Below are 144,179 nucleotides of genomic sequence, written 5' to 3'. Positions count from 1 at the left end.
TCTTAAACCCCCCGTGGCACGATAGCTGTCCCCTTGGCTCATGCAGGTTTACGGTTGTGCATATATAAAGGAGGTACTGACATTTATATCAAGAAGAGACAGATTAGTGGGGGCAGACAGCTGTTACATAAGATAGATACGTATACGTATAGGCTACAAATTAAGACTACAAAAAGAACATGAATCAGTGTTTACCCAGAAATATAGACATTCACCTGTGTCATGCTCTTCATTATGACACCTTTTCCTTAAATTTAAATTACCATATTGATGTCAATACAAGTAAATGTTTATTCACAGCTAAGGCCCTACAGTATCGTATATATAGGCCTATGGACAATTTTCCTATTATTGGGTTTATTTATAGATTTGTTTACATATTATCCATAGAAGGTACAAAAAGTCTTTATTTGGCTGTTTTGATCCTGTTGTGGATCTTCATTGGGTTGACCTGATGACGATTATGGTGTGCAGGCTGTTGGTGTGTTAGTAGTTATCTACAGCCAAGCCAAGATTCTGAACATTTATTTCTCGTATTTGTTTCCCTGGCACAAAAGGGGAAATAAAAACTAAAACGAAATAAAAATATATCTGTATAGTATTGGCTAAAAATCGGTATCGGCTTACCACACTTACACAACTGATTCCATATTGCCTATAATGAAGTCATGGACTTCAATTCACACTTAAAAATGCATTATAACATGATGATAATTGTATCTTTGACAAATGATATATATAACGTTGTGTTTGATTATCTGTCTCAAGCAAGTGTACTGACATTAATGTAATCCAAAGGCTTTGGGCAAAAATATCACGTATGCACCATGAGCTGTATAGTCAATGGGATACTTACTGTAAGTATGCCAGTATCGTCCTTTAATGTGATGTATATGCATAGGAGGGGAATGGAAAGATGCACAGTAATGGAAGTGATGGTGTGAATGTCACATTCACGCCGTAAATGAGATACTACCAGAGCTATAAATGCCAGGCAGTGAGTGGAGTGTTATTTGCAAGTGATCACTGACATGCAGCAGATTCCTACGAAATTCCTATTGATGCATCCAGCCTTATATTATATCTGTTGGGGGCTGGGATTATATTTTCATTCCTGTCTGTCTGTCTGTCTGTCTGTCTGTCTGTCTGTCTGTCTGTCCGACCATCTATGTCTGTGTGTCTGTGAGCATCTAATCCCAGACGCGGCCTACTGGGAGTTTCACACTGCACGGTAGAGCGAAGGAAGATCCTAAAGGCCCAAATTTACCAAATCAGCCCGTTTTCTCCTCTGGATTCCTGGGGATCATGACGTAACTTCCCATACAAATCCCTGCTACAAATCATGAATGCAGCCTCTGATCTGCCCCAAATCTAAACAAAATGCCTGTGGCCTCAGAGGCTACTCCAAATCTGCCCCTAATCAGGTGCTCATTTTCAGCAACGCCCTGCACATAGACACACACACACACACACACACACACACACACACACACACACACACACACACACACACACACACACACACACACACACACACACACACACACACACACACACACACACACACACACACACACACACATTAAAACCTGGGAGCTGACCAGTACAGTCATTGTCATGTCATAGTCTAGTCAGTCATAGTTCATAGTCATAGTCTAGTCATTGTCTAGTCTGTTTGTAAATACATCAAAGATGCGATAATAATAAACTTTTAATGGATAAAGCCTTGGCCCGGATGAGAGGTCGTCAGGTGGTCCCCAACCTTCTTAGAGTGTTTCGACACTTAACCACAACACTCTCCAGTTGGCGTGTCGGCAGTGGCCAAATCAGTCAGGGTTAGGGTCCGTCCGTCCGTCCGTGTGTGTGTGTGTGGTGAGTTGTTTTTGAAAAAACAACAACATATCAAATAAACTCAGGTGTGACAAAGATGCTGAATCTAACACCAGGGGAGAGAGAGGAAAAAAAACCCAGCACATCTGCTGTGGGTCACAGTGCTGTCAAGCAGGCTAGCCCTATGGGCTGCTTCCATTCAGCACCGGCCATATCTCAGCACCACTAATATGACAGGAAATACACCTCCAGAGAGGCTGTGAGCTACGTTTTAATGAACACTGTACGTCATTAAACTCATTATGTCTGGTCTCTCCTAGCTTGCCACTGTCTGCTTTCCCGTCGTTTCTATCTTTCCCTCCGTGCACGTGCATGCAAACTGAGTGTGTGTGTGTGTGTGTGTGTGTGTGTGTGTGTGTGTTTGATTTTTACCGTACGATATTAACCTGTACATCATATTCTGTTTCAACAGCCAGTGTTACACTGGCAGACTGCAGAGTATATGTTAGAGCACAACCTAATTAGTTTTTCCTGCAACCTGGAAGTATGTGTGCAAATATTGGTATTTCCTGAACAAGGAATCTGTAATGAAACTACTATAGTTATTACTATTGGTAAACTATATACATGTTAATGCATATTTTATATTGTATGCAATGTATTTGCCTTAATTGTTACAAAAATAGTACCATTACTCATTTGATCATTGTCATTAGTCTCTTGAATCACATTACATTATAGTGTCTGAGTAAAGTAATTGCCTGCGTTGTCACTCTGGATTGGTTAATTTGGGCTCGGAGATAATTTGTTGCCATGTATAGATTTTCAAGTGGAACCTTGTTGTAATTATCTTTGCAAATTAAAGAACATTAGCAGGCATCTCTGTAGCTGGGCAGGGGCATACAACTTCATTAGCCAAAAAGAGGGAATCAGCACTAGTAAAGATGTAATTTGTCGTGATGCAACATGTTATTCCAATTGTAACCGTGGACGCGTGCTGCCTTACTAATCAAGTAGAGCATGCACCAGTCTGGTTATGAGCATGGCTTTGAACAGATCAGTGCATCCCACAGTCTAACTAACCCCTGAAAATGTACATCTTGCAAGAATAAATAAGAAATGTGTTGTACATTGCACATTGCTTCAGTCATTTAATATTGCTTTGATTAATTTGGTTCTATAAACTCAAGGCCTTCCGATCGTAAAATGCAGCTCTTACACTGATTGTTTACATAAATCTGAATAACAGCACTGTTGTTGAGGGGACACAACTTGCAAACGAGTTGAAGCCGTTTCCCTTGCTTTGGTAAGAAATGTTTCAACACTCTGGAACTGTAAAATGATAATGTTAGGCCCCACGAGAGTTTTAGCGTCAACTCTAGGTAAATACAGACTGATTCATAGTAGGTGGCATTCAAAATTGCTCATTATGAAACTAGTAAAATGCAATATGGTTGCACAAGCTTACAAAAATGAGAAACTATCATTAAGTATATTTGATTCCACTAGATGCTGACTGCAAAATCTATTTACCGTAATTATATTTATTATATACTATAGGCTATCTATGTTCCACCCAATTATTGCCTAATGGAAACCTTGGATTTAGTCTCATCAGTGAAAAAGCAGCAGATGGGCCCCTTCAGTGATTAGAGTGCATCTAGAAGGTCAGGGCATCTAGAGATGTTTCCACTGGCAGCGCAAATATATTTGGCCTAATCAGATCGCAATCAGATCGTTTTTTTTTTTTTTAATCAAGTTTGAACATTTAGGCCCAGGCCGTAGCGTAACGGTCTGGGCACCGGACTGGTGATCCAGTCGCAGTGTGCCGCGGGTTCGAACTTCGACTCCCGGACCCGACACGGCCTTTACTGCATGTCATCCCCCCATCTCTCTCCCGTTTCCTGTCAGCCTACTGTCTGTCCCTTCAAAAATCAATAAAAGGCGTAAGCCGCAAAAAAAATATCTTAAAAAAAAAAAAAAAAAAAAAAATTGAACATTTAAAAACCACATGGAAATGCAAATCAGATTTGAACCATTGCTTTATTCTAGGCAATTTGAAATGTGATTTGAATCCGATCTCTAAAGATGTGGCTCAGTCTGGACACATCTTCAATACTTCAATGTCAATGGTGTTGCTTGCCGAAAATAGCAGATCTATAAGTTCATAATGTAAGCTTTAGATCGGCATTGCACAACAGAGCATAGCCTTACTGCATGAGATTCCCACCAACTTCTATTTTTGCTTTTGGGCCATACAGACAGTATAGTCATAGTCACATAGTGCATCACTTTGAATGGTAAAGCTTGTCATCGCCGTTGCTATGATTCTGTCTGAAACTGGGCTTTATTGGTGCACACTGAAAATAAGGCTCTATGAGAGTTTGTAGTTTGACAGTGGTTCTACCTTTTTGGAAAACTTTTTGAGTCTGTGAAATCCTTTTGGAGTGCGGGGTTCTGCTGTGTCTTTTAGCACAGCTTGTTAAGTAGAAAACAGTAGAATTCAGAGGATTGTCTATTACTCTATTTCCTTTAGACCTCTAGCCCCCAGACCCCCTCGGATGGATTGGTATACTGCATTGCATGAGCAACAGGAGGTTTATTTAAGTATGGCATTCAAGTCCATCCTAGAAAAAGTTAATATAAATCGTGAGCTTCGAGAGAAAAATAAGCAAAGTGCATACTTAGTTTAGTTTAGTAGTCATTGGTTAGACATAAGGTTGGTGAGGGGTGCGTAAAACGACCGGATTAAGGTTGGTGAGGGGTGCGTTAAAACGACCGGATTAAGGTTGGTGAGGGGTGCGTTAAAATGACCAGATTAAGGTTGGTGAGGGGTGCGTTAAAATGACCAGATTAAGGTTGGTGAGGGGTGCGTTAAAACGACCAGATTAAGGTTGGTGAGGGGTGCGTTAAAATGACCGGATTAAGGTTGGTGAGGGGTGCGTTAAAACGACCAGATTAAGGTTGGTGAGGGGTGCGTTAAAACGACCGGATTAAGGTTGGTGAGGGGTGCGTTAAAACGACCGGATTAAGGTTGGTGAGGGGTGCGTTAAGGGTTGGGAGAGGGTTAAGGTTAGGTTTAGGTGTGCTGCCCCGTGGGAAGTTAGGGTTAAGGTGAGGGTTTGAGATAGGTTGTAGGACTAATGACTGGTCTAACCAATGACCCTCTGGCAACTTCTCCACTAACCATCACAGTGAAAACTGTAAAGGAAAATCATAAAAGGTTGTTAAGTAAATTTGACTGACAAGAATAACTTGGAGTCACATTCAGTATTTTCTGATTCATACTTTTTTTTCTTTACCACAAAAAAAAAACCTATAGTTCATTGACCAAAGTACCCCAGGCGTCTATGCCACGTCCTTTTCCCATGGACACGGAAAATAGCCGGTCTACAGTACAAGCTCACGGTGGGGGAGCTTGTATAGCTGCTATTTTCGCGAAAGGTTCGCTCCAGAATAGGGACGACATGTGGTTAAATCACTATACAATGAATTATAATTCAAGACTATAGAGAGATAAAGAGACAACATGAGTGAAGGCGTGGGGGGGGCGAAAGAGCTGTCTCTTCAGATAGACATAAAGCCGTAGGTGGGATACAAGCTGCAGAGAGAGAAACAGAGCGCAATGCTCCAGAGCCCTGTGGTGCTGTTGTGAGAGACAGTTTAATGGAAGGCTCCTGTGAAGAGTGCAGAGAGTCTATTTGCATCAACCCGGTCAGCTCGTCTCTTCTTCTTAGCACAACTGCATGCAGGTGCTCTGTAAAATCTGAACAAGAGGGATTTTGTACTTGCAAGCTGATAGCTCCTAATTAAAGAAAATACATATTTAATGAGCTTGAAGTGGTCTGCTCCAGCACCTCCTGTTAGGTTGTGTCTGTTTAATGTCCAAGCTGCAATAATTATTGACATAGATATATGGGGGGGCACGAGAGACAGAGTGTGTGTGTGTGTGTGTGTGTGTGTGTGTGTGTGTGTGTGTGTGTGTGTGTGTGCTTGCGTGCGTGCGTGCGCGCGTGCGTGCGTGTGTGCGTGCGCGTGCATGCGAGAGAGCTCAAATATTTGAAATGTGCCATTTGTTCCCTTGCTTTACCAATACTTCTTTCTGGTTAAATTACTGGTAGCTAAGTTGCAATGAACAGCAATAGTTACTTCCCCTTCTGCACTAGGAATCCATTCAAGCTTTGACATAAGCCATTATTGTGTGATGTGTTTAAAATGTCGGTCACATACTGGAGCAGTAACCTTGGAATCTGGGTAGAAAATAAAGGCTTCTTTGATGCTGAATACACAGCAAACATAACCACTGCATAAATAGAGCATTCATCTAAAAAGACATATATGCATAAATATGTAAACGGTCTGTTTTTCAGCTATTTAGCAAAAAAATATTACCCTCCCCATGTAAAAAAAAAAAGGAGAGATATTCTTGCTAAAACATTTATACTGCAGCTAAATAAAAGTTTACAGGCCACATGCTACCTGACAGGTACAGAGTCTAACGAATGCAACAGTGGTGAATTTTGTCGTTTCCATAAAGCCCTACAGCATTTTGTCCTTCCAAAGCAGACCTGCTGCGAGAGTAAATGTGCAAAGCAAGATAGTGTCTGTGGTTCCGTTAGTGCCCCTATAACAAAATGTTTATGGAGGCATACTACCGGTATTTTAAGTAATATACTGTACCAAGTGTACTTGTCATTATGAATAGTGACAAAATTCAGGTAGTCCATTCGTCCATCAAAAGCTTTGGCCACACACAAATCATCTTTAAAACACAATCTTCCTCTGGAATTTGCTGTGCACCTCCATGCTGCTCGGAGGATGACCCCTACTGGTTTTGGTAAAACAATGGCCTCTAGAACCAACATAAGGCCAAAATACCCCCTTAAACATTTATCATCTCAAAATTGGTTGGCCGGCCTGGGTTCGAAACTTGCTGAGTGCATTTATATACGGAGAATTAAATACAAACTCTGAAAATCTCCAACCCTATAGCTCCTATTTTCAATATCCCACTATACACGACTACAGCTTCAGAACATACAGTACTAGGTTGGTAGGTTCATTTCATGATTGTCACATACTATTTTATACTGTAATCAATATCTCAATCCATTGGATCAGTTAATACTTGCATCCCAGTCTGGATTTTGACGTATTCCTTTTCAGATAATTTATTCCACCTCCCATATTGATAGTCCTGTTCAAATTCTACAGTTGGGTGCTTCCTGCTCTCTGCTATTTGCAGAGAACAAGAACACATCTGGTGCCGTCTACACTACAGCAGTGTAGGATTATTCCTAAAGCAGCTCAAGATTACATGGATTTGAGAAATGTTGCATATAATGTATAAGAGAAGAAAACAAGCTACGAAGAGTAAAGACCTCGTTTATCCAGTGTATCCATTCTGCATTGCAGATTAATAAGCGAGTGAAGGGGGCATACGGTAATTCTCCATTTACACCCGAGTAGGGAGTACCTGGGTGAACATGATGTTGTGCATATTATTCATAGTTTGAGTGTTTTCCAAATAGTCATTGCCAATCCATTAGGTTTTGTTTTTACATTAAAGTGGTGCTTGGGGAGACGAAACCCAATCAATCCCAGAATGTGAGTAAAAGGGAAGCCAATTGCCTACAATAAGTGCATGGCTATTCTGATTCGGAATCCCAGGTGACTAATGCTGTCAGTAATGAGCTATAATATCAGTGCTCTAAGAGAGTTCTATTCAGTTCACATAATGCCCTGGGAGACAGTGTCACAGTGGCATTTGAAATCTAATAGGAAACACTTTTATTTATTTCAGGATGCATAAGGGGAGGACATTTAGTGCTCTTGCCTCTTGCTATGCAGAGCACAGATAAATAATGATAAATAGCACATTACAAATAGTCAACAATACACGGATAGTTCATCAATGAACCAGCTTGCCTGCTAGAGGGTTGAACCTCCTCATTTTGTGCAGCACCTCATTTCATGTATCATAGTTAATTCTGCCCATCATTAACACTGGAGGTTAAATAGGGCGACAAGGAGCAAAAAGTTTGTGTCAGAGAGAAAATGCAATGGGAATGCTAAGCAATCAGTTGCAGGCAGTGGAGAGCACATTAATTATGAATTTAACGGTGGATTTGCTCAGACTTCCACCTACATCCTCATATCTAAATTAAAATAGCACAATGGAGGACACGCCTTCCCAGAATGAAACTCTTTAGTGGTGCTAAACTCCAAAACATACTTGCCTACTTGCACCTTGCACACACCATGTATGGCCTACTTGTGTGCACTCACCACTGGCATCACCGCTTCCAAAAACAGTTCTAGAGTTCTAGAGCTCTCTGCTGCTCTGAGTCCCTATATACAGTAAGCTACTTTGAAGTACAGTGTCCGGTAGTGTCTACTACCTGGTACAATTACTGGTCTAAATCCTATGTAAATCCTCTCTACTCCGGAACTATTCTGCCGGGACTGGGAGGTACGCTTCTGGCACGTGGAAAGACTAGGCTCTGTGGGTTTACTCCTGTCCGGGCCACTCCTACGTCTCACCAGGTCCACTCCTGCTCTCACCAGGTCCAGGACCTGTACATTGCACCAGTCCCAGCACCAGAAACTTCATTCAGGAGTGGTGGATTCTTGAGCTGCAATGGTTCCGCAGGCTCCACCTGAGCAATGGTGGTGCTGCAGGCTCCGCTTGCGGCTTGAATGGCCCTCCGAAAGGCCTCACCAAGGGTTTGTTGGGCTTCCTCCTCACGGAGGACACAGGATGGGGTGCTAAGTCATACTGCTTCCGGGTGCCGTCTATATTCCGGCTGTCACCTGTCTCTCCGGTGGTCACCAGACTTTGTCACGTAGTCTATTCCTATGAGTCACTATAAATAGAATAACTAGAACAAAAAAATATCACATGGAGGCACCTGGGATGCATCCTCAGTGATGTATCCCAAGATCATCAGGGTTTCGGGTCCCTCGAACATCATACCCCTCACTCGGCCTGTTATAGTGCCACCATGAGGCTGATTTGAAATTTGTAAGTGCCATTTCTTCCTCTGCCTAGTGGGGAATGTGCATGCATAATTTCACGGAAATCATAGGCTGTGTTTAAGATTTGAGGCATTTTGTTCAAAATGGACCAATCCTGCAAACTTTGGAAGGCAATCTTAGCCAATCAGGATGGATTATGGGAAAGCGGACAGATCTGTGTGGATCACATGACTAAGGAGATAGTGTATACCGGTTTGCGTGATGTATGGATTAGGATGGATATACGAGTAATAATCGGCCTCATGGTAGCACTGTATCCCGGCAGATGTGGAAAATGCAGGGCATAGGTTTTTCCTTTGCCTCTAGGGAGTGCGCCTACAATGAACTGGCCTGTTATAGTACCACCATGAGTCTGATTTGAATTTATTCCTCTGTCTAGCCCTAGTGGGAATGTGCGTGCGTAATTTCACAGGAATTGCACGCTGTGTTCATGATTTGAGGCATTTCGTTCAAAACGGACCAATCCTGCAAACTTTGGAAGACAATCTTAGTCAAGAGGGATGGAATATAGGGAAGTGGACAAAAATACTTTCTTTTCTTCAACAAATGTATGCAATTGCTCAGCAATCAACACAATAATTCCTGCCAAGCTTGACACAAACTCAGAGACCTATAGGCCCGTCACCTGACCATGTGCAACTGGATAGTGGATACTGTACTTCCTGACGAGTCGCCACTAAATAGTGAGAATGGGCAACATACATATGACCATCAACACAGGAGCCCCTCAGGTCCATTTCATCTCTATATTCCCTGAACACACATGAACGTGTATGAATAGCTCCAATGCCCCAACACAACAGTGATGGGCTGGATTGGATTGTCGATGGTCAGATCCTATCTACATCGATGGTGTTGCAATGGATAGAGGGTCAGTGATCTCAAGTTCCTCTGTGTCGGCATACAATTCACTCAGCACCTGAAGACCTCAAGTCGTCGTACATCAGCACCATTGAGGGCATCCTGACAAGCTGCATCACCGCCTGGTATCACACCTGCATCTTCCTCGGCCGGAAATTGCACTATACAGAGGGTGCTGCAGATGGCCCAGCGGCATCACCGGAGGTGAGCTTCCCTCCCTACAGGGAATGAAGGAGAAGCGGTGTATAGACAAGGCTAAGCGGACCATCAAGGACACTTACCACCCCAGTCACAATCTGTTCATGCTGCTGCGGCCACTTGACGCCTCCAGTGTGGCTACCACCATTACAGACAATGGGTGCGTTTGATGCGAACGCTTTCAGTGTGTCAGTCCCCTGAGAGTGGGACAGCGTAGTTGCCAAGCATTCTAGACTTGACTGTGTTATTCGAATCGTACCAAGAGGTGTTCCATGTGCTCTTCAGACTGTGCAAAATAGCTAGCCCTTCCACTTAGCAGTGCTGCCTGTGAGCAGAGATTTTCACCTCTAAAGCTCATTAAAAATAATTTGTGGACAGCCATGGTACAGTAGATTGCTGGCTAAGCCATTTTGTTGTGCTAAGCACTGAGTCAAGATGAGCATTGAACATAGATGGCTTTATATACTGTAATAAGTGTTTGCAAGCCAAGACAAGAAGCAGCAATGAACAGTTTTTACTGTATCCTGGGTTGTGTTGCAAAAGACAACTAGTATATTTGTAAAATTTCACTTTAGCAATTTATTTTATTGTAGATTTTAGGTTTAGCACTATTTTCTCAAGTAAATATTTTGTTGACATGTTATACTGCAATTGCAGTGTTTTTCTTTGTATATAGCCTACATTTGGAGGAACAATGTCTTTAAAAAATAAAGAAGCATATTATATTATATTTAAGGTGCCACTATGTTGTGTTTGGTACTATCATAGGCTATGTCAATTTATTCAAGTAATCCATACAAGTGTGTGTGTGTGTGTGTGTGTGTGTGTGTGTGTGTGTGTGTGTGTGTGTGTGTGTGTGTGTGTGTGTGTGTGTGTGTGTGTGTGTGTGCGCGTGCGTGTGTGTGTACAGTAAAAAAAATGTCTGGACATGCCACTGCCGGAAACTACATAGCGTACACATTTCTCAGACATTTCAGATACAGCAGCACTTCCAAAGTCAGCCCTCTACATAACATAATGATCTATCTATAGAACAACATCTTCACTCTCACAGGGCTATATTTATATGAAATATATTTGTTTTATGCACTGAATAAAATGCATCTCGGTGGAGATAAAAAGCTGCTCCTTTAGATTCCACCCTGACTATTGCATTCTGGAGAGTGATGTCTGGATGGAACAAGCACTGTGGGATGTTTGTGGCTGATGAATGGGCTCATGGCACCAGGGGAGGGTGAGATGCTTACCACTGTGAGTGTGGAAGGTGGATGGTGCTGTTCCCAGGCCGTGTCATCATTGGGGCTTCACATTAATAGAACATAAGTCATGGCCCGGGCAGAATGCCCGCGCGAAGGCTCATGCACTGGCTGTCCAGAGGCCTGGCGGAACACAATTGGGCTAATTAACTGACAGGCACAGAGGTTATGGAGACTTTAACAAGGAGTACTGGTTTTAAGGTCATCCTTGTAAACAACTAATTTAGTCCCATTCAGATCATTATATATAGGCGAACACAAAGTCCATGTACAACAGTGTTACTGCAAGCCCATGCAGACAGGCAGTACGTATAGTAGTCATACTGCAGGCACAAATGTGCCCATCAGTAATTATGTTGACATTTCATGTGGCATACATTTCAGAAAGAAAATGTGGCCAAAAAAAGAAGGAAACAAAAAGAAAACTAGACTAAAAACTAAACCTTTATATTAAAAGCAACTAATGAAAAAAGTGAAGCATGGGGCACATATTAATCTCCTTTCTCCAAAAACTTTCCACTGACAAAAACTTGGCATCCCCATGGGGCAGGTGCGGCAAGCGGCTGAATTTAACATTGGGGATGTGCAGCCCAAAATAGGACATAAACAACCTCACAGCACACGCCTGAATATGAATAACTTTCCCTCAGCCTCAGTCTTAACTGAAGAGCTTTAATGCATGGGTTTTACTATGAGTCACAGTCATAAGCCTCACCTATCCAAATATAAGGTCCTCCTGCAAGTGTATAGATCTAATATTTTGCTGACATACAGTACATTAATATATATCCAATGGTAAATAATTTGATAAAGTACAATTTCATTAGCAGTTATTACATTCTTCAATGAAATGTGACAGTTTAATCCTGTGAAGAACGAAGGATTTTTATACGACGAATACTTATTGCTCTCTTTTAGAGTAATATTTGCAGAAACGTTTGCACCGGCACTCTGAACTAATTGTTCAAATCCAGGGTGTAAGAAGCAGAGAAGACTGCTTAGCCTGTTTGATAAATGAATGTTCTGGTTGAACTTTATTTTAAGTGGACTGGTGGTCAGAGCATTATTTCCCAACCTTCACAGGAAAATCAACCTTGAAGAATTTATGGGAGGAGTGCATAAAGGAGTGCATAAAGCTGAATTTGGCACATAAGGCACATGGATCTTGTCAGTGTTTCATATCTCAAAGGCAACGTTGATTTGGTAACACAGCATGGAAGCTTATAGAGCACAATGTGCTGTATAACATCTGCAAAATGAGATGTTTTGCACAGCATTCTGGGCAAGCCATTATTGCCAGAAAAATGTACATTTTAAGCATATTTTTTTACTTCCCGCTGCCTCTGAACAACTAAAGCAGCATCCTTTCCTTACATCACAATCACATCATTTTGCCAGCCTACTGAAGCACGTATGAGTCTATTCATACCAGCTGCTTTACTGGCTTTACATTCATACTTGGTTAACCCTGTTTTTACCAAAGAATTCTTAATGATCTCCAATACATGCACAGCCAAATTCATATTGTTCATGTAACTATTTTTGTCACTTTCAACATGAAATCAACGCTCTGACTTGCTGTGTGGCTATGTTCCCAGTACTCCGTTCACACGTATCTCTCTATTGCTTGACAGACAGTTGCCATGTTGAGTGCATGTTCCCAATAAATATACATTTAAATTGCAAGTGAAGATGCGGGAGTTCTTTTTTAGTTGGCTCATCTCTCGATCTTGGTGTGCAAAAGTGCTGCTCTTTTTTTTTAAATATTTTAGTGATTTTAGTGAGCCTGCATGACATGAGAGGAAAGGCCATGCATGGGGTCCTGAAAATCAGTAGGGTTCCATATGATCGTACAAATAAGTATCAAGTCAATCCAGCAAGTATAGTAGTTTCCATGATAATTTGTTGGGGACTAAAGTGGTGGATGGACGGGCGGACAGAGAGAAACAACCCACCGACTGACACAGATAGAGCTCCACTGCCTGCGGGGCTGAAAAGAAGAAAATGTCAAATCAAGTGAATCCCATGAAAATGTCAACCAAACGTGTCAGAAGGAATAGGAGCATGTGTTGTGGTAGTTGAATATATATGTTTAACATAGAGCGAAAGTTCAAATTGCTGTAAAGGTCACTGCAGCGAGACTTTAGGGCAACTAAAATGACAACACTGACAGTATGCTAATTGTACTTCTACAACAGCTGTGGCTACAACATACAGCCACACCATAATGAGGCTCTGTTGCCACTGCTTTCAATGGGGTTTTGAACCATATTTTTTTGTCTTATCAATATTGCACTGAAATCTGTCTATTTTAACTGACGCTGGAATTCCTCCTTAACCGGTGAGTAAACCATTGCTCTGATAATGCAGGAGTTCATTTCATTTGTGATCAAGACAAATGATCAGTCAGTGTGGCACTCAGCCGTCTCACACCACAGGAACAGAATGACAAACACACATGTGGGTTGCCTAATGTTCTCACTGGTGGATGCTTTTAGGGGTAGAGTAGCGTGACCTTGCACCCCACTCCAACTGACCCCACGCCCAACTGAGTGCTTGAGGGGGGAAAATAAACAGCTGCATGCCAGGAGAGATGATTCCTTGTTTTAGGCCAATGGGGATCGCCACATAATGGCTGGCTGGGGCAAAGTGGATGTTAATCCCTTTCTTCCAATTGCCCCTCCGTTTACTTTCTCCTGGACATCTGCCGTTTCTCAGGCTGTAAATGAGACTGTGCAATACAGGAGTGGGGCACTGTATGTGTGGGAGTGTAACTGTGTAACACACATGCCAAGATGAATCGCCAGTGATAAAGGTTTCTCTGTCTGTCCTTTCAACACGACATGCTACCACCTCTGCCAAAGCAGGCACCTATAAATAGCTGGGCAGATGTGTGAAGCCAGAACTAAAGCTTTCACTCTTCTTCCTAATAATTTACATATTTCTCAGTCAGTTGGAGTACACATCAGGCACATGATGATTGTGGTGATGTACTGTGCGTGGCATGGGTACAGAGGCAAGCGTGAAAGGAAGGTGAAGGGGTTGAAGATGTTTCCTGCCAATGAAAACCTGTCTCAACACTTCTTTACAAGAAGAAAAGATCAACATTTTATTGAATTGTTCATAAAGGAAGCAATACAGGGATTCCCCAATGAAGGCTTTATCAGCTGAAATCCTTGGCTACTCTAAAATTTAAAACGATATATCTGCCATATCTTAACCCAGTTGATGCCAAATTTTGCACACACACTCCCTGGATGCCAACGATGAACCTCTGAACGGCTTGTTATAGCATATTTTTTTATATTACTCCTCCAGATTCTGTTCAAAAATCCCGCAAATCGTTAAACACTATCTCTATAGTCATGTGTTCAAAACGGATCGTCTGATATTTCATATTCCATCCTGATTGGCTAACAAGTTTGCAGGATTGGCCCGTTTTGAACAAAAAGCCTCAAATCATGAATGCAGCATGCAATTTACGTGAAATCTTTCATAGACTTCCCTACTAGGCTGAGGAATATATCCCACCCTTTTCACATTGGCCTGTTATAGCGCCACCAACAGGTGGATTTTTGCAAAACACATTTTTGGTAGGCCACAACCAGGAGGCCTGACCTGCCCTGGTGGAGACCTGTGCATCGAGGGGCACTTTATCTAGTTATGCCACTTAATTATCCCACACACATTTCTGCGTTGTCATGCCGTCGTATCCTACCGATTACTGCCTGTCAGTAGCCCCCACCAGGAGGACCTAGGAGGTCCTTCGTCCTACTCCTTCCGCCCAACACTCCCTATACTGACAACTGTACAGTGACAAATATAACCTTCCACGCCTAGTTTCCCTCATCCGAACACAGGCCATTAGTGTTCACATGGACGCCTGACAAAGCCGGATGCACCGCGGTGGATTAAAACCTACAACCTCCGTGGTGGTGCGCAGGAGACTTTACCACTGCACCACCCAAGCGCTATTTTGAACGCTATTATGACCTTACCCTCAATATCATCCTTTTATCACTCCCTTCACCTGGGGCAACTAAAGGCTTTGTATGATGAATATATCATAATGAAGAATGCACTCCACTATAGAAAGTTCAAGCTGTTTCGGGTGGTCTCTGTCTGTGGCAGTCATGCCGATATATCCGTACTGGACATTTCCTGTTTTTTTTTCTTCTTTTTTTTCTGCTGTGTGGGATCCCTACAACTGCTGCTGATCAAAGCTCAACATAAATAAAATGCTATCCCCTGTTCCCAGCTACATCTTTCTGAACTAAAAATGGAGCTCCATCAGTCTTTGTATTTGATTAAGGGATCATTTAGTGTGGCCTCCATTACAACTTCTCTTAGAATTGATTTAACAGCCCCTAAGCATGCCTCCTTCTCTCGTGTGCAAAACCCATCTGTTTGTCTCCTTTTAATATGAATGGAGTCACTCAGGCTGAAAATGTGTAGCAAGACTAATATTTACAAAACACCAGTTATCCTAATGCACGCAAGAGCTAGCAGCATAATGCCTCAACAGTGGGCTTATGATGCTTTCTGCATGACAAATATGTGCTGGCGTACGTGGTAGTGTACATATGATTATACAAACTGCAGTCCCTTGAGCATTAGATAGACCTAATAAAGACATACCGTTTAGGGCTGGGGCACTCAACCCGCCTGTTTGACAGGAACCACATAAAGGAGCAATAATGATGTAACAAAATCTAGTTTTTTACACATACAATCAATTCATTTGACTGTTAAGCATTGTTAATGGGTCATGACCATCTAATTGTTATATGCTCAGCGTCTTTCCTTCTAGACCCTTCATCATTGAAGGTGCTGTAGTTATGGGCCATCACATAATTCATGGAAATAGTTTATTTCTTCACAATCTGCTGCTGTTTGTTGTAAGGATAAGATAGGACTGACTGAATGTGCATTTGGTTTACACTACACAGTAAAATCCTTTGGACTCTTTAGTTGTATAAGTGTATGCACATTTTGTCCATGCTGATAATCAGTTTATGGAGTAGTGTGAGGATGATGGCCTCTTTTCCTCAAATGGAGAATCGGGATTCCCGTATTCTCAAGGGGGCACACTGAAAATGGTAAACACATTACTCAGTTCAATGCAACTGAAACTGCTTACTGGTTAATCATTTGATGATTTTTTTTTGGTCCTGTATTACTGTTGGCTGTAAAACCTCGGCAGAGCTTCCCACAAACAAATCACTCTGCAGTATTTGTTGTGCTGGGAGAAACAGGGCTTTCTATAGTTGTGAGGATATCAAGAACTGTCATTATTTACACCCAAAAGTAGTCGAATCAGCTTTTTGAGATGGCAAATCTACAGTATTCCTCTGCCTTGTACCATTAGTGTGTTAAAGTAACACTCACCAGTGCCCTGCACTATCTTCTTAAAAATATTAAAGATGGGAGTGCCATGATTTTGTTCCACCCTAAAACATGAACATCAGGTATTATTATAATATAAGGAGGAATAACTTTTTCCAAAAAGTGTACAGTATTTGTTAAAATCATGCTTTTATGTGGACACGCCCAACAGCATGAAGTATGCCTGGTTTGCCTAGTGGGTGGTGATGGGTGGTGATCCACCTGAACTGAAGCCACACCCACAGCTGTAGCTGTATGATAAAGGGGGAGGGGTTAGGGGAGGGGCTGATAGTGTGGCGTCACTATATTACTGTTTATTTCATTGGCCCGTTTGAGTGTCAAGGGTTCAGCCTCCAGGAAGAAATCCTAAATACAAAGTTAATACACCATTGCACATAAAAACGACTCCGGGGTGTCTAATGAAGTAGTCACCTCATAGACACATGAAAAACTGGAAAAATACAAAAATTGTGGCACTCCATCTTTAAGAAAAAAGCGGTCAGGGCGACTGTTCAGGGGAGGGAGGAGGTGGGGGGGATAGCGTGTAGTACGTGTACCTCCACATGCGTTACCTGTGAGACCTGTCACTGTCAGGTGGAAAGAAGATGTTGGCTTGACGGCCCGGGTATCGGAGGAAACCCGAGGCTTTCTTCACCCTCCCAATGACTGATTGTGGGGGTTAGCAGAGATTGAGTACTTGTAGAGAAGCTGGGGAATTGGCTTTACTAAATTGGGACTTGAAGGGGAGAAAATGTTTTTATTTTGTCTTGAAGGGGCACGTTTTGCACAACAAGATAGTCATTTATTTAATTATGTCTGCCCATGATCTCTGTGATTTATACGTTTGTTACCTCTGAGTCACTGACACTAAAATCTGATGTTTTAATTAAAAAGAAATCTATGAACCTGTGCCTTGACATATATACTGTTATAAAACCAAAATAAAAAGATTTTGAAAAAAAGAAAAAAATTAAGAAAAAGAAAAAAGGAGAAATGTTAAAGTTAACAGTTCAGCCAGACAACTCACGAACAGATTTAACCAATATTTATTATAGAATGAGAATACAAGTGTGCATATAATATTTTATCTCGGCGTTCGGCTCTGCAAATTCTGTGACTAGACCATAGAGGCCCACTGCTTAACAGACTAGAAATGTGGATTGGACTTTATAGCATGGTCCTAAATTGGTTCATATCTTATCTCCAATATGGACAATTTTGTCTCCATTGGCAACTCTGCATCTGCCGTGACATTTGGAGGTAAATAATGTGGACTTCTTCAATCCAACCTTTACATGCGATGGCCACAGTAGTCTTTTTGTCATGATGACAGGGTAATCATGTCAGCATGACAGGCAGGTGAATGGCTGAAGAAAGTTCAGTCAGAATCGACTGCTTCATCGTCAGACGTGCTTCATTTGGCAGACCAAATATGTCAACAGCCAGGGATCTAGATCATTATTGACACCACTCAATTTCTATTGAAGTGCATTCGACTATTTTTTTAATTACCCATTTTTCTGGTGAAAGTTATAGGAATGCATAATGGTATGATGTGAAATGCAATGTGAATGTTTTTAGTTGCTGGGGATGCTGTCCATGATGAAACACGTTTTGTGTGTATTCTTATTTTTTCTAGGTTTGAGCACATGTGATATCTACAGATAAGGTTCAATGAAATGCTACACGAACAATCCTGCCTTGCCTTTAATTTACAGAACATAATTCTATAAACGGTAGTTCCAAAAAATATGAAAATCTAGTAGCTGCAGTGGACCAGATCATCTATAAATCAGCTTGGGACTAAAGCATTTTGATGCCAACATCATAGACACCGAGTTGTAGATGCTTTCTGGGAAATGAGGGCATGATCTTTTTTCAGATATGTTTAATGAGATAGATGGCATAGAAAGACAGAGTGGGTTCATGTCTGCAGTGCCACATGAGCTACATTCTACAAGTCTGATTAATGAGCAAGCTGCCTTTCAGTTTGACTGAAATCCAATCATAAACAATTTCAGCTTAAGGGTTTAAGCCTGAAACATAACATAGTATACTGTACGCTATCATTTCAGCATATTTTGGAATTGGAAATGTCAAATTTCATCTCTGAAATATGCAAATTATGAATGATAAGAATTGTGCCATTGACTGTATCTACATGTGGGGTAGTCACAGTCAGTGTTAATTAAGCAAGCCCGTCTCTTAAATCAGTGTTTTAATTACCAGTGAATTACACACTGCCCAACATGAGATATGTCTAATCAACAGAATAGATTTCACCAATTAAAGCGCCCTCCAATCTGGAGGTGAGAGTAAAAATATGCCACAGTCTTGCTCATAAATCCAACTATTGATTTGGAAAGGGATGGTGATTCAATATAAAATCCTGAGTCCTAATTTAACTCGGAGCATAAAACATTTTATCCATACGAGTAAATTTTTACATGCTCAGAGTTAAATTAACACTCAGGATTTCGTAGTGTACCTTGACTAACTGATCCTTACAATATGGTCACACAGAAAGGTTTGTAAACATTAAGATGAAGGGTGGCGAGTATGCTGCACTACAGTATGTAACTTTCCTCTTCTGCGCAAGTGCTGACATTTTGTTTTACCATTGATCTAATAGAGCCTGCCTGCTTGCTAAGGGGATAAATTGAATCTTGACCTTCAAGTCAAAATTTGTGTCAGATCCTGTGTCTAGGTGAGACATGACCTTTGACACGATCTAAATGTCTCAATAGAAGAGCAGGGAGACAAAACACAACCACCACCATTGTGTACGTTATTGCGACAGTAGGTCGCATTTACTATGAAAACCTGCCTTGATCCGTGTGTCACGTTATGCCTCCATATATGGTCACGCCCCGTGACATCACACCTCCATATGGTCACGCCTTGTGAGTTCCCACATCAAACCCTGTACACTCAAAACAGGCTCCATATATGGCCAGTACAGAATTCATTCCATATGTTGATCTGACCCCCCATGCAAAAGCGCCAGCACTCGCCCATCAGTGTGCCGTCACCCAGGTGGATGCGAGAGCCCTCAGGGCGTCTTATAGCTCAGATTCATACCCTTCCTGATACGATTCTGCGAATTTCTGCCCTCCAGTAAGGCTATGGGGCAAACGGGGTTAAATCTCAAATCAAAATCAGACCAGCCTCTCCTCTTTAGTGGAAATCTCACGAACGTTTGACCTACTCACCAATACAAACACGGGTTGTGTCAATAGAAAGCCTACTTTCCTTAGTGGACGCACTCTGAGCCCCCCCCCCCCCCCCCCACCACACGTATAAACGGTACGTTTTGGCCAGAAAGGGATTTTTTTCCACCGGAGGAAAAGTATTCTCTATGAGGCAGTTCTCTGGGCAATATCAGTAGAGGGCGCAGCGGAGTAACTAAAAATGTTTTTTTTTCCGGTGGAAACAAAATCCCCTTTTGGACAAAAAGTACAGTTTATACGTGTGGTGGGGGGCTCAGATTGCGTCCACTAAGGAAAGTAGGCTTTCTATTGACACAACCCGTGTTTGTATTGGTGAGTAGGTCAAACGTTTGTGAGATTTCCACTAAAGAGGAGAGGCTGGTCTGATTTCGATTTGAGATTTAACCCCATTTGCCCCATAGCCTTACTGGAGGGCAGAAATTCGCAGAATCGTATCAGGAAGGGTATGAATCAGAGCTAGGCGTCTTACTGGTATTGTACAGTATTAACAGACTCTACCATACGGATTGGAACATTTTATTCATTAAAAAAAGATATACTGTAGTGCTGCATTAAGCTTAATGTCAGAGAGACTTGCTGGGACGTGAGTGAAGAGTGAAAAGGGCATCATACCATTACACTTTCAGCATGTGATGTGGTTGACTTAACCAATGAAGCCCTATTTTATACTTTGTCATACGATTCTGTCACACTGGGAAAATTGCCGATCTACAAGCTCATGAGTTCTGAGCTTGTAGATCGGCTATTTTCTCTATTTTAGGAGATTTGAGAATGTTTTTGCTTAATAGCATGACTTTAATTAGGAATAATTGCGTATCAAATTTAATCTATTGGCCCAGGCCGTAGCGTAACGGTCTGGGCACCGGACTGGTGATCCAGTCGCGGTGTGCCGCGGGTTCGACTCCCGGACCCGACACGGCCTTTACCGCATGTCATCCCCCCATCTCTCTCCCGTTTCCTGTAAGCCTACTTTCTATCCCTTAAAAAATCAATAAAGGCGTAAGCCACAAAAAAATATCTTAAAAATAAAAGATAAAAAAATCTATTAATTGGAATGTCAAATATCCAATGATAGTCAAAGGTGGAAAAAGGGAGTGAGAATACATGTAGAGAATAAATCAGCACTTTCAAAACGTACCTGCTTTTGAAAATACTGACATCAATATTTCACTTCTCTTTCTCTACTATAAAATTAGCTAAGTGCATATGGGAGCATTTTAGCATATTGCATCTTGCATTGACAGAACTAATATTTCAAAAGTCAGGAATGCTGCACATTGTAAAATGTCACATTTGTTACTAGCTACAATCATGATTTGTGCACTAAAAAGCATGTGATAAATTCAGCATGGAAATTATTACATTATTATTATTTTTGATTTATTCATTGCTGCTGCTGTGCTCAGTCCCTACGATGAAGAGAGCATTTGTGTGTGAAGAGATGAAGGCAAGGCAAGGCAAGGCCACAACACAATAAGATTGTGTTGTGGGTGCGTGTGTATATGTTTTTAATTATGTAGTTGTTTTATGCTGTAAAATGGTGTTCTTCCTACTGGAAAATATTTACCCTCAGGGTTAATAAAGTCAAACGTTGATAAAGGACTTAGATAACATCTATATGACTTGACAACATCAGAAAATGTCCTTGCCCCAGATTCTTGGTCATGGAAAAACTTACAGCAATGAATTTATCATCCTCTTGTTCTAGGCTTAGTCTTAATTCAGTTCAAGGTGCTTCACATAATAACTATGTGATGAATCATGTCACAATTCATCTTAGTAAGGCAAGACTGTCCAAAGTGTATCCAGAAATAAGGGAGCCGTGATAAATTATTTAAATCTCAGTGATGCGACACTTGTTCTGGTCAACCCATGCAATATTGGGAAAAGATGTTATCTGGAGCTTTTTGACAGCACTATTACCGTGATAATTACATTCCCCTTAAATCCTATAACTTTAAACCCTCTTAAATCCTCCAGTTACATAAATGAGCAGATTTAACACAATTAATGGTACGAAAGACTTGTTCGAGTTTTGCTATGTCGCCAGGCTCCATCCCGGCCAGTTGGCTGCCAGTTGTAGTGGGAGAAACCACCTCCCACCTGTAATGTTTGGGCAGCTCAACAGCTATGCCTTTGCCATCTAATGCATTATGTGACCTTATTTGACAGCCTTCATTTCGACCTACTTTACTTTTAGGGCCTCAGTTGGTGGAACATCTCTGCTTGTATTGCACACCATTTTCAGCTCTTGTTGTTGATGGATAACTGTTTAGCTTCTTGTGCTCCATCTCTCTCACTCTCATTCATTGTTCACAAAACGTAAATTGGAGTCTGACATTTTACAATGTTCACAGCTCTTTTTAGGTCATTATTTCTTCTTCTTCCTTCTTGTAATGACCTAACATTTTAGGTTTCATTTCATTTCATTTTAAAGGTATATTCAGTGATTTCACTCAAAAAACCTTAGGTTTCGTTTTTGGCTGTGGGACCCAGCCTTTCGTCCAATCAGGATAGAGAGTCAAAAACGAAACCTAAGGTTTTTTGACCCCCAGGGGTTAACTGGGGACAGGGAGGAACTCCTTATATGGCCAGCACACTCTATAGTAGGGAGGATTATCACAACAAAACAAAAAAATAAGTGATATTTGAATTAAGTGAAATCACTGAATATACCTTTAATGTATTAATTTGTTTTCTGTTTGTAACCATGTTTTTAATTATGCTGCTCCCTCAAAGCCTCCCTTGAAAAAGAGACTTGTTTTATGCCAGTGGTGGCCATCTATCCTAATGAGGATAGCCACCATAGGATAGCCAAAGGTTAAATAAAATAAAATAAAATATTCACACTACAGTATATTTTTATGACATTGAATAACATCAGTGGAAAATGGAAATGCACACAAATCAAGACATTAACCATGTCTTAATATTTCTGTATGCCTTTTGGGAAAGAAGCCCAATTACTCCTATCAGAGGATATCTATCAAAACAAATCATGGGATTAGCCATTTATGGTCACGGCCAAAATGACTCCCCAGTCTTATTTGCTCCTAAACCCAGACTGTTGATTTGACAAATCGGCACAATTAAACCTGGGAATTGGCATCCAATCAAGGTGACATTCTCAATGTTATTATATCTGCCCGAAATGAAATGGAATCGACTTCCTTGTGTTGTCTCATCTGCAGTCATTGCTCACTCTCGGGAGATGGACTCCCAGTATGCATTCAGCACAGTGTTGAGTGTTCTATCAGGAAAACAATGATTCAATGCGTTGTGGTCTACCACAAGCTGCCCTCCTCTCACATCAAGTGGAGAGCTATTAGATGGGGCGGGTGTCTGCGCAGTAAAATGCTCAATGTTACCCACAATAACCTTGGAGTCTCTATTTTGGGCAAGTTATTACAGGCAAAACATTAATAATTTATACTCCACTTTAATGTTATCGCACGGAGACACAACGTATGACAAAGTAAATATCAGGCTAAAGGGCCATCCACACCGAGAACTATATCCTTCACCGCTGTCATCGTTAGGCTAGTTTGTGGTGTGGACTTCACCATCCATTTGAGTTAGAAGGATTTTTAAACCATTATGGTGTACACTGGAGGGCCCTTTGTGGTTCGTTTAACCCAAAGATTGCACAAATGGGTCCATTTGGTTCCATCATGTACATTTTACCGTGTGTGCGCACTGCAGGAATTGTGCTGACCCAGCTCTTTTGATAGACACGCTCACATCTGTATTGAGCACTCAGGGAGGTTGGAAGAAACCCCAAGAGGCCCAGTAGAAAGAGGCAACAACACTAACATGCTGCCTTGGTCCAGTTTTAAGCCTGATGAAACACCATAACAAATAATGAGCTGACGAAAATGCAAGGTCAGTTTACTCCAGAGAAAATGGACCATATACTGTAGGCCTACAGTAGCATGACCTAGTTCATGTTGTTGGTAATTTATTTATATGTCTGCTTCCCTAAAATGTTACTTCTGACATCCACATTTGGAATAAATTTGCATGCCGTAAAATCTTTTGAAGTCCCTGGGGTCTATTAAGCAGGTCAAATCATATTACATATAATATTACAGTTTTAAGAGGTGGAGGCGTGGGCAATGTCATAATACAATTATGGGCATGGTAAGAAGCGCTTTCGACACCCTGTGGAGTGCGCAAAACGGCCTTGAATTAGTCATGGGAGTGTTTAAGGAGTGTTTAAGACGTACCTAATCAACATGTCCGTACTATTCTCTATACCAGTCAGCTGATGTCACATATGGAATGCTCTCTTTCCTGCAGTGGTATTACATTTCTGCAGGCTGGCACCATAGACATGACATGACTTTGTCACATTTGGGCCAATTATTCCTATTGCACTGCATGCTGTCACCTTTATGCCTCAAAAGAACAGATCCACAAGCTGTCACAGTCATGATGTGCATAGCTTGTAGGCCTATGTCTCTATTTTGTTAAAGGTATATTCAGTGATTTCACTCAAAAAACCTTAGGTTTCGTTTTTGGCTGGGACCTAAGCATTTCATCCAATCAGGATACAGAGTTTTTGACCCCCAGGGGTTAACTGGGGACAGGGAGGAACTCCTTATATGGTCAGCACACTCTATAGTAGAGAGGATTATCACAACAAAACAAAAAAATAAGTGATATTTGAATTAAGTGAAATCACTGAATATACCTTTAAGTAACTTGCCGTGTTAATTGGAAGGTCATTACAGCGGCGCAGCCATATGCTATACAAGGGAGGGAGATATACATCATCACTTCATTTGTTTCTGTTCTAAGCATGAAAAACAGCTGTAAAAATCTTTATTCTAGTTCATTTGATTCATAAATGAATAACTAAGCCTTTGAAATTGGCACCTACCTATACCTTTCAGATCGGAATGGAACTGTGAGTAGATTCGCAGCATATGGCTGGCAAATTGGCAATCCATGCGTAATGTTCCCAGAATCGTCTAACCCCCGAACATACAAGTTCGTTTGATATTGTTTAATTCGATAACAATAGAACCATATACCATACAGCGAATGAAAGCAAGATTCCTAAGGAATATGGAGATTTTTACATTTAAAAAAACGGTTGAGAAATGAGAGAACCATGAGTGTTTATAATATCAACGTTTTTTTTTATGAAAGACCGCTCAAGTGTAAAATCAAACAGTGCTTTTTGCATTTAAGACGTTGTCAGACCCAGGTGGAAACGTTATGCGCTGAGTGTTTTTAGGTCAAGGGGCTTAATAGCAAATTGCGCAAAGCGAAAATAATTAACATATGGACACTCCCACAATGCTAAAATATTCAGGAACGTCGTATGCCATGCGTTCAACACGGCTTCCATAATACGAAAGTCGCAGAGCGAGGCCAATTTCTGTATTACCGCATGGGTTTAGTAATATGATTTGACTTGCTTAATAGACCTGCCTGTCTCCCTGTCCCTGACACACACTAGTGTGCTACTATATATATTGTCTGCAGCTTGACTTTTATTTGAACTCGGAAATGGCCACCTCTATTGAAAGACGCATGCATGAAGAGGACATATTGTAAAGTCCCTATAGGCCTATGTACCTTGCTGAGGTGTAAATCCCCATATTGACCTCCATATGAACTGTGGACTATTCCACCGAAGCCCATGAAATTAGTGTTCAATATAATGTAAAATAAGGAAATTCTCTGCTCGGTTTATCCACCGACAGTTCAAATAGAAAGGCATATTGTTGATTTGCATGGGATATTATATGCACAGGGATGCTATATTGAGAATCTTCCTGACTCAAGGTATACAGACTTCCCGTGGAGTTACGAATGGGGCAACAGTGTGAGTGCTGTTGACTTTGTCAACACTTCTCAGTTTATGTGTATGCATTAAAGATCTCTCAAGAGATCTCTATGCGTCAGCTCCAAGCACGGTGACAAGGGAGCCAGCTGAATGAATCAGAAATGCCATTTTTCTAGACCCTAGCTGTAGGAACTTGGTTACTTCTGTTTGGAAAGTCAGTAACATGGTACATTTTATCATTCCAAATTTTGTATAGGAACGAGTTGTTATATTCCCAGTACAAGAAACATACAAGTTTATTAAATAAATAAAAACATGATGGGGGCCCAGGCCGTAGCGTAACGGTCTGGGCACCGGACTGGTGATCCAGTCGCGGTGTTCCGCGGGTTCGACTCCCGAACCCGACACGGCCTTTACCGCATGTCATCCCCCCATCTCTCTCCCGTTTCCTGTCAGCCTACTATCTGTCCCTTAAAAAAAATCAATAAAAGGCGTAAGCCGCAAAAAAAAAAAAAAAAAAAAAAAAAAAAAACATGATGGGACACACCAACAGCGCGACATGCGGAAAGAACGGTCGGACATGCAGTCGAACATGTGCTGCTCCTGTGCGGTTAGGGTAGGGTTTGAGGTAGGTTGTCGTTCTAATGACAGTCAGACCAATAGTAGGTCTACCCTAAAGCCCTTCTGAGCACACCTTTCTAGTTCATATTTTCTTTTATCATCATCACAGAGCAGTGCAGCTCTGATTTGACTATCCACTATACAGCATCTCTCTCCACCTCTGTCTACAGCTTTAAAAATTCATTGCAGCTCCATGTTCCATACCCAGCGGTATCCACCAGGCCAACAAGCAGGTCAGGCACAGCCACAGGCAAGTGAATTTGGTGTCAGTGAATCACGAGTTGTGGCTCGGGAGTCCTTCGTGTACAGTACAGTACAGTACAATACATATCCAATAAAACGAACCCGTCTCCAAGATTCAGGCAGCATCTCCACACACACACACACACACACACACACACACACACACACACACACACACACACACACACACACACACACACACACACACACACACACACACACACACACACACACACACACACACACACACACACACACACACACACACACACGTGAATTGACAGCAATTGAATAATCCACAATGGCAGCATCATGGATATGAATTCCAAAATAACAGTAATGAAAGTTGATGCTCATGTGTGAAAACACTGAGTGGCAGAAATGTGATTGGAATCAAAGTAATCTAGTTTCATGTAATCAGATGAATATAGTACTTCATGAACGGAAAGTCTTGGCGCAATCTGCTATCAAGCTGTCAATTCAATAATGTGTCCTTCCCGGTACGGTACAGAATCCACTTTAGCAGAGGTTAAGACCTGATGATATGACTAGAGACAATCAGGAAGCCTTGTCTCCCAGGGTGGATCTTATATTGTTCCTGGCAGTTTGGAAAGAGAACACAAAGGACAACCATGTCCTGAATAATGTCCCTTCCTACTATGCAAAAATTATACATAATTATACGGTATAACATATACTACACTCGTATGCACTCCTGTGGGCTTGAAGTTAAATTAACATCCAGGATTTTACAGTGAGTACAGTAGGCAGAGTAGCCCTGCCTGAGGCCCAGCAGCTTAATATCTCCCTTGGACATGGGGGGATTCCTCTTTGGAAGAGTGGTATATATATGTTGAGCAGGGGGTTAAATGTATGGTTTGAATTGAATGCACATTTGGACTGTATTATTTTAACTTCAACATAGATTTCTACATAACTTACTATAGAAGTATATGCATGCATCTTGCTGCATCATGTCAACTTTCTGCGTATTTATTGTACTACTACTTGGCAAACAAAGAGTTTCAGATTCTAATTTGTGACTGTGGTGAAATTCACATGACACAGCCTGATCTCAGTTTGAATAGTAGCATGCCTTTCATGTTACAAAGAAAGGCACACGTAATGCCTGTCTGCAGTTTATTTTAAACTGAAAGAATATGCATTGGACTTACAATACTGTGCACATTAGTTTAACCTATTCATACAAACAATGCTTGTTACACATGTTGATAGTGGAACAGTCTGATTCAGCCCCTCGGAACAGAATATTCCCGGAATGAAAAATCAATTGTAGCCTTCATTAGTGTTGAGCAAAGATCTCTATGCCACTCACCCGACATTTACAAATGTAGCGAATGTGAGATGGATAAGAATAGTCTGTGTGGGAGGGTTAACCTCAGACAACATGTCGATACTGGAGACCCGCTCATTCTAACTAATGAGATTAGCCGGCTGCATTGTATATGCAACAGGATATTGTCTATTCTGCTGCAGTCTCTACAACACAATTAGGCACTATATAGACACTCATACATCTGTAGAAGTGAGAAACCATTACCTACCCAGCATTGTATTTACAATATCCTTATATACTTATAATATAAGTGTTTGACATCATTCATGTTAGCAAACGCAGCAAACAGAACATTTTCAAGGCTAATCAGATTACTGTCAAAGCAAAAAGATTGTTTTAGATGTACAACACAACCTAGAAATACACTCTAAAAACAAATTGTGCTATAGAACAATCCTAATTCCAAAGGCTGTTGGGCACAACAGCGGATGGAGCTGAGGAAAATATACCAGCATTCCTCCAGAATGAAATATGGTCTCTTTCTAGTATCATCCCGGTGCCTAAAGCTGGAGACCTTTTGAAGAATCAGCCTGACAAGAACCAAAATGGCTTTGGAGAGGGGAGAACTACCGTAGCCCAGATAAGGTCAGATAGCAACAGCGGGGTTGGGGTAATGCTAGCCTGAGCTAACGTGTTAGGTTTCTGGTCTAGAGGGGCGGGTCGCGGCTCAGATTTGCGCACGCCCTGATTGGATCTCATCGATCTGTCCATCACCCCCGGCCCCTCCTCTCCCCCCTAGTGCAGCGCTACGTCACATCATTTGGAGCAACGCCCACCCGGAAGGGTTGACTCCCACTTTTAGACCAGAGCGACAAATGCGTTCCTCCAGGCTTTAAATTTTTGCACCAACAAACATGAAAGCCTGGTACCGAGGCTAGGGTAATGCAATCACACGGAACTATGTTTTTTGTGTCCATATCACTACTCCCAAAAAATAGTTCCATGTGATAGAGGGGTCAAAGTTTAACGAAAGTTGCGCTAATATTTTAGAAATAGGTCAACAATACAAATTACATTTGTTTTGTGAATTCATTTCCTTTTACTGCGTGGCCCCAGTGCCCCCCACAAAATGACCGGAACTACTTAATATTGACCAAAACCAGTATTTCATACAGCTTAAGTTACAAATAAATCTGAACTATCCCTTTAAAACTAATTCAGTATAATTGGATAATGAGAACTTATATAACCCTGGAGGAAGTAAATAAATTTGATCCTAACATTCCTGATTTATGTTATAAATGTAGTGAACATAAAGGTACACTATTTCATTGCTTATGGGAATGTGAGGAGATTAAAACATTCTGGAGGTCTGTGGTCCATTATGTCTCTCAGATTACATCAGGTCCAGTTCCTCTTTGTCCTAAATTATGTATACTGTATTTATCCATTCAATTGTACACTAAATAGTAAATAAAAAATAATGATGACCTTTGCCTGTTACAGGCCAGACGCTCAATTGCGAAGAATTGTCAATGCCCCTACGATCGGCTTTTGGCTGAGGAATTTAACGACCAGTTTGGCACATGAGAAACTAACGTATGTAATTAGGAAGAAACATGCTGTATTCTATAAAATATGAGAGAGGTTCTTGGACTTCATCAAGCGAGGCTTTGGATGTATAGTGGTTAATTGGAGTAGTCAGCTGTAGGGTGGGGGTAAGGAACTGTGATGGGGATATTGTGCATTTGTTTGTTTAACTGTATGTAAAAAAGAATTACATACAGTACAAGGTTTCTTCAACAATGCATGCACCTCTTGGTACCACAGTCACAGCACCTCAAAGGCCCTTCAAACTAGGCTCCAGACTTCCCAAAAAAAAAAAAAAATGGTCAGGCTACTACTAGGCCTCACTCCCCGAACCCACCTCAACTCTGCCCACTTTGACAGGCTGGAATGGCTTAGGGTTGGACGAAGAGTACAGCATCTTGCAATGGTCTGGTCCACAAGATTCACTACACCACCAAGATACCCATGTACCTGTCTAAATACTTCCTCAATGTCAACAAAGTTCACACCCACAATACCAGAGGGAGTTCAACAAACCATGTGCAACCCAGATTCGACACAAACAACAACAAGGGACAAGGGACCCTACCAACAGCCATTAAGACATGCGAATACGGCCGGCTGTAATTTGACACTGGCCCCCGTAAAATCTGAATCCCCCCCCCCCCCCCCCCCCCCACCCCCTTACTGTTTGTTTCTTTTCCCTTTTTACCTCCTTACATGATTTCCTGTTTTTGAGGGCTCCTATATTCAGGTTTAATGTTTGTTTTTAGTTCAATGTTTGTTTTAAATCACATTAGATAATTGACTTCCTCAGGACCAGAGTGAACAAGTGCCTCCTCTCTTAGTATACACTATACAGTCGCACCATAACCATCCCAAAGAGCCGATGAAGAACTGCTGAGGTGCTAAATAGAACCACAACCATCCCAAAGAACCACTGAAGAACTTCTGAGGTGCTATATAGCACCACAACCATCCCAAAGAACCACTCTTGGACTGCTATAGTCCTTCAGAAAGTTGGTGCATTCAGCTGTGTGTAGCATAGGGAGCTCCCTTTCGCTACTGTCGGATACAAACAACAGCAGATGCCCGACAAGGTAAAAAAGAATCATGGAAGACAAGCAACAACGCTAAAATAGTTTTTTGAGATGATGCGGTCCGGCAAGCACTTGAGGTGTCTCAAAGTCCGAATGTTTAGGTTTGAAATAAGCTTCTACCCGACAGTTGACTTACCTGGGACGAAGAGGTCTTGTCTGGGTTCAGCTTGACGTGCATGGTGAAAAGACATCAACTGTTAGATGTCAGTCAAACATGCAGCGGTGCGCTCTTCCAGTGGCAGAGGGGGGGAAGCAGAGAGACAGTTTAGTCAGTGTATCGGCATAAGTGATCCCAGTGATGAGATAGATCGTGAGCAGACATGACATGACCAAGATATTAGTGTACAGTGAGAAAAGGAGGGGTCCCTTTTCAGGTGCGTTGCGATTGGTGTGGGGTAATTAATCACACCACCTGCCAATTGTGTGCCCCATACGTTTGTGCTTCCCAAAGGAAGTTTTGGTAAATTCTGTCCATGCATCAGTCATGTTCATGTGCAGCTCGTGGAAAAGTGGATATATTTGACTAAACACACATTTTCTGCCAGAACTTTCACATGGATATGAAACTAGAGGACAATATCTGACTCCGAGTCTTTGGAATTATTTATTGGGCGAGTACATACGTACTTAGTGTCAACCTCTGCGTGATAGGCTATAATAATGAGTGGTGACTAGAACCACCTGAGATAATACCATTCAATTTGTAACCATTTCTCCAAAAACACAAGGCACACAACAGTAGCATAATAAGTTTGTATTTATGCACACTGTATGAATCCCAAATGAGTATATAAAATATACAAAATGAATAAACACAATCTAAGAGCTCAGTATCAGGACACAAATAGATAGCAGTTAATTCCATTTCAATTCAAAATGACGTATTAAAATATTTTTTTTATATATTTTGTTTTGTTTTTAAAAGTCCCAAACCTCCTGGCAAGGAAGCTGGGACCAACTGATTGTGTCCTATACTGTGAACAAATGACTGGATACAAGTTTTAGGACTCAACAGTAGCAGCAATTGTAAGAGATTAGTGAAAATGTAATTTAAATCTCTGATGTCTAAATGTACCTAGTCTGTCCTCCCCTCCCCTCCCTTCCCTTCCCAGGGTGTTCGGGCTAAAGAGTTCCCTCCGGGGACACACACTCCATTTATTAGTTCTGGGAGGGTGACATCAAATGGGAAGTGGATAGAGGGGAGGTTGGGTTGACATGACACTTGACTGTAATGAATTTAATCATGTATGGTGGTTGCTTATATTTAGTAGGTAAGTGATACTGTAACTGCAAATATGTCTATTAAGGGCGCATACAGTATACATGTTTAGGTAAATTTGTATTGTGTGTTTATGTGTGGGAATAGTGGGGAGGTACCTGGTATGGGCCTGGTATGGGCCAGCCAGGTAATACAGTAGGTACTGTAGGTACCCACCTATATAAGTGAGCCAGTGTATGTGAGATGAGAGGAACGGTTGTGTCAAAGTGATTAAAAAAAGGAATACAAATAAAACTTCATGATTGAAAGGTCACCACTGATTTGCTGCCCAGGCCACCATCCTAATAGGTAATTAAACATGTTGCACAAAATCATAAATTCATGCTTTCATCCACTGTCTGCCTGTATGTTCTCAATGCGATATCAGTGCACGTGTCATGCAGAATCTATTATACTGTAACTTTAAAACAGAAAATGTCCATATCGTTGCTGTCTGGAGGAAACCTCATAACTCAATTTGAGGTTTTTGATTTTATTCCATAAATCAGTGCTATTGAACACCCTTTACGTCTGTGTGTTGTTTCGAAAATATTGAACCAATGGAAAGTAGTAAAAAACACATTTACAAAACCTCTTAACTCCATTGGACCCTGAAACTGTCTGCTAAAACAGCTAACTCCACCACCTCTCTCCTTCTCATAAAAAAATCAACAAAGTATTCAACAGTTTGCAAAAAGTACAGGGTTACAGTTATACAATAATGCTTAGAGGATAACACAAAAATCCCTGGTGCCATTTATCTATTGCATAGTCCCTGCCAGCTTTAGTACTATTCGTCAGATGGTCTGTATAATGAGATTGTCTAATCAATTATTGTGCTACAATACAATTGATGTTTGATAGGGAAAAAAGTAGTCTTCAAATCAATTTAAGCATTTTCAGTAATCAAATTATATTGGAGTCTATCTTTATTACAATTGAGAAGAGCACACTTTGTGCGTGCACAACTTTGTGCCCAGTTCAGGTGGCCACTGGCCAAGTCATAGACAGAGTGTGCGGACTGGATTATGCGGAAGTGCCGTTCACGCCTGTGCTTTGTGGCTGTGATACGTCACTGACTTTACCTCTACGTATTCAACACAGCTTTGTGGCTGTTCGCACTTTCCCTTTCCATGATGCGATGCCAAAGATAAATCGCTGTCTGCCTTCGTTCAAAATGTACGGTTTATGTGTCTCACTCAGATCGCAAAGCCACTAGACGTGTGGCGTTAGACGTGAGCGTGTTTTATACAAAAGAGTGGAACATACAGGACCATTGCCTCAGTCATTCACTGAGGTACAATTTACAATTTAGGCATTTAGCAGACGCTCTTAATCCAGAGCGACTTACATTAAGCAAGAACAAAAAGCATGGGAATACATTTATCATGAAACATGCGTAAGCTAAGAAAGTAACAGTGGAATATCTATATTATGAGACTATACATATAAACTATATATCTATACTACTATGCTATACATATGTACTATGGCGTGCTATGACTATATACAATGCAATTATAGTGCTGTCTACATAACATGCTATAAGTCTATCAAATGCTATCTAAGTCTACCGAAATGCTATCTAAGGGGGTAGGATAAGTGCTATGGGCCATGATGGAGTCTGAAAAGGTGGAAGGTACATTCAGGGTTTGATGGAACCTTGGGGAGAGAAGGATTAATAGGGGTGGGGGTCTGCTGATGCACACTCTTACTCCTTCAGGTCTTCATAATTCACATTGTCAGCCGTAGACGTAGAGCCGGTGCAGAGTGCAAAGCCAGTGCTGTCTCTCATCATCACACACAGTCAAGAGCCTGTCAGAACAGATGAAGCCACCGGCTCAGCACTGTCGAGGAACATCGAGTCGTAATTCACATCCTTCTGCCACGACAAGCCCTCACTAAACTCAGGTTCCTGCCACCGTGCACTGACGTCTGATCAAGGAAGGCCTGCAACTGGATCCCACGACACCCACGTGTGCGAACAATATTAGCAACGATCAACTTGCCAGTTGCCAAGCCTCACCATGCCAAAGCACTGGCACTGATAATTGATTTGTTCCCTCCACAGCCACTACTGTGACTTTCATTATGTACTCAGGAATTTTTGTGTCCACTCCAACGGTAACAGCGTTCCAGAAATTAAGATATCTTTTCAGCTCATGGCTTACTAGGATGAACATTGACAGATGCCTGTTAAGGACAACTGTTGCGAGAGTACTGTACATAAGTACTAATATTCATCCAGATACTCACTCACTGCATCTGTTAAAGGACTGTTGTCAGACTCTATAATCATTCTCATATTCACTGCAGTAGTGCATATGAGAAGTAGTCATTCTCATATCTACGCATTGTGGATACTGTTAATCATACAGTAAATTAATAAAATGATATGAGCATAGCATAACAGTGCAGCGTGCTGCTTTACCATGGCATAAGGAAGTTCATGTGACCCATTGTAGCTTCATCAATTATCTTCAGGAGCAGCAGCAGCCGGATATGTGCTGATATACACATCTTGGTAGACGCAAATAAAGGCAATGAAGCCCCTCAGAGGAAAAAAACTCCTGCGAGTATTAACTCTGAATATCAACACGATCAGCAGCATACAGCATTCACATCTGCAGTGAGTGGCTTAATTAAGCCATAATGAAGGAGCCGAGATGCTACATCCTGCTCGGGGAATTTATGATGCCCAGAGTCAGACCTCATTTACACCTCTAGTCTGCATGATTGGCACACCTCACCCCTCAAGAAACCTCACCCACAAAGTGAGCAAGGAAATTACGTTTTAGTCATGGCATCTCGGCATTAATTTCTACTTGCAAAAAATAGATTTCAACCTTACTACTACTTTGTACTACTAGGACTAAGACTAAAAAATGTTAAAAAAAATAAAAAAATAAAGTTTGATGAAACATTTATAATAATTATATAATAATTATATAATATAATAAATTAATAATTTACATTTTGGGGATATCTTTCACAATAATGAATAAAACATGTTCTAGACATTCTAATGATCACAAAAAAACATTACAATTATTTTACCTACTTTTATTAGGGTAAAGGTCAAAAGTCTTAGGTTAAGAAATGTTCAAAATTGCACAGAGTCCAGACATTTTTTATTTGTGTCAATTTCAGCCTCTGTGGGGGGTATTTATTATGCAAATATCATGACCAATGGCATTGAAATGGCATTGCATGAAAGATTCCTCTCGTCAACAGACTCCCCTGTGAGCTTTCTAATTGCATCCCTGACTTTGCTGAGTCAGCCCTTAATGTCCTCACTGGCAAAGAGGCATATACAGGGTAGGTGAAATGATCAACTTGCCTAAGTACTGTATACTGTCCATGGTATTTGATAAAACAATGATCTAAACATAATATGACATGGGATACCTGGGCCTAGATTTTGAAGGTGCGTTTTACCATGTGGTAATACATAAATTGGCCTCGCTCTGCGCACATTCGTATTATGAAAGGCATATCGGCCCGTGTTGAACGCACTCGGCCCGTGTTGAACGCACACACATTATGGCATACGGCGTTCCTGAATATTTTAGCATTGTGGGAGTGTCCATATGTTAATTATTTTCGCTTTGCGCAATTTGCTATTAAGCCCCTTGACCTAAAGACACTCAGCGCATAACGATTAGACGTGGGTCTGACCACCTCATAAACGCAACAAGCACTGTTTGATTTTACACTTGAGCGGCTCTGGGAGGCTGGTAGAGTGTTGCCATGTCTGTTTATTATAAGCGGCTTCTTTTTCTGTAAAGTTGCTTGTAAATATTGGTAGTTGTACTATTTTGTGGTTGCTTTTCTTGTTTCTAAAGTGGTTATTTGGGCTTTTCTCCTAATGTTGTTTAAACCAGTGATCCTCACACAGCACATTCCCATGTCAAGGATCCCCAGATGAATGCATTTGCCCAACTAAGGACGGCTAATCCAAAAATTAAATAAAAAAATTCCAAGATTACTTTTGAAAATAGCAGATCTATACCAGCTCACAATGCATCACATTCATTCATTAAAACTATGAACTCTGACTGCAGGGGGATATATATAATGATCATTATAACAATGTGCAAGAACATATTTAAAAATAAGGAAGAACTTTATATTTGTGGACAATCAAAAATTTATTTTATTTTAATGTGGTGTCATTAAAATTAATCTGGATATGGCAGACTCACTATCTAGAAAATAAAAACATGGCACTTCATTTAAAATAGGTTGCAGACCCCTGTTATATGCGCTTATTTTTATAGACCTATTTACTTGTTTCTATGAGACATGGCAACAGCCTTTTTTTGCGTCTTTCTTTTGTAAAATGTTGAGATTAGAAACGGCCATAATTCTTTCATTTCTCAACCTTAAAAATAAATAAAAACAGATAATACACGTTATTTTACTGGTGTTTTTCAATAGAAACAAATTACTTTGAGGCATAAAGGTGACAGCATGCAGTGCAATAGGAATAATTAACCCAAATGTGACAAAGTCATGTCATGTCTTCTATGGTGCCAGCCTGAAGAAATGTAATACCACGATCCCCAAAGTGCGCATTCCGTATGTGACATCAGCTGACTGGTAAAGAGAATAGTACGGACATGTTGATTGGGTACGTCTCAAACACGCCTTAAACACACCCATGACTAATTCAAGGCCGTTTTTGCGCAATCCACGGGGTGTCGAAAGCGCTTCTTAACATGCCCAAAATTGCAATATGACATACCACACGCCCCCAGCTCTAAAAACTGTAATATGATATGTAATATTATTGGAACCGGTTAATCGACCTGCTGGAGTCTATCAATGCCCAGTTGTGCAACATCAAAAGTTAATTGATTTCTTTCCATATGTATCTATTACAGTCAGTGACTGTCACTAAGTCATTTTTAAATAATGACATGTAGTCTGTTGCTACAAATGTAATTTCAACATTATAATAAATAATAAAGCAGTCATAGATATGACGAGAAATGATGCAGACTATTTTCAACAGATTGTGCACACACTCCAGGACTCTTCACATAATGAAATTTGACAAATCACATGCGTAGATAGACATACACTAAAATACATACTATATATGGCTTGGCTGCAGGATTCAAGCTCAACTAATAACAGTTAATTGCTGTCTAAGATTTAATTTTAGTCACATTAGTCTCTTGATCTCTAAGTCTCTATAGATCCGGGGGAAGATGAAAGGCTTAATATTTAAGCTTTGACATAATCCTGTTAAAAAAGATTTAACAGAAAGCTGTGTGAGGTATAAGGGAATTTTAGACTATAGGTCCGTTTCCCCAAAATATGAACCCCGAAGGCAAATCGTGTTCATTTATTACATACATGCCTTCAAAATGGACCATTTAAAGATGGCGGCCACCACTGTGCTGAAACATAATAAAAGACATATGCTTGGCTAAACAAGGTAGAAGATTATTTTATGTTATTTTTGAGCATTAGAAAAATTGGAATGTGTCGTTTACTGGACCCTCATTATTGAGGGTGCCTTGGTAGCTCAGTCAGTAGAGCACTCACCTTTCAACCACAAGATCATGGCTTCGATCCAGCTCTGATAATAAGCCAATATGACCTACTTGGTAGTACAGTACTACTTACTGTTGTGGAGTCCCATATGCACTGAAATCAGGAATATGACAACCATGCAGACACAATAGCAGGAGGATGAGATGAGACTAGCCAGTCACTGCAACCACATGGATGTGCAAAAGAAAGATGCTGATGTGGGAAGCACAAACTAGCTGGCTAGATGTATGGGGAATCGAGATGACCGAAGACGCAGATAAAGGACTTGTCTGAGAGTTGCTGCATAATATGGACAACATCAGAGTTGATCTGCTCAGGCTTCAAGGTGAGGGCAACTAGGGTGCCTGTGAGATCCAGCGTTTCCTCCAAAGCTGCCTATGCACATTTCCCCTTGGCCAAGGAAGGCTGATGTAGTCACAATCACATCCTGTTAGCACATGGAAGAGAGGCAAAGCCAGTGACTTCATGGGGACCAGGAGCATTGTAGATCTCATGAGCAGGAATGTTCCTGTAGTTGTCTCCACCAGGCCGAAGGCATGGGGGGAGAGTATGTTTTGCACTCCGTCCGTCCGTCCGTGTGTGTGTCCGTCCGTGTGTGTGTCCTTGAGCAGCTAATCTCCGGCACCGTTAACCCGGTCGATGCCACATTTTGCACACACACTCCCTGGATGCCAACGATGAACCTCTGCCCCAAAATTTCCAGAACGGCCTGTTATAGCGCCACCAGGAGGCCGCTTTGTGCAAAACAAGTTTTTGCACAGTACACCTACAGATTTTGTCCAAACATCGCGCAAATTGGTACACAGTCTCTCTAGAGCCATTCAACGAAACGGGTCTTTCAGATTTCTCAGACTCCATCCTGATTGGTTAAGATTGGCTTCCAAAGTTCACAGGAGTGCTCAGTTTCAAACAAAATGCTGCAAATCATGAACACATCGCGTGATTTCCGTGAAATTGTGCACGCACATTCCCACTAGGCCGAGGAAGAAATGCCACATGAACAATTTCAACTCAGCCTCAAGGTGGCGCTATAACTGGCCGAAAGGTGTTTTTACCTCTAACTGCACGGATCTGTGGATAACTTTGTATGCCAACTCCCTAGTTTACTTTTGTTGCCCTTTTATCCAACCACCAGATGAAGGCAAGCTGCAATGTCCTACATTCCTATCCTGGTGGAGATCTGTGCCCAGAAGGGCACTTTTTCTAGTTCTTTCTGCAGCCAAAGCCAATCCAGAGCTCTGTGATGCTTAAGGTCTCAAATAAGTGGATTGCAAGAACCACAACATTGATGTCGACCGTACAGACAAATGCCTTTATGGCATGTCTATAATTGTCCAGATCAAGTCAGATCAATTGTACATATCTCAAGTTTGCATTTGTAGATAATTTGGTTCAAACTTTAGAGACAAAACCGTTTACAGGTGGTGGTGGCTGTGGTGGCCATATTGGATTTGGTCGCTGTGGCAACCCTGAAGGTCGCTGACTTGGGTGCCCTAGCGAAATCATTAGAGCATGCCCTGGGCTACACCTGGGAACAATTTTGCGCGTTTAAAATGATTAACGCTGAAAATATTCACCAATAAATGTAATTTTTCACAATATATATGAGTTTTAAGCAGTTTCCTCACACTTTATTTCAAATCAGAATATTTAATTGGATTCCCCATATATGAAAACCTAAAAGAAAAAACAAATCTACCTTGTTTGGTCAAAAATATGCTATGTAATATATTCCAGTCATCTTTAAATGGTCCATTTTGAGGGCTTAGCGGCCATTTTGTAGCTTTACATACAGCAGATTTGGATTCAGCAGCCCTTAATACCGGTAAAAAACATGTATGTAATAAATTAACACGATTTGCCTTCAGCACTTTAAATAAGCACATTTTCTGAAATACAGCTTACTCTATTTATGAAGCTTGAAAAGAATCATCTTTCAATGTCTTCAACATCAGTATACCTGTATAAACTCCCTGACATCTGTGCTATGCACTACCTTAAACTCCCTAACATCTGTGCTATGCACTACTTTCAAATTAATTAAGTATTAATCAAACAGATTTGCTAAATGCCTTACTTCTACATGTTTGCACAAAACTGGAAGTGATGTGTTAGTTTTTATTTTTTTACCTTTGATCACAGCAAACAGGAACAGCTGGTGGTACTTTAGCATGCTGAGAATGTCTCCTTTGGGACAAACACAAAACACTGGCATTAAAACAGGGCAAAGGTACAGTAAGATATCCAATATACAAAGATACACCCGTTTGGTACATACTGTATTGAAATTCAAGATATTCGATATTTTTGTTTATCTATTCTACAGTGTGGGATGAAGACAGAGCACAACAACAACATACTGATTTTCGTTTGCTTTCATTTATCCAGATTTTCACAGCTAGTTCAGGATGGAATTCACGAGGCTTTTTCAGTGGGCATTAGTGTACCAATCTCTTTCTACACATTTCTAATTATCGATTTGGAACTCTTAAGATAAAGAGTCACCCCGCGTCCGAAATGGTTGAGAAATGACAGAGTTACCGTGCAGCAGTCCCTCTACTGTACTGTACTGTCACTGTACTGTACTGGCACACCCAAAAGCATCAACAGTTAAGGCCTATTCATAGTCTGGATTTTCGGTGGTGAGATGACCACCGCTCCGGTGGTGAGCTGACCACCGGAGCTGAAATAACGTTGAGCGGTGGTGAGTAAAAACAGAGCGAAGGGCTGGAGCGGTGGCGGTGGTTTGCTCTTCACCGCGGCTCGTGACGTCATGTTGTAGTTCGGTGGTCACCCCACCACCGTAAAACCAGACTATGTATGAGCCTTTAATATGTGCGTGTGTGTGTGTGTGACTGTGTGTGGTGAAAAACAACCATGTTGTTTTCGTGCTCATACCCAGCCAGCCACCCACACATAGCTCCGTAAGAGAGTGGTTGCACCCCTACATTTTTTTACCACATTCTCACCTGTATCACTCAGTTGACTGTTCAATATTGTCAAATGGTACTGCTTTGATAAATGTGTGTTTTACACCTTAGGCTACTGAATTCAAAACAGCTTGCAACAGCTATCCATCTCACACACCAATGATGAGAAGCTGCTGAGGAAAAGTTGTAAAAATGAATTACCACTTAGTGGTGGTTTATGGTGTGCCGTACCACTGATATAGGATGTGGTGAGAAAACCCATTATTGGGTGTTTTAGTGCAGGAGTGTAACACAAGACAAATGACTCAACAAGAACTGACTGCAGAACAAGCTGATATACAAGAGTGGTGATTACAAATGAGATACACCTGGGGCAGACAGAAAGAGAACCAAGCTGGACCAAGTAGACCAGCTGGGAACAGAAAATGTAAATGACCCAAGGCACTGTATTTTGTCTTATTTGCGTGCAACATACTTTTATTTTGAAGGGGTTTTTTGGTTTTGAGTTCAGTGTGTGGCTGAGAGCCTGGTAACTTTCCACTGGGGGTTTCCTTGATTAGTTATTGCACTCACCTGGCTGAAGGAAATGTTTGGGGCAAGCAGCAGCAACAGTTTTATCTTAGCACCCAGCTAGAACGGAAAAAGGTAATGTGTTTGTGTTTTATGATTCTGTGCATTTACTTTGGATATGTTTATTTTAACACAGAGAAGGTGTTGCTGTCATGTAAACGTTGTGATTATTCATAATTATGTTTTGTGTGTGTTTTAAAGGCCCATTCTGTATGTTATTGTTTTATGACCTGGTTTGAAATGTTTGTATTTTGTAAGAGCTCATTTTATCTTGTTTATCTGTCCTATAGTTCTTACGGTGTCTGTCCAGAAAAGGTGTTTCACACAAAGGAAAGGACTTTATGTTCAAAACAAGGTCTAAGGTAGCCCTCCAAGCAGAACCCAAATGCTACTGAAGTTTCTGACATTTGTTCGACCCAGTGCATTGGGTCCTGTTCCACGTCGTCCATGCCACCTGATTAAAACATTTACTGGCTCATGTTTACATGTTTACCGCATCCCCGCGCTCTTTGACGATATTCTTCAGTATGAGGCTTTCTGAATATGTAAAGTATAAGTACCCATACATGCCGCTGCGAATATCTCCTGTGGCGCGGAAGCCGTTAAGTATTTTTAATATATGTTTGCCCGATTTGGAAGCTTGGATTCTTCTTTTCCTTCCTTGTTTATTGACACCTCATTGTACCGCCTATCTGGCTAGCTAGTGGCGCTATAGCTATGACACAGCAGATCAGAGGCAGGGACGTAGCCTCACAAGCTAACAGCACACCGGGAGGCGGTACAATAAACGGTAAACAAACAAGAAGAAATAAAGCGACCAAATCGGTCAAACAAAGATTAAAAATACTTAACGGCTTCCGCGCCACAGGAGATATTCGCAGCTGGATGTATAGCTACTTAAAGTTACCGAATTCAGAATAACTCAAGGAAAATAATGGCGTCACATGCCGCGGGTCCTATTTTAGAGAGAATCTCCACATCCGCATATGGGAATTTCCATACGAAAATACAGTAGTGAGCAGGGACCCAACGTAATACTCAACAAAATATCAGAAAAGTTTTACGTAGGGTCCCGAAAGGGGCTAGGTCTAAGGCTGAGCATAAATAAAACCTTCTGGAAACATCAGTACGCTTCACCGCTTGGCCCTAAACATGGGTTGTTTCTAAGTGATGACTCATGACTCCCTGAAATAATACAGACAGTTCTACGAAACGCTGCATGAAAATTAAATATGCATTTCACCTGGAGTGGTTGTCTTTGAATAATGCTATTTTCTTCAGTCATCTGAATGTTTGTTTCTGAAATCTTGCTCCATCGATGCATTGTTTCCAGGGTGATGGATGCAGCCAGCCACTGTTAGCTCCATATAGTCCACGTACCCTGTAATTAAAAAACCTCTGATTTATTTACAACACCTCCCTCCAGTCTCCCTTCGTTTGTCAAGTGTGGAAAAGGTGCCCTCATAATTAGTGAACACTGATGGAATTGTACCCATGCATAATAACCAAGGACAAAAGGAAGGAGCACTGCTACTTCTCTGAACAGAAAACCATCTATCCTCACTTGCACACAATCTTCATTCAGTCAGGTATTCATGTTTTTCCTAGGGCACTATGCCAGAGGCTCTTGGCCCTGCTTTCCATTTGAATGATAAGGGAAAAAGTCAGCACATTACAAAATAGCCCCCAACATTTTGTTGACTTTATTATTTCAGTGTGCATCATGCCTTCTTCATAAAGCATGGATTAATTCTTACATTTTTGGATGTTCGTGAAATTTCCTAATTTGATTGCTGCAAAACTTAAAAACATAACAGGATTTGTTACTGTAGAGACAAAGTGTCCAACTTTAATTTCCAAATAGTATCCATCCACTATCCATGGCTCATGCATGATAAGGTTGCCATTTATTTGTAATTAACAAAATACTCATTATTGCACATATACGCAATATTTACAGCAAATATCGTCTTAAAATGCTTCTTAAAATCCTTTCTTGTTCAAAAGGATTTTTCGAAGCTTGTAAAATGTCAAAGTTACAGAACCTGATTTTAATTAATATTGACATTCTCATCTGACCTCTCTTAATTTGTCAATAGTGGTGCATGCAAGAGTGGACATACAGTAGCCTACAGTGCAAGTACTGTAGGCTACACATGCAAATTGGTTAAAAGGGCCTGATTCCCTAAACTGGTCATAAATAACCTGTAAATAAAGGGGTGTGTAGATTCTCTAAACACAATCTGCCGTGTGATTCACAAAAGCTATATGTTATGTACAACCTTGATTTGTGTGTGGCACGGTGTTCCTCCTTATTGTCTGAAAGTCAGAGGCGCGTTCACGTGGATAATCTTTGCATTGCTCTACGTCTAAGCCCCATTTGAGACCATAAAAGGCAACCGGAAACGTCAACACTCCTCAAAATGGACAGGTCTACAAGCTTACAACTCGAGGTGTAATGAGAATAATACTTTGTTTACAATGTTTAACCTCGCAACCAAAGGCGTATGGATATTATGTAAGCCCTTTACTGAGAAATTGCTCACTCAAGTCAATCGTTGCTTATTACAGCCGCGGGTTGCTTATTGTATCCCTGTGTTACTTATTCCATCCTCAGCTTTGCCGAGTTAAAAAGATGATGCTGGAATATGCCAATAGCCAATATCAGAAGTCAGAGGGGTAAATGGTGCATTTATATAGCGCCTTTATCCAAGGCGCTTTACATAGATTGTGCATTACATTCACCCATTCATTCACCGATTGTGGCAGAAGCCATGCAAGGTACCAACCAGCACATCAGGAGCAATTTGGGGTTCAGTCAGTGTCTTGCCCAAGGACAATTCGACATGTAGACAGGAGGAGCCGGGATTCGAACCACCGACCCATGGATCATTGGACGACCTGCTCTACCTCCTGAGCCACAGTCCTATAATGCCTCTGTAGTTCACAAACACGAGATCATCACTTGTGTTCTAACTTCTGTATTGGCCAGAGTCCAGACTGATGTTTGTTTGAATCAAATTGCCATGCACACTACCTTTGCTTGATTGGACAGAACTGATCTGAACAGATCAGAGGTTTACACACGCACGCAGGCCCGCGGGAAGTACTTTCCACTAACAGGGACTGAGCACCTAGAAGGGGTTGCGAGCGCATTAGCGAGCGTCGCAAAAATGCACGTGCACGCGCCTCGTGCATGCACGTTTTCGCGCATTTTCACACAGAAAAGTGGCTTTTACTTTCCCCCTCCATGCACACGCAAGCAAGTTATATGAACAAACTGACAAAACGCATTATAAAAAGGCATAGTAAAATAACAATATGCAGAGTAAGATAAGATGCTGAGTAAAATAAATGCAGAGTTAGATTAATAAAGATTCAAGGAGTAAAGAAAAGGAAATAAATATGATGATAAATGTAAACATAATATGCCAGGTTATGCATTCTGCAGTTGTCAACAGCCTATTAGAATTTCTTCAACATAATCACCTTTAGAAATAATAGGTAATTTCTGGTGGGCATTTTGGATTTTTCCTTTCCTTTAAAAAAGCCTTTAATGTGTCAAAAGGTTTGGGCACCCCTTCTAAGATGGTGAGATACACCCTTAAAGAGTGCGTGTACAAGATGTGTTGCTTGTATGCAGAGAGTAAAATAACAATATGCAGAGTAAGATAAAGATGCTGAGTAAAATAAATAAAGATAGGCTATGAAGTTAGATGAATAAAGAAGATTCAAAGAGTAAAGTAAAGAAAAATAATAATATGATGATGTAGTGTAAATGTAAACAGAATATGCCAGGTTATGCAGACTGCAGTTGTCAACAGCCATTTAGAATTTCTTCAACATGGTCCCTTAATTCCTAAAAAGTTGAATAAACAAACTCAAACAAACAAATAATCCATTTTAGGAAGGAGCACTATACAATTTTCTGAGCTCTTCTTTTGCATCAACTGCTTTAGGCAGTTATTTTGAATTTAGCAAAAAACTCACTTCTGGTTTAAAAAATGTGGACACCCCTTGTAGGATGACGCAATGGACATTTGTACCAGATTCCATTCTTGTATGAGATTCTTTGTCTTTTTCATAATCTGTCAACACTGTAGGGTAGGCGGTCATTTTAAATATAGTCAATAACTCAGATTATTTTGGGCATCCCTTCTAGGATGTCTTAGGATGACCCAAGGGACATATATGTGCCGAATTGTATGCTTCTATGAGATTCTATAGGGTTTTTGAGTCAATCATCAATAATTCACTTCCTGTTCAGTATATTATCTAATGGTAATCATTCATAGGGTCTTTTAAAAGTTTTGAAAAACAATTATGTATTTTTGGCATTGACAATATATCACTCAGAAAGGGTTTAATGTGGAAGGTCATCTCATTCCGAGTGGGTTTTAAGTCCATTTTTGGCATTTAAAATTGTTTAACAAATTCTAAAAAAGTCTAAATACTATATGTAAAGGGTATACTTGGCACAATGAGTCAAAATTTCTGAATTATATCACCTTTAGGAATAATAGGCCATTTCTGGCGGCCATTTTGGATTTTTCCCTAAAAAAAGCCTTTAATGTGTCTGAAATTAAATTATAGGCCTATTAACAGGGGCTCGGCGACCCGGGTGTTGAAGGCCTGCTATGGTCATCATTCATCATAGATCCCTCACTCAGAATATCTAACATTAAATTGCAGCAGCATTCAGCACAGCTCAGTTGGCACGACGGCCATAGTAGGCCTAATTAGTAAATAAATACTATATTATTTCTCACTGTAAGTGACTATTAGAGAAATAATAGTTAAATAGTAAATGCTTTACCTTAAAACGTGTGTTACGTGTCCATAATGTCATTATGTATGTGAGGGTAGTCGCATGGCTCTGGCTGCAGTTCAGCAGGGGACGAGTGCTAAAGTTGAAGAGGACATAGTCGTGGAGTTGTCGTCGTCGGAGCCTGGACAATAATAATAACAACAACAGCAGCAGCAGTGTTCAGCAGGGGACAACTCGGACGAGTGCCACTGCTACCATTGAAGTGGACGTTGTGGAGTTGTGGAGGAGGAGGTGGACAAAAATAAAAACAACAGCAGCGCCAGCAGCAGTGTTCAGCTCGAGTCTACCTGCAGGCTGACCGGAGAAATTCAAATTTGTGCGCCCCGTCACCGTGCGTAAAGGTAACCGGAAATAGCGTCAGCAGCAGAGCAGAGACGATGATAAAAATAAAGATAAAGAGTCACACCTAAGTGTAGTTTAAGAATACAATTTATGTTATCCTCCAACCAGTCCACTTTTTGTTTATATAAATAACGTGACATTGTTATTATTCATATATATATATATTTTTTTAATTTCCTTTTTTGAAATATTTCCCCCCCTCCTGTTCGAGGGGGGGGGGGGGGGGGGGGGGCTGTGCCTGGGGGGAGGGCCGGGGTGCTTCAGCCCCTGCAGCACCCCTACTTCCTTCAGCCATGCACGCACGCACGCACACAGTCACACACACGCGTGCGCACATGCACACACAAACATCATCATCCTCATGCCCACGGGCCATTCCCAGTTGCCCATGCATTAAGCCCTCTTACAGTATGAAGTACATGTAAGGCATGTTACATTCATTCAACAGAGGTCAGGGGTGATAGCCCATGTTACATTCATTCAACAGAGGTCAGGGGTGATAGCCCATGGCATACATAAAATATTAATTATTTCGATGTAAAACATTCCGAGATGAATAGGCACAGAAGAAAATCTGCCTCAAATATTAAATTGAAGAGCATGGAAGACCATTCATATATCATAAATATATGTAAATAAAATTAAATGTACATGCACGCTCGCACGCACGCACACACACACAAACACACACACACGTTGTGGCTAGTAATCAGTGTTGCTGTGGGGTGAATGCTGAAACATGTAGTGGCAAGAGTAAACATCAACAGGGGATAGACTGCAGTTGGGTAAAATGCAAACTGTCTTGCTGGAGTAAACATTTTTATTAAGTTACAGTTATAGAAAAAAATCAACACAAATTCACAAAACAATGATTAACATGCACAGTTTTAGTATACAAGACAAAACGATTACTTTTCAATATGAAAATGGCATTCTACAGGTCAGTATCTCACAGAGATAATTGATTAATACACCAGTATTAAAAGCAATAGGTTGTCTTTGCTGGCCAAAAATATATGCAAGCTATTTACATTGGACCAAGTACACTCTTTCTCTTACAACAACTTCAGCCACAATATAAACCAATTGAAACAAGTTGACTGTGTGTATGTTAAGTACACGTGTGTTGTTGACAGATAAAAGCAGCCTACCATCGTTCTTCTTTTCCTTTAGATTGTACTTAGTGTTATTTATCAATGCACCAGGCCAGAATGTTAAAGGATTCTTTATATGAGTATTAGCAGGTATAACAAGGAGCATTTACTTAAACTAGAACTAAGTTATGTAAAAAACAGAAGAGCTAAGAAGAGTCTGACACACAATTAAGCACTGTTGTTAACTAGTTATGAACTGGCAATTCATTGAAGAAGTTACCTTATTTGAATGACTTAAAAACAAATCATAATAATAATAATGTTACACCATCGGCATCAACTGATGTTCCAGTACACTAAAATATCTTATACAGAAAGTTAGTGTGAAGATTTCCTACACATTCGGAATGAAAATAACTCTCGTAAGTATTCTGCTGTGTAGAGAATGAGAGGTAATAAGCCTAGAATTATGGCCATGTTTTATGTTGTGGAGTACAACATAAAGTATGAAACATGATATCCTGAAACTGCCTGTAGTAATGATTTGACTTTTGTCAGTTCCTGGAGGAATGAGAAAGGATTAAATTGTTTTAAAGTAAAAAGCTAATTCAGCAAACTCTTCTGAGGTCGTAAACAAATGGCACATGAAATAATTCGATTGGGACTGAGCTCCTATGAGGAACTAGCAAAAGTGGGAGTTATAGGACTGTACCCCAACAAAACATGCTCAACAAGAACGCAGCCATCAGTCAATCAGGGCAGCTGAATTGTGACAGCTGCAATAATGGGTCAGGAAAATCGATATCCCATTGACGGTCCGGCAGCGGTCTAATCAACAAGCGGAGAGCTTTATGAAACTGGCCAAGGTGCAGATAAGACAGGCTGATAGTGTCTCTGTGTCGCTGTATGGACTTTGACGGAGCCTCTGGGGCCTGCACAACTATTTCTGATGAAGTGAGGGCACATAGTAACCTTGTATCACTTCCTTGTGCTTTTGACTTAGGGCAAGAAGAGCAAAATACAAACAATGACAATGCTAAATAACCACACATACACAGCCCAGTGTTCGGCAAAGGCACAGTTATGTGTAGCAGTACAGTTGACTGGTTCTTTCCAGATCCCCTGGAACATCATCGGGAGCCACTGTCACACCTCAGTTGTCAGCTGGCTGGCTTTTGACAGAAAAGCCCCCCGCATGATAACAGATAGTTAAAGTAGCTCCCTCTGCAGCAGAGTAATACAGTAGCCATATTCATGCAGCTGCTTTACAGTACCAGCACAGTATGTCCAATGGAGACAAGAGATACAAAATGACAGCCAACCTTCAGCTCCCTTTACAGTCAGGGCTCTTTCCTATTCATTCAGAAGACTAAATTGCTCTCAAATTATGCTACAGTTGAATCATATTATGCTGCAGTCTTTTCATTTTTGAAAAGGTCTATAGACTGCGGCATAATATGATTCAAATTGAAAAAATAAACATGATATGCCCAGTCACCGTGCTGTTCCTGTGAATGTGATGTTCCTTTTTACTGATACCAAGTTTAAAATAACAATTGAGTGCACAGAATATCAATATGAAGCAACTGAAAAACATGTTATTTCAATGGTAGTGGATGGAGAGAGGATTTTTGTCCAACCACAAAACTGCAACCAATATGGGGGGGGGGGGAAGGGGGGCACAACCATGGGCGGGACTTGACAAAGGGCGGTAAATTGAACAAAAATAAAAACAAATTAAATAAATAAAAAGTGTGATCTGGTGAAGGCACCTAGTAGCCTGTTAGTCCTGTTGTATACTGGGCCGACTGGTTGACTGAACTGCAGATGATGCAGTGCATGTTGCTGTAATATGATATACGTATCTAGAACACAGGTCGTCTAAATGTAGAGAAGGTCCAGCACACATGGGACCTGCTTGATATAGTAACACCACACGCTAGGCTGTTCTCTGAAATGGTAACATCTCTCTTGACTCTAAATGGAGACTGCGATAGGCATGTATTATTTAGAGGAGAATGAGATAGAGAACAGCAGTGTATTGTAGAGACCATCTAAACTTCAAGAGCTTGCTGCTCAGCTAGGCCTAATCCTATTTAAGTGGGTCTGTGAGGCACAGGTGATCATTCTGCTTTGTAGCCCTGGTCCCTTTGACGAAGCCAGCTGAAAACAAAAAGCATGCAAAAGGGATTTTCTTCTTCTTCTTTTGCAGTGATTGGAAAGTCAATCTATGATTCATATCAGTGTGTCTGGAAAAAAGTTGGTGTTCACTAATGGACATACTCAATTAATATAATCACTTTTAGTTCAACCAATGAAATTAATTTTTAATCACAAGAAATACTCTGCCATGATATAATGATAATGGATGTATACTTCTTAGGTTAATCCTTCGGTTGAGAATTTGACCTTGAGTAGATCATAAAGTAGAAAATCTACAAACATCCCAAAATAAAATGTTACATTACATAAATCAATGTCTCTGTCACCTACTTTGGTATGCATGTGTAAAATGGATTTAAGGCATTAGTTTCTTCAAGGATCCCCGTCAAACGCAGCTCACATAGACATCACAACTTCCAAATGGAAGCATACTCGTGGGGAAGAACAAAACATTTAAAAGTTCCTTAGAGAGCATGGTGGCACTTATGATGTGGGAGGGGAAAAATACAAAAACAAACAAAAGGCCATGCACATAAATCATCCTCCTGTCTTGCATGTGACCACCATATAAATCAGCATCACTGTCTCCTTAATAGTCCACTCCTGTCCAGCAGAGTCCGTTCCACTCCATTTTAGTCCTTCCATCGAAGACTGAGTTTTGCTGCCAATCCATTGGAGGGCTCGAGAGAGAGGGGCCGGCTGACTAGAACAGGAGGGGGGAGGGCCACTCAGAAGGCTGTGATTGGACATCACAACAAGGGGCTGAACAGTGCAGCGATGATGAGGACAGCGGAGAGGTGCGGCGGTCTAAGTGGAGTAGCTCCTGAACCCCGTGCTCCCATGCCTGAAACCCAAAGCAGCAAGGCAGCTCTTGAAGAACAATGGCATACACATACTGTACACTACACTTTTTGGGTGTGGATGTGCAATTGTTGTGATGTGCAAAAAGCCTCTCCTCGCTTTACACACATGCACCTCATGCACACACACAGAGGAAAACCACATTTTGTCAAACTATGCCCTGAAGTCATCGTAAATCAAAAGTCAGCTGTGAGTTACACAGCACCCATCTCCTCATATCTACATTAACAATGGCTTTCAAAAGGAGAGAACACTTAAAGTATGTGGAGAAGATGAGGTTTGTATACCACATCAAAAGGCAAATCGCTTTAAGGCAAGAAAAAAAAAAAAGGCTGAGGCACCATACAATTTTGCACAGCAGGACGGTGGGAGCGGAACTGTTTGATATGCTGCAGTGCAATGCAGCCAGTCAACAAGGAATAATAACCCCATGGCAGAGATGGATGACACCGGGCACACATTACTTGAAAAAGGTTGCCTGCCTTGCACATGAAATAAGTCTATTACATGTGGAAATGAAGCCAAATTAAATGCGCGTCTCGGACTATAGCTACTCCACATGGTCACAGGGTTAGTGTATTGAGAAAAAGCGGCAAACTCACTTAATTTATGGATGTGGATGGGTTCGCTGCCCACGCCTTCGCCCCCCTCACTCAAGGTCTTGATCTGGATGAGATAGTTGTCATTGGGAGAGAGGCTGAGCTCCACACTAGTTTTGTTTGTTAGCATGCTTCTGATGTCATTATACCGGTGTCTCTTCAGCAGTACCTGTCACAAATGGGCCAGAGCACAACCCAAGATTGAATTTGAAAACAACAGCAACAAAAATGTGATTTTGGTTTAAGATTAGAACTTATTTTTTAAGATGTCACAGTGACACAGGGACATACCAAATATCCAATGACCTCTGACTCTGTCTGCATGGCTACCACAGGGTCCCAGTGTAAGGTGAGCACAGAGCCCATCATGGTCCATTCTACATTGAGCGGAGGCTGACCAGGAGCTAGCAGAGTGACAGTCAAAACATGTAGATAAAGATCTCAAAGTAACGTCAGACACTATATTATACAACAGGTCGTTTCGAGGAAGCAATCTGATTGGTTGAAATAGCCTTCTAGCCGTGGTTCAAACGAACACCACTCCACACCTAATTAAAACAAATAATTCAGCTGCTCTGTTTTCCCAGAGTGCAGCAAACTCGGTGGTTAGACTAGCTAGTTTCTTGGGACATTTGTGGTCGTAGTGACTACATCTGTTATTAAATAAATGTGTTTTTTCAGCAATTTTCTTATTGCAATATTACACTCGAGGGTGTGGTTTAATGTGATTATTGCGGAACTCGTCTACGTCTCGTTCCTGACCGCATCACTGTCGTGGCAATAATCACGTTAAACCACACCCTCTTGTGTAATATTGCTTAATTAAACATGTTTCCTTGTTACACTGATTAACATTTGCATGTACTGTAGATGACCACTTTTTATATCACAATATTGTTGCCCAAGTACCTTCTTCTTTCTTTTCTTTTGTTTACTTAAAAAATAAATATATATAGATACTTTACTTTACTTTATTTGTTTATTTAGATGGGACAGAGCATATTAATGAACAGTACGTTTTCTTTTAAATGTAGCGTAAATACACCGGATTTAGCAGAGATGCTATTTTCCATCCAACTCTATTGTGGATTGACAGTCATACGTGATCAGAAGACTGGTTGTTTTTAAGTCACTGTTTCAATTGATCTTTAAAAGCTGTGAAAGTGGGGATCTCCCTCAGTGTGAGACAACCTTTTATGGACAGTACATAGAATAATTGTGAGCTTGTAGATCTAAAAGCTCACAATGCCTTACAATGATCTGTATCATCTATATCTACGTGCAGAAGAAACAAGACAAAATGGTATCAGTAGAGCAGTTCCAGTAGAGCTCTCTTTAAATCAGAATTCGACAAGGCTGAAGACACAGCATGAGACGCGGACCACATTGATAACAACTGAATGAAATCATCTGTGTGGACTGGAGCTAACATGCTTTATGAACACAGTTTAGACTCACGAGGTTTCTTTGTGGTGGTGTTGATGGGTGCTGACTGTGGTCCAGTTCCAGCTGTATTAAAAGCAGCCACAGCAAGGTAGTACGGTGTGTTTGCACTCAGCCCTGTGACATTAACCAGTGTGTAGTTTCCAGATATTCTCACTCGGCCGACTGTGTCAGGCTTGGTATCATCTTCCCAGTATGCCACCTGTTGAACACCAGAAGTGTGGACAATAGATACAAACTGTCAGATTCCTACTGTATGAGGTAGAAGCCCAGATTTGTTTCATTTTCTTATTGTGAAAAGCGTACATAAGCCAATCTAAAATGCTATCTGGATTCATTGCAGTAGGGGAAAAGGTGAAGTGCTCATGAATAATGGATTATTTTCAATACTGGGTACAGGCTATTGCTGATGCACATCCTCTCAACCCCATTCTTTTCATAGAAACATGGCCATTAGTAGACCATACAAACCTGACCACAGAGTGGAAATGTGAGATAACATTGTCTTAAACACATGTGTTTGTCTCACAACACAGTGTTGAAACAAGTCGTCCATAAATTGCAGATCATTTATGGATAAACACAAATCTATCCATGACGTAAAGAGTTACGTCAATAAATAATTAAATCGAAATGTGAAGTCCGCAATTGGTATATCACTATTTCATGGATTCATGATGCAGCTACAATCAATTATTTAGCATTGGATTATCAGTAAAAACACTACGCTGAGGATTGGGTATTGCTAAATAAAACTTGAATTTATAGTAATGTAATCATTATAATAATAACAAAAATAGTAATTATGTAAATTTGGCATTTTCATAACTGTAGGCATATTGGCCACACTGTAAGAGCATACTGTAGCAGCTTGTTTTTTTCCCACAAGCACAGAATAATGTAGTCTGTAACTCCCAGTGCATACTGATGGCGCTGCCCATTGAGATTCAGCATGTTAAATCCACTTTAGGATTGTGTTTGGAGAAATGAGGCCTATTCTACCAGGACAATATGTCCAGTTCCATGGCAACGAGGGTGCTTTGTGCCGAGGGCCAGAGGTGACAGATATTGAAAGAGAACGGGAAGAAAATGTAGGAGCCCTCCTCGCATTCTTAAAAGGATGAGGGATTTTTTTTGGGGAGGGGGGCACTTACTAGAGGTTGATGCTGTTCCCAAAAGCGGCAAGGTCATTTTACGATACAAATCTTAACGTCAAACCTCTGCAGAGATATGCATGGCCAAATATAGGAATAAACAACAGCAGGGATACAAGATAAAATGTAATTGAAAGGTGACATGATGGAATATAGTCACAAAAGAAGATGATAGAAAATAAATAAAGCAATAGCACCATGACCATGTGATTTGGCAAAACAATTTGTTTTCTTCTTCAATTTCTCTCTTGAATTATATGAACCGTAAACATATACGTACCTCGTATCCAAGCACTCTTTCTGGGGTGGAAGGGAGAGCTTCCCAGATCACTTCAATTTGATCCGCAGACACACTTCCAGCCCTAACCCTCTTAGGAGCCACACTGGGGACTGCAGAAATAGAGCACTGGTGAAAATCCCACACTCACCCCAGCACCATCACACACACACATACACATACACACACTAATAGCAATGAGAAGAAGGCACAGAATAGACCTGTAGTTTCACTAAAAAGCTATTTCCCCCACTCTCCTTTTAATGGGATCTGTGACTGACATAAGGGAAGACTATCTGCCCGGCAAATTCAATTAACAGGATACCTCCCTGACAGCGCGGTGTGGTAAATGTCTGCTAGGATTTCCTGTAATCTACCACCGCAATAACTAATATCAAGTTGACATTCCCAGCTTGAGTGTGGGGGAAGAGAGGGGGGTGTTGTTGGCAACCACAGTGCCGGAGCAAACTTTAGTGTGAAGTCTTTTTGTAGGTTACTTATTGTTTTTAATGAGTTTTTAATCATATATGCACTGTGACGCAAATTGGAGCCAGAAATGCAATGTAATGCATTGAAGTCAAAGAGAGCCAGGTGAACAAGCTTATAAATTATAAACAATTTGTTTTTGCAACCATTGTCAGATAAACGGTCCAGGAAAATAAAGGTATATCACATGCTCTTTTCTGATCTATTGTTGTCTCCACCAGGCCGAAGGCATGGGGGGAGAGTATGTTTTGCACTCCGTCCGTCCGTCCGTGTGTCCGTCCGTCCGTGTGTGTGTGTCCGTGAGCAGCTAATCTCCGGCACCGTTAACCCGGTCGATGCCAAATTTTGCACACACACTCCCTGGATGCCAACGATGAACCTCTGCCCCAAAATTTCCAGAACGGCCTGTTATAGCGCCACCAGGAGGCCGCTTTGTGCAAAACAAGTTTTTGCACAGTACACCTACAGATTTTGTCCAAACATCGCGCAAATTGGTACACAGTCTCTCTAGTTCACATCTGGCTTTTAGAGCGCCACCAGGAGGCCGACTTTTGTAAAACACATTTTTGGATATTACTCCTCCGGATTTTGTCCAAAAATCCCGCAAATCGTTACACAGTATCTCCATAGTCATGTGCTCAAGACGGATGTGTCTGATATTTCATATTCCATCCTAATTGGCTAACATTGGCTTTCAAATTTTGCAGGATTGGCCTGTTTTGAACAAAAAGCCTCAAATCATGAACGCAGCGTGCAATTTGACGTGAAATCTTTCACGCACTTTCCTACTAGGCTGAGGAATATAGCCCACCCATTTCACATTGGCCTGTTATAGCGCCACCAACAGGTGGATTGTGCATGCGTGCGATCAACACGGATCTGCACCATTTCCCATTATTCCATCCTGATTGGCAAAGATTGGAACAAACAAACAAAAAACATGTTTATATTACTCCTAAACATTCCTATCCTCCTGGTGGAGACCTGTGCCCAGAAGGGCACTTTTTCTAGTTTATCATTGTTTCTGGCTGGGCAGTGTTCACTCTAGCAGATTTGTCAGGTTTCCAGACTAGACAGCCCTGCAGTCAGGATTCAGGAACATACTTTGTGCTCTTTAGGTACCTCAGTAAATGGATATACTCAGTAAATGTATAAATGTATATACTGTAGCATCTACAAGACATCAGAAAATGTGTAAATGTCTTATTTTATTTTCTTGAATCAATTGCATTCATCTGCATGCTGGACAAGCCTGCATGCTCCAGTTTGCCTCCCATGGCCAGTAACTGATCAATATGCCAGTTGGAACTGCCGGACCAAGAAAGTCACATATCTACATGAGGATATGACTGTCTTGTGTTTTTGCTGCTGTGAGTTTAATGGATGTTCTCTGTGGACACTCATTGGATTAACCAAATTCACGAGGATCAAACGAAGCCTATACATATTCATAGGATGTGGAATGCTAAATGAGGGCAATGATAGAGGCACTATAAAGCTCCTTTAGGGACAATACTTGACATGTACATTTATTAAAACCACACCATGGGACATGTGGACGGGGACTTCAAGCAACTAGAGGTTCGGCTCTCACACTTATTTTATGCCGACGGGATATTTTAATATGGGATAGGATATTGTCTGGCTGGCCGTGTTCACTGTACCTTCCTCCGCTGAGTAGACGCTGGTGATGGGGCTGAAGGGCCCCTCCCCTCTGTTGTTGTACGCTCCCACCTTCACCTCAAAGGGCGAGAAGGGGGGGATTGTGTCATTGCGAAAGACATAGCGTGCCAGCCCAGGCGTGGAGATGACCGCTCGTGTCCAGGTGACGGTGCCCACTGGCCTGAAGGCGATGATGTATCCAAAACCCTCGCCGTTCTGCATCTCCTCAGGCACAGGCTGGGAGCAAAACACAACACTATAGTGATATTAAAATGCATACAGACAAAGACACAGACGGGCCCGTCTCTGCGCTAAAGACAGCAGACATACAGACAAAGACACAGACGGACGGGCCCGTCTCTGCGCTGAAGACAGCAGACATACAGACAAAGACACAGACGGGCCCGTCTCTGCGCTGAAGACAGCAGACATACAGACAAAGACACAGACGGGCCCGTCTCTGCGCTAAAGACAGCAGACCATCAGAGAGACGGCTTTTTATGCCTTTATTGATAGGGAACAGTAAACGAGACAGGAAAAAGGGGGGAGAGAGATGGGGAGTGACACACGGCAAAGGCCATCGGGCTCGGGAGTCAAACCCACGGCACGCCGTCCGGATGGCTGGCAGCCTAGGTGCCCAGACGGTTGACCTAACCGTCCGGGGCCTAACCTAACCGTCCAGAGCACTTTGTCAAAATGGGCCCCCATGTGGGCTGCAATGGTTAGACTGGCTGCCATTGCACTGCAATGGTTAGACTGGCTGCCATTGCACTGCAATGGTTAGACTGGCTATATTGCACCACCAGCTATAAACATTTTGTCCTATTACTGTAGCTCCTCCTGATTTCCTTCATAACTGTGCATTAAGTACAGAAGCCGTCAGGGGAAATGCTTTTGCTCTTGAATCCCATTTGGAGGAGAGAAATGGCGGCTGACCCAGAGCGGAGGTGTCTCCACTCGAGTGCAGGTCATAAAATCGCTCCGCTCAATTCTGCACAATTAAGCAAAACCATTACTCTGTGATGGGAAGAACAGTAAAATGTGACAGATGACTTACCTCCCATGTGATCACTAATTCAGACTTTGTGCCGCCGCCACCTCCAACATCACTGGGGGCCGTATCGGGCACTGAAAGGTAAACCCCAGAGGGGCGCAATTAGACCAGCTATACAAGCCATACTGTACTGCTACCCTTATGATGATGCTGTACTGTAAGCTACTTCTATTTTACACCCCACAAACCCAATGGAAAGTGTGTGGAAATAAGCAATAACATTTTGGAGTATAGCAACTTGCTGGAATTACCCAAATGTCACCATGCATAAAGAACAAGCCAAGACTTGGCTAAACACAATATTTCGGAAATGCCATATGATTTGACAGCTTGTTTGTATGTTGCTGAATGACACCAGTGATAGGCAGAAGGGGCACTCAAGCAAGTCCTCGCATGTATATGGCATACTAGAAAAATGTGTGCATTGCATTAAATTTGTAGTAGTACACTAATGTCATACAGGTCCTCGTGTGGCAGTGTCTTTGAATGTGTGTGTGCATTGTGTGTGCTCACGCATGCCAGCGTGCAGTGTCTGACTGTGTCTGTGCCAAACTTGGTCTTTTCTGTTAAGACGTCGAGGGAGAGTAGAGTCACGTACTGGCATCTTCCGTTCTCGTCTTGGCTGAGGCAGGGCTGGGCTCCCCCAGGCCCACACTGTTGCGGGCGACCACCCGAAATTCATACTCCACCCAAGCATTCAGACCCACCAGTGTGGCCGTCAGCAAGTTGCCATTTACAACCTCAGGCACTACAAATAGGAAATTACACCATTGTCATTCCAGGCTGTCACACAAAGGTAAACAAATAGTAATAGTATATAACAAAACTCACATATTCTGCACATCGTGCTGTATACATACCTGTGTCGGCAGCCTGCCAACCCACAGTGAAGGGAGTCCGCGCCTGGATGATATAGCCTGTGATGGGGCTCCCGTTGTCCCTGCCGGGGCTCCAAGAGAGCTGCGCTGTACTGTCCGTGATCTCCTCCACCGCCACCTTATCCGGAGGGCCGGGAGGGCCTAATCCCATACAGTATAGAGTGAGATTCCTGGTCACAATTTAACTGGTCTGCTCTATTCCCATCCCCCTCATGCAGTTTCTCCATCCCCTGCATCCACACCCATTAGAAGCATTCCCTTATCAGCTTCCTAATACCACTCCTTGCTACATATCAAGGCCATCACACACCCTCTAATTAAGGCTTACGTCCTTGGTCTGTGCTCACAAGGACCTTTCATACTCTGTGTGTGAGGTGGGGGCTAACAAATGATTACTGAACACCAACGTAGGAAGGAGGGGAATAGGATGGAATTAGGAGGGTGTGGGAGAAGACAGAGAGAGAGATGAATGAATGTGTTATGAATGTAGTAGCATTACCATGATGTTGTTTGCTTTACTGTTACATTATTCAGATGTCTTCCATGGTATTTTGCAGACACATACTGTAAATGAGCCAATTATAGCCATTTTCAATGATAAACATTGCTGCTCCAATGCACCTGGGGCAGCTATTGCAGTTGTTTCATTTTTTTTTATCCCACGATTTTGCAACCCATTTTTTCAGCCAGTGTCAATTAGGGATGGGTCCGATTAATCGATTATCGTTGATAGGACCCGAAATCGATTATGAAAATTAATAATCGATAATCGTTTTTTTTTTTTTTCTGTTTTCTTTTATTTATGAAAATCTGTTGGAAAGGCAATATTGTCATCCAAACAGGACAGGGTTATAGGCCTACCAAAGTGTGCCTGGGATGTGTCTGTGTAGCTGCATGACTGAGTGGAAATTGATTCCAATCAAGATACAGGTTTGGAGGATTTAGCAGGTGTTGGGAATTGACCTAATCAGGCCTAGGCTGGGGTTGCTATGGTGATCAATTGGATCAACAGTGGTCCAGGGACCACCAGTGGTCCTCATTTAAAAGATGGAGTTAGTAACCAAATGAACCCTTATTAACTCAAGAGTTACAATTATTGTTAATCAACTACATCAGGGGTTCCCAAACTTTTTTGACTTAGGTACCCCTTGGGGGGAAGATTTTTTTTTATTTGTAGGGTTCATAAAAAAAAGAAAAAAAAGAAAGAAAAAAAAAGCCCCCCCCCCCCCAAAAAAAAACCGATTAATCGATTAATCGTTAATATTGAATTATACAAATCGATTTTCATTTTGGACACATTTACACATCCCTAGTGTCAATTATCTAATCCTGGGCACTACACTTCCTCTGCCAGTCTGGGGGGGCAGCGGACTGACCTCATGTTTCTTCTATGCATGAGGAGTCCAAGCTGCTTCTTTTCACCTGACAGGGGGTAGTTTCCCCGGCCGGACGTAGCACGTGGAAGGAACACGTTATTCTGACCAGTTCCTTTCCTCTCCATCAGGCGACCCGGCTGACCAGGAGGAGGTAGTTTAGAGACCAGGATTACTGAATGTTTTTGTGAGGTATACCTACCCTAGTAATTCACCAGAGATAAGGTACCGTGATGAGTCAGACACATTAAACACATACAGTTAACAACCAAGCTGCATTTGCAGAAGCCCAAGTCACACATCCACACGTCCAGCTCCTTCAACGTGTGCCATTGTGAGGAACCATCAGTATGGCAGGACCCTGTATCCCTACAACACATGCAGCATCTTCGCAGCTCGTCTCGTGATGTAAAGTACATGCAGATCATTTCAACACCTAGAAATGAAGCTCCACCAGCCCACAAGCAGACAATATATTTCATGGGCTAGCAAATAACCTCTGCTGCTTTCACGTGAAACAGAGTATTGTGTGACAATGATGTATGCAGTCTTTCAATTTGAAATCAATATGGTCCTGCTAATTATTTGTAATGTGAGCATTGCATGTTCTTTGAGAATGTCAATCAAATATTTCGCATTCTCCAACAAAATGTTTAAAGAAGCTTAAATGCTATATAGTAGCAAGCACTCATATGAACTCATACTTTTCTTTACAGGGGGCGTATTCCCTGCCACCACACCACTAGCCAATTATGTGTAAAGTGTACCTCACTCTTTCCGTACTATGAGTTTTCATAACTGTGTATTAAAGTAATGAGTACACGTTTACATTTTATTTGTTGTTTTTTCTCATGGTTCTCACAATACTATACTGTAGAAGCATGACCATTTTAACCCATTCTGACAGGGCACCCAATTTGGTGTTAGCATCATGTTATGCTTTAGCTATTGAAAAATAGCAGATCTACAAGCTCATAGCGCGCCACCGAGTGGCGCGCTACGAGCTTGTAGGTCTGCTATTTTTGAAAAATCAAAGAACGACTTTTTTTTTTTTTGAATCTGATCTCAGGTCAGATTGGGTTAATCAGACCAGTGTGTGTCCAGTGGAAACCTCGTATGAATCTGATCTCAGGTCAGAATGGGTTAAGTTTGTGTCATCATTGAAGGACACACAATGAACATTGTGCAAATGAGAACATAAGACTTTATTAATATAGCTAGTTGAGGTTCATGTCAGAAGAAACTATAATCTCAAGAAATATAAAACAAACAATTTGCACATAACTGAATATAAACATGGAATGTGAACCCCTGAAATAACCAAGCAAAGGGAGTGCAATCTCTGAATGATTAAAGAACAACTGTGTTCTCTGTGAAAACTATCATGTGAGTGTAGTATAACATTCTGACTCCAATCTTCACTATCACTACTATCATTTAGCTGCTCATAACAGACTCCATATTGGCTTGTGCTTGTGTTTGTTTCATGTACTCATGCCTAGGGGTTGCTAACCAAGACATGATTTCCCATGCTTTTTTCTGAATAATGTTTTTACTAACAATTCATCCCCCCTTATGCCACCTGAAATGATCTCCCACTAATGTCAACATAGCTGTGTGAAACCACAGTCATTTTGTACTCTTACCTTTGACAACCAAGATGGCAGAGGTAGACAGGCTCTCCACGTCTGTTTCGATAACGCAGACATACTTCCCTCCGTGGTTCAGCTGGATGTTCCGAATCATCAGATCCCCCGATATGCTCTAGCAGGCCGAGACATCATTGATAAAACAAGGTCAGTGCAGCTAATGGAACTGCACCATTAGCCATGCAATACTGTTTTATTGTGATCCTTCTCAGTGCGCTGTAGTTTCCGCTTGTGACTGTGTATATTTCATTCTGTGGTTTGTGCTTTATCAGGCTGTCCCCAGGCCGCCCATTTATGTGTCACACAAAAAGCAAACAGGAATGGCTGATGTACTCTGAACAAACAGTGCTATTGGCTGTCCTTCAGGCACAACCCCACAACAACTACTAACACATGTATGCGCGCACGCACGCACGCACGCACTGTCGCACACACGCACAAGACACACAAAACAAACAAACTCATGTTAATTGGCAAGGCGATCCTAATTATTCTGTAATTACATGAGCCCGGCGGAGATGTGGATATAACTCCCATGCAGCGTAAAAAGCAAATATTATACTTTAATGAAAAATAATATTAAGAAAAAACAACTATGTACTAGGTCTAGGATAACATGGGGAAAAAACCTTTTCATTTTGAGCCACTTCATGACGGACCGACCGGAACTTCAGAATGACATTGCGTATGGGGTTGTAGAGGCTAATATAAGACATTAATAATGCACATGCTCTGCAGTTGCTACCATCCTCCTGCAGAGCCTTTTTACTGTATCATTTTCACCCGTTATGGGTATCTAATTCCCAAAAGTCACCTCTTAAAGTGGCCTGTCGCCAAGTCTGTCAGCATCTGAGATGAATTGTGTTAGATCAGAGAGGATTCACCTGGGGCCTTGCCCGGCGAGACACACTGCAGCCATTGCAGATTTCATCACCTCATCGGACACTGACCACAGATCGACTCTGTGGCAATCGGGCATGAACACCCAGGGATCGTCACCTCTCTGAGGAACTGACAAAGCAGAGCAGTGCCGAACAGCACTTAAATTTGGCTGAGGGGTAAAAGTTGACTCTCTCTCTTTTTCTTTCACGTCCCCTTTCCTCTTCCTGTAATCGTGTGTCTTTTAGTTTGACAACCCATGTGCTCAGGTCATCCTGTCTGTCTCACTCCCTGCATCAGCCACCAGCTGGCCAAGTGGAGAGCTAACGGATAAGGCGCCCCCGCCTTGGCAGGCAGGAAGTCATGAGGCAGATTTGCTTTAATTATGTTAATTCATTCATCAGAAGCTGTTGAGCAAAGGGCTGGTAATCCCTCTGGGCAGGGGAAACAGGATCTGGGAAAACTATATCTCATTATATCCACATTCAATGTCATTTGGCAATAGGCATTTGCACATCCATGCAGCTACATACAGTACGAACATAGCATGACCACAGCATGTTCAGTGATAATGATGACAATAACAAATTGATATACTGTATGGCTGGCAGACATATATGATTTATCACATTGGCAAGACCTCGATTGATGATTAATTTGGTACTACTGTATAAGATCTCTGTTAAAAACAACCCAAACTATTTCTAAAATCTAAATGGGATTGGTATTTAAGATAGCCAAGGGACAGTGCCCTCAATAGCCTCTACCTGACTAAAATTCTCATTCTACTACTGTGCCACCAAAATGTAAAATGCCCTGACACCATCGATTAAATTATGTCAAGGAGACTACAAGGTGGAGGTAAATGCAAATTCCCATAGAAAGGAGGTGTCATTCACTGTTGCCAGGACTTTTTAAAGTATTCAATCAAAATACCACATAACACATTACAAAATAATCTGGGGGTTCATAAATACTGTTAGCCTGGTTAATAAACCAGACTAATATCGCACGGACCACGGGATATTAGTCTGGGGAGGCTCAGCTTGGATTTCATTTCCAGGGGGGGCGGGTTGAAACATTTTCTCTTTGACGCAATTGGTCAGAGCTACTGTCAGTCAAAGGTCTCAAGCATTGAAAGTCACTGTACCAAAGCCCGCCCATATTGCATACCGTGTCCCGATTGGCCGCCCATTTCTCTGGTGTAGGAAATGGGCGTACAATTGAGCCTCTCCAGACCGTAATCCGCCGGCAGGCAATTTATTTTTGCCAACGGCTGATTCGGTCTGGTTTATTAACCAGGCTAAAATACTGTAGGTGTGCAAATTTAATTGCAGCAGAGGTACAGTACATGTCACCCACAAATTAATAACGTGACCTATGGGTGTCTATTTATGTGGGTTTGGTACAGACATAGAGTTTGACCCGATGAATTGCCTTGGCTCGAAACGTTGTCATTAAATTACATTGGAGCAGATGAGTGTGCATGTTTATACCTTTTCTCCATGATAGGAAAATATGCTCACTAGGCTTTGGAAGTGAAGAAATGTCTAGCGACTTTATTGATGACACACAATGAAATGGTATTTCCCCAAGAGATTCTCAGAAGTATAACGTGTGGTGGTTCACATACTGTAATGATATTCTATAATCTACTACTATTCTGATTTTGAAATGTGTAAAAGGAAAATGGTACGGTATGAACAACTACAATCGAGGAATGGAAATGGAAGTGTGTGATCTTTAGCTCCGTCCAAGCAAAGAAACCTAGTCATGATTATAATCTACAAGAGGAGGCCAGATTCCTTTCCTGGAGTTTTGTAATGCGGAACCTTTTGTCCTTGCCTTCGTTCTCAATTCCTTGTTTTAAAATGCAGGCGATTCTCTTCTGGCCATCGATACTTCGAGCATATGAAAATCACCAGTAGTAATTCTAATTGGACGGTTAATTGGTCTGTCATTCCAAGATGTTCAAGCACAACATTCTGCTACAATATAATATATTAATTTATGTAAAAAGTTCTTGACTGGACAAGTCCTGGCATAACTTTTTCATTGGAGGGCAATTGAGTGCCTATTAAGCCCTCAACAGGGCAGTGGAGCATACCCTCGTCTCACACGTCACAAAGTAGTACGTCCCAGTTAATAGCAGAATAGCTGGAGAGCTTAGTTTATAGTGCTGGAGATGACTCACCCCGCCTACTCGCTCAAAATGATCCCCGTCCCTCTGGAAGTCGATGAGCTGGCCGTTGAACGCCCAGGAAAAAGACACATCCAGGGCCGGATCGCAGGCAATCTGGCAGGGCAGCACTGTGCTCTCGCCAACAATAATCTCCATGTTAGTGGGCCTCAGGGTGATTCGGGTGGGCTCTGGCCAGACAACAGATGACAGTGTTTGCATGATAATGTCGTTGCATTGGGAACCCTTAACACCACACTAACAATGACCACAAACAATATGCTACCACCGCACTGCACTCCTATTCAGGGCTAAATTATAACCAAACGTTATTACAGCAGCTATCGGGTGTTTGCTCTGCTTATCCTAATTTTTTCATTACACCCGTAGATGTCTAGCCCATTCGTTAGCAACATTTAACAACATATTTGGGTGCAGTCATATATTTGCATGGTCAATTGGGGGGAAATAGGATTCAAATAGGATTATGGAGGCGGAAACACATTCCCACTGGTGACTGTCTGCGGCAGTGATTTGGAAGCAGTGAAGTATGTTAGCCTCATCCAAGAAAGGTCACCTTAATTAAATTCAATCACATTAAAGGGTTTGACTGTCTGGAAAGAAAAAAGAAAAGCCAATGAGAAAAATAAGAGAGGTGGCTATGGACATAATAGATTCCAGTAGAGGAATACTTTAGCTCTCTGCAGTCATAAATGATGATGACCTTTGACTAATTTAAGCATAATGGGCTACTATATTAAATATATAATTTTTCACTTTGATTACAATACAATACAATGCACAGATAATAGAGACAGACCTCTTAAAACAAACTAAAGAAAATTACAAAATCTATGGTTGACCTTTACCATCAAAAGAACGAGACACAATAATAGCTCGTTCACATTGTGGAGTATTTTGGGGGTGTTAATTCATCCATGTGTTAATCCGAGAGTGGACAAATGTAACGAAATGGACAGGTACTGTAAGAGTTAATTTGGTTAAATTTGTACACTCTTGGAGTCAGTATATTACTGTGTAGGATATTATACATGCTCACCAGTGATAAGCAGCCTTCCACTTGTGCTTGCTGTCCCAAACTGATTCTTGGCGATGCACGTATAGCTGGCTGCATCCCGTCTGGTGACATTGGCGATCTTCAGCGTGCCATTGGGAAGCAGTGTAATCCTAAGGGATGGAGAGCAGCTATTCACAGCTTTGACTATAAGGCAGACTAAAGGTTTACTTTTTGAATGTTTTGCCCGTGATGTTCAGGTGATGCTCTATTTGTGCAGCTGACCCCATAATGTGAGAATACTTTTCTATTGACAGACAGAAAGAGTGTTACAGACACAGAGCAGAGTTTTGAAACGTAATCAATTCATATAAAGAAATTCTAAAGACGATCTCGGCGATTAACCCATTCTGACCGGGCACCCATTTTGGTGTTGGCATCATGTTATGCTTTAGCTATTGAAAAATAGCAGATCTACAAGCTCATATCGCGCCACCGAGTGGCGCGATACGAGCTTGTAGATCTGCTATTTTTGAAAAATCGAAGAGCGACTGACATTTCTAGAATCTGATCTCAGGTCAGAATGGGTTAATCAGACCAGTGTGTGTCCATGTGGAAACCTCGTATGAATCTGATCTCAGGTCAGGATGGGAGCAAAAGACGATCTAGACTAGAGCGGCAGTGGGTGAACTAATAGAGCTAATTCAGGCCATGCCAACAGGCAGCAGAAGGCGTCATTCTAAAATCTCCTCAGCAGATAGAGATGCTTCCATTTTTATTGCTCACATTGTTGCCATTTGGTGTCTGTGCTGAGATGTTTCACAGTAAAATCTGTTCATTCAAGTTACAATCAAGTATTCATTTAACTCTGAGTGTGAAAAATGGACCAGCAGATTTTACTGTGTAGATTGCTCTTGTCTCCACCCCGTTGGGATGATGCAGTATCTAGTCATAAACTGTGTGTGATTTTTTTTTACCCCCCCCCCCCTCTTTCTTTGATGCTGAGCCAAAATGTGAAATACAAGAGTTCAATTCATAAAGAAGGGTACATAACTCTTGTTTAAGTTTATTTATGAACATTATTTAAGGAGCTTTAAACAAGCGTTGTGTACCCTCTCCCAGTATCTCCATTCATTGCACCAAACCTTTTGCATGTGAGGATGCGAGCTGTAGCAATGTTGTAGGGAAATTATTCATTTCTCCTGTGGCCATCTTATTCTCGTCATTAGCTTTTTCTTCCATGCAGCCGCACAAATACCAAAAATTCCATTCAGACAAGTCCACCCACAGGGAACGTGAATGAAGGCTGTGAATATTCAGCCGCTCCCTTCATTCCTACCTCTCAGTTTTCTGCAGGATCTCATTGCCTCTCTTCCACAGGCTAATTGCTGGGGGTGAGGCCTGGGGCTTGCACTCAAGAGTGACTTCGCTGCCTGAGCGAGCTTTCAGCAGGGCCCTTAACGGACTCTTGGAGAAACTGGGAGGTGAAGCTGTTTTGTGTGTGTGTGTGTGTGTGTGTGTGTGCGTGCATGCGTGCGTGCGTGCGCGCACGTGTGCGTGTGCGTGTGCGTGTGCGTGTGTGAGGGAAGGAAGAGAGAAACATGAGGATGAGAAAACACAGGCAACTTGTACCTCTGCAGTGTGCTGCACTCAGATTGAAGCCTGAGTTATACTTACAGATGTGCCATTCCAACACTTCAGGCTTTCCTGTACTTTTCCTGCATTTTTACTGGAGGTTTTCCCAAGGATCTTTTCACTATGCTATCTTTTGTTACTGAAAAGTGTCACCTTTCGATTGACAATGTTCTGACAATTTACTGACAATCCACTGTCTCGCCAATGGCATGACGTGTGAAGTTCTCAAATGGCACATCTGTATACCGTGTTGTTTTCACATTTCACTGCCAGCAGTATAGTGGACATTTTTTGTGAAATACAGTACCGTGAGAGAATCACAGCAGCGCACAGCTGTCTTTAATATGATTTCATAAGTGACCGTTTAAAATCGATTAAGTTGACATTTCAAGATATGTCTTCTTGGACATGAGATTTCAGGCTAGAAACATCACTGCCAACTACACGGATTAACAAGCCTGTATGAGCCTTAGTTGGGTAATATCTGATACTTCCGTGACCGCGGAGAGAAAAGGTCTGTTTCTCAGTGGATTTATCATCTACTGTATGAAAATTTAAAAACAAATTGAGCCCCCATGCCCCTCACAAAAATGCGGGCAAAATTTGTGAGAGCCCCACATCCATATGGCCACCATTAACAACCTGTTAAGGCACAATAAGGCAACATTTTCTAAATTTCATGTTTTAGTTTTGCACAAAAAACACTCCTTGGGCTAAAAACGCCCAGAGCCGTCAGCAGACTCAGCACAAATGTGATGAGGTCATCACATTTGGGCACATTTGGGCAAGTGGCTATTGCCTTATTGTGCCAGATTGTTTATGGTGGCCTTATGGATTTGGGGCTCTCACGAATTTTGCCCGCATTTTTGCGAGGGGCATGGGGGCTTAATTTGGGTTTTTTTAACCTTCATAGATGATCAATTCACTGAGAAACAGACCTTTGCTCTTTGCGGTCACGGAAGTATCAGATATTACCCAACTACCTGCAGATGGAAGTCTTGTGTGCTTACAGTATTGTATTATTCCGCTACAATGAGACTTGAGACTTGTTTGCAGTGAGAAAATGGTCGCATACCAGGACTTTTACTGCTAAGGTCGGCATGTGAAAATGGTCTCTCTCATTGCCATTCCAGGAAGTTATGCAAATGTTTGGCCGTTAATATACTGGCACTATAGAGCACTGAAGTCTGACGTCACTTTCAGTAGAGGGCGTCTGTCCCCAGGTTCATGTATTTGTTTAGTTGCATTGAAATCCCCATTGAGGCGATTTGAGATCGCCTCATATAACAACTGTGTTTGAAAAATAAACATGTCACCCCGGCCGCTTCACTCATATGGATATGAAGAATCAACTGACTGAGAGAAAACGCTAATGTTACTTAGCTGAATTAGTTACATTTTCGCTAGAAGCAGACTGTATCATATATGAGTGACTGACTGTTGCAAACGATACAGAGACACCTCCCTGACAATAACGCCGAGACAGCTTGTTTATTTTTGGACCACAACGCTTATAGTAGACGATATTAAGATCACCCCATGTTATTCTCCATAGAGAAATCACTTCCGCGAACCAGGGGAATCGTCGGGATGAGCGAGTTACGTCAGGACTTCGGTGCTCTATAGTCAGTGGTGAAAGTGAGCTGGAGCTGTCGGAGCTGCCAACCCTGTAAGACCTGACCCGGCCCCCGGAGCGGACCGGAGCTATCAAAATACTATATTAAATAACCTGCCACTGTGCCCATGCACAAACGCATGTCCAAGAAGAAAACATAATCTACTAACGTCAGAATCGGTCAGATTAACAGTTACACACACTCACACACTCACACGCTCGCTCGCACGCACGCACGCACGCACGCACGCACGCACGCACGCACGCACGCACGCACGCACGCACGCACGCACGCACGCACGCACGCACGCACGCACGCACGCACGCACACACACACACACTGTGAATGATCCGTTATTATGATCAACCACCGCACGGACCGGAGAGAGAAGTGACATATTTCTATTCCCTCTATAGTGAAAACACTGCTTTAGTTGCATGCAGCTGCCGGTCACCTCGAACTAACAGTTCTACAAGCTTGCGATACATCATACTGTATTGTGACATGTTACAAGCTCGTAGATCTGCTAATTTTGTCTCTCCCCTGCTGTGCTCAGTGAGTGCACCTTGGGTACCTCAGCCAAAATGCCTGGTGGGATGAAGGCACTGATGCACGTCTCTCTCCGTGAAGACACGAGCACCCCCATCCCCCGCCACAGACCACCTCAGACCGACCCAGACTCTGATCAGTGTCTACATCAGGCTTTGTCTGTCATCATCACATTTTGTCAGCCATCATCTGAGCACTCCCAGTGTCATCAAATATCAGGTACGAATTTAATTTCTCATCGAGCCAGTCACATAGAACTCATCAAAGCTCTGCAAATAAATCGATACGCCATTTACATGAGAATGCCCTTGCAATGCCACAAAGCAATGCATTTGGAGCATCCAAATCAATATGACGAAACGATTGGTAGTAAAATGAGACACTCCATCAGATTCATATTTTCTCTGCCGGAGACCATAGTGACATCGAATGAGTGTGCCAACTGATTGCTGTGGAGAGCAATAACCAGATGGTGGTTTTATCTAAGGAAATGATCAAACACTGAGACAGATAGCAGTATAAGAGCAGAAAGGAAGGCAATCTTACCTAACACTATTAGTTCAGCACTGGAATAAATAATGCCGTGTTTGTTTTCAGCCACACACTGATACATCCCGGCGTCTGACAGGTTTAACGCTGCTATCGAGAGGGCCCCGTTTTCGATTTGTGTCCGGCCCTGCAGGGGATAAAAAAGAGGCACATCTGCATTCCCGATGCTAGTCTATTATGTTGGAATACATGAAGTCTATTACTTTTACACCATGAATGGGATGAGGAGAGTGGGAAAGGAGAAATAGACATTGCAGTCTCTGGTTGTGTTCACATTTGTAAGAGGAGACGGGGGAGGGTAGGAGGTGCGGGGGGACTGCTGACCTGCAGTTTAGATGCAAAAGGAGGGGGAGCAATGTTGACAATAGCAGTTGTAGCACATTAATAAGTCATTTATTTCCCATGGCTATCCAGTTGGAAAAGCCACGAGGACAGGTCTGCTGATGTCTTAGAGTAAATTGTAACCCCATCAGCTTTTCAGGGTGCCTGATCGCAGCACACCCTTGCATGGGGATGCTCATTGGATCTGACAGTGGGAGTGGTTTCTCAGATCACATTCATCACAATAGGCAGATGTGGAGACCTGCCACAACATGTGGACCGCCACTCAATGGACTTACATGCTCATCCCCTAACCTCATAATCTTGTCCATGTCAGTGTATAAATATTTTGCTCAGTAAGATGTTAAGAATGAATGCTAATTGCAATGCAATGGCAGCTGGCTGTAACCTGCATGCCGCCGGACAGCCCATTTTCATCTACATTTTGCTATAACCGGTGTTCCATACCTCTGCCATTAGATTCTCTCCATTCTTCAACCAGTTATAGGACGGTTTAGGCTTTCCATTGGCTTTACACTCCCAGAAAAGGTTGTCTTCAATTGACAAAGCTGTGTCAGCTATTGTTTGGAGCCAGTGAGGTTTTGCTGTGAATAAACAAAGATTGCATTACAGAGACAGTTACATCTTAAGTCTGGGGAATAACGATTATTATATAGCCTAGCTAACAAGGCACCAGGCTTCCAATAAATCACAAAACGTCCAACTGAGCAATTGTTTTATCAGCATAACAAGAAACAGGACTTGGTAAACAGTAATATCAATGGTGTTCTCAACAGGGAATTTAGTAGAAGAGTTGCTAAGAAATAGATTGAATGCACTGCATATTATTAATAAGGCAGTACAAAAGAAAGATGAGTCTCTACAGTCCAAAAAACAACAACATATTGAGTCTTGAGCTTCTGGATTGTTTCTTGTGCAATTTCCAATCATCCACTTACCATGGAAGGAGATGCGACCCCGCGCAGCATTTTTGCCTCGACTGTTCTCTGCCACACATTCATAGGTCCCTGCATCTTCTTGCTGAAAATTGGGAATTTCAAGGACGGCGTTTGAGTTCTTCATTTTTACTTTACTGGGGAAAGGGACCCCACTGGTTCTTCTCCAGCTTATTTCTGGAACAGGGCTGAAATGCAGAAATGAAAACTTAAATGACAACCGAAATGCAATTAAACACGCTCTACAGAGCAAAGGGCCATTTATATTATTATTGTACCCATGTCCGTGGTATACACATATCCGTGGTTCTTTTCCATTTTACTATGGTAATTCAAAGTTATTTGAATTTCCACAACCACACGTTGTTATACTGCAGTCCTAGCTCTTCATCAACAGATTGATGATACTTCAATTAGAAATGCGTGTTCACACATTGCATAAGTAACACCTTCCCGATCTCAACGTGACTTGCTGGGTGTTACCACAGGCACAAAATTGTGCATGACACCTACAGTAGAGCTGTGTACACACAGTCATGCTGACTTACTTTCCCAATGCAAAGCACTCCAGTTTCACCACGGATCCCTTAGCAGCTGGAACAGAGTCAGGGAAATGAACCTCTATTTTGGGTTCATATTCTCCCATTACTCCTACAAAAGAGAGATAATTGACGGTGAGCATTTCTTTTTCTTTTTTGCATGGATGATTAATGGCACACATTCCTCAGCCTGGATTAAAGACAAAAGGACACGACAAGGGACTAGCAAACACAAAGGTCTTTGTGTGTGTAACAAAGGTGACCACTGAAATGATGGTAAAAGGGGAGAACATTGGAGGTGGTTTGTGAAAGAATCTGAAAGCACACCTGGGGAAAGCATGGTTGAGATTTATCACCTGTGTGACACTGTAAAACCTTTCCCATGAATTCCATATTGAAGAGAGACAGCAGTAGGGTTTATCCTTTAATACCCTTACTAGATGCAAGAACTTAAACGTTAGTTGCCAACCATTTTCCAACACATCTTTTTAAATAATTACCAGAGCCATTGTTTGTGATTCACACCTTCAGGTAATCAAATAATAAAAAACCTCAACACACTGTCTTTATACTTGCTCAATAAAGAAAACACAATTGAGCCAAGGGAAAGCAGCTAGTGTGCGGGTGCTTTTTTTTATTATTATTTGATCTGTATGCATATACAGTATACTCCACCAACGCACTTGTCTCATAGACTCTATTCAGGTGTGCAAAAGACTTTGGATAAACTTTCAGGTCATAAAACTTCCTAACAATTAGCTACTCCCAGTACTCCGACTGATACTTATCCTTATGTCACTGTTAATAATTTAATTTGTAAATCAATGTACAGTATACTCTAGTCACTGGTCTAGTAACCTCGGAAACCCAGACGTTTTTATTTCCAGAGAGAGAAAAAAAAAAGTCTGGGTCTGAGACCACTTCAATTCGGCATAGAGTAGCGCAAACGTCGATCACTCTCTGCTGATTTCTGATCGTCTGCACCTTTGTTAAATTGACGCACACACGTACACACACACACACACTACTCCTCTCTCTCTCTGTCGCTCCAACTAATTAGTCTCATGTCGCACAGCTGCGTTTAGATTCTCCCGGCGGATCCTGCCGGGAGCTGCCTATGCCATAGAAAGCATAGGTGGACCCCAGGCTACCGGTCTAGTGACTATTTTCGTTTCTTACTTGTCTTTCTTTTTTTCTTTAATACATTTAGAGTAGCCAATTACAATTTTTGTGTTTCCACTGCTATTGTACCCGATACTGGCTCAGCTCCCAGTGAGGAGCCCCCACCGGGAGGAGCTAGCACCTCCAGCCTACTCCTCCCGTTCAACACACCCCTCTGACGGGTGCTGCCCCAGCCGGTAGGAGTTGCTAGTGCAGCAAAAAACGATCAGCCTCCCTGCCTGGCTTCCCTCCACCTGAACACAGCCAATTGTGTTGACGCTCGGCCAAGCTGGATGGACCCCAGTGTATTTTTTAACCACTAGACTACATGGTGGTGGACAGGAACTTTACCCCTGTGCCATCCGAGATAAAATGCAATTGTATGTGCCAAACCAATATCAATATTGTTGATGGATATATCGACATGGAAGGCTTTGGCAGTCATTTTTGGCAAATACCTGTATGCTAATGAATTAGTAGATGCCTGGCCACTGGTATGGTCCTTTAAGCCTAATGTACAACAAGGCTCCATTTGGAAAGGGAATGTGTTTAAAGTTATTTTACCATCACTTCGGAGGACCAGTGGTGTGGGAAAGCTGAGGACCCTCTCTCTGGTAACAGTGTTGTTGACCACACAGGTGTAGTTTCCCACGTCTGAAGTCTCCACCTTGGCGATGTACAGGCTGCCCGTCTCCTGGGAGACGAACCGGCGACTGTCTTGTTGGACAAAGTAGGGGTATTCATTGAAGAGCCAGGCAAAGGTCAGCTCTAGAATGGAGAACAACACAAATTAATTTAAAGCAGTGAGAGGCCGCACTCAATTCTGAACAGTCAACGCACACACGCACTCACGCATGCACTATGGGCTCAAAATGATGCCAATATTATTTTGTATTTGTAAAAAAAATGTTTCCTCTTGTAAAACATAACTTGTGTTTGTAACTTAGGTTTGAACTTGCGAACATAAAAAAAAAAATTACAATTAGTACAAATAGTTTTTACAGATGCTTTGCTCAAGTGCAAGTTGGTTCTACAACTGCTCAGATTTTTGGCAGTGATTTTTGTGCCAAAAAAGGCCTTTTCCAGCAGTCGCATCAGGGCCCGTAGCCTGGCAGCCGCTCCTACTGTGGTAGTAAACTCTCTCTCACTCTCACTCTCTCTCTGGCTCTCTTTCCCACAAACAGATGCTGTTAAGTTAGGTGTGGGAGGGGGTTGAGTCAGAGTCGAGACAAAGACCAAGTTGAGACCGAGACCAGAATATCTTTCATTTATGTTTTTCATTTGATGGTACAGAAAACACTGCGAGGTACAGAAAACACTGCAAGAGCAGGCAGGTGTGTGACGCGTCAGCTTCACTCTGTTACTTAACAAGATAGCTGTCTATAAGCACCTTATAACGTTAGTGTGAATGGGCTCCTCATAATATGGGTATAAAACATGTATTTCATTGCACTGTAGTGACTAGAGTGGACGTGGTGGAGAAAGAGTCCCGATCGAGTCCCTTGGTCAGAGACCGAGTCAAGACCAAGTAGTCATTATGTGCGAGATCAAGAAAGGGCCAAGTAAATGAAAATGTGGACTCGAGACCGGACTCGAGATGAGTCAAGGACTCGAGTACTACAACACCAACAAGCTCAGTGGAACAGCACATTATAACGAACCTTAACTTATAGTTATAAAGTATCTTTGTTATTGTCATGATTATAAACATTATAAACAAGTGTTATGAAGCATTATAGGTGATTATAAAGGTGGTTATAATACATTATAGACCCGACCTTAATATAAAGTCTTACCAAAATGGTTTTGAAAAGAGATGGATGGATGGATGGATGGATGGATGGATGTGGGAGGGAGGGATATGGGTATGTAGATGTGTGGGAGTGGCATCCCTCAGTCCTGACTCATTCATCCCATGTTCGGCCAGCAAGTTCAACTAAACAGAGAGAGCCCTGTCACATTGCATGAGGGCGGCACCTTGAGAAGAGTGTGCAGCACAGATATGCAGAAGCGAGGAAGTGCACTCTGAAGAGACAGCATTTTGGAGGTGAGGGTTTGGTAGTCACAAGGTGTATGCAATGACTGTCAATCATATCCAGACCCTGAGGGAGTGAGCCTCGATGGAAGGGACCAGGTCTCTGTACTAGGCATGGCAATGGAGACACTAACTTGTTCTGATTGAATACAAATGAGCAGGGGATCTGTGACTGAGGAATGATAGCGTTTGCCAAGTAAGTACAAGGGCAGAGTGGAGACGCTGTACAACAACTTCTCCCACTGTTGGACACGCTTTCGTGCAACAGAGCAAAGTTACTTGTGACACTCGGCTATGACAAAGAAAAAGCTTTGTAATGAGCTCTTGAGAGTAAATTAATGTTTATGATGGATCACAAAAGTAACGCAATCCCTTTAGATTGTAGACAATGTCTACTTTGTCTAAAGGTCCTTGCAGACTAGTGCCGTTTCTTGGAAAAACTGTGAAGGCTTCAGAACCAGTGAATGCTAGAATGCCTTGTATAAATTGACTACAAAGGGTTAGTGAAGTTCAAGGTTATGTACAACATTCATGCTTCAAAAATGCAACAGAGAGCGAGGGCAAGCTAGAGGGTGACTCACAGGAAGAGCAAAGAGAGAAAGAGACAGAGTGTTCAGCAGTAATTTAGTTCTGACAGCAAACTAAGCATACGCTTGTGTCAGAGAGGAAAGCTGAGGTGCTCTGGTCCATTAGTGTATATCATTGGTCATGTGTAACACACACAACAATATGAGTTGTAGTCTTCTTAAGCATTTAAACCAGGGGTACTCAACTGGCGGACCGCGGTCCACGACCGGACCGCGGACCACCTCTCTGCGGACCCTAGGCAAAAAAAAAAAAAAAAAAAAAAATTGCATCAGGTCAGGCCAGCAAAAAAGAAATCTCTCCTAAGCTCAGGCCAGGCCAGCCACAGTCAATTTCAATTCAATTCAGGCAGTGTTGCTGCAGCACAACTACATTGTGTGTCTTATGTTAATGGGGGGAAGAAGTTAATAATATAAATAACATCAGATGGTACATTTCTCATGTGAAATTGCTGCAAAGGCCCCCAAAATGTCCCACAAGGGCCCCCAAAATTCTGGCGTGCGCGCAGTGTGGCCTGCCAGGGCGTATAACTCCCGGCCTGATTTGGAGTTCCACTCCGGGCCTGCACTCTGCACCCCATTATTGGTTGGGTGGAAGGGGATCTGATTTGTATAAGCTTGGCTTGACCATACTAAACGGGCATAGAGCCCCGCTCTCCGATGGACGCCGCGCATGGGACCGGACCTCAGTCTTATTCAAAAGAATATTTGTGGACCTTCATCATTTCTAGTTGAGGACCCCTGATTTAAACCCAATAGAGCGTCGCAGTCCCGCCCCCTCGAGAGACCCGGAAAAGAAATCGCCGTTAATTTTCTCATAGTATTTATTTAAAGACGGTTACGCCACGGACAAAGCCAACTCGGATCGTGACAAATCATGACAATGAACACAATATTTTGGGCCGATCAAATCATTAGAAAGAAGAAAATAAAGGCAGGAGACAACACTATTTGTTTTGTTTTTCTTCTTATAAATTATTTGATCGGCCCAAAACATTGTGTTCATTGTCATGATTTCTCACGATCCGAGTTGGCTTTGTCCGCGGCGTAACCGTCTATAAAAAAATACTTAAAGAATATCCGATAGGAGAAATGCATTGCATTTCATTTCCTGGGCCACTGGTCGTTCTGAAAGGGGGAGGGACTGCGACGCTCTATAGTTGTTTGGGGGGAATACGTATTTGACTTTGTCTTCGACTATAACGACATGCCCAAAATATAGACAACTGGCTGAAAGTGGTTAAGAGAATTCAATGAGCTACTCCAGTCTGCAAGCTATTGGACAACGACTAGCTCAGCAGCAGACCATATCAATTTTCCACTTCCTTACTAGCGAAGCAGAAAGAATACACCCTCAGACAACACAGTCTCCCTCTACCTGTATAGGCATCCCTTCCAAGATGTGTGTTTTCAAAGTAGATCACTAGTGAGCTCCATTTATAAGATGTGACCACACATTGACCACATCGGTCTGTCGTTCTGTCAGCCAATTGGTCTCTCTGTCTGTCCAAAATGTTCAAGCTAAAGCCAAGAGCTGGTCACACCTTATTCTGGATTATGTGCTCATTATTTCTTTGGTCCATTATGTTTGACAAGTATCTTGTCAGCTCATACCTCACTGTCTCTATTATATAGACTGCAAAATGGAGAACTGATAAACTTTGTGAAATGTAGACCTTTATTGATCCCATAGGGGTATTTCAGTTTCAGCTTCACCAGCTCCAACCCTCATTAAAGTAAGTCTCACACAACAGCCACAAAAAAGGTGGTAGCTGGGGAGGAATTCATAGAAAATAGTTTTTGAGGCCAGTATCACTACGCCAGCAGCAGCACAAAACAAACACACACACACACACACACACACACACACACACACACACACACACACACACACACACACACACACACACACACACACACACACACACACAGTAGCAGCTATTTGACTGCTGTAATAAACATACCTCCAGAATGCATAGGTGGACCGCATAACAAAACAACTCCTTGGCCTTCACGCACGTTGACAGCACTCCTCACTGTTTGGGATTTGAAGTCGTCGATATCTGAACAGAGTAGAGTAGGAGTAGAGTTTAGGACGTACAGTAGAGGAAGAATAGAGAAATAGTCTAGAGGAGTAAATTAGAGGAGTATAGTACAATCGAGGAGTATTTTAGGGGACAAACAGAACCATATTATGCTCAGCTGCTGTCATAGACCTACAGTATAACCTGCTGATAACACTCAATTAAATTTAAAACATGATAAAGAAATTCATAGTGACTTAAAAGGTCAATAAATGTATAGGTTGTACACTGACTACATCTACAGGAATGTCATTATTAAAGCTCCCATCAAACATTTATTAGTGACTTATAGTCACACTACCAGTAAGACGCCTGAGGACGAGAATGCATTATAACAGTACTTATACTGCAAAATAAACTACAAACTATGGGAATTATAATACAACTATAATCCTGGCCAAAAGAAAAAGTGATGCAGTGCAGGAATTATGAAACTGTATTATAAATAGAATCCTAGTTACGATGCCACGCAATGGGCAGAAGGAAATTTGCGGGATTTGACAGCCTCCACTTCATGTTTCGGCTAAACATACTTAGAAACCACCACAATATTAAACCATAAACTCCAGCAGAGTTTCTAGTGTCTCCATCTCTCTCTGGAAGAGGTTGCCCCTGTGGCCACACTGAGGCACTCCAACACAAACACTCTGACACAAATCAACAGCACGCCGTTTGTCCAAAACACACACACAATAACTCTTCTCCCACTGACGTCATGTATTCATTTGTCTTTGTTATTATTATTGTTGTGATTAGTGTTATTATTAGCATTATTGTTGTTATTATTATGATTATTATTATTATTGTTGTACACACACACACACACACACACACACACACACACACACACACACACACACACACACACACACACACACACACACACACACACACACGCACACACACATGCACAAACACGCGTAAGTTGAAGTTACGTGTAATTGTGTGGCAAGAGGCGTAGTCAGAAGTAACGTTTTAGTGAGTTGTGAAACTGCTGTGAAGAAGGGTGTCATGTGCGAGGGGGACACCGAGACACAATGCAATGTGAGTGTCCGTGTGGCTGACGCTTGTTTCTCCCGATAAAGCTGCGTTCAGACCGGAATACATATATTCGCCTCAGTTCGTCCCATTTGTATTATAATGTATTATAGTTATGTTAACACATTGTAGACATGGGCTTCATAGAAAATGTTATAAAATAAGTAGCCTATAATATAGAGTTGAATGATCTTGTTTTTGCTTAACCGGTCGATTCTGACCTTTTCTTTAAACATTTGCAATAGGTCTCTATTGCTAGTCTGTTTACAGTACCTGTTATGGGCTGGTAACATCAGAAGGTGATGTGAACTTGTCAAACATCTTTTATGATGAACAGCAATTTACGAGCAATTTATGATCAAATCTGTTCGGCTCATGTTTGAGAAACGAGGCCCAAACAACAATTGACACTTTGTGGCGCCAGGAGCAATGAGCATTATTAAATGTGGTTTAATCTCACACTTAAAAGCATTAGCCTCTCTGTCAATACTCTCAACACAATTTATCCCTGGAAAATGAATGGCTGGCAGACAAAAACCCAAACCTGGGAGGGTAAATCATCCTCACACCCCCTAGCTTCATGAGTGATGGAGGTGAGACACTACAGCCGGCAATGCGTTCTGTCTACACCGGGCAGTTAACCGCCTGGAGTCACCCTCCAAAAAACAAACAAGAGAAAGTCATTGTGACCGATAAGAGAAATTAGGAGACAGTGAGAGAGTGAGAGAGTGAGAGCGAGAAAGAGAGAGTGAGAGCGAGACAGAGAGAAGGACAGCGAGAGAGAGAAGATTATGGAGAGAAGTGGGACAGTGTGTGAGGCAAGATTAATGAGTGGCTCTCTGACCGTGGCGGAAATCAAACACAGCCAAGTCACGACAGGACAGAGAGTAGGCCACAGGAGGAGTAGACACCCCGCCTTGCACAATGTGGGGCGGATGAAAGCCTGATGTATACTGTGTAGTAAGGCTGTGTCGTGGACCACAAAAATAGCTGATATATAAAATTCACAAAAAATGTGTCTGTGAGCTTACAGATCTGCAATTTCCGCGACGTGGTCATATGGCGGAGCATAAGTTAGGCAGAATAATAACTGATTTTCACGTGATTCAAGCTCAAAGTGTTAGCATGAAAATAAGTTATCAATGCCGAGTGACACTGTCGTGCGACAAAGTATAAATTACGTTTGAGGCTGCAGCCCGGTGAGACTGATTGAAGAAGGCATATCTACACAGCAGTTGATCACTGTAATGACGTTCATCATTGGAAACAGTGGGTGGCTAATAAAAGAGCTGGTAATAATCACTCTGGAAATAATAAGCAGCGGATGATTTATTTACCCAAGAACCCGAAAAATAAAGTGAAACAATGGAGAGTTTTGATGCAGTGGGTCTAGATCAGGGGTGTCAAACTGGTGATCCGCGGGCCGCATGCGGCCCCCGACGTCGTCTTATGCGGCCCGCCTGCCTCAAAAAATAATAATATCTAAAATATAAAATATAGGTTCTCCAATCTCCAGTTTTTTGAAGATTTTTTGAGTGGTGCAACCACTCCCTTACGGAGCTACAGTATGTGTGTGGCTGGCTGGGTCTGAGCACTATGTGTGTGGCTTGCTGGCTGGCTGGGTCTGAGCACTATGTGTGTGGCTGGCTGGATGGCTGGGTCTGAGCACTATGTGTGTGGCTTGCTGGCTGGGTCTGAGCATACATAGATAGATAGATATTATAGCAGTGACTGACTGAGACATCGAGCATGCGTGCGCAACTGGTTGTGGCCCCCATCAAGTGACCTTTTGACCAATGCGGCCCTCGCCCCAAGTTGAGTTCGACACCCCTGGTCTAGATGCTGTACAAAACAAACTCCCCTTTCTCTGCTCTGAAAACAGACTCAAACTGCCCGAGGGCAACCTAAGCTGCAGCAATACATTTCTTAGCTGAATCCATCTAGCACAGAAAACGGCTGGCCTAGGGGGATATAGTCCATCGGCCACTGAATGTGGCTAAAGGTGATTGTCTGGGCCCACGGTTCTGACATAAACACTTTTCCTGGCTGTCAGATCCAATACATACCATTACTCAAGTGTCTTTGAGCTAGACTGAGGATCTTTGGACCAGTCCAAGATTTTGCCCTGTTGAATGCTCTTGACGGCTGCGGCATGAGAAATTGTGAATACCAGGGAATTCATTTTCACATTTAATTTGCAGGTTCGTAATTAACACTTAATTTAACCATTTAAACCCTATGAGTTTCACTGACCAGGGTCTCCCAGAGTCCACTCCGTTTTCCTCAACACCAAATCTCTTTGCCGAAAACATACAAGCTCTATGTACAAGCTATTTTGGCCATAGGGAATAGGGAAGCTAGAGTTGTGTGTCATTAAAAACTTCATAAGGTATTATTACATTAGATACAATTATGTTTTACCAAAAATAGAAACTGCCATGAAACTACAACTTAAATTCTGGAGGCAGGAAAAGACAGATGAGGCCTTCCTGTATTACGGCAGTAGCTCCATTACAAGGAGGCAAAAAGAAAATATCCATCTATGGCTGTTGCAAACACGCTGATGTTCTACAACTCGCTCTCTGTACATGCAGCCTCTGTACATTCACCCAGTCCACCGCACAAGTGATATTCATTACTGAGTCATAGGGATAATGTACAGAGCATCTCCTGAGAGGAAGTGAAAGGCTCTCTGTCCCTGGGTCATGATCAATAGCCAGCAGGCTTGATCAGGAGAGGAGGGAGGTGCCTCGAGTCATCGCTGTCTGCTGTCAAAAGTATAGTCCTGCTTTGCAGCATCGCATTCCCATCCGTTCCTTTGGACAAAAGGCCTGGCATTCAAGGAGACTGCCACTGCCACTGTCTCATCAGTGCACACAAAATTGTCTGTCTCTATGACAAAGTTACGGACACTTCTTGAGCATTTGAGTTGGTCTTCATTCCAAGTCCGGATGGCAACGGCTAGCGTATCGCTTGGCCGAATGAGTCAATGTGGTCTCGGCATAGATGCTGTCAAAGCTGGAACTGCTAATGAGAATCAATGGAGTTCAGAGGCAGTCCGAGGCTGCCTCGCCCTCTGTGTTTGTTGCATCTGACATTTCATTCGATTACCATTTCCCCGTCAGAAATCTATTCCCAGGCATGCCAAATGAGCAATTGGAATGCTAAATGAGACCGAAACCATGTTACATGCATGAAGAGTGGCCACAGTGAAGTGGCACACTCACTAAAACATGTTCACACTCTGTGATATGCAAAAAATGTTAATGATATAAATTATGTTATGAGTTGCACAGACACTTACATGCAAATTGGAGGCTGGCTCTTCGGCTAAGGATGGACCCCAACACGTTGAAGGCAGTGCACTGGTATATCCCTGTGTCTTGGTCCCTGTCCAGACTGCTAATGATCAGGTTGCCCCCAGACATGTGACGCCGGTAGTCATTCCCCAGATCAATGACTGTTCCGTTTAGCGACCATCTGGGAGGACGCAAACACAATCAGTACCCTGCAGGTCCCTGGAGAAGCACACGCACAAACATTATCAAAGGGATCGATTTGATTGGTCCATCCATGTCATTCAGAGAACACAACGGGCAGTAATAAGTTACTGCTGGAATCTACAGTATCTTATTCAGCTACTGTCTAAGAGAGAAATCAAAGCAAAATGTATTGAATACATACAGTTGAGTTATTAATAGAGAATTATTCAACCTTCTACAGAGTAAAATCGGCATGTTCATTTTGAATTCACCACTTCAACCTTTTTTCCCTCGATCTAATCCAAATGTCATTCTACAGATCTACAAGTTCACAACAAATCCCCAGCTTATAGATCTGCTATTTTTGCCGAATGGTCACTTATTATGGCATGCCCAGATTCCCAGAATAAGGACACTAGGATTCAAGTCATTAAATTAACACTGTAGACTTTACTTTGCATCTTTCTTGTTTCTTTCTTGATACACACTCATCATTCCACCATAGGGTGACTCAACAGAGGTGGTCTGGAAGTCATCCCCAAGGTCAAGCAATGCTTGTTTCACATTTTGTTGTAATCACCTTCCCGAGAGTTACTTATTATTATTATTACCCTTATTATTATTATTATTATTATTATTATTATTATTATCTCCACCATGCCGAAGGCATGGGGACTGGGAGAAAGTATTATTTTGCACTCAGTCAGTCAGTCTGTGTGTCCGTCCGTCCGTCTGTGACCAGCTAATCTCTGGCACCATTAGCTTGATCGCAGCCATTCTCTGTCTGCACACCCTGAATGCCAGAGCTGAACCTCTGCCCCAAAGTTCACATTGGCCTGTTATAGCGCCACCAGGAGGCCGCTTTGTGCAAAACAAATATTTTGACAGTACACATACAGATTTTGTCCAAACATCATGCAAATTGGTACACAGTCTCTCTAGAGCCATTCAACGAAACGGGTCTTTCAGATTTTTATGATTGGCTAAGATTGGCTTCCAAAGTTCGCAGGAGTGCTCCGTTTCAAACAAAATGCTGCAAATCATGAACACATCGTGTGATTTCCGTGAAATTTTGCACGCACATTCCCACTAGGCCAAGAAATGCCACTTGAAAACTTTCAACTATAACTATAACTATAACTATAACGCTATAACTGGCCGATTAGTGTTTTACCTACAGTATAACTGCACCGATCTGTGTAAAACATTGTATGTACGTACACTCCCTAGAGGCCAAGGAAAAACCTTTGCCTGGACTCTTTCACATCTGCTCTTTATAGCGCAACCAGGGGGCCGACATACAGTATGTAAAACATATTCTAATATATATTTTTCTAACATTACTCCTTTTTATAGATTCTATCCAAATTTCTTGCAAATCGGTACACATGCTCTCCATAGGCATGTGATCAAGATGGGTTTGTTTGATTTCTCATAATTATCCATCCTGATTGGCTACGATTGGCTAAAGTTTTCAAGAGTAGCCTGTTTTGTACAAATCGCCACAACTCCTCAACGCAGCGTCCGATTGCGTTGAAACTGCATGCATATTCCCACTAGGCTGAGGAAGAAATGCCACTTGACAGTTTTCAAATCAGCCTCATGGTGGCGCTACAACAGGCCAAGTCTTGTCACATACACACACACACACACACACACACACACACACACACACACACACACACACACACACACACACACACACACACACACACACACACACACACACACACACAAAACATGTTTATATTACTCCTAAACATTTTGCCAAACATCACACACACTCCTATCCTCCTGCCCAGAAGGGCCCTTTTTCTTGTTATAATTATTACAATTTGTTTACTTGGATGGAACAGCGCATAGAAATGGAGGAATGGGCAGACAATACATTTAGTTTGAAATATACATCAAAGATGAGATTATAATCCATTTCTAATGGATGAAGCCTTGGCCTGGAAGAAAGATCATCAGGTGATCTCCAACCTTCTTAGAGTGTTTCAACCCTCACTAGACTCTCCAGTTGGCGGATCATCAGTGATTTGCCAAGTCACTGCCCCTCTCCTCCAGGCTTCCAACATAGACAAATCCGGAGAGGGGGGGGGGGGGGGGCACCAAGGTGCAACCAGCACCAGCTATAGCATTTTCCACACCCGGCCAACAGGGAAGTCCATGTCCTACCGGCCAGTTGCAGCAAACCAGTGCTGACCACACCCCAGCGACCGCCGCGTCCAGGTCACCCCCCGCGGATCCACCCACTGTCCTTCACTTAAGACAGGCTTCTTCCCCAGTCAAATGAAAACAGCTAAGGTGATCCCAATACACAAAGCTGGTGATAAACATCTCTTCACAAATTACCGGCCTATCTCCCTTCTGTCACAGTTCTCAAAAATCCTGGAAAAAATATTCTCTATAAGGTTAGACAGTTTTATAGATAAACATAATTTATTAATGGATAGCCAATATGGATTTAGATCTGGACGGTCAACAACAATGGCATTGATGGAGTTAACCGAAGAATTGACTTCATCAATTGACAATAACAAATATGCACTAGGTATTTTTATAGACTTAAAAAAGGCATTCGACACAATAAACCATGAAATATTATTACATAAACTGGAACGATATGGGATTAGAGGGGTAGGGTTTAATTGGATTAAAAGCTACATCACAAACAGACAACAGTATGTTCAGATGGGCGAATATAAGTCAAGCAGCTCACCCATCACCTGTGGGGTACCGCAGGGCTCTATTTTAGGTCCTAAACTATTTATATTATATATTAATGACATTTGCAGAGTTTCAAACATTCTACAGTATGTTGTTTTTGCCGACGACACCAACATCTTTTGTGCTGGGGAGAACCTCCAACAACTATTGGAGGTTGTCTCTGCAGAACTAGAGAAACTGAAAATGTGGTTTGACACTAATAAATTATCACTCAATCTGAAAAAAACTAAATTCATGATCTTTGGAAATAAAAAAATACATTCTAACACATTAGTTGAATTAAAGATTAATAATGTAAAATTGGAAAGAGTTTATGAGAACACCTTTTTAGGAGTAATAATTGACCACAAATTCACTTGGAAACCCCATATAAAGTATATCCGGTCCAAAATAGCAAGAAGTGTTGGGGTTCTTGGCAAAGCAAGGTATTTATTAAATTATAAGTCACTACTCACATTATATAATACGCTAATATTACCATATCTATCCTATTGTGTGGAGGTCTGGGGAAATAATTACAAAGGAAACCTCCAGCCACTTGTCATCATACAAAAGAGAGCCATAAGATTAGTGCATAAGGTAGGGTATTATGATCATACTAATGAACTGTTTTTAAGGTCAAATACATTGAAGTTTATTGATTTAGTTGAACATAAAACAGCTCTTATTATGTATAAAGTAAGAAATAGACTAATTCCTAAAACTATCCTGTCATACTTCAAGGATAGGGAAGGGGGGTATGAGTTAAGAGGAGACTTAAATTTCCAACAACCCAGTGCCAATACCACTCGGAAGAGTATGTGTATCTCTGTCCGAGGGGTTAAGATCTGGAATGCCCTACCAGAGGAAGTCAAACACAGTAGTGACTTTTCAAAATTTAAAAAATTGCTCAAGCGAATCCTTTTGGACAAATACAGCATACTATAGGGAAATTATGTATAATGTTGACGTTATTGTATGATCAACTGATACTTCTTTCTTTCTTATTTTCCTTCTTTCTTTCTTTAAGTAATTAGTACTGTAATTATTAATAATTAATTAACTCATATTATTGTATATATGGTAACATAAAAAAATAAAATAATAATGTGTGAACCAAATGACATTACTCAGCAACAACATAAATGATAATGATCATTGGCAACGAGGGTATCGTGAATAGGGATAAAAAAACAACAACAATTATAATGTGTAATCTAACGGTTATGTAATGCTATCTCTACGGTGACACGGGGGGGGGGGTTTGGTGTAGGGTGAAATTCTCGTTAATGTAATGAGTATTACGATTCTGTAAGTAGGATAGGCATCTATAAGCTTTTAGCTTCTGCCTACTCCTTTTGATCATCTTCATGTTTTTCGGTTTTTTGTTCTGTTTTCAACGGCTTACATTCATTTTCTTTAAATATTGTATTTGAAACTGAAGGATGATCAAATAAACTAAACTAAACTAAACTTTCTCTCATGCCAGAACCAACAGGAGGCTCTCTCTGCCTTGTGTGTTGTTGCTGGACTGCAGGCACTGAGAGGTCTCTAGGACTATGGTTTGCCTCCTGCCTAGGGACTCCTCCTACGTCTTACCAAACTGTGCGTCTGTGCGGTGTGCATGCGTCCGCATCCTTGTCCACACTTGGCCTTACTCTGGTGTATTTGACACACACACACACACACACACACACACACACACACACACACACACACACACACACACACACACACACAAACACACACACACACACACACACACACACACACACACACACACACACACACACACACACACACACACACACACACACACACACACACAATGTAATGTAAATAATAATGCTAATTTGTATCCGTAGTCCCCAACAATAAATTGCACGTTGCACTACAGTAATCTGCTTCAGTCTGACATTGCCTCCATTCTAAGCAATTTACAAGTTCACTTGTTTCAGTTTCGAGGAAGCCACTTGGACTCAGTTAATTTCAGTATGGTATGAAAACTTGCAGACAATTTCTCGAGACAGACAACCCCATACACTCAATATCCCTGTGTGGGATGTTTTATGTATTATTTATAGTTTGGTGGTCAAATTTACATTAATATTGCATTTAAAGCACATACACTAGCCTATCCATTTGCAAAGGCTGCCTGAAAATAGTCTCTGGAGAAAAGATTGATTTCTGAAGGAAATTCAAAAGTGCATGACTTATGTAATGAGGTTTCGCCAATGCTGAATTATTCAGATAAATTGCTTAACACTTTAATGACTTCAGAGAAAATGTAAACATAATGTATAGATTTCACATATCATGTTAAATCAATACATTTATACTCAAAGTATGATTTTAATTTCTCTGTGTCAGTATCAATATAACTTATACAAGCTGTATGTTATGTTTAATGGGGTCACAATTCTAAAAATGAGAAATAAATTAGGCTTGGCAGCATGATAAGAAGATTATTTCCTATTTGAAATTCACAAATTATAATTAGGACCCTTTAATGAATTTCATATCACATAATGACTTTAATATGAGCACACAAAAACTAGAAAGTAATGGCTATCCAATACAGCTGTCAAAACTATAGAATCAAACACTCCTTAGTAATGAATGCCAAAGTATAGTAGACTATAGAGTATAGAGTTTAGACTGATAAAATGTGCATAGCACAGTTTGTTTTTCAATAATATTTGTATTGACATAACATACATTACACACACACACACACACACACACACACACACACACACACACACACACACACACACACACACACACACACACACACACACACACACACACACACACACACACACACACACACACACACACACACACACACACACTCTCTTCTTGTATAAACAAAACAAAAATAAGTACCTAAATAAGATAAACTGCATAGCACAGTTGATGGATCACAAGTAACTTGATTATATAGTGTCAGATTCATGTCTGTCGGCAGATTGTTTGATCGGGTTCCACAATGAATGGCATCCTAATGACAGGTGATGGGACTTTAGCCATTTCTGAAAACACAGTATGCAAAGAACGCCATTCTAGCAGGAAGATAAGTGAGTTTGTAAAAACTAAGATATGATGCATGGTGATACTTTTAGTAACTGCCACGGCAATGATACTACTGTAAAATTACGGGAAATAAAAATCACAAACTATACAAAAAATAGCAGGGCTCTACTTGTTCTCCCACCTGCCTATGCCCTTTCACTGTTAATCCTGACTGATTTTGTCAATTCGACAAACAAAATTATATGAAGTATATGAATATATATGAATTCATATGGCATACACTAGCTTACATTATCTTTTAAATAAAGAGACATTTCACTATTCCAATCTTCGACTATACTGTGTGGAAAATGCTGTAGTTGTTCCTTCCAGCTGTGCTTGCCGTTCTCCATTTCAGCGTAACATAATCCGCTGGGTGTTTCTGCTGGAAGGATGATTTCTGCGGGAAGGAGGATCTTGTATGTACAGTATTGTACAAGCGGAAAGGAGGAATGAACGGGGGAAGAATCCCAAGAGAAGGATGGGGAAGCTGGCTATATTTGCAGCCACACAGCATGCCTCAAGTTAATGCAAGAAGATGGCAGGAAGCTTGAACAGATCACACACATCTAGAGCACATGGCTGCCATGGGTGCAGGTGGGGATATCTGCGCACAAGCACGAAGACACCCACTCTGGCAGCGGCGACACCGAACGACTGAGTTATAATCCATGATGGCATCGCTCGCTAAAAAATGACAGATAAAAAAAAGAATATTGATTGATGAGCAACCCTTTCGTACGACAAACTATAAATTAGGTTTTAGATAACCTAGCCTTTGTGCCATTGCAGTACATGAGAAACCTGTCATCAACAACCTTCACATATACTGTCATGTCACAAAAGACTTCTAAGCCCTGGCCCTCATAAGCTGTCTATGGAGTGAGAGGTACTGATGACGAAAGATCAGTGGGTGAAAGAGAGCGGTGGAACAAATCTAAACAATGAAATGTCTTTAGCTGTAGTGAAAGGACACCACTCCTTTCTCCCTTTTCATTCATGTTTCTATCCTGTCTATCCAAGCAATCTCCACATATACAGTTGTTCAAGGTGTCTGTGGGCCTGGATTATGCCCAAACATGGACATAACTGAAGTCACAAAACTGACGTCATAGATGACAGAAAGATAGACAGAGAGATGGGGGGGGGGGGGGGGGGGTGAAATTAGGGTCTCAAAGACCCGAAGCATAATATTTTATTTTATAATTTAGTTAAAAAATAATAATAATAACTGTTGAATCATGCATCGTCCCAGAAAAGAATACAACTGCTGGAAATGAGAACCTTTAACAGCAAAAATGAAACTCAACTAACTTGAACTTCCCTCGGACAAAATGGAGGAGAGGTACTATTTTTACTTGCATGGAAGTATTCTACACAATGTAGTTACTTTGTACTAAACCAGTCAAAATAATTAGGGTAATAATAATAATTATTTATTTATTTTTGTTAAATTTATTTGGATATTGAGAAAGGGACCACTCGGACCTCAGAGTGGCCACACAGGCATTGGATACATACTTACGAATACTCCCACCTCGCTGTGTTTCTTTATAAGAGCACCTTAATAGATTTTGTGGAAGAATCATAACCACATGGCACCTTCCTTTCGATAATTCTTTAATGTCATGTTACTTTTTAGAAGTCAAACTGTTATCAGCCTGCCTGATGTATAATGGACAAATGGCAGACATTGCTTGATATATGGATCTTTTTTTTATATACAATAGACAATATATTACATATAAATGAACCCTAACCCCACCATGGCAATCTTATTTTCAAATTTTATTTTAATTACGACTGTGTCCCGTGCCAAAAATAGCAGATGTGCAATCTCAAGCTCAAATTGCTCAATATGCTCTGCGATACTTTGTGAGCTTGTAGATTGGCTATTTTCGGCACCAGACCAGACACTGTCGTAAAGTATAAAATTAAGCAATAAGCCACGAGAGGTCTCAGGTTACCGGGTATTTTACACTGGCTGGGGGCGTAGGCAGACCCGAGGCGCAGCCGAGGGTCTTCTACCCCGCAGCCAGTGTAAAATACCCAGTAAGCTGGGGCCTCGAGTGGCTTATTGCTTTTCTAAAACGGTTACAAACATATAGCAATATTAACCTAATAAAACTATTGAATTCACAAAAGTAGCTACGCTTTGCACTACCAGAGCGAGCCACATAATTTCCTTGTTGTGCTCGGCAAGTAGGCTATGTGACGGGAGAATAGCGCTTGATGTTTTTACGGGGCTGCCTGGAGCCACACATTCACAGTCATATGAGCCGGGCGGTGCTTAGACGCCCGCACGGCTTGTGTTTGTAATTCAATCAAGCGCTCCCCTTCCCCAGTTCAGCAACAAGGCTGCAGGATGATACAAAGTGATTGAAGGAGTGGGTTATCGGTGAAATTTACACCGGTCATGTGACGGTAACCAGCCAATCAGAATGAAGTATTGGGACTACCCGTTTTAGAACCAGGCTTTAGTACAATACTCCAGCACAAAGTCCAAAGACTCCTGCCGATCATTTTCATTGTGTCTGTGGTCTGACATGGTCTGACTGCACTCTGGCTGACCTTGAGGTTTTCCATCAAATACACACACGCACGCACGCACACACGCACGCACGCACGCACGTAGTCCTCGCCAACTGCGAGGACTAAAACCTGAACACGCAGATTGACACCTCCTCAGGATAAAGCTGACATTGTGGGTAAGTGTGTCTGTGCTCCTGAATGATGCCCATAATAATGGACATGCATGCCTGATATCACAGTACTGATATATCATAGATGCCTGATATCACAGTACTGATATATCATAGATGCCTGATATCACAGTACTGATATATCATAGATGCCTGATATCACAGTACTGATATATCATAGATGCCTGCCATGTGCCATCATAGACTGGCCTCAAAACTACAGCCATAATAACCTGGGCAATGATACTGATTTTAGACAGACATACACAACTACAACGCAATAACATAGGTAGGCACAGCTGGGTACGGATATAGACAGCTTCACAATCACAGCACAGTATTGATGTCATTGACTGGCCTGTAGCTTTTGTGCATATACCGGTAATTCACCCATGGGCAATGGGTACCAAGAAGACACACACAGTGCTCAGAGCTGAAGAACTGAAGCAGCCCCTCGTCCCCGCCTGGTCTAACAGTGAGTTTAAGGTTTATTTAGCACAAACAGTCAGCGGTGCCACTGATTGTATGGGTGAGAACGTTTTTGTCATACATAACAATGAGAGTGAATTTGGAATTGTCACTTCCTCGATCTATGAGCACAGAAGCAACGGATGATGGACAATATTTGGACTTATACCATGCCTTGCAGGTATATGCTATAGGCCAGGGGGTTACATTATGATGTGGGAGGGGCCAAGAGAACCCTGAATCATCAGCTATGAATCATGAATCAGGCTATTCTTATAGGCCTGGCATGCTTCAATGTCTCAGTGGTTCTCAACCTGTGGGCCGTGACTCCTTGGTGGGCCGTGAGGATAGAATTAAAATAAACATGCTCTGAAAATGCACACGGCCCACCTATCTTCATGAACACTTAACGGCACGAACACTTTCACCATTTAAAGTGGGTCCTGATCCAGATAAGCTTGAGAATGCATTATAAACATGCGTATAATGCATTATAATCTGCATGAATATATAGCACTGTGTAATTATAGTTGTAGTCATAAATTAATACAATTATCATAATGCTTATAACAATAACCATGTTCTTATAACTATAACTGAGTTCTTATACAACTATAATTATATCGTTTTATAAGCAGATTATAATGCATTTATAGGTACAGATCAGGGGGGCAGTCAGACAGATATTTTGTGAAGCCACAAGGAAATCGGGATTTCCTGAAAGTTCATATAATGGCCTGTTGTGGCGCTGTCATTGGACCCAAAAAAACCCATAGCCCCATAGAAGTCCATGTATTTGGGCCAAACTTCACCTAGACTGTATTACCTTAATAAACATGGTCATGAATACTTTTTGCTTCCAGTCACTAGTTTAAAGTCTCATTTCTAATGTCATAATATTATTTTTGGAAAATTATGGTCCCATTTATTAAAAAAATGGGATCCCCCACCATAGAGTATTAAAAGGATAGAGACTAAACTGGCGCGAAGCTCCGCCCCCTCCGCTATTCATGTCAGTGGACACTCGGACACTCCCACACCATATGAAAGAATGTACCTATGGCGTTTGACGTGCAGAAAGTGCAGTTGTGATTATTTAAAATCCGCATAGCACACAATCTACGGGGGGTTAAGTATGTCCTATGAACAAAATTTAGATGAATTATTTAATATATATATAATATATATTTCTGGTGCATAACAAATGTCAAATAATTTGTTATGGACAAATACAGTACTGTCAAATACTGTTAAATTGGAAATTATTACACATTGGAAGCTTGAAATGTTTTACACTTTTCAAAGGCAAAACTATTTATTACTAATTATAAAATTCATGTTTATTCACGTGGTATCATTGAGCAGTATGAATATACTGGCAATAACAACCCCAAAGGATATTTCCAAAGGACATTCAGGGCAATATCAGGACATTTGAGTGTTTTATCTCTTCCATTTAATCATATGGAATGAAAAAAGAAAAGTCCTCTCCTTGCCAGAAGGTAAACAAGTCAAGTACAGTCAGTGTAAAGGAAAACAACCTTCGACATAACCAACTAAAGCCACAAAATGTTCCACAAAACTAGTGCCTTTAAAAGAATGATGACACATTTCAATCTCAAGTTCAGAGAGGTTGCTTGCAAAAATAGCTGTTATTCTAAGGAAATACACTGTATATTGATTAAAATCTCTGGTCAACCATATAGGGTTAAAGTGGTTACTGTAATCCTGAGTTTGAAGTATTAGGTCATCTGCTACTTAAATTGCAATGAGAGCTCCTACATCCATATTTAAAAATGGTACAATCATGTAAATTTCCACTTTTTCGTCAAAACACACACATTTCTATTGTAGGCGAAGCTGAATTGAGTAACTAAGCGGTAACTTTCAGTAACTGAATCACGGTAAAATATATAGACATAGCGCTCTCACAGCAGGGATCAGCGGGTAAACCTAAGATTGTTCATAGCTAGGAAAAAAATACATTACTGACAGCAACACATTTTATTATACCATGCTATTAGGCCCAAAAGCAATCCAAATGTGCTTTCGAATAACAAAAGTGAATGTCAAAATGGTTTAACTTACTTGTGGAAAGCCTTCCACTCCATTAGTTTTGGTATGCAAGCTACAGCTGAGACTTCATCCAGGATAGCTCAGCTGGCAAAAGTACAGTATAATGATACCCCTGCTGCTGCGCTTAAACCATGTTTCTAGCACAGACGCATTAGAGGAAATGTAAGCATTTAACGGAATGTCACTCACAAGGTTATTGCATCTCTCCACTGCTTGCTGTGCATTTACATGATGCTGACCAAGCTGCGAAACACAATCTACCACAAAAGAAGTACTACTGTATCTGTTGTATTCAGGCATACTCCGCAGCAACGGGAATATCAAAGGATCTATGGTGCAATTAGTCATCTTAATCCTTTTTACTCGTCTAATGATTTCTTAATCCTTGCACCATATTATAACATATCAGCTTCAATCATACAGCAGCCGCGTAAATCTCATGACTAATTAAGTTAACCTTGTTCACATCTATGGTGCAGGCATATGCATTACCTAATGCATTTGCTTTCTGACACTAGCTCAAAATCATATATCAAACTGAAATAACTTCCTAACTTTTTCAGTTAGGAAGAGACACTCAATTAGGGAGTTACTTTTTCAAGCTTAACTTATTTGTTGGACGGTACAGTATCTCCCCCGAGCAATTACTTCCAGAAAAACCAAATCAATAACAATCTATTCTATCGGTATCCTGCTTAATGCAGCGGTGAAGATTTGCAAGCATCAACCAATTAGGCACCATCGAATGGCGGTTTTATATGATGTGATGTGGTATATGCAGAGTAAACAGCGGGCAGATGGAGATTTTCCATGACATGGCAGTAATGTAAGTTAGACTCTGCACTTTACCTGTACTGTGGAGAAGGGCTCCCTTCTGCCTCACATCTAATGGTAGCTTGCTGGTCTGGAGAATTGATAGGTAAAATGAGGTCACTGGGCTCTGTCCTCCATCTTGGCCCTTGAAATACCACATCCTCTGCACAGGCTAGAGAAAGGCAGAGAGAAAGGTCATGATATTACTACAGACAGAAAAAGTCCCTTTAACCCCCAGAGAAAATAGTACAAAGATTAAACTCAATACAGGATATACAGTACAACGAAGTTGTGGGAAGGCGTGACTCTGTGATTGTTGTGTTTGTCTGTATTGCCCCTTCTTTCTTTGAATGTTCCTTTTTGTTTTTAGCTAGAAAAATGTGACTGAGCAAAACATCATCAACAGATCTGATAGCATAGATATTTAAGCACTATGCTTTATATGATAGCCTGGTCTGCACTCAGGGCCCTGTGATTGACAGGTGCTGATTGGCTCGGGCCAGACTGTCTGCAGAAGATACATAATAATGTGAATTCACCTGACCGGGATGTTTACCAGGCTAGGTTTTATTATGTGAGCACTTATTTTTTTAACCATTTTATTATATCTGTAAAAACACAAGACAAACGTAAATGTAGGATGTGACTTCTATTACTTCTACTATTTTATTCTGCTTTAATGCTGCAACAAGTTTACATAATATTTCTAAATATACAGTGTAGGTGCCTACTGTCAAGCAGAAGTAGAGCCCAGTTAGTCACTTAGGTCACATTCTCACCTAATACTTCGGTAGACTCGATGCGAATGGGCGGAGAAGTTGGGATTCTTGCATATTTAATTTGCTGCGGTTTGCCTTCACACTGTCATCCGCAGCAATTGGAAACGCAGCAGGGGGGACCTTTATCAATGTGTTCCATTCATAAACTAGCCTACACAGTGAAATCTATGGTGATAAAATTATACTCATAACGTGCATGTGTCATGCCGTTTGGACCCCCCCTCTCTCTCTCTCACTATACGCAGTACGCACGCAGCCACGCGCTGAGCGCACTGATTGTTTGGTTGAAACTCAGAAGTGGAGAGTTTGCTAGGCATCTTCCAACATCACACTCTGGTAACTACATCTCCCAGAGAAAGATCTACTCGGCATGTTCCAAGTCCAAAGACGCCAATGGTCGGTGATATTATTTTGTCTTAATCAGTGATATTTGCAATACTGCTTAATGTGCAGTATTATCATTTGTTGTTAGGTTTTCAACCTAACATAATTTGCGAACCAACCAATCAACAAATGAAGCCAACTGTGCACAGCATGAAAAAGTTGGAAAATAAAAGTTGAATGAGTTGAAAATCTTGGAGTTGTTTCCTTAATGTCCTTTGAGTGGAACAGAGTATGACTTAACACTGATATAACAGACAGCAGCACAAAACGTTTACAAGTTTATCGAGATGAAAGTCCCTACTCCCCAGTAACCACACAGTGACAGCACTCCATGTTTACGGCACGCACAGACAGACAGACAGAATATTCTGTAGGCTATAATACACTGCAGTGTTTTTATGTGTTTCCTTAATCAATTGATTAATGTACTCGTCCTCATTTCGATCAGGGCTTCAGTCTCCTCATTCGACCACGTCTATCCACGGTAACGTGACACATTTGCGCTGCGTAAAATACCGGGACATTACAAAAAACGAAGATGGCTCTTCAGTGGTTCTTTGGAGAGGTTGAGGTGGTACAGCACCACTGCCTTACAAAGAACCTATTTAACCTTTTGTATGTTTCTCTACTGGTTCTTCAGCTTGGTTTAGTTTTGTTGGGTAAAGAATAAAGACTACATCAAAATACAGTGTATTTCCTTAGAATAACAGATTAAAGCGATGGTTTTGATATTTTTGCCCCAAAAGGATCCCTGGCTGAGACAAATATGCCTTAAAACATTATACTTGACCTCTATAACTGAAATTACAAAATAAAAACACCATCAATATTTAATTTCTTTCATAAACAGAGAATCTTCCACTCAATAGGGACTGCTCCCGTCGCAGGTTGATGATGTCATATGTCCATGTGTGGTCTAGACCTGTGGAATGTATGGAATGCATATACTAATAAAAACAACTTAATACTTCCTTAGGTTAATATAAGCATCAAAGCAATATTTTTTATATTTGTATTAGCTGTGGCAAACCAGTGGAAACAGCCAGGCCTATTCCCCACAGAAGGAGGCTGGGGGAGGTGATAGAGGGAGTATATCACCCTGTACCCGTCCAGTGTACAGGTATTGCAGCCAATGGGAGCCTGGACATGGATTGGACGCACCTGCAGCCAGTAAGGCAATCAACAGAAGCTTTTAAATAGCCGACGCCCAAGCTGCCTAGTGAGTCAGTTTGGACTAATGGAGGAGTGAGGAAGCAGGAATCACTCTGTTCATGAGGAGGCTGGTATGAGGGATATCTCACAAGTGAGTACAAGATTTAACTCAAACCTTTGGACCCACTTGGATGTGCTGTGCGTGTATTGTGGCTCACCTGGTCTCGTTCTCTCTCTCTCCCTCCCTCCTAGGCCAACTGAACTCCACAAGGGAGAGCATACAGCACTCTCCCCCACCTGAATGCATTAGTCACTAGCTCTCTCTCTGCTCTGCCCACAGGACTGTGCATAGAAGCCCAAGCCCCAGACAGGAGGAACCCTAAGTTGACGTTTTGCCCCGTTTTCCCCTTTCCCACAAGTTAATAAAAGACAATTTAAGTTACATCTGACTCTGAGCCTCTTATTTTATTGTGAATCTTGCCTATTCTCCCCTGGGTAGCCACATAGCATATGCATTCCATACATTCCACAGACCACACATGGACATATGACATGAAAGATTCTCTATTTATGAAATAAATAAAATATTGATGGTGTTTTAAGTTTAAATTTTTAGTTATAGAGGGCAAGTATAATGTTTTACGGCATATTTGTCTTATTAGCCAGGGATCCTTTTAAGGAACTATTCCAGTCATCATTGCGGCTCCATCTGTACACACACTTCTAAAGGCGTATCAGGATGGAAGAGGTTCTCCTATGATTGCAAGCCAAATAACCACATTTTGTGGTTTAATTCAGTGCCATATTTGCATAGTTTGTACAGTATGTATGCAATGGCTGCTCCATATGGCTGCTCCATATTATCATATGATAGAATATTTAGCAAGATGAGTAATTTTTCCTGCATTTTGGGGGAGCCTACTTATTAATGCTATGCATTACTGGGACAGTGAAAATCAGTAGCCAAGCAATTACAAATAGTTTATGACTACAATGGAAAATCTCCACATCAGGGATGAGCATTTTAAAGAATTTTTTAATTTCTTCAAGATTTACTGAATAATTGACTTGATTATTACGATGTGGTCAATTTTCAAAACCATTATTAATACACTTTATTTCATAGATGTGCTTTGCAAGCTGCTGAGGATAAAATTATGTAAAAAAACAGTCCAACATGAACCAAAAGTCAACAGAAGTCACCTAATACTTCGGTAGACTCGATGCGAATGGGCGGAGAAGTTGGGATTCTTGCATATTTAATTTGCTGCGGTTTGCCTTCACACTGTCATCCGCAGCAATTGGAAACGCAGCAGGGGGGACCTTTATCAATGTGTTCCATTCATAAACTAGCCTACACAGTGAAATCTATGGTGATAAAATTATACTCATAACGTGCATGTGTCATGCCGTTTGGACCCCCCCTCTCTCTCTCTCACTATACGCAGTACGCACGCAGCCACGCGCTGAGCGCACTGATTGTTTGGTTGAAACTCAGAAGTGGAGAGTTTGCTAGGCATCTTCCAACATCACACTCTGGTAACTACATCTCCCAGAGAAAGATCTACTCGGCATGTTCCAAGTCCAAAGACGCCAATGGTCGGTGATATTATTTTGTCTTAATCAGTGATATTTGCAATACTGCTTAATGTGCAGTATTATCATTTGTTGTTAGGTTTTCAACCTAACATAATTTGCGAACCAACCAATCAACAAATGAAGCCAACTGTGCACAGCATGAAAAAGTTGGAAAATAAAAGTTGAATGAGTTGAAAATCTTGGAGTTGTTTCCTTAATGTCCTTTGAGTGGAACAGAGTATGACTTAACACTGATATAACAGACAGCAGCACAAAACGTTTACAAGTTTATCGAGATGAAAGTCCCTACTCCCCAGTAACCACACAGTGACAGCACTCCATGTTTACGGCACGCACAGACAGACAGACAGAATATTCTGTAGGCTATAATACACTGCAGTGTTTTTATGTGTTTCCTTAATCAATTGATTAATGTACTCGTCCTCATTTCGATCAGGGCTTCAGTCTCCTCATTCGACCACGTCTATCCACGGTAACGTGACACATTTGCGCTGCGTAAAATACCGGGACATTACAAAAAACGAAGATGGCTCTTCAGTGGTTCTTTGGAGAGGTTGAGGTGGTACAGCACCACTGCCTTACAAAGAACCTATTTAACCTTTTGTATGTTTCTCTACTGGTTCTTCAGCTTGGTTTAGTTTTGTTGGGTAAAGAATAAAGACTACATCAAAATACAGTGTATTTCCTTAGAATAACAGATTAAAGCGATGGTTTTGATATTTTCGCCCCAAAAGGATCCCTGGCTGAGACAAATATGCCTTAAAACATTATACTTGACCTCTATAACTGAAATTACAAAATAAAAACACCATCAATATTTAATTTCTTTCATAAACAGAGAATCTTCCACTCAATAGGGACTGCTCCCGTCGCAGGTTGATGATGTCATATGTCCATGTGTGGTCTAGACCTGTGGAATGTATGGAATGCATATACTAATAAAAACAACTTAATACTTCCTTAGGTTAATATAAGCATCAAAGCAATATTTTAAAGATTTGTATTAGCTGTGGCAAACCAGGGGAAACAGCCAGGCCTATTCCCCACAGAAGGAGGCTGGGGGAGGTGATAGTATATCACCCTGTACCCGTCCAGTGTACAGGTATTGCAGCCAATGGGAGCCTGGACATGGATTGGACGCACCTGCAGCCAGTAAGGCAATCAACAGAAGCTTTTAAATAGCCGACGCCCAAGCTGCCTAGTGAGTCAGTTTGGACTAATGGAGGAGTGAGGAAGCAGGAATCACTCTGTTCATGAGGAGGCTGGTATGAGGGATATCACACAAGTGAGTACAAGATTTAACTCAAACATTTGGACCCACTTGGATGTGGTGTGCGTGTATTGTGGCTCACCTGGTCTCGTTCTCTCTCTCTCCCTACCTCCTAGGCCAACTGAACTCCACAAGGGAGGGCATACAGCACTCTTCCCCCACCTGAATGCATTAGTCACTAGCTCTCTCTCTGCTCTGCCCACAGGATTGTGCATAGAAGCCCAAGCCCCTGTCAGGAGGAACCCTAAGTTGACGTTTTGCCCCGTTTTCCCCTTTCCCACAAGTTAATAAAAGACAATTTAAGTTACATCTGACTCTGAGCCTCTTATTTTATTGTGAATCTTGCCTATTCTCCCCTGGGTTGCCACATAGCATATGCATTCCATACATTCCACAGACCACACATGGACATATAATGGTAAATGGTAAATGGTGCATTTATATAGCGCCTTTATCCAAGGCGCTTTACAGAGATTGTGCATTACATTCACCCATTCATACACCGATGGCAGTGGAAACCATGCAAGGCACCAACTAGCACATCGGGAGCAATTAGGGGTTCAGTGTCTTGCTCAAGGACACTTTGACAGTAACTCTGGGGGAGCCCGGGTTTGAACTGGCAACCTTACGGTTACCATCCAGGCACTCTACCCCTGAGCCATCGCCGCCCCGCACATATGACATGAAAGATTCTCCATTTATGAAAGAAATAAAATATTGATGGTGTTAAGTTTAAATTTTTAGTTATAGAGGGCAAGTATAATGTTTTAAGGCATATTTGTCTTATTAGCCAGGGATCCTTTTAAGGAACTATTCCAGTCATCATTGCGGCTCCATATGTACACACACTTCTAAAGGCGTATCAGGATGGAAGAGGTTCTCCTATGATTGCAAGCCAAATAACCACATTTTGTGGTTTAATTCAGTGCCATATTTGCATAGTTTGTACAGTATGTATGCAACGTCTGCTCCATATGGCTTTAGCAAGATGAGTAATCTTTCCTGCATTTTGGGCGAGCCTACTTATTAATGCTATGCATTACTGGGACAGTGAAAATCAGTAGCCAAGCAATTACAAATAGTTTATGACTACAATGGAAAATCTCCACATCAGGGATGAGCATTTTAAAGATTTTTTTAATTTCTTCAAGATTTACTGAATAATTGACTTGATTATTACGATGTGGTCAATTTTCAAAACCATTATTAATACACTTTATTTCATAGATGTGCTTTGCAAGCTACTGAGGATAAAATTATGTAAAAAAACAGTCCAACATGAACCAAAAGTCAACAGAAGACAAATTAATAGCAGACGCCTGAACTCTTGATTCTCATTACGATGTTACCTTGTAGAAATGAATAAACAAAACAAACATAAATGTCAGACACTAGAGTGGTTTTCTGCCTCTTACTCAGGTACAGTATTTGTGGATTTTTGGGTTCTCCGAAACTGTTGGTTTGTTTGAAATGCCATTCTGCACAGCACACCTTGGGGACATATGAGACAGGTTTGAGACCAAACGTTTGGACGTTTTACCGAGTCATACCTGGGACACATTTTGTGTGAGATACACAGACAGAGATTATGTGAATTATAGTAGATATCTGAATAATAAGTGATAAAAGCTATACTGAAACAAACTGGAAATTGGTTTTCTGGAAGCTCACTGCAATCTGTAGCCTTTATAGCCCAATTATCTATTCTGAAAAAAACCTAAGGGTGCTGCAGAATTTGGAGGCAGTAGCATGTGGCAGATGGGTGAATTTCCTGAGTCTCAGTGGCGTGTATTTTCCCACCTTGTATGGTATTTGGGGTTCCTTATTGCTGCATGCTGATGTGGGAGGTGAGGTGCAGAAGGGGTTGTGTTTGCAGATCAGTGCTGCACTGCTTTTGACAAGGATCACAACCCCAGTCAGCCTGCTTTGACAAGGTCAAGCTGATTATAGCGAGGCATGCAGCACTCGTCCATTGCAAGATACATGCATACACCTTTGCTTTGCAGTCATCATTGCTGCCAGTCAGAAATCTCCATATTTCAACTTTTTGTGTTGTGAGCTAGATTTATTCTATAACAATGGTTATGTTTTGGCTTGTGTATCCTCGGAAACACAGACATTTTTATTTCCAGGGAGAAAAAAAAGTCTTGGACAGAGTCCCCTTCAATTCGGCATAGAGTAGCACAAACGTCGATCACTCTCTGCTGATTTCTGATCGTCTGCACCTTTGTTGAATTGACGCACACACGCACACCCGTACACACACACACTCCTCTCTCTCTCTGTCGCTCTAATTAATTAGTCTCATGTCGCGCAGCTGCGTCTAGATTCTCCTGGCGGATCCTGCCGGGAGCTGCCTATGCCATAGAAAGCATAGGTGGACCCCAGGCTATGGCTTGTGTGGCACAGACTGGTAAAGTAGCTGCCCACCACCGCAGAGTCTGGGGGGTTGAATTCACGACGATGCAGTCTGCTTTGTCGAGTGTCTACAAACACAATTGGCCCGTGTTCGGGGGAGGGAAGCCGGGCGGGGAAGGTTATATTTGTCACTACAAAAAGACCTACCAAGTGAGGCAGCACCTGTCAGTGGGGAGTGGGGGCGGGAGGAGTAGGACGAAGGCTCTACGCCCTCCCAGTGGGGGCTCCTCACTGGCAGGTAGGTCAGTAGGATACACCAGCAGTGACAACACACATCAATGCGTGTTGGTATGGAGGTGGGGGTGTTGGGGGGTACAGGGTATGGGAAGAATTATATTGGGGGGGGGGGGGGGATTTAAACTGGGAAAAACAAATCATTAAATTGAATTGAATCATTAATCGCAAAAATGTGTGACAATTCATTGTCAAGTCATGATCGTGACAGCAGACACTAAGAAATGCCAGTGCACAGACCCCTGCAGGCGTCCATCTGCATGATTAATTTGGCAACTACAACTGAGTTTACGGACTGGGCTTTTCACTGAAATGGTTACTGCTCGGGGAGCATCTCTTCTAGAAGTTTTATCACCATCTGCCCATTCATTTTTTAGATTGTGTGAAAGTGGATGTTTTGTCCTAATGGTGGCTGGAAAGGCCATTAGGTGAACAGAAACAGTAGGGTTAAACCAATTAGATAGCTTGTTGTTACACTGCCCTCATGCATAGCAGGGTATTGTAATTGGTTGTGTGTGTGTGTGTGTGTGTGTGTGTGTGTGTGTGTGTGTGTGTGTGTGTGTGTGTGTGTGTGTGTGTGTGTGTGTGTGTGTGTGTGTGTGTGTGTGTGTGTGTGTGTGTGTGTGTGTGTGTGTGTGTGTGTGTGTGTGTGTGCGTGCATGTGCGTGCGTGTGCGTGCACGCGTGCGTGCATGTGGTTGTGAATGATCAGTAATCTTCTTTGAAGACATTATTACATTTTGGGTTGCAACGGTCAAGGTCAAAATGACTTGCAGCTCATAACTCAGAGACACGTAGAACAAGACGTGTGGGTGGTGGAACAGTTTGCATTCACAGTTTGCATTTAATTTGTTGGTGTTTTGAGTCCATTTTCAGATACAGTGATTCAAGAATCAAGTGGGTGTATTCATTTTGGTACTACTAAACGCATGTGTGGGAAGTGCACGAGTAGTGACAAATAAATTAAACCTACTGCATGGACCCTACGGAAGCGTTACTGAAATGTGTAAAAGTAACACTACTATCTAAATAATGTAAAGCTAATATTAATAATGGTCTGTATTAATTGCTACAAAAGGCAGAACAAAGAGCAGAATAACCTAAATGTTAATACCACTAGTACTGTCCTTTAAGGTTAGTTTGCTTGAAGCTTATTCCCCCGAGACGTGGGTGTGAATTACCCATGAGCCAATTTGAATAACATTCATTGGGATTTACAATGTCATTTGTGCAAAGGTTGACATTCTTGTAGAGTATCTGTATTTCTCCTCTTCAAATCCCATGTGGCCACAAGGGCAGAACAAGGTACACTAGCAAGTAGATTGTGCTAAAAGAGCAGAGCAGAGCCAGTTCCATTCTAGGGATTCTGATAATAATCTCGGACATGTCATAAACAGGAATGGGAATGGAATCCCAGATGCCCCTGACAGTGTTTTGTAAATGAACAGATGGAGGTTGCTGTGGGAATTGGTGAAGGACACCATAGTGAAGATAACAGCAACTTAATCAATATAACCTTATTGGTAGCATTCTAACGTTCTGCAGTTATGATCACAATATTGATGGAGAATAAAAGTATACTATATAATGGTAGCCTCGGTCCCAGCCTTACTCATCTGTGAAGAGAAAAGCCTGGTCACAATCTAAGGCAGAGATTGCATAGCCGGAATTGTCGGGCCAGAACATCCGTCAGATGCATTTCCCCCGGATATGATATTTTTCGGTCAATCACAACACGTTTCATACACAGAGAATGTACTGTAAACAGATTTGTAAAGCGTCAACGTCATTTCCCTGAGCGGGACGTCCGCCAAATTCCCGCTACTTCCGCCAAATTCCAGCAATGCACTCTACAGCGTAGGTCTTGCCCAGCGTGATATAATGGTTTTATTTTTTTTAACCATTAAAGGAGTAGTTCATTGTTAAAGGAGAACTCCACACCAAAACATATGTACCCTGAATCAGCCTATAATCCTGTCTCAACATGCTGTACATGTACATGTTGGCCTTGAATTGTTTCATAGATGCGCCCTGTTCTCCATTTTCCCCACCCCTCCCAGTTGCTCCCACAGTAAAATGCAGCTTTTGTTTTGGAGTTTTAACTAGATTGTTTTATATGGTTTTCCTGCTGTTAATCTTGGCCTGCAAGTATTCAAGTATTTTCTTGTTTTTTGGATTCATTAGCTATGAAGGAATGTTATACAGTACAAATTAACACTTGCCTTGTATTCAAAACATCACAGGGTGAGTAAGATTATAGAAATAAAGTAATTTCTTGGGCAAACTAATCCTTTAAGAAATTTACATTAGAAATCAGCTCAAGCTATTAAAATAAATTGGGTTATGACATGGATGGCCATATCAGATGCAGTTCATCTCCATTAAATTGTGTAGTAAAATATCTTACCTGCAAGGCATCCAGTGATTGCTAGAAGTACAATTTGTCTCCATGGTAACATCATCTTCAATTGCCACGGGCAAATATGACTCTCATCCAACTGCTTGTGAATGACAATCTCTCCTTTGAATACAGCAAACTCAATCTGTGGGGAAAGTAATCAAGGACATTTTTAAATAAATAATTTTGTGATTTTGTAACATATTACAAGCATTAATCAAAACAAAGATGATTAGCATTGCCTACATACTGTTAGAACATGTGTTTAACTAGTTTACTGTGAATTACTGTATGAAAGTGAATCCTATTCCTAGAAGTATGAACTACAGTTACTATACCGTATTATACAACGTGAGAATACAACCCCAGTCCCCAGAACTCATTGTCATGCCAAAAAGGAAACAAAACACTTGCAAAATGGGAATGTTTTTTTCCCTTTACAATGCATTTTGTTTCATCCTGCATAACAAGCTCAATTCTACTTCTTCAGAGGGAAGCGAGGGTGGGAATGATTGACCTCAAACGACACTCTCCTCTGCTTACTGTGTCTGACTATTAATAGGAGCCGGCAGACAATGTGCTAGTATAGTGCTCTCAGCAGTAAAATGCCACTTAATGCTACTTCAAGGGTTTGGTGGATAATTTTACAACTCAATATGCATGTGTTGCCTTTAATGTGTGTGGTAGCCAAGTCTATGGACTTTTTATGTTTGGTTTAAGCATGCCCCCTGTGACGTGAAAAGCAAACAAAGGTGCCCCTCACTTCACACGGTAGCATTTCAAAGGACTTCTGAGGCTGACTTATACAAAGTGCATTGCAGTAGTTAACCTACTTGAGATAAGCAAAGTATGAATTCGTTTTTAAGGATTGCTGCTGAGATAGCAATGGTCGTAGCAATATTTCTGAGATGAAAGAATGCTGTTTTGGTCACTTTGTTTTATTGGGAATTAAACCTCAAATCAGAGTCTTTTGGTTTGATCGGGGAGTCAGGTTTCCAAGTCTTTTAAAGAGCTCGTCCCCTTTTGTTTATGTCTTATGCTCTTTTCATTCTAGAAATGTATTACTAATTAATTTAAAGATGGAGTGCCACAATTTTTGTATTTTTCCAGTTTTTCATGTGTCTATGAGTTGACAGTACTTCATTAGACACCCTGGAGTCGTTTTTATGTGCAATGGTGTATTAACTTTGTATTTAGGGTTTCTTCCTGGAGTCTCTTGATAGTCAAACGGGCCAATGAAATAAACAGTAAAATAGTGACATCACCCTCCCCTAACCCCTCCTCCTTTATCATACAACTACAGCTGTGGGTGTGGCTTCAGTTCAGGTGGATCACCACCAGGGGGGCAGTCAGCCAGATATTTCGTGAAGCCTCATTTGAAATCGGTAGTTCATATAATGGCCTGTTGTGGCGCTGGACTGGACCCAAAAAGCCCCATAGCTCCATAGAGGCCCATGTATTTTGGCCCAACTTCACCTAGACTGTAATACCTTAATAAACATGGTCATGAATACTTTCTGCTTCCAGTCACTAGTTTAAAGTCTCATTTCTAATGTCATAATATTGTTTTGGAAAATGATGGTCCCATTAATTAAAAAAATTACCATAAAGTCGCGTATGTTCTGAGGGGCGTGGCTACCGTTACAGTCTATGATCGGGATTCCCCTCCCACTCGAGTCAAAATAAAAACCAACGGAGAAGAAGGGGGGAAGTCCCGCCTCGTTGTCTGGGCCAGCCAATGGCCAGCTGGGCCAAAACGGAGCCAGCCAATGGCCAGCTGGTCCAAAACGGATCTAGAAAGATGGCGACTTACAGTGCATTAGAATGCAAGGGATTTCAGGCTTCATTTTACGTTCATGTTAGACCCGGGGAACGCTTTGTCCATATTTTTTACAGTCTATGATCACCACCCATCACCACCCACCACGCAAACCAGGCATACTTTATGAACTGGTGGGCGTGTCCACATAAAAGCATACTTTTAACAAATACTGTACACTTTTTGGAAAAAGTTATTCCTCCTTATATTATAATAATACCTAATGACCATGTTTTAGGGTGGAAAAAAATGGCACTCCATCTTTAATGATTACAAACAGGGAGTTTCTGCATTGTTTGATTCAACATTTATGTAGAATTGTGTCTCATCAGCAGAGCTATGAAAGCTAACATGTTCTCTAATGAGTCTGACATCACCGTCCTAGTTTAAGCATATAGTGAGAACAGCAGAGGCCTAAGGCATTGTGCCTCTGCTGGGTCCATTGTGCAACATGAGTTATGTCATATTTCCCTGATATGACACAAAAATGTCCTTCCTGTAATAATTGTGTTCAGAACCCGTATAGAACACTCTGAGAGGCACCTTCATTGCATGTTGCCTTTCGGCCAACGCCATGTGAATGTAGGCTACTAGTAACGCCACACATCTATGTGGCATTGCGATCTGAGTGAATGAAGGCAGACAGCGATTTATGTAGTTATGTGGCCGCTCGGTAATAATCGGTCAATCACACATGACAGAAAAGGGAAACTGCGAACACCCACAAAGCCGGGTTGAAAACGCAGAGGTAAAGTTAGTGGGGCCAGTTAGTGGGGCTACAAAGCACTGGTGTAAATGGCATTTACGCATCCTCCGCAAGTCTATGACTATGACTTGCCCGAACTGTGCACAAAGCTGTGTGCGCACAAAGTGTGCTCTTCTCAGTTGTATATACTAGTCCTTACCCGTTCTAATATATGAACACCAAATTAGGTACAGTGTGGGTAATGAGATATTAATAGTAATAGAGTAATAGATCATATTATTGATTGGGAGGGTATTATTAACGAATGAGCTTGAGAAGGGCACATTACGCATATTATTAGGCAAGTGGTCTGCGGAGCATTCCCTGAGGGGGGGGGGGGGGGTGTCTGTGTATTCCTGGGCCTCACACAAACACGTCTCTGTGTGGCTGAGACACGCACGCACTCTGGCACACACGCACACACCCCAGAGTTGGTTTTGACACAGCAGCAGCGCCCTGGACGGCATGTGCACAGTACACTGACAGGCGGGGGCGGGTGTTTACGGCACAACCCTATAGGGATTGTGAATGACGCGCGCGTGACCCGTCGTGAGACAGATAATCGCGATGTTTTAAAAAATAAATCACATTCTGTGCAGTATAGGCTTTGGTAACATTGTCCTTGGCTTTGACTACTTCAGACCACGCATCAGCAGGCTTTCAGCTGCCTGTCTGCCACGCACCCCCCAGCACGATGCCTGTGCTGTTCCACCCGCGTTTGGTTTGATGTGATATGGAGTGATGTTCGAACATTGCAAAGTTGTCGCTATGATATGGGGGAGGAAGCGAGAGTGAATACACGTTACTTATCAGTATGGCTAAAGGCAGCTAGGCTAGAGACTTGGGGACTGAAGGTACGTTCAAAGCTGAAGATATGTAATAAGCTTCAGTCGCGCAACTGTGGTCGCGCGCAGGTCAGCGCCTGTGTGAAGTGAGTGGTGCAACTCCGTGTGGGGGTTCCCGGGGGGGGGGGGGGAGTTCCAGACCCCCAGGAACGGGCCGGTTCCGGCGTGCTGCCCCGTGTACGCAACGGTTGAGAAATGACAGAGTTACCGTGTGCCGGTCCCTCTACTGTACTGTACTGTACTGTACTGTACTGTACTGTACTGTACTGTACTGTACTGTACTGTACTGTACTGTACTGTACTGTACTGTACTGTACTGTACTGTACTGTACTGTACTGTACTGTCACTGTACTGTATTGGCACACCAGAAATCATCATATAACAGTTAATATGTGCGTGTGTGTTTGTGTGTTAAGTTGCGCACAGGTGGTGAAAAACAACAATGCTGTTTTCGTGCTCATACCCAGCCAGGCAGGCAGGCAGGCACCTACCCACACACATAAGTCTGTAAGGGAGTGGTTGCACCACTCGTTTCCATGCAAGAGCTGTACCTGTCTTCCCCCTCCCTCGAGTGGTGGATAATATTATCGGTATATTAGGATACAACAGATACTGTAGTACACAGTAAGTAAACGTTGGGAGTGTAACCAAATTACCCTGCGCGTGTTCGCCATGGTGGAATGTTAGAGTCCAGGCCACTGAGTGCAGCAGATGAAATAGGGGCGTCACAGTGTGTTGGCATGTCGGCAGTCGTAGCACTGGGCCAGGCGCGAAATTGTGTAGGCCACTTTTTGTTGTGTTGCGGCTGTAGCAGAGTAAGCATGACAGTGGGGTAACACCGACAACAGTGGCCTGTGATGCAGGTGATGCTAGGGGGCAGGGTGGAAATTTTAATTCACTAATACATTAATTATTAATTTATAATTTGTTAAATGGAAAAAAGGGCTTCGTTAAGACCTCAATAATGTTATGGTCAATGCCTGTGTGAAAAGTGAAAGCGATTGGTGCAGCCAGTGAGGAGCAGCGACAGTGTTTCAGACATTCAGACAGACTTTCAGGAATTCATTCATTCAGACATTGAGTGAATTTTAGTTAGATATAGATACTGCTTAGAAGACGTAATGTGTAAGAGTGTTCTACCATTGTGGCGTGTGTGAAATGAATTGGAGAATGTTAGGTACATTGTAAAGCACATTTGAGGGGTTGGAAAGATTAGAACAGATGCTGTATAATTATAAATGCATTTACAGGTGGCACAGTGGAAAAGTACTTGCCCACCACCGTGGCACCACGGTGGTGCATCTGGCTTTGTCGAGCGTCTATACAAACAAAATTGGTAGGTGTTCGGGCCGGGGGAGGGAGACTGGGCAGGGAGGGTGTCTCTGCATGTCACCTGTCAGCAGGGACTGTTGGGCAGAAAGAGTAGCACAAAGGCTGTACAATACATCCTCCTGGTGGGGGCTCCTCATTGGCAGGTGGGTCAGCAGGATGCAACAGCAGAGACAAAATGTGTGGGCCTGTGGGGAGGAATTAATTTGACTAAATTGGGGGGAATTGGCTTAATAAATAGTCATATATATGCACATATAGTTAGATAGACATTTATTATTATTATTATTGCAGTCTCATAGTTAATAACATATAGATTTTGAAATAGATTAACAAAGAGCTAGAGATTTTCCAGATCACATTTGTGGGTGGACATTGTGATATTAGTGTTAGTGTTGTCCTTTTTTGTAACCAAATCTTAAAAAAAAAACACAATCCTAAGCAACTTGATGATTTTAGACGTGCACTCTTAACATACATTTTACTTCTTACCAGAGAGGGAGATGTGTATGCAAAGTGTTTAATACTTCTCATAATAACCTATATAAAGCACGTGTGTTTACCGATGTTTCATCTGCATTCAACACGCTGCAGCCACATATTTTAATAGAAAGGTTGCTATGTGAGTTTATTTTTGCCTCACAAGCTTGTACTGTGGATCTTGGACTTCTTGACTGACAAAGAGCAGAGGGTCTCTGTAAAAGGCCATCTCTCAGACTCGTAGTTATGTCAACAGGCTCGCCACAGCGGTGCATCCTTTCTTTCACCCTTACTCTTTATTATGTACACTGACAGATGCACCAGGAGCTCCCGGGAGGGCAGCTATTCGGTCACATTTTCTGATGACACCGCGATGCTGTCCCTTCTCCCTTCTGCTCTCATGTATTTAATTTATTGGTGTGATGGACTTGAATGTGTCTAAAACCAAACCATGTATTGATTTTAGATGTAAAAGAAGAAACAGTGCATCATACAGAATGAAAGTGTTGAAATTGTCACACCAGACAAATATTTGGGTACAATTTTGGATGTGATGTACTGTAAACACTATAACATTATTGTAAGGCGCGATTCATACTCCTATTTTAGAGCAGAATAAAAGTCGGTTCGGCCTACAATGGGACGTCATTTGAGGTTCGGGGGGGGGGGGGGGGGCTCTTCGATGCTACTGAAAATTTCTGACGAGCCAAAATCATTTCGGCACTACAGCGGTAAAATAGAAGTATGAATCGGCCCTAAGAATAGAGAATTCACCTTTCGTGTGAACTAAATTAATTTTCTGTCAGGCCCAATTCAAGAGATTTATTTGTCATGCTCATATTGTGTGTGTGTGTGTGTGTGTGTGTGTGCGTGTGTGCGTGTGTGCGTGCGTGCGTGCGTGCGTGCGTGCGTGCGTGCGTGCGTGCGTGAAATGTTGGTCTGACATGCTCTACCAAACATGCTCTGTCAATCTTTTACTGAGAGTCTTCTGACTGAGCTTTTATCTGCTGATTGCACAGCATTACAGAAAAAGAAAGAAACAGCCTGAACACTGAACAGTATTGTTGAAAGATTGTGTTCAGAACCAGATTATTGGAGTGAAACAAAGAGACCATCTTGCAAGTGAATTGTCTCTATTGCCACCCGGGTGTCATTTTACCTGCTTGTAAAACAAACTGAAATCTGAGTTTTAAATGCTCTGTATGTTTCTTTCTTTTTTTGGTTTTGTGTTTTTTTTTTTAATCTTTATTGTTTATCAAGGTTATTTTCCAGATTATATATATATATGTTATTCCCCGGTTTAGTGCCTTTGTGCTTTTGGTTGTATGTTACTGTGTTTGTTTGTGCACAAGGTATTCATAACTAATTGCCCCTAGTGGGATTAATAGGCCTACAGTTGTTTTGAATTTGAATTGAATCACTTGTGCAGAAGGGCTCCTGCTGATGCTTTAATCTAAATCACAGTCACTGGTAGCTGATATGTCTCCTAGGATTAAGAACTCTAACCCGTGCCCCCACATCCCCATAATTACCTGGCCCTGAAGTATGGATTACTTTGTTTTATCAACTTGCAAATGTGGCTTCAAGCTAGGACTATCTGTTAGCCTAATGTTAGTTTTTCATCAGAATAGTAGAGTAAACAGAACTGAACAGATGAGGAGACACACACAGCGGGGGTGGGGTTGAGCGACGTGGGCTGTGTATTAATACTGTAATAATCCAGCAAGTCCTGGCATAGCACGATGGCATTCATTGATCCTCATCTTCTGTAATTGCAAGCACAGCTAGATTTGGAGTGGGATTTCCTGGTGTCTTTCATAGTGGTTATTTTGCCACTCTAAGATTCCATCACATTGGATTACACGGTTTGAGATCATACTGGCAAAAAAAAAAAAAGAAAGAGGAAAGGAAAGTAAAGGAAAGGAAAGGAAAGGAAAGGAAAGGAAAGGAAAGGAAAGGAAAAAAGAATGCCTTCAATTTCAGAGCACTACTGTATGAGCTGACATCTCTGACTCTGATGGATCCATCCTCATCATCGATGGAATTGCCACTTTTGCACTTTATATCTAACCTCATGTACATACAGCTGGTTTTTTATGCTGTGTATATAGGCAGATCTACAGTATATCTTTGCTTTTGCTTTTCTGATTTGAGAGCCAGTGTCCTACAGTACTTGCACAGGTTGTGGTGATTAGAATAAACTGATAAATACTGTGTATTTGAATAGCACATACACAATGTGCTTTACAACACACATTACATTCACCTATTCACATGCAACCATGCAAGGCACTAGCCTGTTCATAGGGAGCAGTATAGGGGTTCAGTGTCTTGCTGAAGGACGACACAAAGCCAAATTTCAAGACCTTCACTCTGCTACCCGAGCCAGTGCCACCCCATATATAATGATAGGGTATCATTATGTGGGCAATCTCAACCATAGGGATGAAAACAAGATTGGTCTGCCAAACATAATGAGGCATTATGGCCTCACCTCCACAGTAGCTAAGCCTAATGGAAGTCATTGGCTAAAAGTATTCCAGAGAAAATTAGATGCCTTCTTGGTTAGAGGGGCTGTTGTTTGGCACATAATTGATAGGAGAGGTGGTTAAAGGCATCCATTTCCCCCCGAGGGGCACCGTAATTGCAAAGAATCTAATAAGGGAAGGAGCAAAGGAGAAAGGTTCCATCATAACATGTGAGAATGTGTATGCGTGGTCTGTATTCAGATCACATCCAGAGTACAAGCTACGCAGAGCTGCTGGACAAACCAATTACAAGTGATGAAGGAAATCCTGTAGCACTCCCAAAGCATGTCATCAAGTATGCTGCTAAAATGGTATTCATTCACTGTACAAACTGCTCATAGTTGTTTTTCTTTCAACAACGATTTTGTACCATCTCCATTATAGAGGTCAGCAGACAACCTGGGAAAGAAGGATCCATCAGTTGAGAACGACACAGCCTGAATACATAGCTGGTCTGTGATTGAACCAATGAACCAATGAATCTGCCATCGTCTGCACCACTGCCTCCCAATGCAGTCTCTCTAAGGACTCACAGAGTCCATTTTACATAAATCATTTACTGTACGTGATTAACAAATCAAAACATAAGGCTTAGCACTTCAATACCACAGCTTAGATGTATAGGCTAGCTAGGAGATACATATCAAAAGGAAGGAATCGATTCAGCGATGGCGGACATCTTTTAAATCGATTACACTATGACCATTACCAAGCCAAGGTAATAAAGGGATGCCTGTGCTAACAGAAAGCATTAAGATTTCAAATAGCAAAGCATTCAATGTGAATGACCACATCCGCCCAGCAGCTTTTACTTTAGAACAATTCCCAATTTGGCTATTAAAATTTCAAGCACAACTTTGGAGGCATGAAATGTAAAAAGCAACCACTTAATACGTAACCGTGACTGGTATGTCGCTATTGTGCAAAAATGAATAACTTGATTAGGCGACCAACTGTGATGAGGCCACACTGCATGGGTCCATTTTCCTCACAGCCCAGCCGTGGGCATACAATGCCAAATTCTGGACAGGTTCATCATGGATGAACTGCAACCCCGCCTACGCAAAATATCTCTGTTTTAGGTACACACATTCTCGTTGTTAGGCATGAGAGAAGCGAGTGGCTGAATAGCCTCACCACTGCACCGTGGGCTTCAATATATTCATGCTTGTTACCCTCTCAGAGTTAAATTAACACTCAAGATACTCACATAATGGTGAGTAGTGGCTTCTGTCACTCAAATAATAATAACAATAAAACAAGGTTCACTTATTGTATTTTTCACATAAAGAAATTACAGTGCTTAAAAAGCCTTAACTTATGTCATAGCTACAGTAACAAGCAGCCTTTTTGAGGGGCGAACGTCTGGCTTTCAGACATGACGTCATGTGACAGCCAAGTCTATGGACTTTTTATGTTTACTTTAAGCATGCCCCCCGTGACGTCATGTGGCAGCCAAGTCTATGGACTTTGTGCATGCCCGCAAAGGCGCCCCTTCACATGAGTGTGATTTTTTAATGAATATAAAACATATATAAACAAAATACATTGGACAATTTACGTTTACAGATGTGAGAAATTAACTAAATTCCTGGATTACAGTGGTTCCTTGTGATGTTAAGCAAGGCTGCTGTCTAACACAGGACAGCAGAGTGTAAGTGCGCTTAAAGAGAGAGGAAGAAGTGAACGGTCCCCATCATCAAAGAAGGGCATATCCCCAGACCCACATCCAGAGATAGGCTACCGCTGCAAACACATGACTGAGGAAGGTCAAGGATGAACAGAGGAATATTTTGGAGACACTAACTGGACTGTGTGTGTGTGTGTGTGTGTGTGTGTGTGTGTGTGTGTGTGTGTGTGTGTGTGTGTGTGTGTGTGTGTGTGTGTGTGTGTGTGTGTGTGTGTGTGTGTGTGTTGGACTGCAAAAGGCCTACAGTCTGCAAACCCCCCACACACTTCTAGCCAATTTGTCATCATTACCTACAGTGTTTCTGATGGACCACCGTCACCACACATTTCCCATACAATACCATGCTCTATGCAACTGTTACCCTGTGATTCCATCTCTAAAGGGCTTCCAAAGCCATTAAGAGGACTGAAAGATGAAGTAGAACAAGTCCTTTTGTACTAGCATGCCTGATATGGCTGCATTATTATTATTAGAGAACAATTCAACATATGTCTTCTAAGATACTCACACCTGGCTCATTTGGCTGTGCTTGTTAGTATCCAAATAATGTGTAAAGAACCTATAAATATACATGAATATAAGAGAGGAGAATCACAATCCCCACTGAATAGTAACATACTTTGAAGATACAGCAGGCTGGTTTTTGTTGTTGTGCTCCTGTTGGTTCTCTGTTTTTAGAGGCCACGCAAACAACATAAAGTAGAAGAAAAATACAAAGAAAATGGGCTACTTGTGGAGAACAGTCTATTACTGGTTTCCCAGAAAACACAGGGAGAGTCAGCTATAGGGTCAACTAGTAAAATAATTTTCTCCGTTTTTCCAAGGCAAGCACTTGCCTAATCCTAATTACCTGAAAGAGACATTTGGAGTTGTAATCATCAAGGATAAGCCTACTTCGAAACAGAATTTTACCCTATTGTAAACAAGTGTAATGCTTAATTGGGTCGTCCACTCACAGTTAACAGTCTTTGTATTGAGTTTGTGCTTGAAATGTACTGTAATTCTGCAAACTGTTAATAAATATTTCAATCAATCAAAAAAATTGCAATGAAATGAACCAAGGCAGCAGTTCTAGAGAGACAATTGTGATGCTGCTCATCTGTATGACTGATCGGAATGGAGCAGCAACACCCAACACCATATGGACTTGGGTCCTAGTTGGAGACCAACAGTAGAAATCCCAATTGTCTCATACAACAATTCGACCACACACGCACACACACACACACACACACACACACACACACACACACACACACACACACACACACACACACACACACACACACGCACACACACACACACACACACACACACACACACACACACACACACACACACACACAGATTTTTAGGGGAGAAAGTATTTTTCAATTAAATCCTATAGCCTATCCTACAATTGCATTTTCCATACAGTAAATATTTCGTTTTCCATTCATGTTAGGAAATACTTTAAATAAGTTTTAACACATTTCACTGCAGATCTGAGGACCAGGTAGCAAAAAAGCAGCTGTCCTAAATCTAAAATCCTGAAGAAAAGAACCGTAGTAGCATGCCACCGTGACCGTAGTAAATTATTACAAGTCTATTTGCAATCGAATATTATTGGAGCAACACACTCACTTGTTCTAGGGTGCAGTTTTCTTCCTCTTCATCAAATAAGATTAAAATTAATTCCAATATCCATAAGACTGTAGCAGCCTACGTGACTGTCCGAGATGTAGTAGTAGTAAAATATACTAGTGGCTGGATCGCATTTTCTATCAAGTCTTCTTGATCCCTCAGAAGCCAATTAGACGCGGTTGCTCAAATGCTCACTGCTCCAGTGTTTGCAGAGTGTGCGCGCTACACCATGCACCGTACGAGTCCGTCTTTCGGCAAGGATCCGAGCGTTTCTTTTTGCAATTATTCCCGAATCATCCGATCAAGTTGGCTAGGTCAGGATGCTGGGCTCCACTGAATCGCTTGGTATAGGCTACATGCACGTACGCCTTTAGTAAGCCCGAGGATTGTTCTTCGACTTCTAGCCGCTGTATTACACTCCACAAGGTAAGCTGCTGCCAGGAGGGAGGCAGGGGTGCATCTGAGCCGAGATTGTGCGCATCCCTGTGCTCGTCGTTGTGCAGAGGCAGAAAGCGCCTACTGGTGGCACGTGGAAACACCCGCGCGCATTAGTAATCCAAGTACCAACTGTACCAACCCATGGCTTTGCTGCTTTGCTCAATTAAAGTGGACCTCCGTCTACGATCTGCGTTGTGTTTAATAACAAAAAAAGCCGACCCTGTGCGTTATTCTGAGCTTTCTCGAGCCAAATGAGCTCGTCCTATTATCCTATAACGCTCGGGACAAGAGCTGAGTTTGAGTTTATAGGCGCTTGTATAAGTGCAACCAAAAGTGCTTTATTGAAGTTTATTCACTGACACCAAAAATACAAAAAACATAAAAGAGGAGCTCCAAGTTCCAGTTTACGTGGTCATGATGGTTCTAGGCCTACTGTAGCCTACCTGGCAGTGGCTCTCAACTCAACTCAATGTTTATTGACCAGCAAGGTGGTAACTAGCCCATAGGCCTACAACAAACAGAAAAGTCCTATCTGATTGTATTAATTAAACCATGTTAAATTCACCAACATTGCAGCTGTATGAAAAGCTTGTAGACCTATATCCTCTTTCTATCTGCAATTAAAGGTATATTCAGTGATTTCACTTAATTCAAATATCACTTATTTTTTTGTTTTGTTGTGATAATCCTCCCTACTATAGAGTGTGCTGGCCATATAAGGAGTTCCTCCCTGTCCCCAGTTAACCCTAACCTGACGCTGCCAGATCCAAGAAGCTTGCTACACAAATTTGTTTCACAGCTTATTGGGATCTGGGATCGCGGAAGCAAATTCGATGACGGGGCTGTTCCTTTTTTCAAGATACTTGGTAGATGATTGGATGGGACCGTCTGTCTATCACCGTGTGGGCGTGCAAACACAACCAATCATATTGACGTGTCTATATAGCTTCACGTCCGGTTTCGCACATATCCCGCCCTTAGCTCACGCTGATTGGTCCGGTACGGAACGGATTTTTGTCAGCTCAACTGCCTGAGAGATCCCAGATGATTGCTGTGTTGGGGAACATGGTTACCCAATACCGCCCTCATCTGGCAGCGTCAGGTTAAGTTAACCCCTGGGGGTCAAAAAACCTTAGGTTTCGTTTTTGACTCTCTATCCTGATTGGACGAAAGGCTGGGTCCCACAGCCAAAAACGAAACCTAAGGTTTTTTGAGTGAAATCACTGAATATACCTTTAATTAAACCATGTTAAAGGTATATTCAGTGATTTCACTCAAAAAACCTTAGGTTTCGTTTTTGGCTGTGGGACCCAGCCTTTCGTCCAATCAGGATAGAGAGTCAAAAACGAAACCTAAGGTTTTTTGACCCCCAGGGGTTAACTGGGGACAGGGAGGAACTCCTTATATGGCCAGCACACTCTATAGTAGGGAGGATTATCACAACAAAACAAAAAAATAAGTGATATTTGAATTAAGTGAAATCACTGAATATACCTTTAAATTCACCAACATTGCAGCTGTATGAAAAGCTTGTAGGCCTATATCCTCTTTCTATCTGCAATTAAAGTGTTTGTTTAATAAAAAAAGATATGGTAGCTATACTATAAGAGGTCAATTCAAGCTTTTCATTCAGCTTTTCATGTCAATGAGAAATTGCAGCCTTAACACCTTGCTGGCAAGATGGCCACAGTGTGCATAATTGCATATGGTCAATATTCAGCTTTTAGCCAGTTAGTTTGAACGCCACCAAGGCAAGGGTTAAATAGATTATATAAATACAGTATATATTAGACTCGATTAGAGGCTTTGTAATTAATTAATCTCGATTAATTGCATTTTTTAATCAATCAATATTCGACCTGGGAACAGTGAGATTCTTTTTTCCAAATGGATTTTTGTATATCAGTGAATCAATGAATATTTTTTGTAATCAAGGTGGTACGCTACTTAACCAAGACCAACAGATAAGTGCAGGTAGTCTATATGAATATTCAAATGTGCTTTACATGGGGGGCATGAGAAAACTAATTAAAGCTACTTTATTGGGGGGCCAGTGGCACTAAGATGATTGAATAAATCAATCAAAACAGTGAGTGGAATGAGCTATCTGGGGAGTTTTGGGGAGAAATCAATGCATTCCACAGGGTTGGGGCAGCAATTCCAGAACAGTGGAAAACATGGCCATTAGATTAATCAATACCAACATTTTAGTTAAGGCCATAACCGTTTTGTCTGGTTGATTGTGCGTTGGACTTGGGTTCAACTCATAGCTTGACTCGCACTAACATTGGCCCCATATGGAACGTCACTCTATAATGTACTGTATCTCTACAGCAATGTCTTTGGCAATTTCACAAACACATCATCACAACCCCCCTCTGCCATTCTGACTTGGTCCAGCCCAAATACTGGCCCAACTGGCACAGAACAGCCCAACTTGGTTAAGCTTTCAATCATCACTATAGCATTACCCATATTGTACCTCTCATACATATTTCACTTGGTCTCTATATTGCACTAGGCTACATGTATAGCTTTTGCCAGATTATCACCGAACATTCTGTCTACACAGGTGGAACTAGTTAATTAGCTGAGTGTCTATACAGGTGGAACTAGTTAATTAGCTGAGTGTCTATACAGGTGGAACTATAGTTAATTAGCTGAGTGTCTATACAGGTGGAACTAGTTAATTAGCTGAGTGTCTATACAGGTGGAACTAGTTAATTAGCTGAGTGTCTATACAGGTGGAACTAGTTAATTAGCTGAGTGTCTATACAGGTGGAACTAGTTAATTAGCTGAGTGTCTATACAGGTGGAACTAGTTAATTAGCTGAGTGGCCAGCTCAGCAGGGCAGGTAACAACTAAAAATGTTCAGTTAAATGTAATCAACAACATCATGAGTGCATTTCTTTACTGTTACAAAGTGCTCATATGCTACGCAATGAATGAATCAATAAATAAAGGTTAGCCTATACAATCACAATGTACATATAAGTAACATGCCTATAGTAGTAAACAGAGGACCTCTCTGTTACAATAGTATGTTTCAAAGGACCGTACTACGCAATGTGCTGACTGCTGAAATCAACATTTATTAGTTGTAGTACTTGAATCTCGAGTCCACATTTTCATTTACTTGGTCTCGTCTCGGTCCTGCACATCATTTGACTCGGTCTTCACTCGGTCTCGGACCAAGGGACATGGGACTCTCCCCCATAGTCCGGCAGCCGGGGGTGTGGAGGGGGAAATTTGGTATATAGTTTTTTTTTTCATTGGCCTAAAATATTGTCTATATAGTATATACCCTATTGGCCTGAATATATCCAATATCCAATATCCAATATCCAATGGAAATATCCTAAAAATGCATTATAATAATAATATAATCAGGGACAGGGACTAGAATATTTGACGTTCAATGTTCTTTTTCCACAAATGAGTCTTGAAAAATGGGGGTCGTCTTATATTCGGGAAAATATGGCATTGGTACTGTACATACATCCATGAATCCACTTACTGACTAAAACGGCCATTGAACATAAGGAGTGTTTTTTGTGCAAAACTAATGCTTGAAATGGATTCAGAATCATGCAACCCTTCTAGTTTGACATGTCACATACTGTATGCTACATAAAGCATAATGAAAATGTGAAAGTCTTGCCTTATAGGCTATAGGTTGTTGGGCACACATATATATATATATATATATATATATATATATATATATATATATAAAAGAAGCTCAATACAGATAGCCGGTGTATTCAGGAATTGTATATAGACAATATTTTAGGCCAATAAAAAAAACTATATACCAAATCTCGGCTGCTGGACTACCAGCGAATCCACTCGAGTCACTACAATGCAATGAAATAAATGTATTATATTATGAGATGAGAGATGAGATATACTTTATTAATCCCTGAGGGGAAATTGAAGCGTTACAACAGCATAAGCATAAGTGCATAAGAGCATAAGAGCTAGAAACTACTGGACAGACAGAAAAAATACAAAACAGACACAAATGGACATAATCACACAAGACCATTTGGGGAAGGCAACGTGGCTTGTGCTCTGATATGAGCTGGAGGTCTATGGGGAAGGTTATCCTGGGAGCCGCTGATATCAAACCTATTGAAAAACAGGTTGAATTCATTGGCTTTGTCCTGGTTGCCCTCCACTGACCGGCTGGTGGACTGAGACTGAGAATGAGGAGCCCATTCACACTATAACATTATAAGAGAGCTGTCTAGCGCTTATAGACAGCTATATCTTGTTAAGTAACTGAGTGCAGCTGACGTGCCTGCCTGCTCTCACAGTGCTTTCTGTACCTATCAAATGAGAAAAAAAGAAAAAAGAAGTTCTGGTCTCGGTCTCGACTCGACCCCCTCCCACACTCAATCTTGACTCGGACTCGCCCCCCTCAGACTCGGTCTTGACTTGGACTCGCTTTAGATGGACTCAACTACAACTTTACATTTTATATTATACAGCATATCAAAGTTGCATTTCAGATTTAAATGTATGTACTATCAAACCTTTACCAATTTTCTGTTTCTAAATATTTAAGGTTTGTGTTCTGATTTCCCTTCAGTGTTTTCCTTTTTGTTTTGTGAATGTCAGTGCTTTTGCTCTCAACTTCAAGATTGTTTAAAGGACCACTTCACCACTTTTCAGCCCTTCTTTATATAATAGGTCCTCACTAATAATCTTGAAAAAATGGCGCAATTATTTTCTAATCTGTGTCTGTGTCTCATAGGAGGGCTGTGGGCAGTTCAGAAACCGTCTTCCAGTGACATCATCGATGGGGAATATAAGCTAATAAAAACTGCAGGCTTCCTAGTCTTGAAAAGTTGCAATGCGAAAATGGAAGCCATCGTTCTCACGATAATGAAAATCTAAACATTTTTGTAAAAACATCTTGTTTAGAAAATAATCTGCCTAATGATGATGTCACTGGAAGACGGTTTCTAAACTGCCCACAGCCCTCCTAGGAGACACAGACTGAGTAGAACAAAATCGTGCCATTTTATCATGATTATTAGTGAGGACCTATTATATGAAGATTGGTTGAAAAGTGGTGAAGTGGTCCTTTAAGTCTATGACGGGAATTATGAATAGAACAGGGACTTTCATCTAAAGCTGCCTTGTCTAGTAGCTACTGTAGGTTGATCGACAGTTTTGAGAAGGAGATTTACGAATTCATGAGTACCAACCTTGGCAGCATTAACTGGGGCGGGTGATGCAATGTCATCCATTGATGAATGGTTGTTTTATTTTTCATCATTGCATATTGTAATTTGTATTATTCTGAAACAAATTTAGCTTTGATTAACACATGAGACTTTAAGACTTTCAAATGCTTAACAAATGAATTCCTTCTCATATAATGTAATTGAATTATACAGTGAGTATATTTAATGACTATAGTCACCCAGGGATAACATTGCATCATATCAAACACAATATATTTTATTTAAACCTTTTGCAGCCTATATTGAACTTTTGACAACAGTTTTTCTCCAACAGTTCTTTCTTGCCATGCAGGTGTGCATCTGGTCTAGTCTCGCATGTTCCTCTTGCATGTCCACCACTGATGCCTGAAAAGGGATAACCCTGACAGGTCTCGACAAACACCAACGTTCAAACACCTTGAATCCAGGCTGTGTTGTAACGTTGTCTAGTCGAGAGAGCTCTAGCACCCAGGACCGTCGCAATGACATTCGCTGGTAAGCCCTGCGGCCAGCGGTGTGCCATCGCGTCTATGCCCAGTATTGGTGAGCCCATCAGTGAGAAGAGACAAGCCTTCTCCACTGGCGTCCCAAACCTGTCCCATATCTGAGTAGGTAGACAGATGACATCTGTATCTGACAACCACCTCAGCGCAAATTCTCTGAGACTGTCACTCGACGTGAGAGAGCTCTGGTGGGCACCTGTAGAGAGTGTATCTATCGCTGGAAAGGTCTCATATGTATACTGTAGTCTAACCCAACTGAACCAAAGATGCCATGAGCCCAGACAGGCTCGCCGGAAATGGGCCGCCCCCCTGGGCGGGCGCGTTCCCACACAGTAACTCTGTAATTTCAGATTTTTTCCAAAGATAATTCCAAAGTACAGTACAGAGCACAGTATACTACAATACAGAACAGAGCACAATACAGTACAGTACAGTACAGTACAGTAACTATAACAATACATGTATAGTTGCACCACTCAGTTCACACATGTGTGATTCTTTATTTTACCCTATGATGTCTGGGAAGGACTGATCCGGCATAGTGACACGGTTTGTCCATCCACCTGAATGAATAAATGGAAAGATTGAAATGGGTCTCGCTAGCAGCAATGTGCTACTCAAGGTGCCCTACTCGATTACTTCAGAACACGTTTTATCGTGCCATGTAGTGGCACATAGCATCAAGCAGCCCTCATCTGGTGGATTATACAGTACCTGCTGGGATTTGTCACTTCAAAGGAAAGCAGGTATGCAAGATGCATATGGCTTGTTGCCTGTGTCAGGAGAGACAAAGGGAATCAATGCCATAAGACCATGTTTAATTTGGCCACTACAAAAACATACAATTGCATCACAAAATCTGTTTGAAGAGCATACCATGCAGGATCAGGTTATTGGTGGAGGTATTGCATATAGTGCATGTATGTATGTATGTATGTATGTGTGTGTGTGTGTGTGTGTGTGTGTGTGTGTGTGTGCGTGTGTGTGTGTGTGTGTGTGTGTGTGTGTGTGTGTGTGTGTGTGTGTGTGTGTGTGTGTGTGTGTGTTGCCTTTGTGTGTGTGTTGCCTTTGCCTTGCCTTGGGTTAATGCTGCAAACCAGTACTACAGTAATTATATGCATGTACTGTAAAGATTCTAATTAGTACCACAACCTCATTATTCCCAGTATCCAGGGTATATTGGTATGCATGCAAACACAGGCGGTGAGTCTCTGCAATGTGCATTTTCCATAAAAAGGAGAGCACCGCTTGTAACATATGGCAACATTTGGAATGGAAGTTAAGATCCTGAGCGCATATAGATTGATGTGTGCTGAGCATGGCAACCAGCTGTGTTTTCAGTTTTCACACCTAAATAATTGCAGAGTACCATTTTAGCCTTGGTAGCTGTTAGTGCACACAGCTGTTTTTCTCAACTTTAAACTCTACAGTATTGTGTTCCTGGATGAAGATGTTCCTGTTGTTCCATCACGTGTGTCTGCCAAATGATGGCCTTTGTTCATTGGCAGCATGCCACCCTGCAACCTACTGCCAGAGGAACTGTGTCATGCACCAGTCAAGTTTGGTTTGGAGACGGAGAAGACAAAAGATCATCCATTCTTTTTGATAGCTTGCTGGCAGAATCGCTGTCACAGCAATGTGAGAGCAGATTTTCTGTCAAAACTTAAACATTTTGTATATTACTCCACATTTATTAAGTGCACAATCATACCCTTGGGCCCTCTTGCTTTGTTTGTACAACATTTCTGTGTCCCCACATTGTCTTGTCCATTCAGCTCGTTCAGTTTCTTAAGAGAGTTAAGACTTTTTTCATAATTCACAAGACCAGTGACAGTTAATGCTATCTAGATATTTATCACCCCAATACTATTATACTGATGTATTATGGACCAGGCCAATGGGGCGGTACTTTTCTTTTTTGAGGTTATGTTAGGGTGAGCACCTTGTGTATGGATGCCTGGATGTCTGATATCAGAGATCCCCCCATCTTCTCTCAACACTGAACAGACCTGCTCAGCTACGGTAGGCTACTGTACAGTGTACACTGCAGTGCATGCAATCAGCACCAAAGCTAAATCTTGAGTCATGGGTCCATTTTGCACTCTCAGACCGACTCATCAATTTTGAGGAAGGATAGCTATCTCGGGGTTAATCTCAACAATAGCATGCAATAGCTTTTGCGAATGGCTGGCCATGCTGAAAATGGCCCATTTCGCAGTTCAGCTGCATAACAAGAAGAAGAAAAGTACTGAAATAACTGAAATAACAATTATTTGATGTAATGATGATTTAATCAAGAGATAACTACAGGCATTTAACAGCTGGCAAAAAGAAAAGTGAATGTGAAAGAATGCAATGATATGATATCAATATACAATACGCGTAGACGGAAGATGCATACAGTGCATTCTTGGGAAAGATCAATAAACGTGGCCGATGTGTGTGGATTTACCACTGCTGTAACAATACGGTTGACTGAGCATCCATCTTCCATGAGTCCTCAGTCAGAGTCCTTTGGAGGCCCACTGGAATTAATTAAAAATAAAAAAGAGCTTCCCAATACAATGTCAGCCCGTTCCAGACCTCTCCTTCAGTTTGCTACCATACAATAGGTGTCTCCTTAGAAGTGTGAGACATTATAGTCCCACTCCCACAGAAGCATGGGCAGAGGCAAGCAGCATTGTCAAACTTCAGCTCTCTTGAGACACTTTTGCCTGTGTCCGTGTGTGCCTGTGTGCCCGTGTGTGTGTTTTTTTGTTTGTTTGTTTGTTTGTTTGTTTGTTTGCAGTGCACACACAAAAACCACCACCCCACATTTTTAAATCAGCCTTTTGTTTTACCTTTTTTACCCAGGGGAGGTATTCTGAGCTTGAACGCTCTTTTTCAGCAACACCTTGATTCACACTCACACAGAAAAAGGCCTCATGGTGGCATTACAATTAGCCTAGGGCGGTTCACGTTTGGCCTATAACTATATAGAACCATCATGATGCAACTCCTCATATACTGTAGGCCAAGACAAGACAAGATTTGGAATATATTCTCTGGAGTCATATGATCAAGATGTAGGCCTATTAGTCTGAGTCAGAAATGTAAAATTGGCAAATTCCAAAATGTGTGGGAGGGGTCCATTTAAAAAAAGTAAAAAAATCGTCTGATCTGGCAAATTTGAATTGTACATGGAGATGCTACGAGACGCTGTCCGAGTTCCTATAGGCTCTGGAATGCTCTACCTGAGACAATTCCCCCTACCTGATTCCCTTACATACTTGTAACTTAGCAAGGTGCTCATTTCATTTCGCTAATGTTAGCTACTGTAGCTATCAAATGTTACCATAACTAATTGCTATGTTGACTCTAGCATGAATTTCAGTGTTTTAAAATAATTTTCAAACTTAGCTAGCGAACATGGCTGTATGTACAGTAGGCCTATAGCATTTAAGCTGCTCTGAGAGCAGCATTCAAAAGCTGTGTAGGACAAAAATAGCCGATTTGCTTGTCCACATATGATGAAAATTCTCCATTCATTGTCAATGGGGATTTTTGTGTAAGACAAGAATCTACACTAATAGCTGAATATAGGAGGGGCTAGCGGCGCGCCCCTCTAAAATAGAAATAGGCCTACATAGGCTACATGTTTGTTAAAAATCACACCCGTGTGAAATGAGGGGCGCTCTTGTCATCGTACATCAATTTATGTTAGCGGACATTTGGTACATAAGGTAGCCTACATAAGGTGGTCCCTTATTGGCCAAGCGCTCCCACCAACATGTGATTGGTTATAGCCGATTTGCTCGTTTACATATGCCGAAATTTGGACCCAAAAAAATTAAAATATTTGTGCAAAAAGCCGATTTGCTCAGACACATAAGACGTAAATTCTCCTTTCATTGTCAGATGACATGAGTTTGACGAAAAGCATATAGGAGGGGCTAGCGCCCATTAAAACCACACCTGTAGAAGTGAGGGGCACTCTTATTGTGCTCCATTCATTGTCAATAAATAGTATTTAATGTTTGTTAGGACAAAATAGCCGATTTGCCCTACAAATAAATAAGCTCTCATAACAAGCATTGTTTCAAGGGTGTAACTTGTGCAGTCTTTTCATTTAACTTGTTTTACCTTATTATGTACTGAGGTGTCTACCAAATCATATTCAGAAACAAAGTGAGTAAGAGACAATTATTTTAAACCTCAGTGGAACATATTATGACTTATAGCCTACTCCATGCTACGCTACGCTGTTCTCATCAATATAGTCATTTTGTCATAAACTAATAACGTGTTGATGTAAAAGACCCTACATGCTGGCTATCTGTATGCTAATTATGTTTGCTTCATTTCTGATGTCTTTGTCTCAGTGGGTTGGCTCCCCCTGTTGTAGAGAACAACTAAAGACTAATTATTCTGTACAGTAATGTGATCATGAATGCATTTTTCAGTTAATAATGCTTGATTTTTTTTCTCCACCTTTATTTCCACGTAATTGTGATGGAAAAAAATAAAATAAATGACTACAAGCGACAAAGCGACTGCAGGCAGTCATTCATTTTCAATGGCTAATGGCTATTGGCTACTTTGTTGAGTGATGAGATGGAACTTGATTCATGGAAAGTGAAGCATATACAACCAGGAGCTATTTTTATGTCAGCCAGTATAGGTTACTTATAATGGAGCCAGTACTAGTGTAATGGAACATATTCCTTGATTTACTTTACTGCCTCTAGGGGACATAGTTGCTACATAGCTCTTTAGGTTAGTACCTCCCTGTCTCCAGGGGGTGCTCTTTATGTTGCTGTGCTTCAGTCGCTGCAAATAGCACAGGAAGTGACCCGTTCCTGGTCTCCCATTGTCCACATGTTGGCAACATGCAGCATGTTATCTGAAGATTCATCCAAAGCCATCTGTTAGTTTCTAGCCCTTTGAGTGGCAAAATGAGTGGATGTAGTATCTATTATTGTTGGAATATATATTTGGAACTATTGTGACACATGTTCTACATTTTTGTATACTTTATTGCCATCCATGACAGTGATGTTAGTTCAGGCTTTGGGCCTACTTGTTGTGACTGAAGGTCGCAGTTAACTATGGAATCATGCATTTCCAGTCAGTGTGTTGGTCGAGCACGTGACATCACGTGACATCATCAGGGATGGAGCATGTGACATCACGATATTGATGTCATCAATATTAAGTCCATATATGTTGTATATGTTGTCATCAATATTGGCCAGCAACTCTACATCTGACCTCAAAGCTCAAACCCTTGGGTCTCCATATATGGAGCTGACCTTTTCTGACATTCCATGTTGATCCTTCCCCATCCATCCTCCCTATTCGATGTCTTCCTTTTGACTGATACTGTCTATTTAAACTCTAGACGGGCCTGCCCCAAAGTTGTTAGTGCAGCCCATAGAGTAATACAATTATATTAATTTCAATAGAAGTTGCTCAGTGGCGTTTTGAAGCACCCGGAAGACTGCCGGAAGTACAATTCACCCTTTGTCAGCCTTCTGATTGGTCCCTGACTGACTGACCAGCAGTCAGTAAATAAATAATCACCTGCAAGGAAATATGTCCACAGTGGATGTTTATGAAACAAATACTTTGCACATGAAAAGAGCTGCAATGTTGGTGCGAGTATGACATTGTTTAATACAATCAGATGCACCTAATTACCAATCTGCCATTAACTTATATGGCAAGATAACCGCGGCGTGCATACTGCATATGGTCAATTGCATGGTCTTGAGGAGTAACATACTGGTGATTATTATGGGTTGATAAAATTCGAAGCGGGTGGTCCGGTGCTGGTCCACCTCCTAAAGAATTAAGCTGGATGCAGCAACAAGGAATCCATGGCCTTAATGCCTTTGGTGTGAGTGCCAGGCTTTGGTGACTTGTCAACAGACTCAACACACAAGTGAATGTGGAGTAATGCTTCTCTAGCACCGTCAGCAGTACAAGTTATTGCAAGCATAGCTTGCCTCTTTTCATTGGCTTTATTCTGTATTCCCAACAAACTCAGTGGCCTTGTGGTCCGCCCTCAGATTGGGAGGTCGGGGATTCAATCTCCCGCCAGTCATACAAAAACTATAAAATCCTTTACCCAATGCCTCCCGGTATGACACTCAAAATCAAGGGTTGGATTGGGGGCAAGTCCCTGCAACATCCGGTACTAGCCTCATGTCCAAGGGGAGTACTCTTATATTACATCAAGCTGTCATACACTAAGTAAACAGGAGATAGACTCCGGTCCTGACCTACTGTATGGGCCATGGCTCTGGAATCATTGGTTTCGGCTACTTATTCAGTATTCCTCTTCCTGTGGTTGTTGGAAAAGACAGTTTACACCTCAGCCTGTCTTGGTATTCTGTTAATAACAGAGCCTCAACTGTCTGGCATGCTGACAGCTTTGGGATAGTATTCATGCAATGATTTTACTTTCACTTTCACATGGAAGCCGGCGAACAGCAAGGAACATTTTCCTGAAGCTGAAACAGTGTACCCTTCACTGACAGCCCGTCTGCACATTCAAACAGGTAGAAAATGGCTTCTACTCACATGAGCATGCAGCGCCAAAGCTAGCCTCGCGTAGCCAGCCTTGAGCCTTGAGTCTGGTGTTGCTCAATTGTGTGCGAAGTTTCTCAGACTAGCAGTAGTGGAGGACCAACTAAGGCCCAGTATGCAAATATATGCAGGCGGGCTTTCCAGGCTATAACCAACCAGGGCCCAGTATGTGTGTGACGTAGTGGGCTGCGCTGCTCTGATTGGTTGTAGGTGTGGGTGCAAGAAGCACACTTAAGCTGCAAGATGCGTGGGCAAAGAAACGGAAACGCTTTGCCGACGCTGCAAGTTGAAGCCGCGCGTGAGCGTCATTTCCATCCACCAGCTGTTTAAAAACCAGGAAGAAACACCTGGACTAGGCGTCTTCTTGGCGCGTATATGTGCCCGTGCCCTGTGTGACACAGTGGGCTGCGCTGCAGTTGTAGGTCTAACCACTGGCTCCCGGTCGCTGCCCGCACAGAATACAAAACTCTGATGCTGGCATTAAAGGCAACCAAAGGTATGGCTCCCCCATATCTTGCAAGTATGATTGAACCCTACAAACCCTCCCGCGCACTCAGATCAGCCAACGCAGGGAAGCTGGAAGTACCCTCACTAAAAACGCCGGGACAACGCTCCACACGTCCCAAACTCTTCTCCCTTCTGGCTCCAAAACTGTGGAATGCACTTCCCATTGCAGTCAGAACTGCAGCATCACTCCCAATCTTCCGCCGTAGTCTGAAAACCCACCTTTTTAGACTCCATCATGGCCCATAGCACTTACCCTACCCCCAGCATTTCTGTAGACTTAGATAGCATCTGATACAGACTTATAGCATGTTATGTAGACGGCACTATAATTGCATTGTATATAGTCATAGCACGCCATAGTACATATGTATAGCATAGTAGTATATATATATAGTTTATATGTATAGTCTCATAATATAGATATTCCACTGTTACTTTCTTAGCTTACGCATGTTTTATGATAAATGCTTTTGTGATGTATTCCCATGCTTTTGTTCTTGATTATTGTAAGTCGCTCTGGATTAAGAGCGTCTGCTAAATGCCTAAATTGTAAATTGTAATTGTAACCAATAGTCTTGGAAAATATCTAAACAAAAGGGGGTAACCAGACTAATATCCACGCAGTGAGATATTATCTGGCTACACCAAAGCAGTGGTGTCTTTCAAAGGCAAACTGGTGGAAAATCTGTCATGCACATTACATTAGATGAGACATTTGGAGCCATGTGCGGCTGAAGAAGACCAATACTCAATGTGTTGTGAGCTTGTAAATAAAATATGCTATATCCATTGTATTACAGGTATAAAACAGAGTAGCCTATAAATTATGCCTTATGCATATAAAGTACTTTATATGCATACAGTATGTCATATCCTAGCTTGGAATAGTGATTCTATAGTGAAAGTGACACAAGGGTAGAAATATTAGGCATACGGAATCTGATTAATATGATGGTAGGATTTGTTGTCAGTCTAACTGTCCGTCCACTTTGGTCCCAAACGGAAACTGCTGGCTCGCCTGGCTGACTTGCAGAGTTATCCTTCATGCTCCCCAAAGGATAACCACTACTAATTTTGGTGACCCTTTGGCCTTTCATTTTGCGCCACCTTTAGGCCAAAAGACACTTTGTAGCTTTTACACTATGGTACTTTATTTAATTTCACTTTTATAGCTTTTGATGTAATATGCATAGAGCCTTCAGTAATATACAACCTCCCCCAAGGATGCCAATGTTTGCCAGTCGGTTCACATTCCTTTGGTCCAGTTGACTGTAGCTAGCAGAAGCTTTTAGTCATTTTTTTTAACCTTTTATCTTGCACCACTGTGTCTCAGCACTTCGGGCCACAAAAAGCGGAGGATGGCGTCTGTGTGTCTCAGCCCCCTTCAGTAGCCGCAGTGCTCTGGTTAAGCTGGGGCTGAATCCACTCTCTGGGAATGAGTAGATAGGGAGGTGGGTCTCATATCTATGTACACCCTGACAGGCTAAGCGCAACCCAATCCCCCCCCCCTCCCCCCCTGCCACCCCACCCCCGAGGTCCCATGGGACACCACACCAATCATCCCTGATAACATACCGTTCGCTGCTCCCCTCACTCTCACAGTCATCCCTTCTCGTCGGGCACTCTCGCCTTTTTATTTAAATACGATAAATATTTAATTTGTGAACGTGTTGCCGAAGATCACATGAGCACTCACAAAGGACCCTCAGATGAATATGCAGTGGTCTGATTAATATTTCACGATCCTATTTCCCCAACCCCCTGTTGACTCACCAGGAACCCAGGGCTGATCCTGTCCAGAATTAAACATGTATCGCTTGCAATATTTGCTTTCTAAAAACAGCCACACTGCCTTTGTTGAATTGTTGATTTCAAGATGTGACTACTATAGTCTATATTGTATGAGTGTTCTTGAAATGCTTGAATGCTTTGAAATAATGTGTATACAGTAGCCCGGCCATCACTGTTTATTTCACCAACTTGCATCCTATCTCACTATACATGTACTCTCTCTCTCTCTCTCTCTCTCTCTCTCTCTCTCTCTCTCTCTCTCTCTCTCTCTCTCTCTCTCTCTCTCTCTCTCTCTCCCTGTGTGTCTGACACAGATGCAGGTTAGTAGCACATACAGTAGTTTAGTAGAATATACATGCACAGTAACATAGTTTAGTAGAATATAGCCTAGATGCACATTGGTAGCACAAAACATATATGTTTAACCTATCTTTTGTAGCTGAAAAACCATAAACCCACCAGTTAATTAAAAAAAAATATATATAGGTTTAACCTATGTTTTGTGCATTTATATTTTGAATATAAATGCGCAGGTGGAACAAAACATAGGGTAGTAGAAATACATGTGCAGCAGTAGCATGAAACATTGCTTAGTAAAATATACTGTACATGCATTATGATATCTCCCTTGCATGCCTTTACCACCTATAAATAGCCTCACACACTGCACCGTTTGTTGCACACAAATGTGCACATACCTGTATCATATTAAACTCACAGACAAGCCCTTGAAACATGAGACGTGCACACATGCACACATGCACACTTACCGGTACACACAAATTTCTGGTGATAGACTGTACATTATACTTCACACTTACATTTATATTTCTAACGCGCACGCACACACACACACACACACACACACACACACACACACACACACACAAAACTACTGTACAGCTAAGAGATGTATTTTCTTTCCTAACAGGGAATACTTTTATCGTGTTAATTTCAAAACATGTGATTTTGTGCGAGTTTTCACGTCCATCGTCGAAGTGTTGGGGAGGAAAGGTAAGAAAACAGCTGAATAATTCTCACCAACATAGCAAATGGTTGCCAAGCGGAATCTTTTTTTGGCACTTCCCTACAATAGTTTCACCACTTCAAACACTTTCAATCTGGCTTGCCTATTTTGGGCATTCTCATTATGGGCAAACATTTCCCACCCAATATTGAATTTGTCGCCGCAAAGTTTTCATTTCATTTCAGAAAATGCCACAGTTTTTCACTAACCTTTGAAGAATCACCCAGTCGTGAACATATAGCTCCATTTCACGATCGTCCACCTTAAAATAGCGCGATCGTTTCTCATAATGTCGAGACATATTCCACTACCGCCGTCCAAAACAGCAGAGCGACCCGTAGGCTGCCATGATTCTCCATAGGATTGCATTGTGACTCCATTACCCAGAAGCCCTGAGAAGTGAGCGACAGAACACTTAATTTTTTTCCGGTCACGTGATCTAAACGTGTGACGTCACATATCCCAAAGTGTCAGCGGAAAACCTTAAAAAAAGTTATCAAAATCTGCGAAAAAAAACTAAAAACTAAAGAAAAGTAAAACATAACTCGGGTAACTCATGTTCGGGAGGGAATGTGTTAAACAACATTTTCCCCCTAAAATTAAGAGAAAATTAGCTTGTTGTTCTTCACTATTCATTACAATAATATAGGGCTTAAATTGTTAATTCAAAGATACATTTCGTCTGAGAGAAAAAAATGATCAACTGCAGCCCAGGCCTGTGTGACCTTACGCTGTACTAATCAGACTGCATCAAAAGGAACACAAATACTAATTAATGCTGAAATAAACAATGAACAGATTTACTGGGGTTGGAGAGTCCCATACCAGGCTGTGGTGCTCGTCCTCGTATGAGACGAATCATCAATAACGCAATTGTTTAAGTTCCCAGTGGGTTCCCAGCACAGGCTATAAAATGTATGAGCAGAAGTACCAACAGACAGGATGGATGGAAAGGGGTCCTGGAGCCAGCCGGAAGAGAGTCCTTAGCAATAACAACACAATCAATCATGTCACATTCAACCTCAAGTTCCCCAGCGGTGCAGGGATTCAGAGTGCAGTCACACATTCACATACAGTATGTTCTCAGGTTTGCAAGTGCGGGTTGGGTTGTGGACGGCGAGAGTCCCCCAATCTTACCTCTCTCTTTATCTGTGTCCTTCTCTAACCTCTGTACAGTTTCCTAACTGTGAGAGGGTATAAGCCTACACATTTGATTGTGTTTTGTACTATCTATCTATCTATCTATCTATCTATCTATCTATCTATCTATCTATCTATCTATCTATCTATCTATCTATCTATCTATCTATCTATCTATCTATCTATCTATCCATCCATCTCATTGGATCCTTCCATCCTTCTAGCTACTGTATCTATCTGACATGCTCTCGCTGTCTCCATAATTTCACTGTATGAAGCTTTGTTTGATTTTAATCTTTGAGTCAATTTGAATTAGATTATAGGAGTGATTCCAGGTTGATTGGTGGAACAGTTTTAAGTTTGGGACTTTTGAGTATTTTGTGTTTGTCAGGTTGTCTGTGTGTTTGTTTCCCTGTGTTCTTCCTCCCCCAGCCTGCATTTCTCTACCTGTCTTGTGCTAGCCTCGTCAACCTTGCCCTGTGTATCGCCTGGCTGTCACACCCCCCTAGTCAGCTTGTTATCCAATCCTCTTGTTTCACAGCTAATTCTGGTTTCTGCCCACTCCAGCTGTGCCTTGTCCTGTGATTAGTCCCCAGTACCTGTGTTTGTCCCTTCAGTGTTTCTCAGGTCATCGTTGAATATTCTAGTGTGTCAACTAGTCAATGTTTCAGTGTTTCTGAATCTATGTTGCTAGTTTCATGTACCTGTTCCCTGTTGCACTAAACTGAATATGTAACTATGTATCTCTCTCTCTCTCTCTCTCAGCACAGAGAGGGGGGGGGGGGGGGGGGACTAACCATTCAACCGCCTGGTACCACCTGCCTTGCTAACTGTCTGTCTGTCTGTCTGTCTGTCTGTCTGTCTGTCTGTCTGTCTGTCTGTCTGTCTGTCTGTCTGTCTGTCTGTCTGTCTGTCAATCTTTATCCATCTATCAGTCTTTCTCCATCATCCATCTATCGATCTGTCCAAGGATGATGGATAATCCATCTGTCTGTCTTTATCCATCTATTGATTTTAGCGTTTCACAACAGCGCCCTCTCACACTCCACACCCCAGTCTCCAGGTTACCTCTTCCACATTCCTGATGTGAACATGCTGTAACTGACAAGCAGTGAAATGAAGTTTGGATTTAATCTGTTCACCACTAGAGAATCTTGGCTCTGAGATGCGATTGCGAGGAGTCAGTCTCACTAAGCCCCATGAGGACATATTGAAACATGACTCAGACCATGTTTAATCCAGCTCCTGTTCGCCCATGGTCCCTTTTGTGTACAGTATGTGGCGGAGTCCTGGGGTCTCCCTTGGAGGTAGATTCACCTCAGTGTGTTCACAGTGGGAAGTCTGCTCATTATTACTGGGCAGCTTCGTGTACCTCGGGGCACACAACACAGAGGACCTGACTTGGAGAATGCAAGACTGTGGCATAGAGGGCAAGGCAGTGCCTGTACCACATCAACCAGCTGAGGAAATCCAAGGTCTCAGAGAACGTCCTGAATTCTTTCTACACTGCTACAACCTAAAGCATCCTGACAGGGGTCCATGAACATGAGTTTATTTATGGACAAAGCGGAAATGGAGAAACTGCAGTTTCCATGGAATTGGAGCAAGACAAGCACTGGTCACAATGTGTGCATTATTGATGTTAGACCATCAGCTTTGTGGAGATCTTCTCAGTTCTCATTGTAGGCTATATAGTTACTGCCGTTCAGGATGGAAAATGAAATCCGTTTGGGGAGAAGAAGTTTCATAAGGGGCCGGTATGAAGTACTTGATATAAACAGCAAACGTTCAGTTCACTAGTCTACAGCTGCCTGATTGTCTGTCTGGCAGGCACATCGTTAGCGATCGTTAACTTTGTGAGGGGCAGAGAAGAGTGGCTTTGCTCAACTTGATTTATACTTCTATTCTCCACTCTGATGAAGGTACATGTTCGATATATCATGCAGTCTTACTACTTACTTATTAGCCTATATTTTGTCTATAATTGTAATTGTATTTATTTTTATTATGAAATATTAAAATCTAAAGACCGTGATTAATCGGAAAATCGATTAATCGGCGGCATCCCTAATTGATGTGCCTATGTTAGTGCATAAGGCTATGCTGCTTTGATCTTCTCTAGAGGATATTGATAACAATGCTAGAGCGGATACATGGGAAGGTTGCATAATACAGGTAAAGCAGACTGTAAAGGTTTCTGCACAGTGCTGCGTTTTTCAGATTTCTAGCAGCGTTTTGCCGCCACTTTTCTGAAAATCACGTCCAGTCTACAAGGACCTTAACAGCCTAGCCACTGAGCTTCTTTCCAGATGATATCCACAGACAAGAGTGTAACTAGGAGCATGGTGAAAAGACTATTGTAAAATATCACATTGTAGAACAACACATCCATCCATCCATCCATCCATCCATCCATCTATCCATCTTCAACTGCTTATCCGTTTATCCGTTACAACATCAGCTTAAATGGTTGTAAACTTTAAAACACATTACCAACAGAAATCGAATAAATTCCAGCTATATACATTTTACAACAAAGGTTGACTCAGACGGCTGCCCAAAAGCAAAACAAACCAATACTAATTTGAATATTGCACCCAACTGTAACTAGGGACAAAAATATCAATTATAGCTGTAAACTCTCTGTTGAGCACATCAAATATAATACAAACAAACACACTTGTAAATTACACCACAAGCACGATTTTTCATTTGTGTAGTTCTGTACACCGCTTAACATGAATTAATACATTTAACCATCAGTCTGTTTTTCAACAAGCATAGAATCATTCTGCCTTATAACACAGAAATCATAAGCCTGCTGACACTTCCTGGAGACCAATCTTCATCAATGACCATGAACACGACAGCAAAACTATACTGTAGTGTATGTTATCAAGAAAGATTTATTCTAGCATTTGAATTTTACTTTGAGCTTGCCTGGGGCCATCATTTACTAGAACATTGCAAAATATGTTTTTCTACAGTTGGATTTTTAAAACATTCACACCCACATACAACACAACCTTTAGGAACAATGTCCGGAGCTTGTACATCCATGGTCAACTGTCCCTATCTCACAATGCAAATATAATATATTTACATAATATGTTGTTATGACTGTCATATTATGAATCATTGTGTGCTGAACTGAAAACTGGTACTTGATGTACACACAGTAGAACTTACTGTATGAAGATGTGTACCAAGAAAAATTTACACAGTAAAATGCTCAGTGTTTATTTTTCCAATGGTAGCTCGCAAAGGTTGACTTTGATATTGATATTAAACATAGGTAAATTACAAAATACTGTCGCAATTATCAAAAGGATGAAAATAGCAAGAAAGCGAACATCTTCCATAGCGGTCCTTATAGTTAAATTAACACATAAGATTTCCCAGTGTAACAGATGTAGACTAGAGTAAGTTGTAGACTAGTACATTAAAGCTACAATCCCAAAGGGAGCAACTTATTTCTATTGGCACTGGGTGAAAAGGAAGGATACGTGTTACCCGTGGCTTCCGCGTGCAGTTAGGGTTAGGGTTTTGGGATAGGGTTAGCATGGGGCTCTATGGTCGGAACATTGGGATTTATCGTTTAGTTGAGGTGTTACATCAGTGAGGAAAAGAAACCAAAGCACTGTTAATGTTTGTGTGGCAAACACCTCCTGTAGAGAATTTAAGTTTTATGTAACCTGAACTGACCAGTTGGCTGAACTGAACACCTATATTGATTGAGCCATGTGCATGTGAAAATACTCATTAAATCCACACAATTGCCACGATACCTATTAACATTGATTATGAACTAAACCCCAAGTAACACTTTTGTGTCTTTTGGAATAATAACAAATCACATATTTGCATTTCACTTTTCTAAATGTTGTCCTTGGGTTTAAATGTGAATGACTTCAAATCAAATATGCTGTCTATTTTTGCAGCACTCTATTCAACTGTAGATCATGTCAGTGTATCAGAGATTGTCTATACTGTGCAGAGAGTCTCTGCACAGTATAGACAATCTCTGCCAGAGACAGTATGAAGACGGCTCAAAACACACTCATCTTGAGAGGCAGCCACAGTACAGAAGTACTCCTATATGATTATATAGCACGCATGCACCTTTTGGGGTTAGAAAAGCCAACACTTGCATGCTGACGGCAGTGGCTCCCATGATTGCTTCAGTTTGTGATGAAAGGATTGGTAAGCAGCAGTATGAAAAATAAAAAATACATCTAGATAAAATATATGATGAATATGAGATTCCATAATTCTGCAATATATGCTCTTGTGTCCTTCTGCAGTAGACCTATTTTTGGTGATTAGCACCTATAGGGTGTCGGCCTTCTCAGGGTGATATATCCTGGAGCCGAATTCCGGTGGCTAGCCTATCTGTATAACAAAGGAGTTTGTTGACATGAAGAAAACAGACGGGTTGATCAAAGACTTTGGTTTTACATTATGCAATAAATGTCGACACCCCACGCCAATGTACAGTGCTTAAGTAGTGACCAAGAATACAATCATTTGGTCAGTTGGGGCACAAGCCTTGTGTGGAGACGTCAGCCACTTTGCTGGCTGGCGTGAGTCTGTCTATGCTGTATGCTGTAAGCTGTAAGTCTGTCAGATCAATGGGAGATGTACGAGCTATTTTAGTACTGAAGTGATCCAGAGATACTGGGATAATGGGGAAACATATTGCAAACTAGCCAAGAATTTTCTTTTTTTTAATGTTTACTACCATAGCTGTCTCAGTATTTCTCCTTTTTGATAAGCAAGGGATAATTTACAGCCATCCGGTCATTGTTGAAAAATAAAGATTAGGCACCCGCTTATCACACGGCTACTTAATAATTTAATTAATACATTTACAGAAAAGTAACAACAAACCAAGTATTTCCTTGCGGTAATGAAAGTATTCCATGTGTTGAGCGCTGGATCACATCGAAAAACAAGAAAGTATTGATCAAATAGGAATTTTGGTTACTGCATTATCTATTTTTCGCTTCAAATGTTCTTGAGAGCAATGTTTGGTTGTAATTGACAATGTATTTGTTGACATGGATGTCATGTTGGATACAGCATCAAATTCAAGCGGTGCAGCAGGTGCTCTGAGGCTTTGACTAGACAGCGGTCTGTTATTGAGCCCGGTCATGATTCACAAATAACACATCCATCCATCCATCCATCTTCAACCGCTTATCCGTAGTCGGGTCGCGGGGGCAACAGCTCCACCAGAGTGCTCCAGACTTCCCTCTCCAGAGCAACATTAGTGACTTCCTCCTGGGGGATTCCGAGACGTTCCAAGGCCAGTGAGTCGATGTGTTTCCTCCAACTGCGCTTTGGTCTGCCCCGGGGTCTCCTCCCAGTCGGACGTGCGTCGAGGACCTCCCTAGGGAGGCGCCCGAGAGGCATCCTAATCAGATGCCCGAACCACCTCAGCTGGCTCCTTTCCAGGCGAAGGAGCAGCGGTTCTCTCTCGTGTGACCGAACTTCTCACCCTATCTCTAAGGGAGACGCCAGCCACCCGCCGAGGAAAACTAATTTCGGCCGCTTGTATTTGCGACCTAATAACACATGCACAGCTGAATTTATTGATTGATCAATCAGAATCAAGAATTCAACCAAGCCGTATAACTAAGTAAGTTTGTAACTCCCTACAAAAGATCACTTATGTATTGTATTCATCAGGTAGGCCTACTTCCTCTGAAGCACTGTTTGCAGTTGTCAGCACATTTTTGTCTTTTCTCTTTTATTTCTGAATAAAATGTTAAATTAGGAAAACAAAAGCAATTTGCAAAAAAAGCAATTTGCAAAAAAAGCATTTTGCTCCTCTGTGCTTTTGCCTTTTACAGGCATTAACTACAGTAGGACTGTAACCCAATGCTCTCATAAAAAATGGATTGCCCATGGGAACTAACAGCATGCACTTAAAACTGCAAAAAAGCTAAAATGTAGTCCATATTTTCAGTGTAGTTATAAATAGGCAAGTCACTACAGTAAATGCATACTGGATACAAATGCCTGCTTGAACACACCAGTGAACTGTTTGTTACTTCAACTCAGGAACTGTACAACTAGATTCTGACAACACAGTAGTACGTGTGCAGGGTCTTATACAAAAAGTATTAAAAACAAAAACAAATCTCCCATGAACAATTCATTAAATTCTTCATGTATGGTAAAGATTTAAACAAAAATGAATAATGAGAAATGGGAATTGAAGCCCTCTATAGCAATTGGACATTTCATTTCATTTCATTCAGATGTAATTTGGCTCAGTTGAAAAGCCCTGTTGTTCATACTGACTGTCTGCAAATGTCGGATCTCTTCCTCTCTCCCCATCCAGGCATTCACAACAATCTCCGTTCATGACAAATAACACGCACACACATACACATACACACATTCCTACAGTAAAGGCTTTTAAAGTTTTGTTTCGTTAAGTCAGTCTAGCCTATCTCATACTAAAGAGCACCATCCTTTGAGGTTTCATGCCACTTGAAGTGTCTCAAAATACATCACCATTAAAAGCTGTGTTACATTCATATCCTGACACCCAGAGCAGCATCATCGTGTGATGGCAAACCAGAACGGGAATGCAAGCCACACGACAGAATCATGGGCTTGATGGAGTAGCAGCAGTGTAGGCTAATAAGGGATTTTGAGACCAATAACTGAATGAAAAACATACCCACCCATCCTTACATTACCTGGAAACTACTGATTACATGATGAGGCTGGAGAGACAGCTAGAAACACAAGTTTACATCTCCCTGATTTGGTTGCAGACATGCTAGGTCATTAATTTGGGAATAAACATGATATAGCAGGCGCATGTGACAGTGCTTAATTGAGTCCACACACACACACACACACACACACACACACACACACACACACACACACACACACACACACACACACACACACACACACACACATCTCTAGTCTACTGAAGAGTAAGGTAATCAGAGAGGGAGAGGGAGAAAGAGAAAGAGTTGCAAGTTCATTCTTCTTGTTGCAAGATCCATATGTAATGCCTGACAGCTACAAGTAGGAGGTGCGACCTTGTTTTCACACACATCTCATATTCTGGGCCTATTTACCAGTGTCGTATTCTGCCAGTTCCTAGTAGCTAGTCCGTTTAAAACTGGATCACTGGAAACCAATCAATCGTACGGTATTCCAGCCTATACCACGAGTAGCATTTCATGAGGAAGTACAAATAGTAATTACTGTAGGCTCACTGATTTAAATTGTGACACACTTTAACAATGGTTGGGGCAGAGAGGGATGGATCCAGCATTTTAAGCCAGAGATTAATGACTAAAATGTCATCATCGTGTCTCATTCTAAACATATCTTTGGAGCCCTGATGATAGTTATTATTTAGTGCCTGTAGGATTAACAAATGATAGCAAAAGCTTTAAAGTGACATAAATGGTACCATAATTAAAAAGCAATAATGCCTCAACAATCATTATCCTGCAGCCTCTAGTTTTCGAGATATCCTGTTTGGGAAACAAAGTGGGAGATGGATGGAGGGATGGACGGACAGACAGACAGATGACTGCCGCCTGGCTAGCACTGCAGAGACAATAAAATGCATGTTGAAATGTGCCACAACATGTTTTAGTCCTGGGGGGAGGGCACATCATTATACTGACTGTGTACAATATGTGCTCTGCGTTAGAGTAAATAATAATAGCAGGCATTTACAAATATAGCTATAGACATTCAATTCATTCGACACCTCCCACACAATGTTATATCAGTATTAATCATGGCCATCAGTTGTAAAGGAATCTGTCTCCTGGTAGTGTTAATTGGTTAGCATTAATGAAGCTCCAGTGGTCTTATGAGGATAGCAGTATGAGCTGTGATTGATTAACAGTTGAAGAATCATTGATTTACCGGTCTCTGAGTGCTGAGTAAGCGCCATCAATGCTGTCAGACAGCAACATAATGTCTCAGCTGAGTCTCCAAGCCCCTCAGCACAACTGCACTGAATGATTTGAGGTGAGATTTCTCCATTGGCTGGGGCAAGGGCTGCAGTGGGACTGGGACAACATGTTGAGGAGATGTGAAAGGCTCCAGGCTATGCCTGTGTAAACCACATAGAATATGGTAGCCTATCACTAATTCATATGCTGTCAATATATGGTGTCACAAATTCACACTGTCACAAAAAGTATTACAAAACATTGCGAGAGATATTCTTTCAAAGCATGTGCAGAACACATATACACACATTTGACACACAAAGAACAAGACAATTTACATACATAAAGACTTGAAGACAAGAGCAATGTACACCGCCTAGATAACCCCATGGCTACTACAACTCCTAATTAAGCCTCAAAGTCGACTGGTGGACAAAGGACCTCTTTAGTCTGACCTTATTGTATGCTGGTACACCATATCTCCTTCCTGAAGCTAGCAACCTATATTCTCCATACAACACATGCTTAGTATTAGAGATGATATTTCTTGCTAACCTTAGGGTGCTGTTATCATACATGCATGTATTAAGTTTCTGAAGTGGTTGTCCAACAATCTTTGAACAAATGTTCAGTTGTTGCAGCAATTGTGACTTTAGGGCTGCAGACAAACATCTATACCAGGTGGTACTACAGTACTGAAGAACACTCATAATAACAGAAGTGAAGAACAAAAGAAGAATCCGTCTACTAGCACCGAAGGATCTTAGACCGTGAAGGAAGTAGATTCTTTGCTTTGTTTTATTTTTATTTTTTTTAAGATATTTTTTTGCGGCTTACGCCTTTTATTGGTTTTTTGAAGGGACAGACAGTATTCATGTTGCGAAAGATTGTCAGCACAGACTAAGATGACCTGGTGTTGTGGCCCATCTCCTAAACTGCTTCTTTTGCAAAGCTCATTTTGCCAAGCAGTACAGTAGATGATGCAAGGAAAACGTTTACATGGACAATAAACCAAGGCTGATCATGAGACTGGAAAGCTGCAGGGAAACGTTGGTGCAGTGGAATTCTACCCACATCCACAATCAGTGCTGTTCATCCAAGCCAGTGAGCTGCATGCATGTAATTGGTAAATGGTCTGCATTTATACATTGCCTTTTTCCAAAGCGTGCATTACATTCACCCGTCCCATTCACACACCAGCCATGCACAGTTCATGCACACCTGCTCATCCGGAGCAGATATTATAGATATCCAGTCTTGCTCTAGGCCACTTCATGCTGGTGCCCATGAGTTGGGCTCATGTGGAACTTCGTTTAGTCTGGAAACACATTTTATTGGAATGAACTCACCAAAATTAAATAAGCTATAGCAGAATTGGGTAGTCATACAACATGTCTTTTAGTGTCTAGCCAAGGCATTGAAATCAGGCTTCCTTCATTTAGTCTATATGAATGTTGTGGTTACAAGTGCTGAGTGGACCTTTTCGTCACAGATGGGCCAGTTCTCCTTTTTACTCAGTGATTGTTCATATCATATTACAATTCAAGAAAACCAGTCAGTCTGTCTGTAAACACTTCCTTAGCACAGAGCAAGACTGCTGCTCGCTTAGGGGCCACCCAGGGCGCACAGAGAGCAAGACTGCTGCTGGCTTAGGGGCCACCCAGGGCGCACAGAGAGCAAGACTGCTGCTGGCTTAGGGGCCACCCAGGGCGCACAGAGAGCCTCCACGCAACTCGCACCACACCACCCTGTGCTCCCGCCCTCAATGTCCGCTGCTTACAAGCACCAAACATTTGCTTGTACTACATTAATTGACTTAAGTTTCACCAAAATCAACTCCTAGCATCGCCGTCGCCGTGTGTGTGTGTGTGTGTGTGTGTGTGTGCCCATCACAAGTTCCCAAACTCATCCGTTACCAACTCCCTCCCCCAGCCCCAGACCAATTGTAGCCTACACCTTTAAATACATACCCGTAGGCTACATCTATTAAATCATTATCGCACTGTTTCGCACACTACATACTTTGGTGTTCATATATTCGAATGGGTAAGGACTAGTAAAGAACAATTGTTCATATAATGAATAATGTTATTTAAATAATAAAACTTTAATATAAAACATATCAATTGCCTATTCTGTAGGCATGTGTGTATTGCAATACACAACTTCAAATAAATGTTTGTTTGACAATGCAGAGATACTTGCCATGTTCCCATAATGCAGTGCACTAATCGTGTTTTATGTAAATGTCAGTCACTGTCAAAAACTAAACGATCCTAAACGATGAAGTCTGTCTGTCTAAATTGTTTCCTGTGCTCCTTTAGTCGTTTACATCAGTCATTCAGCAGGGTTTTAAATTGAGTGGACAGATGGTCAAGTTTGGAAGAATTGTAGATAAATACAGAAAACTTTGGAATGGCTACTGAAAAACTAAAACTAACAGGTGATATAATGGCACTGCTACTGAATGTGTCTTTTGAATGAGCCATTCCTAGTTCCCATTAATTTCATACAGGTATATGTGTTCTGCCTAATCCAAAAAAACCTACCAAGGAATGTCATGCAATGATGCAAGGTGCTACATGCAAGAACATCTGGTCCTCTAAACAAATAGCCTTGACAACCAAAGTGCGGATCTTCAATTCCAACGTCAAATCCATACTTCTCTACGGTTCAGAGACATGGAGGATGACTAAGAGGACATTGCAAAGGAAATTCATTAACAGCTGTCTGAAGCTCATTTTCAAGATCTGGTGGCCAAACAAAATCAGAAGGGAAGAACTCTGGAGCAAAGGGAGTCAGGGGCCAGTGGAGATACAGATCTTAAGGAGAAAGTGGGGATGAATTGGCCTAACACCCTGAGGAAACCGGCAGCTAGTACAACGTGCCAGGCACTGACTTGGAACCCCCAGGGGAAGCGGAAGAGAGGGTGGCCTAAGAACACCTGGAGGCGGGACAATGAGGCGGAGCTGAAGAGACAGGGAATCAGCTGGGGAGAGGCGGAAAGGACAGCCAAAAGCCGCGTTGGATGGAGAAGAGTCGTCAATGGCCTATGCTCCACTGGGAGTGATAGGCCTAAGTAAGTAAGTAAGTATATACTGTCCTTTCAGAAAATAAAAATCAGCTTCTGACAGTTCAACAAAAACAAATTCCAGGCAGTTAATTTGAGTATGACGAGACTTTAAGCATTACATATCCAAGTAGATCAAATCTAATCCATAATATTTTCTTCCTGGGCTATTCAGAAACTATAGAGTGTTAATAATGTATAGGTACCGGTAGTTTCTATTGATAACAGCAAAATCAATCAATTGTTGGGTTGGGTATTAATACTATTTGTATTACTCAAGTATTAGCTACTGAGTGCACCTAAAGTAGTCCTATACTGCATGAAATTGTAGTCTATTTTTTCCCCTGTATGAATCTCCTGATGTATGTTCTGTTTATTAACGAACTGGAGAGACGGGAGACCTCTGTTAGTGAACAATCACTGTAGCAATGATCAGTATAGACCTTTCACTTTTTAACAATGCACTTTTTGTTTTAACCCAAATCAAATCAAATAAAAAATAATCACTTACAGCATCTTTAAATGTCTGTTTTTGTTAGATCAGTGATCCATGATGCCCAATTGCTCATTAATGATTAGAATGTCTTTAACGTGACATTATACCGTATTAATATAATTAAAACATTACAGGTCTTCAAATGGTCAATAATTATACTCTTGATGAATTATTGCCCATCTACTTCCTTTTTCTCATGCCGCCTGCACAAGTTGTCAAAGCTCTTGTGATCTGATGTTGAAAGGCTTCATTTATCACAATCCATGGGGAACAGGTGGTCATCAATCAGGCTGAAAAAGGCTAAACTATTCACCCCAGCAGTATACAGCTGAGGCTCACTCACTACTACTATCTGCAGTCTGTTTCGTGGCGTGGTGGCCAGCTACTTTCAAGACATATTTTTACTTTGTCGTACAACGCTGTCGCACACCAACAATAGATCTACAAGAGTGTTGTGATTGGTCGAAAAATATCGTATCCAGGGGAAATATCTCTGCCGGATGTTCCGACCCGACACTTCCACCGATACACTCTCTGCCTTAATGTAGGTTGTGTGACCAGGCTTTTCTCTTGCAAGGACCAAGGCTACATATAGGAAGTGTGAGCCAACTTGTGTTTCGCTAACCAATAACAGTAATAACATAATAGTGCAGAGGGGCGTCGCTCCAAATTTGGTGATGTCAGTGTTCTCCACTGTTTTCTACCGGGGAGGGGAGGGGAGGAGGGGGGCAGGTGCTTAGATTGGTGAACCAATAGGATCCACCGGCTGTTTTCGCCGGCACCCGCCCCTCTAGACCAGAAATCACACATGCAGGCTGGGGTGTACAGATGGAACCAGATGTCCCCTCGAGCACCGTCCCGTCGGCAGTGGCAATGGTTTTGTCCTAAATGCCAATACCTTTGTTTTCTTGACATTGATGTCGATCTAACTGCACTCCACTAAGCTAGGCCAGATATAGTATAACTAACACGTATCCATGGTGACGACAAGACAATTACTCATGTTACAGGTTACATCATCTTAAGCATTCAGAAAAAGAATGTTAAGTCTTTTCGGCTCCTCTGGCAAATGCTGTGCATCATGCAT

The 144,179-nt window shown here is 41.6% G+C and overlaps 1 protein-coding gene across 1 annotated transcript; it reads right to left on the bottom strand.

Moving 5' to 3' along the window:
- Window positions 1-48,490: 48,490 nt before the first annotated feature.
- On the bottom strand, window positions 48,491-114,495 carry cntn3b (contactin 3b). The gene is made up of 23 exons (XM_083770896.1): window positions 114,370-114,495; window positions 103,319-103,454; window positions 93,113-93,248; window positions 81,056-81,231; window positions 76,594-76,692; window positions 72,575-72,778; window positions 70,859-70,961; window positions 70,314-70,498; window positions 69,823-69,959; window positions 69,031-69,160; window positions 66,024-66,174; window positions 64,730-64,857; window positions 63,685-63,860; window positions 60,609-60,726; window positions 57,572-57,730; window positions 57,310-57,459; window positions 56,715-56,785; window positions 55,660-55,894; window positions 53,513-53,622; window positions 52,094-52,280; window positions 50,927-51,039; window positions 50,639-50,804; window positions 48,491-50,019 (listed from the first exon to the last, which is right to left on the bottom strand). Exons 2-23 carry the CDS (start codon window positions 103,371-103,373, stop codon window positions 49,925-49,927), a joined length of 3,084 nt encoding a protein of 1,027 aa, XP_083627022.1. The 5' UTR covers window positions 103,374-103,454; window positions 114,370-114,495; the 3' UTR covers window positions 48,491-49,924.
- Between the last annotated feature and the right edge of the window lie 29,684 nt (window positions 114,496-144,179).

The sequence above is a fragment of the Protomyctophum parallelum genome, assembly GCF_964188405.1.
Source record: "Protomyctophum parallelum genome assembly, chromosome: 8".
NCBI classification, from domain to species: Eukaryota; Metazoa; Chordata; class Actinopteri; order Myctophiformes; family Myctophidae; genus Protomyctophum; species Protomyctophum parallelum.
The sequence above is the reverse complement of the archived record's forward strand: the minus strand, read 5'-3'. Positions and strand labels throughout refer to the sequence as shown.

Coding starts and splice junctions, on each gene's coding strand:
- cntn3b (XM_083770896.1), bottom strand. CDS start 103,373: ATGATGTTACCATGGAGACAAATTGTACTTCTAGCAATCACTGGATGC. Junction 93,249..103,318: donor AATCACTGGATGCCTTGCAG/GTAAGATATTTT, acceptor GCCTTTCTCTAG/CCTGTGCAGAGGATGTGGTA. Junction 52,281..53,512: donor AAAGAGTGCTTGGATACGAG/GTACGTATATGT, acceptor GGTGTTCAACAG/GTGGCATACTGGGAAGATGA.